Source organism: Cryptomeria japonica, chromosome 6 (assembly GCF_030272615.1).
Source record: "Cryptomeria japonica chromosome 6, Sugi_1.0, whole genome shotgun sequence".
Lineage (NCBI taxonomy): Eukaryota > Viridiplantae > Streptophyta > Pinopsida > Cupressales > Cupressaceae > Cryptomeria > Cryptomeria japonica.
The window spans coordinates 552,177,964-552,322,142 of NC_081410.1; the positions used below are offsets into that span (position 1 = coordinate 552,177,964).

The 144,179-nt window shown below is 36.0% G+C and overlaps 1 protein-coding gene across 1 annotated transcript; it reads left to right on the forward strand.

The window, feature by feature from the left end:
- Positions 1 to 1,517: 1,517 nt before the first annotated feature.
- LOC131876696 (uncharacterized) lies at positions 1,518 to 111,771 on the forward strand. Its single transcript, XM_059222153.1, has 2 exons — positions 1,518 to 2,182; positions 111,372 to 111,771. Exons 1-2 carry the CDS (start codon positions 1,518 to 1,520, stop codon positions 111,769 to 111,771), a joined length of 1,065 nt encoding a protein of 354 aa, XP_059078136.1.
- The last annotated feature ends 32,408 nt before the right edge of the window (positions 111,772 to 144,179 follow it).

The window sequence follows — 144,179 nt, forward strand, 5'->3', positions numbered from 1 at the left end:
ACTAGTGTCTCCATAGTTCTCACAGACATAGGTGCACCATTTTTTGAATAACTTTTGATATACGTATCCAAATTTTAAAAACTTATATATTATTGTAGTGCACTTGATTCTTTACAATTTGAAATTTTTTTATATTTTTGATTTGTTTAGTGCAACTTATGCTTCATGCACGAACAGGTACCGAATTTTCAGGATGTGCTCGATTGGAAAAATCATCAAAAAAAAACACTCAACAAAAAATTACAAAAAAATACACATCGTCTAGTGCTCACTGTTAACTATCTTTCTACCAAAGGATTTGTCAAAATACTAAATCTAACTATGACTTTTTTTATGCGCACGTCAGACACTATGTTATGTTTTTCAAAAAAAAAACAAGGTCAGTTTTTCGTTCGCGAAGGATTTGATCCCCTTAATCTTATCCAATTTTGAAAAAGTTTAGTAGTTGGGAAACTAGATTCAAAGTACTACAATATTTGTTCTTTGATTATCTTCATATCTTGAGTGGATGACTTTCAAATTTTGCCTCTAAGTTCAGGTTCACCTGATTTCAGAAAAAAAGTGTCCACTTATACCCCCCTTTTTGACCACCATCTTTGTGCACTTACCCATTCACTCCTACCAAATCCAGGGGCAGTCCAATATGCTACTAAAACTAGACATCAAAAAGTCTTATGACAAAGTGAATTGGTACTTCCTATGTAGCTGCATGAAGGCCTTTGGTTTCAATAAACAATAGATAAATTGGATTTACTTCTGTATATCAAACCCGAGGTTCTCTATCTTACTAAATGGGAAACCGAAAGGCTTTTTTGAAACCTCCAGAGGACTCTGACAAGGGGACCCTTTATCCCCATTCTTATTCATAATAATGTCTGAAGCCCTGGTAAGGAGTTTGGAGGTAGCATGAAGGTCTAACAAACTGTCTGGAATTCAGATAATGGGTGGAGTTGACCCATGCACCCATCAACAGTTTGTGGACAACAGAATAATCTTGGGAAAAGGACAGCTAAAGGAAGCTAAGGAAATAAAAAAATATATTACAATCCTATGGGATGGCCTCAGGAGAAATGGTAAACAAAGAAAAGTCAGAAATATTCTTCTTCAATACAGGTCCACAGGAAGAACATAGGATAGCTTCATATCTATGATACAAAAAAGGACATCTACCACTAACATATTTAGGGATGCCCCTAGACAAAGGCAACATAATGAACAAACTCTGGGATCTGTTGATTGAAAAAGTAAGAAAGAAGCTGGCATCATGGAAAGCCCTATGGCTGACAGGGGCAAGTAGATTAACTCTCATAAAAATAGTATTATCAACAATGCCTATATACCTTCTATCTTGTATACCTCTTCCATCAGGGACATATAAAAAAGTAACTCAAATGATGAGAGATTTCTACTAGAATGGTGCAGAAGATAAAAACAAAATGAAACTAATTTCATGGGAAAAGATATGTCAAGAAAAGAAGGATGGAGGAACGGCAATAAGGAAAACATTATGGAAAAATATGGCCTTAGGGGCAAAATTGGCGTGGAGAATATATGCATCCTCAGAAGCAAAATGGGCTAGAATCGTAAGGAGAAAATATATGTCACAAAATCAAAGAGAGGCTATTTTTAGGGAAGCACGTCCTCCCAAGGGATCTAGAATCTCAAACTTTATAAGAGAAAGTCAGACACTCATTATGAAGTACCTATCCTGGGATATTCATGATGGCAGAACAACTTTGTTCTGGGAGGATTCCTGGGGTGGTCACCCCTCAATTGACAGTCTAAAAGATATAAACAACGTTAAAGATCAAATGAAATCTTTATGGGGGAACCATGTAAGGGATTACATGGTGTTGGCACTTGAATCAATAACGGGATGGACGTGGAAAAACATGTCCCATTTATTAGTGGACAATATAGATCAAGTATTGCTGCAAATACTAGAAGGCAAGACAATAATTCTTAGACCTGGGTCGAATGAGCTTATATGGTCAAAATCAAAGAATGGACAATATAACTGCAAAGAGGGTTTTAGAACCATTTATGAGGAGGCAAACATAATCAAAGACTACTCCCCAAACACAATTTGTTTGGATAAATCTATACTCCCAAAAGATGGTTTTTTTGCCTGGGTAGCATTCCAGGGGAAAGTTCTCACAACAAATCAATTTAAACTCAGAGGGTATGAAGGACCTTCAATGTGTGTCTTATGCAAGAAAGATGAGGAAACAAATGATCACTTATTCACAACCTTTAACTACACACAAATATGTTGGTATTGGTTGATGGCACAATTAGGTTGGTCAGGAGCCATCATCTCTAACCTAAAGGACTGGCTCAGAAATTGGCCATTAATAAAAAAGAATAGCATCTTCCATAGCCTATGGATTTGTAGCCCAACAATAGTAATGTGGGAGGTTTGGAAGGAGAGAAATAGGAGAATCTTTCAGGATACTGAAATGAAGACAGGAATACTAATAGCAAAAATAGAGGCCTCCATCACAAAAACCTCCAACAGTGGGAATATGAACATACTGCAATATGACAAGACATTTATAGAGTGGGATAACTACATTAGGAAGAAGGGGATAGGGATTAAGATTACCTCATTCGTTGGGAAAGGGAATAGAGATAAATCTAAGGATAAGAAAGCATGCAAATGGGTGCCCCCGAAGATTGGATGGTGCAAACTCAATTTTGATGGAGCATCTAGAGGCAACCCAGGGGAGGCAGGGGCGGGATGCATAATTCACTCACATGAAGGGATATGTATTGGATCGAGCTCCCGATATTTAGGACATGGTACAAACAACAAGGCAAAAATGTGGAGCCTAGTAGAAGGTTTAAATCTATGCAAACAATTAAAGATAAACAAAATAGAAATAGAAGGATATTTTTTATTATTGTTAATGCAATAAGGACCAAGACAATGACAAATTGGGAGCTTAGAAGCTTATTGGATAGAGCCCTAGTGTTATTAGGAAGCTTCACAGATTACACAATCAATCACATATACATGGAAGCAAACACATTAGCAGATAACTTAGCCAATATAGGGGCAAATGGAATTAACAAATCCACATACAAACAGCCAGATTTGGTTACCCGCACTTAAAAATAGAAATTGAGATACGATCGTAGAAACATATAGAACATTCAAGCAGAACATAAGGTATTCATAGACTCATGCGCAAATAAAGATATATATGCACATATACATATGTATCTATGCAACTATATATGTATATGTGCATATATATATGAACATAGACATATATGGATGCACAGATGCATATATAGACATATATACAATTATATGCGGACATAGGTATAGTTATAAGTGCATGCAAGCACATATATACTTAACAAGGTTGCCTAGAATAGAAAACATTCCCCACTATAGGCACAAACATAAGCTAGGAATGGTGCCAAGTAGCAAGAGGCTAAGACAATTTACTCAGAACAAATAGGCATTATGCGGCCTGAATCCTTAGCAAAATGATACCACTAGGACATAACACCACGATCCATAAACATGATGACACAACTGGACAAAGGTTTCACCATCACAAATTAGACAAACACAATTATAATATCCTGAACACATACTGTAATGCCCCACTAGGAACCCTAAAGGAAAACAACACAACTGGGCAACTAAAGGGTGAAATATTTTATGTTTTTAAAGATAAGTTCGTTAATTATAGCAATTTGCATGTTTAATAACATAGTGGAAGTCTAACACATGATTTCCTAAGGGTTACCAGTGAAGATTAATTCACAGATTATATTAACACCATGGTTAATCAAGTTGTTCATCTAATTAAGAAAATTAAATGCTTAAATTAAAAACATACTCATACATCTAATTTCTGTAATGAAAGTATCAAGTATTCTAATGCATTTATTTTTCCCTAGATCATTTATACAAAAGGTTAAAGCAACTGAATTAACATACATTCCATTGGTATAATATTACAATATCCATAATTTACATGGCCTTCAAAAGTACAACTGAATACATAAGTTACAATGCCAAGGTTACATAAATGTTTGATACAATAACCACAAGGTCTCAACTTAACAATGATCACAAACATGAGCTGGTACATGGATCCAAACCAAGATACACCAATGACACCTTTCCTCACCTGAAGATACAATCAAGGATATCTGATGGGAAGTGGCACTACCACCCAACCATGTGATTCTGAAAGGGAACCACCCCACTGTGCTAGGAGTTAATAGAAGACCCTCAAGCAAGCAAAATAAGACAAGTACGATAGAACTACATGACTTAGCAAACATCCATGTGACTCAACTCACAACACTAGTGACTCTAAGGAGAGAGTGTCATCGCATGGCTTACGATGGTTACCCTAGGTAGGCCTCCATAGGTCCCGTCCCCCATCTTGAGTTATCCTGGTAACCTCTCCCGAACCCCCGGCTCCATCTAAGCATCATGTGGACCCTACTAACCCTTTCATGAAGACAAGGTGATAGGTTTGCCATTCCAGGCCTTCTCACAACATCCTGAGCCTATACAAGCACTCAACCATGTGTGAGGCACATTATCTTAATTTAATAATTCAGCTACCCACCCCCTAATTAATTATTAGGTTATCACTTCTTAACTGACTTTCAAGGGGTTATCCTACCATCCTCTTTGGGTGCGGCCCCCACTTGAAAGCCACTCTCTCTCATAGGACACTAATAGGAAAGGTTTCTCTCTACGAGAACACTATGGCGAAACTGACAGCCATAACTAATCCTGACCAAATTACAGGTGAAAGGTACACTATCAATAAACCAGGATTGACCATAAGGAATAGAACACACTATGGCTTACATCGACAGGTTTACACAACAACATCTGACCAGGGGATATATCCATAAATGACATGATGACAACTCAATCAAAATTGCAACGAATTAACGCTTGACTAAAAATATCATTAACACTAAGATTCTAAGACAGGCAATCTTTTCTTTAAACAACCAAAAGCATAAATAACTTGCAATTACAGTTTTTTTTTTAGATAATAAGGAAAATACAACTATATCCTAAAGGAAATTCGAAGTTGTCATTTGTACAAAAAGCTAAATTTATCACATCAAATAATTTTCCCCTAGTCATATGTTTAAGAATAATTTCCAAATATCCCATTTAAATGATTGGCATAATATAGGTCATATTCCAAACTAGAAATATATATAATAATATAATATAATTACATGAGTATATATTCTTCAAATATAAACCACATAATTATATAAAAATTAAAATATACATACTAAAATGAATATTTAATGTTCAATATAAAAAAATTTACATACTAAATTGAAGATTTATTTTCTAATAGTAAAATCTACATGCTAAAAAAAATGTAATTTACAATTAGCACATTCTAAACATATCGCATAATATTATGTTCAAAGCATAACCATACCTTTTATATATATATATATATATATATATATATATATATATATTACTTAATTAAAAAAAATTTAAACAACAAAAAACATAGGCTACCTGCAAGGTAGCTGCTACCATATGGTAGCAAGTGCTACCCTGCAGTAGCGTTGCTACCATACGGTAGCAGTCGCTACCTTACGGTAGCATCAGCTACCATGGGGTAGTAGGCTCTGCCTCCCCTAGTTAATTCCCTTTCAATAGCATGAAAAACAATAAATTTTATTTTTAATAAAATTTATTACCAAAGAATTTAAATAAATTAATAGCTTAAAAAAATACAGAGGTAAATAAACTTGAATGATTAACTATATTTTAAAAAAACTAAACAGAGATAATTTAAAATTTCTGGCTCAACCTCAGAGACGGAACAAAGAAGGAGCAAACTCAATCCTAGACCTTAATATTCAAACAAAACCAAAGCAAGAGGAACCCGTACTCTGGCAAACCCAATTTTTCTCCCAGAAATTGCAAACTTTTATGCACAACAAGATTTTGCCAGCATAACCTTCCCAAAATTTCTCAATTTTTAATCTACGACACCCAGGAAATAACTTCTTTCCATAAACTAAAATTGATTTCAAAAATGGATTTTAGACAAGAACATGAAATAACCAGAAAAGGGGTTTTGGATTTGCAATTTTATTTTTAAAACATAGAAACTGAAATTTTCAATAACTTTCATGGTAACCATTCCAAAACTACTGTATTCATTTCTAACATCTATATATATATTTTTTTAAACACATGTCATTCAGAATGAGGGAAGAAATTAAAAAAAAATTCTTTAAAACAACCGGAAGAGGCCATCCAACCTATATAGCTTTCCTAGAAGAACTTTGTTGGAGAGCTTCTATCCTTCAACAAGCTTCCAATTCTAAAATCCGAACCTCCTTCCCAACAACTCCAAAATCTTCACCTTTCCAAGAACAAGCACTCCAAAAACTTTCAAAAAATTCTTTCATGCACAACCACCTCCTTCCCATGAACTCCCAAAAAGAAAAAGATATATTCCCTTTAACCTAAACTTTTAGGTTGTACATATTTTTCCCAAAATACCTAATATTTAATTTTAGTAATAAAAATGAATTTTATTTTCTTTTCTAATTCCCAACAAAAGGATAAATTAAAATGCAATAAGCAATAATCATAATCCTTTCTTTTTTTTGTTTTTCTTTTATTTTCTCATGCTAAATAATTAATTTCCTTAAAAAGAAATTAAAGCAGTACTTTAACTCTAATTTATTCTTTTATTCATTTATTTTTATTTTTTTAAAATTCTAGGAAACAATAAATGAAATTAATCTAATTTATTTTTTTCACTAACATTTAAATAAGATATATTTCTAATATAATGCAACTTGCAACTTAATTTAATAACTTCTTTTAATTAATTAAATTTATGATCTCAATGCATAAAATACATAATTTAAAAATACCAACTATGAGATAACTCCATAAATTTAATCAATTAATGAAATCTACTAAACACACACACTGAGTAAACCCCAAGCAAGGACTCAGAAAAAGTCAAACAATAATACACGAAGGTTGAACAAACTGATAGGACGACCAACTGACAACACTCACAAGAGTGTAACTGGGTAAAATAGGGTCAACTACTACCTCCTCCACTTCCATCAGACAAATATAAGGCACGCTCAGACCTGTGAAGCCAGGTGGAGACGATACCCCGTACCTACCTGGTATCTGTACCTGCAATATCCTGCATCACTGAACCACACCTGCATATATACAATATAGAAAAAATGGCATGCACACCGATGAAGGAGAATCGTGACGTTCCCTGTCTCACCGGAGTGAGCGAAGGAAAATCATCCCCTCGCATCCAATAGACTTGCAGACATGCAACATATAATTACACATTGCATAGATAAAGTAAAGTGTCAATACATACCACTAATCCATAAAATACCACAAATCACAAGTACTGAAATACTGTAAATAAATTATGTATCTCATATCCAGATAAAGCATGAAATAATGTCATATAAGTTTGAATAACACATAATGGTAATGTATCCACTGAAAGTAACAATAGTAAAGTATGAGTCTGATAAATTCAACCAAGGAGGGGTACTACACATACATCAGGGCAATTACATACATACATACATACATACATATGCACAAATAGACAGATAATCAAGTATGTATTACATACCTACATACATACATGACATACAGATATGTGCATATAAAAGCATATACGTTTACACAGCCACATAAATAAAAATACATTAAGACATTTACAGCATGTATACTTGAGCATGAACAAATTGGGAACAAACACATATATGCATACATAGGATTATAGATATACTTGCCCATACACAAAACACACACACACACACACACACACACAAACACAAACATATACATATACATATATATATGTACATATGTACATATGTACATATATATATATATATATATGTACATATGTACATATGTACATATATATATATATATGTACATATGTACATATGTACATATATATATATATGTACATATGTACATATGTACATATATATATATATATATATATATATATATATATTGAAGAATGTGGACATATATCTGTGTCTCGATGTAGCATATAAAAATGATGAAAATATCCAAAAGGCATCATAACATACTGCTCGAGTGTCAGAGAAATCATAGACTAGTAAGGCTAAGCGTAAAATGAATTAATAATCATCAACCCGCAGTTACTTGGGGAAAGGAATATGTCAGATATATTGAATAATAATCATACAATAGAGAGATTGACAGAGAAACCAACTTCATGTGACTCAACCGGGGTCACTAATTGTAGCACCGACTCCACTAGTTGCCATAACTAGTATATATCTACATTAATACTCGACATTAAACTCTGCCAAAAATGGATTCTGGGATTTGTCTCTACCCTAAGAAAATGGAAATGTCCTTCAAAGGAGAAATTTTGAATAAGAGATGGTCGTTCATCCTGAAAACGGAGGATGATCTGGTTATACATGCGACCAAGAGGATTTTGGGTGATGAGATAATCATTACAGAGCATAGACAGAGAGTCAATAGTAGCATTCCAATAGGGTTTGCAGCGATATTACTTAGAATGGGTGAAAAGGAAAGCAACAACAGTTACATCATGCAGGTTGATTTTCAAAGAGGAATATTTGGACAACTTGGAATTGGCGATAAAATGCGTGGATGAGAATTTGCAAACACCATATCCGGAGGATTACTCCAAAGTGGCGAAAGCCATTGACGGGGGGGGTGCCCAACATAGAATTCAAAAGGCCCATCCTTAATAATAAGGATTAGAGTCTCTGCAACTAGAGACAAACAGAGATAGCCAGAAGCATTGAACTTCTTAAGCAATGGCTGGGAGTGGTCAAAGAACCGAAAGGAGAATGGTGGGTGAGTTACATGATCGAAGAAGGATGGACACCATTCCAGGCAAAGAATCCCACTAAAGCACAGGCCTCTGGTATGGAAATTTTGAATGACAAGGAAGAGGATTAAGTCTCGATCACATAATCTTTTTTGATATTATTATTATAATGAATCCTTAGCATAGACTGTTAGAAGCGATAGTTATATCAAAACACATAGTATACTATTTATTCCGGTATAAGCATAGTGAAGGGTAAGATATTTACTCTATGACAATATCAAATGTTATTTTATCTATACTTAGATAGATAATATCATGATTACTATGATAAGTTACTAAAAGTTCAAACTAGAAAGGATGTGGTAGCATCAAACCTTTGTTGTCTAGTGTTTTCATTTCTGAGAAGTATTGTAGACTGGGTAATCTTTCAAAGTATGAACAACAAGCTCTGATGTTGACCTAGTTCGAAAGATACCTAGTATAGAATATTAGCAGGGAAGAGGGTACTAAAATAATATTGCCTTTATTCAGCATTTGAATCTAATAGTTAATATAGTGGATATGTAGAGGAAAGTATTGAAATCTATTTTGCAGGAGCAGGTTTCTTTTGTTTTTGCGGGATAAACAGAGGGGACTAGGACGATAAAAGGAAACTGAGAGAAGTGGACAGAAAGACAGCATTCCATACTAAGCACAGTTTCTATATGTGAAGGGTTTTTTTGTACAAGCCTGATTGTAAAACTTATACAAGTTCATTTGTAATTTATAGTTTATTAAGTTAACTAGACCAATGGTCCCAGGCAAGGTCGGAGGTTTTCTCCTATCTGCTCTTTCCTACCGGCGCCTGCACTGAGCAGAGATTGTAACATTTTATATCAATAAAATACGGCTAAAGCCTTTTTACTGAATATATATATATATATATATATATATATATATATATATATATATATATATATATATATATATATATATATATATATATATATATATATATATATATATATATATATATATATATATATATATATATATATATATTTATTTAAATAAATATTTATAAATTTTATATATTTTTAGATATAAAAGAGGAGCAAGAGGAACAAGACTAAGAAAGAAAATTATGTCTACATATATAAAGAGAGTAAAATAAATAAATTAAAATTTCTCATCCTTTCCTTGTAATATACTACCAATCTAATAAGAATTTATCAATCTCAAAGATATGATCAAATAATATAAAATCTCTTGTTCATATCTTCAAGAGGTGTGGACATATAAAATAAAATAATAAAAAGTCCACCAAAGTTTTGTTTATAGCAATAGAAAGGTTGCAACGAAAAATCCAATAGAACAACCAACGAAAAGAAAGACTAAAACGGACTTGCCGCTTTTCAATGGACAAGCAAATTAAAAAAAAAAATTGAGAGCTCTGGATTTTTATTGGTGGCAGAAGGTAAATTTTTTATACTTTACCAAAGTGGTTTCTAATAGCTATTGAGATAGATTTACTATCTTGGGCCCTTTATAGACAAATTCTAATTATTAAGAATGTTTCTTTCTATGTCTTCTAAAATATAAGATTTGGTTGTAATAAAATGCTCTGTGTATTGTAGATATTCTTTGGAAATGCATGTGGTGCACCAAACAACAGATAGCAGATTTCTTGCAGAGGTACAAATGTGTCTTGTTCAACACTTTCTATTACTTTATTGTTTAGAGTCTCACTTGACTCTTTATTACTGTATTAATTTATACAGATAAATCTTCATTTTCACTTAAATATTTTTTAAAAATAAAATCAAGAAACCAAATATCATCTATATATTTTTTTTACATGACAAGAGAAGTTAACATGCTCTCTTTTATTTTGAGTGAATTTTTAATTTCACAATTTTAATAGGATTTTGTTTGATCCTACATTCTTTTATGTAATGTCTTTAATTATTTTACAATTATGAGATTGAATATACCTTATATTTTATCTATTCAAAAAAGATCTCTCATCCTTTCTTTCTTGAAGATGTTTTGACCAACTACTTTCTTTTTTACATGCCTAACCTATATTACAAAATTCATAGATCCAATTTCATTTGTGTTAAATATTTACTTTTTTCAATTTTAATTACACAATGTTATTTTATTAACAAAAATCTTAATACACTTTAATAAATTACTTTGTCTTTGATATTTTTTCCATTACTACACAATTGATCTACAATATTTTGAATTTAAACATAGAATTATATTTCCTTTTCACTACCTTACATTTTAAGCTTTTTCAATTTAACTAGTTTGATTTTACTTGTCTTAGTAAGTAAACTACAACGTGTCTCATGCTTCCCTAGCATTTTTTGATGCAACAATGCAAAGCAAATTCTCAGAACAAGACCATTATGAATAAGTTTGTTTCTAAAGCAACCTTTTTTTAATATCTTTTCTTATGAAAATATTCTAATCATTGGACTCTTTGTACTCATCTTGTATTATCTCTCAGGCTTGTTTGTAGATCAACTATATTGGCATTTCTATCTAATAATTCCTTCTCCATTAAATAAAATCATTGATAAGAGAGTTTGTTAGCAGGATCTTCACAAATCTTGAAATCTCTAGCTTTACATTAAACTCCAATATCAAATATTTTTTATTAGGTAAGAGAGGTTTTTGAGAGATTCTCGGCCCTTTTACAAAGCTACCAACATGCAATAGAAAAAATGTAGCAACAATATCAAGAACAAACTACAAAAAAGATTAAACAAATTATCTTAATACTTTGATTCTTCACTTCTCTTGTAGATTTCTCTAATTCAACTAAAGAAATTTGGTAGTCTAAGATATTCATGGCTCTCATATCATTGTCACCAACTAAATGGCTATTTTAACATACTTGACTTATTGAAATCGATAGATTAGCTTTGTTTTCTTGAGATATGCTAGAGTGACGAGGAATGTCAAGGCTTAAATATTAGTTGCGACCAACATTCTCACGTGCTTCCTTTTCTTTATAATTTCACATAGTGATATGGTACTCTAAAAATAGATGACTCATTTTGTGAAACTACTTCAAATTGGATTTGGGGTAAACCGAATGAGCATAATTTAGAAACTTGTTAGAAAAGAGGATCTAAAAGAATGTTGGATGATATACCAGTGAAAATAGATTTTAAAGAGTTTTCTTTTTTGTATTGAAGAAATACAATAATTGTATAAATAAAGAATAGCTACAGACTATCAAAAATAACACTAAAAATACTATCAAAACAATAAATTACAAAAAAATCTTAAAAAAAAGAAATAACTTTAAAAAATAATAAAAAAATTAAAAAATAACCATTAACCTTCTTGAATTTTCCTCCCATTTTGAATGTGACCTTGCTAGTCTTCCCCCTGATGAGCTTGCCTTTGCTTGTACAAAGTTTATGTAATTGGACCCCACCACGAGGGACCTCAGGTAAAGGTACACAAGAGGGAGTGGAATCCTTGGGCTACTTTTTGGCTATGCAGAGCTTCATTAGCGTGGAAAAAGTGTTCGAGGACCAGCGGGGCCCGCAAGGATTATTTTGCTTCGTCCACTGCAACTTTAATTGTCCCTCCAAAGATGTTAACGAATATTCTTCAACACGTATCTTCCTCGCAGGAATCAGGTGAGGAATTACAATACGTGGCAACTAAAAAAATCATACGCGTTGAATGTCAATTTGTGCTTAGTTACAGTTAATTTGTTATTGGGAGCTCTCTTCCTACGAAACTTATCCAGCGCTACGCGTTTCAAAATAAAAAATAATCTTCTTTTTTTTGGTATAGAGAGGAATTGATAATTTACTCCATCATTTACAACAGATTTTGACTTCCTGTAAATCCTGACGTTTCCAAAGGAATATAAATCTTAGCTGATAATTTCCTCTATATTTCCTACCAATTCTTTGAATTCGTCTTTCATTGTTTCAAAATCCGCCATGAATGAGACGCATAAAGCTAATATATAATTAGCATGATCCGATCCTCATATGAATCAATTGCAGGAAAAAATTATCATTTATGATTTGGAAGCCTGCAATGCGAGAACGCCTCAATTACTCAGCAATTTGATGGAGTTCTGCTGAGTTTTAGTTGCGGCTTCCTTTGGATTCTTTTCAGGTTTGCGTGAGTTCATGTTTACATATATTTTAAAATCTCTGAGTATTGCCTTGTCTTTGATGCAGATGATAAAATCCAAATTCCATTAATGTACAAGATTAATCCAGTGGAGAATTCACTACAGAGTGTGATTATAAGCATAATAATCTTGAAGTCCAAATATCCACGCAATGCAGCCATTTTACCGATGGCCGTAACAATTTTCTTGCCTAGAAATTTTAACAATTGGGTGAAATTTCCTCCAAACATATGATCAAATGATATAAATCTGGAGTTCGAAACTTGAAGAGGTGTGGACACATAGAATAATATAACAATCGGCAAAATTTGCGTTTAAACCAGTAGGAAAGCAATCCAAAAGAAGCCGCGACGAAAATGAATTCCAAAAAATGCCGCAACTAAAAGTCCAGAGAAGTCTATGAAATTCCTTGAAACAGATTCTTTAATTTCACACGATGAGAAAGACTAAAGCGCACTTGCCGCTTTTCAATTGAGAAGCAAAGAATCTACGTCTGACTTGAAAGGAAATTTGAGAATATATTAAGAGGTTTGGAAATTTGTTGAAGGTAAAATTGGACAGACAGCACTTTTGCCTAGTGGATGTGTCGGTGTGAAGCGCTTTTCCTTTACACTGTTTTATATGATGAATGTAAATAAAATTTTTCTTTATACAATAATGGAATCAGCTTTTTTTCCGAATAAAATTTCGACTGACTACTTTATTACTTATTTCGGCATTGTAAGCAAATCAATATAGCTTTTTTTCTTTTTTCCCGAATAAAATTTCGACTGACTACTTTATTACTTCTTTCGGCATACATTGTATGGAAATCAATATAGCGTTGCACAAAGGAGGACTAAGAGTTTGAACATTAAAAAGAAAGGAAAAGAAAGAATCTTTTATAGTCTAGTCAGCAATCTTTATATGGATCTAAAGATGGCTTAGAGGAATATGACATTACCCAGCATTCTTTGGGGAAGATATTTAACCGTGCTACAAAGAGGCATAAAAACCTTACCTCTTATGGAAATTGAAATTGCGACATCTTTCAAGAACACAACACAAGTTCTCTACCACTGGAACAATGTAAAAGTTTTTTTTTCAGATTTTATTTTATTGAAGAGATTTGAACTCAGTACCATCTTGATGTCTACTATTTGACTATGTGATTACATAAATATCCTTTGAAATAATTGAAATGTTAGAAGTCTTATTTTGTTTATTTTTAACATGTCAATTTTGACTTATTATAACACATGGGTAGCATATTGATTGAGAATGAATATTTTGTATTTAAAAATTATTTTTTATTTTTTATTTTAAAAAAAAATAGAATGAAAGTAGGTGTGAGGGTTAGTCTAAGGAGTAAGAATTTTATTAAAAAACATGAAATTAAAGTGTATATGAAATTTTAAGTTCTATATAAAATAAGTGGGAAAAGAATATCTATGTTTCATATATAAAAACAATTTCTTATAAAAAAAAGGACCGTGACTTTTTTTATTATTTAAATATATTTTTTTAATATTGTAGAAGGCTAATGATATTTTCATAATAATACTAAAGGAAATATTTTTAACTTTCATTTAGGAAAATTAACTTTGATATTTTTATTATCTAAATATCTTTTTTGAATATTAAAGAATGAATTTTAAATTTTCATATATATATATATATATATATCACAATTATTCCCATGGAACGTAATTTAATGGGCTATTGAGTCTATGGAAGTAAATCACTATGAAACTAGACCAAACATGTTCTAGAGAGATGTATTTAGTGTATCAAAATGATGGATTTAATATTAGAGTTTATATTGTAGCAAAGGGACAAATTAGAGTCTAAAAACATACATTTATGATATCCATAAATAACGTAGTATAAATTGAAGGGGTAAAGGTGCAAGTTATGCAATATTATGCTCAAAGATATTTTTCTTCCATTTTGTTGTGCATGTATGTTTACGTGAGCAAGACTGTCAATATCGAAGTAAAATAAATAATCATATTAAGATAAATTATTTATGAAATATAGACACTAAAAGAATTGGAACAACAATCTATCTAACCTAGTATACACTTGAAAAAAAATAACCAACTTGTACAAAATGCACATATATTGATAATATTATTAAATAGTATTCCCCTTCAAATCGTGTATTGTGGAAAACTAAGTACAAATCAAAGGAGGGAAAAAATTAAATATATGAATTAAAGAGAAGTACAATAAATAAAATAAATGAGTATATAATATGCATTTGGTATGCTTACTTTTTTAAAAACAAATCTTCATTTTTGTCAAACATTTCAAAAAATAAAATCAATAAATCAGGTATCATCTTTATATTTCTCTTATATATGAAAAGAGAAATATTAGAATTGGCATGCTCTCCTTCATTTTCCGTGAAATTTTCTTTCATATTTTACATATGAATTTTTTTGATCTTACATTCTTATCTAAAATGTCCATTTTTTACAATTATGACATTGAATATATATTGTTTGTTTATATAGCCATGTCCATAGCCTCTATTACCATGGCCTCTTCCTCTTCCATTGAAAAAAATCTCATCCTTTATTTCTAGAAATATTTTGAGCAACTATTTCCTTCTCCATGTTTGTATTGAACACACATTAGGAATGAGAAGGGGTGGGAGGGAAGGGAGGTCAGGAAATGAAGGACATAACAAAGAAACACCATGCACAAGAGAACACCAAATTTATGTGGAAAAATCAAATAGGAAAAAATAGTGGTGAGAGTTGACTCAATATATGGAATGATTAAAATATTGTTTTAGGATCACTATCAAGGAAGCACACTGCTCTTGGAGGAACTTGTAGACTAGAGCACACTACCCTAGGGTAAGATACAATTCTTGCAATATGAAGATCACTTCTCTAGAGCAAGTGACAATGAATATATGAATCAAGAACAAGTAGGCCTTCATTGACACTACCTCTAGCAATCTCTAGATATGAAACTTGTCCTTGAACCTCTGCTCCAAGCAACGAACTTCACAATAATCACCACAAACTTTCTTTGTCACAACTTCGCATCACTTGCTTCTGCATATGATAAAATCATGTAGGTGCAATACACACATTGATCCACACACTCCTCTACAACATCAACATCAATTTGATCTTCTCTATATACTATCTTCTTCATTGCAAACATAAATTACGATGGCCAAAACAAAGGACAAACATAGGTCCTGTCAAGTTGGCCACCAAAACATAATTGTGGTGAATGCGATCCAATTCATGAGATAGAGAGAACACTCTTTTCAAAAATGCCCATGTTTTTATAATTATGACATTGAATAAAATTTTTATTTATATAACCATGTCCATAACCTCTCTTACCATGGCCTCTTCCTCTTCCATTGAAAAAAATTCATCCTTTCTTTCTTGGAAATATTTTGAGCAACTATTTCCTTCTCCATGTTTAATCTATATTGTAATATTCGAATCCATGTTTTGTGTACTTTTATCAATAGATTTTTCCAAAAATGACTGTATAAACTAATGTAGCTGCATTTGTTCTAAATATTTACTTTCCTCAATATTAGATACTACATAATTCTATTTTAATGACAAACATCTTAGTACACTGCAAAATTATTTAGTTTTTAATGGTTTCTACATGGATACACAATTGATTTATAATATTTTGAATTTAAACATAAAATTGTATTTTCTTTTCATTACCCTTCATTTTAAGATTCTTAAAACTTCTTTGAATATTTTTCAATTTAAATAATTTGATTTTATGTGTGCATTGGTAAGTAGACTACCACATGTCTCATACTTGACAATTTTTTAATGCAACAATGTAAGGAAAATTCTCATAGCAAGACCAATATGAATAAAAAATATTACCAAAGCATCTTTCTTTTGTATTTCTTTATTTTTTCCCTTTCCTTAACATTTTTCCAATCATTGAACTCTTTATACCCATATTGTATTATCACTCATGTTTTTTTGTAGACCAACAACACTTATATTTTAATCTACTAGTATTATTTTTCACATTAACTAAAAGCATTCATAAAATAAAATTTGTTAATAACATCTTTTCAACTCCAAATTTCTCTAACATCAAATGTTAAAAACAAAAAATAAACTACAATTATTATATATTCTTTACTAAATTAATAAAAAAATATAAAAAAAAATAATATGAAACACAAAAATAAATTTAAATTTTATTTATCCTTTTTTTTCAATTCTTACATTATAACATCATTAAATTTATTCAAAATTAATTTGAAAGAATAAATTAAAAACTAAATACATTCCACTTTATTCTATTACTTGTCTATCAAGAAATATTTTTTTATGTTTAATTTAGTTCAACGTTGAAATATAAATTATTTTTTCTTTATCTTATTAGTCAAGTAGATATCTTTATGCTTTACTTTTTCCAACCCAATCAAATAAAATCACATAAATTATATATTCTAATTGTTAAAGATTATTTTTTTAACAACCACATGGAGCTTTTTATAAGGAAATGGTGGTTGATTTAACAACCACATGGATATGATGAATGAACCACTTTATTTATACACCATTCACAAAACTTAAAGAAGAAAAGAATCTCCAAATAAATATAGTTATTTAAGGGATTATTGCAGGGCATGTTGTATGTCCCCCCCCAAAAAAATTAAAAGCTTTCATTTTGGTCTTTTTAGGTGGCAAAGATTCATTCCCTAGTATTATATATAAAGTTAGTAGTAAAAAGTTCAAACAAGATTATATATGTAATTTTATTAATAAATTTGTAAATGAAGGAAAATATCAAATAATTTAATTGTAATAGTTTAAAAATAATTTATCAAGGATAAAGAGGATAAAGTTTTGTTGAGTGTATAGTGTTGAGACTTAGGTGCTATTATACTTGCGAATTCATGTAATTAATTATTCTATACATTGTTTGTAACTCACCAACAAGAAATAGTGGTTTTTACTGATAAGGGTAATTAATATTTTACTACTACAGTAAATATATTTTTTATTGATTTCAATAATTTTATATTTATTGGGTATAGAGTTACTGAGTTACATTTACTAGACAGGCATGCCAATAACAGTAAAATGGTAAAGATGAACACTCTGCATAGTCACCTCGAGATTTTGGTATTTTGGGATGTTATGACATCTATGCCAAATATGGCACCTTTCATAAGATTCTATGATGACTATGCCAGCATTTATGACATATATTTGAATCCATCTTGGTTCTTAGGTGCCCATGCATGAAAGATACCTTATGACATCTATAAGAGATCATGTTGAGCTGAAATTGATGTTTCCAAGGAGGGAGGCATGGGCTTTGGCTAAACATTTGGAAGATAGGAATGACTAGTTTGAAATAATTTTTGTAGAATTCAAAAATGGTGTGGTTTTAGAATATTTTTTTGTGATACTACAGTGGTTTTCCCTCTCACAAATCTCTATAAATTGGAGCCTTGAGTTAGTAGTTTCAATATAGTTGAGTTGTAGGTTTGAAGTAACAAGGTGTTGCCGAATCGATTAGAGATTTGGAGTGAAATGTGTTACTGTATACATCTCTTCAAATTAATAAATATACTTGCCCTCTTTCTTTCATGGATTTGTTTTTCTTGAAAGGGTTTCACCACATAAATCTAGTGTTAACATTGACATTAATTTTCAGCTTTAAGTTGAATGCATAATCACATAATCTACATTAGTAGTCTTTATTTTCAGATTCAAACCACTTTGGTGAAGTTCATGTTACAAGGTTTCTTCACCTTGTTTTCAAAATTTGGTATCAAAGCTAACAATTGTGTTGAGTGAGGGATGTCTTCCTCTTTAAATGTTGAAGATTTTTTTGCTACAGTGGTCCAACTTAAATATTGTGAGTTGTATAGATTTGTGAAGAAGATTGTATACTATGGCTACCACCTCTTGCTAAGATATTGATAAGTTCAATGGCACTGGCTACAAGGTGTGGAAGTTAAAGGTGGATGATCTCCTTGAAGTCAAAGATCAATGGTTGCCAATTGCACAAAAACGAAGCCATCTACTATGATAGATGAATATTGGAAGGAGTTGGACAAGAAGGCACAAGGAATCATTTGATTGTGTCTTACAAATTTTGTCCTCTTGAGCATCTCCATAGGAGATGTTGCATACAAGTTCTAGAGTAAGATATGTGATATCTAGCAAACCAAAAATTTGTCTAACAGTTTACATTTCAAAAGATGTTTTTATTCATTAAAAATAAATGATGGTTGATTCTATTGTACAAAATTTGAATTATTTTAATTTTATTATAATTGATCTTACATCAATAGTTATAAATTAGAAAAAGATGATAAGTGTATTTTTTTCTTTGTTGTTTGCCTAAATCTTGGTAAAATCTAATCATTGTCATATGTAGTGGTGTTACAAAACCAAAGATGGGTAGTGTTATACATATACCATATTTGGAAGAAATGCAAAGAAAGACCACGAATATTGGCTCCGAACATGCATTGCATGTGTGAGGAATATCCAAAGAGAAAGAATCTAAAGGAGACAAAAACAAGGATACGTCTAAAGGACGTTCTAATTGTTAGGATTCCCACAGATATTGAGAGGGGGGGGTGAATCAGTATCTAACCGGTAATAAGATTTTCTTAACTTAAAACATGTAGAGCATATTAATACTGTGTATCGGTAAACAAAAAGTAATGCAATAAACAGAGACAAAAGCAACCACATGAAAAACACACCATAACATAATATTTTAACAAGGAAACCCGGTGTGGGAAAAACCTCGATGGGATTTGTGACCCACAATATTCACTTACTGGCCAATAAGAGAATATTATTGCTACAAGAGGGGCCTGCACATGCAGGAAGGCCAAGTGCCTAGAGCTCATTGCTCAATTACAAAATGGGAAGTCTCGCTGACTTGCAAAATGGATTATATAAATCTAGTGTCTTGTACTGCTTCAAAATAGCATCTATAATGCTAGATCCAGTACCGATTTCTGCTCTGCTTCTTACATAAACCCTTAACCTATAATTCGCATAATAGGTCTGCCTTATTTCGCCTTATTACATTCCTCTATCTATTACCAAATGTTCTACAATGATCTCTCTTATATAAGAGTCATTTTACAAATTTCCAAGTTGGCTTACAATGATTTTTCAATAATAAACAAAATATATTAACAATAAATTCCTATCGGCTTCTGTGTCGGTATGCTTCCTTTCACTGTCGGTGTTGGTGGTCTGTGTGCCAGTGTATAATCTAACTTTGCTAGTGCTGGTGGATTGCCTTGTCGGTGTCATAGGATTGTAAGGTTGCTATCAATGAAAAAACCTTCAATCACCTACAATGTCTCATTGGAGTGTGCATTTGCCAACAATCTCCCCCTTTGGTGTTGATGGCAACACTCATGAGAAAAATTCAGAAGTGTATCAAAAAATTGAAGTCCAAAAATTGTTACCAAAAATGTGTGCTCCCCCTGAGCAGATGATCCCTAAGTTATTGGATTTTTCTCATACCACTACTCCCCCTTTGGAATAAATGACAAAGGGTGTCAAGGTGTCAATAGAGTGTAGTTTCCTGTCTCAACCTTGTAACCGGTTGGTTACAATCTGAAAAATTTCTACCAAAACCAAATTCAAGTTCTCAATTAAATTTTTACTATCTTTTATTGTGGCCTCTGTTCTTTGAGCTGTACCGGTGAGGTGTTGCATTTGCTCTACCCGTGTTTTTTGTCCTTGTACTAATGCATCAGATATTTCTTTCCTTAAACATGTGAGGTAGTCCAACTTTGGACTTAATCTCCATTTCAAATCCTTAGCCTTACTTTTTGTTTTCTCCTTTTCTCTTTCTAGCTTTATTAATTCTTCCTCAAGACTTGTTATCTTTTGCTCAACAATTGATAATGAATCAGATGAATTAATAAAATTGTCAGCTAGCTTATTAATTTCCTCCTGTATTTTGCTCATTTTCTTGTCTATGTCAAATGTCAAAAAGTTTGTCTTACAAGTGTCTCTATACAAAGTTTTGAACTCCTTAAGTGTGTTGCATAGTTTTAGTAGAAGTGTGTCAAACTGCCTTGTACACTTCTTTATTTGTTCCTCAAAGAATTTATGTTTTTCCTTTTCTAGCCTCTCTTTGAATGTTTCCTCCTTTATTTGTTCAACTGTCACTGTGTTGTTAGTAATATACTTAGACAAAGTGTCAAGTTGACTCAAAGATTCCTTATTATCTACATTGCATTTTGGAGCTATCATCTTCAAAATTGGAATTGTTTCATCTATAGCTTTATATGCCTGTGAACTACAATCTATTATTTTCTTTATAGAATCTAAAAGAACTTCAGTTACATTTGTTGATTTAAATCTTGTAGTTGAAGAGCTAAAATTTTGAATTCCGTCAGTGGGAGCAATATCCTTGCTTGCAGTGACCTCTAGTAGGTCAATCATGTTTCCATTTCCTTAAGCAATGGTTTGTTTTGCTCAGTAGTTGCTGGTGGCACTAATTCTATATTAACCTGTTCCTATGTTGGAGCCTGTTGCTCTGCTTGTTGCTTTGCTTGTTGTTCTATTTTCCCATCTCCCTATTTACCTTTTGTGTTATTTGTGTTATCAGTTACCGGTGGCTCACTAGCCTTATCTGTCTTACTGGTTGTGTCCTTATCTATCATAATGTTGACCTTCTAAGTATCAACATCTACTATATATAGTACCTCAGAATTAGGATTTGTATCCTCCTATGATATATCCATACTCTCATCAGTCGGTTGATCTTCAGTTGTTGTTACCGGTGGAGTAATCAGAGGTGGTGTTATCACTGATTAAAATGGGCTTTTCCTTTCCCATAATTGAATATGATTTTGAAATCTTGAGTAAGGTGCATTTTCAATTACTTCAGCTCTGTGTTAGGTCTTAAGGGTTTAGGGTTTTTTGATTTTAAATCGCTTAATGTATGATAAAAACCCTCTGGTTTCTATTCTTTCATTACTTTATCCACTTAAGTAATGGGTCCTAGGGTCGTAGGAAGTGTCCCCCCTTGTCATTTGCCTAGGCGGTCATATGAATTAATCGTAAAAATTTATGCCTTATGTGTATTCCTCCTAAAGTTGTTGGGCCCAGTAAGTAGTGCGCATCTTGCTGATGGATCTATGGTTTTCGCTATTTCGCTAGGCGAAGTTGCGCGTGGTTTAAAACCCGCGAAGTTGCAAAAAGGCTTTGCATTCTAAATGGCAATTTTGGTCCGGTCTAAAGAGGTCTCATCTTGTCGAAGATCCAACGGTTGGCATTATTTCGCAGCCTGAATCTGCAAGCAAAATACCTTTCATGAAATGGCGAAACCGTTTGGTGGGACCCTGCATGCGAGGATTTTCTAAGTGACTAAAAGGTGATCAAGTCCCTTTTGATCTGATGGCTCGCGTTATTTTGCAGGATGAAAATGCTCAACAGTTATCTTTCACGAAGTTGCGAAATGACCTGGCATTCCATGTAGACAGTCCAGCTGGTCGAGAGGGCAAGAAAAATGGTGGCACGTGGCATAGGCTACAATAGTCAGCAAGTTGGGTCTAAGAGCTAAAAGGTGGGTCCCAGAGGTGAGTCACACTGCGGGATAAGAGGTGATGTGGCCGATATAGGTGGTAAGAATTAATTGGAACCCAGTGTTTTCTCTCGACAAATGAAAGACTAACATGTTAGCTCTGAAAGTGATTAGATGCCAGGTGTTTGAGGTTGAGTCAGAGGGCCCACGTCTGTCGGAGTCTATTCAGATGGTTAAGCACCGAACAAGTAGAAAATGATCTGATGGCCTGTGTGATTTTGCAAGGATAAGATGCTCATGCTTTATACCCTGTGAAATGGTGAAAAGGTTTTTCGTCCCCAAAGGCAGATAAAGCATAAGGTTAAAAGAGGATCGACTTTGTTTTGATCCAACAGCCGACGCTATTTTGCGATTGCGAGATGCTTGAAGGATATGCTTCGTGAAATAGCAAAAGTAAAAGGAGACCATCTGTGTGTCATGATAGATGATAATGTGTCCATGGACACATGGTTTTAGAAGAAGTCGTGGGCCCGCAAAGGTGAAACCGACGGAATAAAGGAGAGGCGCATGGCTGATGTTGAATTAAACACAAAGGGTTTTTCAAAGCCAATGGTTGAGTGCCACGTGGTAGCCAGTAGCCAATGAAAAGGTGATGTAAGTAAAGAAAGCATAAAGGTTTCCCTTAAAGGATGGTCATCTCCGAACTGATCCAACGCTTCGTGCTATTTTGCAACCTGAAGTTGATAGATGTTTAAGCTTTGCGAAATAGTGAAAAACCACTAGTAGTCAAAGTAAAGGCGCGGTTAGTAAAGATGTTGACGGTTTCGGTCAAAGTTAAACACTGAGCAGTTAGAGTTCCATCTGACGCCTAGTGCTATTTCGCGAAGGAGAAGTGCTCGAAAGATAAAGTCTGCGAAATGGCAAAAAGAAGGTGCAGCCCAATGCGGAGGCAAGACTGTTAAGTCAGTATAATGGTCGATCAGGTTTCTTTTGATCGGATGGTTGGTGCTATTTCATAGGACTAAACTGCTCGATGGTTATGCTTCGCGAAGTTGCGAAAGAGCGAAAGGAAAGAATTGTAGGAACGTTGTGGCCCGTTGGAGCAAAAAATGTGAATTCTCCCATGAATTCAATTTTGAAAGGACGGTCGAAGCATGGGGAATCAATGTTGCGGTTAAGAGCCTAGGTACCATATATGATTTCCTATCAACCGAATGAAGATATCTTTCTAAAGAATTATTGTAGAGGAGCAAATACAGAGCAAGTCAATTCAGTTGCAAAGAAAATTCCTTCGAGTTAAGAACAGGTTTTTTCGTACTCTTGTGTAGCAATTTCTTTGTGGTGTGTTTTGGATAAGATATTGATTTGTCATAGAATTATTTGGGGGCAGTATTCATTTCTTATGTTTTCAAAATGGCACCTAAGAGAGAATTTTTTGGGAAAGTCAATTATTTGGAAAGAGCTATCTATGATGATTTTCTTAAATAGCTCATGTTGTCAACTAACCAGGCATCGAAAGCAAAAGAATTGGTGCCTAGAGCTCCCCATTTGAAAGTAGGAGAAGGACTGTATGACAAGGGTAACTGGTTGAGAGACCCACAAGTCAGATTGTCTGGGTTGGGGTTATTTAAGGTTGGATTTGGAATAAGAAATTCTCCGGCCCCGCAAAATAGTATTTGGGAGTTAGATGTTGGGAATTTGGTAGTCCCAGGGGTATTTATGGATATGGATTTGTTGACCCAAATTGCACTTAACTATGATCTAGTCACAAGAAGCATTCAGGACATAAATGGAAAAGCCCTTATTGAAATTAATACTAAAGAATTTAGAAGTGCTTTTGGGCTAAATGAGTTTACAAATTTTCTTGAACCCATAAATTTCAAATCATTAGCTCAAGTGTACAGTGCACAGAGGAATCATCTTAGGAATGGGCCTCTTAAGGAATTTTTTGTGAAGATAGGTGGGTTGACTATTGTAGGACCCAACACAGAAGAGCCCTTCTCATTAAATTTGTTCATGCTTAGGGCTAAGGGAATGTATTGGGCACTTTACCAAGTTTTGGGAGAAGATGCTGAAGCGAATATGCCCAATCACTACTTGCTAATGATTGCTCAGATTTTGAATCCTTCTCTTGCAATAACATTTGATTATGATTCCTTCATTGTTGATGCTATCCATGGAGGGTTAATAGGAATAAAGAATGGAAAGGTGGATAGGCCTTTTGGATGGTACTCACTCCTGGTGCATCTATTTCTTTTCAAAGGTGGTGATTATTTTGCTAGTGGATTAGACCTTGTCAAAGAGAAAGAAGGAGAAAAGATGTCAGTACAACTATGGAGTACTGTGTTGTCATGGGATAGAGAGGATGCCAGTTTCTTGAAGTTTGATAAATACTTTGCATCCAAGATCAGGACTCTCCTCTGCTCTGAGAACCCAAGAATCCCCAAGGTTCTTTTGGAATTCATAAGACCAAAAGAATTTGCAGAAAACATAAAAATTGTTCACAATTGGGGTGACATTTATTTGTACCCAGTCTCAACAATTTTCAGAGTTTTTGGTTTTAGAGGCACCCCATTCTTGTTACCCTATCAGGTCCCTCTCAAAGTGGGAATTGCAGAGATCCTTAGATAAATTGGTGGTGTACAAGAGGCAGAACTGACAGGCAGGGGTAAAGGGACTATTTTCCCTACAGTTACCATAGCCCACCAATTTGTCATAACAAAAGGAGGTTGGAATTGCTTTGAGGATTTTCTCAAGCCTTATCATTTGTCTACTGCAATATCCAGGTGTGCTGATCCAAAAGACTTCTTCAACGACGTGTCTAGAAAGAGAGCAGCGTGCATAGGTAGGCCCCATCAATTTTAGTTTCTTGAAGACCTCATTAGATAATAGTTTGATCTAGATGAGCAGGAGCTGAGAAAGGAGAAATGGGTGGCTTATAAGAAAGCCTTAGATGTTGTGCATCAGTTTGATGCCAGCTATGACCCATTGTCTAGCTTTTTCCCTCTGGAGGAGAAAATAAAGTTTTTAATTGTTTGCTTTGAGGATATGATGCAGACCCTGAAGGAGAAGAGGGAAGATGTGATTAAAAGAAACCCTGAAAAAGAAAGAATGATTCTCAGTAGGTCTGCCTCCAGCAAAGAAATCCCTCCTGATGATTACACCTTACACAAGAAATCTAGCTACAGTGTGTTGATGCCTACAACAAGGGAGCCCTCTACCTCCAAAGGAAAGAGGAAGATACAAGATGTCATTGACATCCAAGAGAGCCCAAAGAAGCAGAGAGTAGGGAAAGAAGTACAATCTGATACACCTTTGTATTCTCCATCCCAATCCCCTATCCACATAGGAGATGAGCAGGTAGCAACTAAGCAACTTCTATAGTTAGGCAGTCTAGGAGAAATTGCCTATACATATGATGAAGTAGAGGAGGGTATGCCAGAAGAACCCCTTGTTGCTGAAATGAACATCACTACCACTGAACTCAAAGGCCAGGATTGGGATCCTGAGATAAAGCAGGCAAGTAATGATTTCTTGGCTGACAACAATTTTGTCACATTAGGAGCATTTATGCAATTTATATGGAAACAAAACATAGATAAGTACAACGCTAGATGTGAAAAGAGAAAAGGTGAGTAGCCTAATAAGGATCCAACCCTGCTAGAGGAGGAAATAAAAAAAGAGATGATGGAAGAATTCAAGACCATCACCCCTGAGCAAGGGAGAGATATGGTGGCACAAGCTAGAGTGCTTATTCTACCTGAGTGGGATATAGTAGATGCCTTGGTACTAGATGCAGTGAGAAAGGAGACAAAACCCATGGAAGGAATTACTTTCAGTAAGGATAATGTTGCACTTGTCATGTGGTCTCTCAAGAGAAATGAGAGTAAGAAAAGCAAAGACGCCCCAGGGTCAAGTTACCTTGGTGGAATGATGATGAAGAGAGTGCAGAATATAGGGGTGGTGGAAGCTGCTAGCATTGTGCTAGAGACTACAAAATTTAGTGTTGCAGTAGCAGAAAAGGAAGCCAAGGAAAAAGAGATCCTCCAAGTCAAGTTGGAGACAATTTTGAAGGCCTACAACAGTGCTAAGGAGGAGGTAAGAGGTAAGGATAGCATCATTGCTAAGCTGCAGAGCCAGTTGACCAGATAGCACCATCAAGGTGAGTCTTCAACACTGATGATCTCCTCTTCTCCTGCAAGACCTCCACCTACTAGCCCTATCATTGAGTTCCCACCATCTCCGGCACCCTCTAGCTTTCAAATGGTTGAGATTACTCCTCAAGAACTAGAAAATTTAAAACAGGCTCAGGCCTTATATGCAAAGAAGTATGAGAGAGTAAGGGCTACATTTTCCACTTTTGCAGATACAATGAGTGCCTCATTGTTATATAATAACATAGGCAAGATTTTGGATATGAGGAATGAGCTCAATAGGGATAAGGCCATTTTCGCACCTATTCTTGACAAGTGGAAACCCAGAGAGCAGGACTTGGAAGCTATTTGTGCATCTTATGATGAAGTTGGGGCTGATTTTATCATTAAATCCACTTGTGACACCACCAAAGATCTAGTAAAATTGGTAGGAGAGGAAGACAATGCTAATAGGAAGATCCACCTATATAAAAAGGAATATACTGATCAGGTTTTTGAATTGATTCCAGGAGTTTTTGCTAGCCCAAATCAACTAAAGGACAAATAAGTATGGCTTAAAGAATTAGAGGCCAAATTTTTAGCTAGAGTAAAAGGAATTCTTGATTTAGATGATGCTTCCTTTTTTGTTGTAACAATTCAAGAGATAGAAAGAGTTAAATCTCATTATGGTTTCCTCAATTCAAAGGTTAACAAGATGAGGAATTCCTGGAAAAGGTTGACCAAGGCTAAGACAAAAGTGATTGATTTCATGTGGCCAACTGATAATGTGTACAATGAATGGATAATGAAATATGCCATCCAGGAAGCAGAGCAATTATAGGGCACTTCGGAATAGTTGGAAGAGGTTACAATTGGATAGCAAGTTGAAGAAGCTGCAGGAGTTGAAAAGGACTTGTAACTGTTTTGTAAAAGGCTTTGTAACTTCTTTTGGAAAAGAAATGGTTGTAACTAATTCTCCTAGGAAAGTCCGAAGCTATGTGCATCCATATTGTTATAAATGGATACCAGGACTATGTAAAAAAGGATCTCAAAGAATTGTAAGAAAACAATACAGAAATTTATCTAAGCTTTTCTGAGTTTAATGGGGAATATCCAAAAGCTTCTTGTAATACTTTTCTGAAGATAATATCAATATACAGACCATCGGTTTTGAGTAAAGCTTTGTGTCATCTTCGAATGTGTTTGCATTTATTTATTGTTTCATACTAAATAATCCAAGGTTATTTTGTTTGAATAAGGGTTGCAAGGCAACTTTCAGTAGATCTGTTTCCTAGCTTTTCTCTTTAGGAGGGAAAAATAATATGCAGGGATCACTTCTACCAGTAAATTACCTATGAGACATCTTGAATCTTGATGAGCATAGTTTGATTTGATATGTATAAATTCTCATGTATGCTAGGCATATATATAGGGATTTAAAGAGGCCAAGCCAATGGGATGTGTGGAGATATTCTATTTGGGGAGTATTGTTTGAATTTTGGTGACTCTGTGACCTTGGATAAGGCACTGGTATCAATCAAGGTTGTCTATTGCATGTTTTGTTGATCAAAATACTGAATATGAGTATAATTTTCATTCCTTTGTTTTAGTTAGTTTCAAGGTGAATAGATCCACTGGTTTTCTAGACTGGTTTGCTGTGGATTTATCTTTTGAAAGTGTGAATCCAGTTCACAAAGGTATACCCGCTTGGACTATGAATAAGTCCGAAGTGTAGAAGGTTAAATCAAACCTTGTCATATGTTGTCCTAAGAATTTCCTTCCCCTTAACATTCCTCTTGCATAGAGTTTAATCATCTTATTATAAGGATGTTGAAGTGAGTCAGATTTTGAAGACAACAGGTGGTGGGGATAAATTATCTCTTATTTTGATGCTTGGAGGTCCACCAACCTTTTCTTTTCCCTTATCCTTGTCTTTCTAATATACCTTGATTGGTTTAGTGTTTCTATACTCTTCCTATTTTTCCTTCTCAACAAGGAATATATCCCATGCATTTTCAATTTCCTCTGTAACCTCATTTACTCTTCCAATCATTTGTGCAATATGCCAGTGTGCAGTAGAGAATACTGACCGGTTAGCCTCTGCAATTAGATCATATATTTCTTTTAGAGAGTTAATTGGGTAGACAACAAGTAATTTCTCAACTTTTATTTTCTTGTCAAGCTCTACAACAGCTTGACTTCTTGCTTCCAGTCTCTTGAATAGTTCATCTTGTAATTCATCTACAACTTGCATCAAGAATTTCTTGTAGATATCCAAGTGTAAGATAACACTATTTTCAACCTTTTCTTTATCATCAACTAATAGTGAGTCATATAGTTTGTTGATGTTTTTCAATTGTCCTTCCTCTATTATTTCATCTAGCAGTCTGTCAATTAGAGTAATATTTTGTTGAGTTCTTTTCTTTGGTGTCAACTTTTTCTTCTTAGGAGTAGACTTCTTGACCGGGGGCCTCACTGCCTATTATTTTTGTCGGGTTCTTCTAGGTGAAGGTTGTCCTTTCCTTACAACTCTTTTAAATGCAGCTGGCATGTCACTCTCTGAATAAGTTGCTACCGGTGAAAGGTGAGTTTTTGGTTGTTGTGCCTGTAACTCATCTTCAGTGATAATTGTTTGTTTCAGTACATCTTCTTTGATAGCCTTAGCCTGCCTTGAACCTCTCCTCACTGTTGCTTCTACTTTCTTCACTCTCTTCTTAGATTGAATTTGATTTTCAATGGTTTTAGCACTGCCAAATACCTCTTCCTTAGGTTTATTTGGTGCTTCCAGAAGGGCTTTAACATATGTTTCAATGATGTGATCATCTGTCTCATAACCCATTTCAGTAACCCAAATTGTTCTTGGAATAAATGCTTCCATCCAGATCTCATCCTTCTTAATCACAAAGCATATGTCATCCTTATATTTATCTACAACTGTTTGTGATAATCTTACTCTAGTGTTCATTCTGGCCTTTAATGCTTGAAAGTATTCATTAATATTCTTTTCTTTGTTTTCACCCATGTTGTTCAATAAGTTAGATAGTTGTTTGCCTACCGATATGTTAGATCCAAGGTTCTTATTACCTATACCAGGCACCTATTTGGTTATATGTAGCATTAAGCAAACAAGTAAGTTGCCAAATCTAAATGTCCCTTTCTTATCCTTCTTGATCTTTCCCAGATTGTCAATAAGTTCGTCCTTTAACCATTCACATATATCGATTTTCACATTATCTTTAACCATATCATGAGCACTTTTATGCATAAGCTAGAAACTGAATTTAGTCTATTTGCATGTGTTACTTTGTAACCTAAAATCATACTAATGAATCTCACATTTATGTTAGTTACATCATTCACCCTTAAAAACCTTTTGTCGGATGTTGCACCTATTAGGTTCATTACTAGGTCATTTGAGACCTTCTTTGTCTTGTCTGGTCTATTACCGGTGGAGGGTAACCCTGTTACAGCTTTTATAGCTTCCTTAGTGATTTTGTGAATTGAATCCAGCCGGAAAAATTCACCATGTACCTTGCTCAACACTATCCTTATCACTTCCTTGGGGAATTCTGGAATGCAGAGAATTTCAGTGAATCCTAGGGTTTCAATAATTTTGTGTTCGAGTTTCACATTACCAGAATCATCACATATGATAGTCTTGTACATGTTCTTGATTTCCTCATCACCTAATTCTTCTATATGGCAGTGGATGTACATTCTAGGGTCTTCTGCAAAAACAACTCCTTTGGGGATTTGGGAAAATGCACCAACATTATCATCCTTTTTAGCTATCTCGGGAACTAACTGAAAAATGGGCCTAGGGTGCTTGATTACCTCGACTATAGTAGGGTTTGCTATGAATTCAGGTACAGAAGAGGATGCCATGATAAATACCTTTTTCTGCCTTTGGAAAGATTGATTTCTGAAATGCTTTGTCTCTTTGCTAGAAGTGCCTTAGCTTTGGAATTTTGCACTCTTCAAATGTTTGAATTCTTGATGAAGTAAAATGGAGCCAAAACCACAAATTTATAATGTCAATTTGCCAACTACCACATTTAATGCTTGTCGGTTAAGTACTTACTTAGTAATATCTATCGATATAGAAGTAATTTCAACTTCTTACCATCAACCGAGGGAATAATAGCATATTTCATATTTAATTGCTAAACCCTCAAAATAATTTTCTTCAATTAGATGAAGAGACTCCTACCGGTGGAGTGCTACTTTGTTCTATTGGTGGAGTGTTGCTTGGTTCTACCGGTGGAGGAGTATTCCCAACACCATTTAGTTCTAATTTCCTGATCCATTGTTTTGAGAATTCCTACTTTACTTCTTCAACCTTTTCTTTACCTTTCAAACTAGGACCTTTGTTGTCTACCAGTGGGGACTTGCTTCTGCAGAATTTTGTAATATTTCCAATTTTGTTACATGCATAACAAGTCACATTATTTCTCTAAATAGCCTTTCCATAACCTATGTCAGTTTGTGTTCTGCATTGATTAGATAAATGTCCAAATCTTCCACAAACATAACATCTCACATTCATTCTGCAATTCTCAGAGTTATGACCAAATTTGTTGCATTGGTATTCTGATAATTTCTAGATCTACATTGATTTTCTCTATGACCATACTTGTTACAGTTAAAGCATTTGCCATTAAATTTATAAGCAATAGGTTGTCTTACCGGTTTGCTATGATCCTGTGTGTTTGCAGTACCAGAGCTTTCACCAGTTTCAAGACCATTAGTGTCACCATTAGGTTTCTGATTCTTCAACAAGTCACCAAGTTCTTCTAAGCTTTTCTTGAATTTCTCTTTATGTTGATTTGTAGCAGCCATTTCTCCTTCCAAGATACCTTTTTGTCTCATGAGTTCATCTGAGTCATTCTGTGCATGCATCAGATCTATCTTCAACATATCATTTTCATAACTAAGTCTTGTGTTTTCATTTGCAGCATCATTTAGTCTTCTAGTCAAGTCTTCTTCATTCTTCTTTCTATCTTCAATTTCTTTGCAAAATCTCATAGTCATATCCTGCATCTCATTCTTTGTTGTCATGTTTTCTTATTTCAGCTTATTCATCAGATCACTAAGAGTTTCCTTTTCATCATTCTTATTTTGCATCTTTTCACAAAGTTCTCTTCTCTTGTTTCTTGAAATAGTAAGATTTTCTTGAAGTGCTTGAATAATATCCTGAGCAGCCTTTAGATCATCTTCAAGTTTGATATTTTTCAATTTTTTTGCATCATAGTCTGAGAGAGCTCCTTCAAGTTGCTTCATCAAGTTTTCCATCTCTACCGATGTCAAGATCTTCCTCAAGATGTTAGGCTTTTGAAAATAGAAGACCAAGCTTTGATACCAATTGTTAGGATTCCCACAGATACTGAGAGGTGGGGCTAAATCATTATCTAACTAGTAATAAGATTTTCTTAACTTAAAACATGTAGAGCATATTAATACTGTGTACCAGTAAATAGAAAGTAATGCAATAAATAGAGACAAAAGAAATCACATGAAAAACACACCATAACACAATATTTTAATGAGGAAACCCAGTGTGGTAAAAACCTCGGTGGGATTTGTGACCCACAATATTCACTTACTGGCCAATAAGAGAATATTACTATTACAAGAGGGGCCTGCACATGCAGGAAGGCCAAGTGCCTAGAGCTCACTGCTCAATTACAAAATGGGAAGTCTAACTAATTTACAAATTGGATTATATAAATCCAGTGTCTTGTACTACTTTAAAATAGCATCTATAATGCTAGATCCAGTATCGGTTTTTGCTCTGCTTCTTACTGTTTATGGTGAAAATGGATACAATAATAACAAGATTGAAAGGCTAAATGAATTCAACCACAAAAACCCTAGCTTAACAACAACAAAGATCCACCATAACATATGAAGATTACCTAAGACAATGTAAATAACACAAAATCACAAAGATTATACCATCACATGTCCAATAGGGTTTTGGTCTCCATTCTTCCTATCTCCATTGATCTTGCTTGATATATTTGCTCTCAGATTTTATATGCACAAGAGCTCAACAAATAATGGAATGTGGTTGCAAGTAGGATCGTAATGTAGCCAAGTCCTTAAGATTAGTCATTAGGGTTTGATAATGAAGGAAGCATCTCCTTAAATAGAAGACACAATATGAAATGGAGGGATAAGATTGAGAGGTGTAAAAAGGAGGTTGGGTAGGATTAGAGGGTAGGTAGAAGAAATAATAAAATAATGAAAGAGGTAGGTAGTGTAGGAATTAAGAGATGAATGACATGTGTCATGTGTAGAAAAAGATAATGAATTAATTAATTAAATATTTATTTATTTAATTAATAGAAGAAGTGGGATCAATTAAATAAATAAAATATTTATTTAATTTAGGAAAAGGATAATTTAAATAAATAAATGTATTTATTTAAATGAGAAATAAGGCTAGAAGAGGATAAATGAAATAATTAAATAAATAAAGATTTATTTAATTAATAGAAGAATTAGGCTTAGATAATTAAATAAATAAAATATTTATTTAATTAAACATGACAATTTTGAGTGTCTACATTTTGCCCCTCTTTGAGACAATGCGGCTTGTCGCGTTGTTTCAAAGAAGATTAGATGGACTGATACAGAGTTGCCCCAGTATGGGAATGATATGCCCCCTCGAGAGATTGGATGAAAATGTCTGAAATGATTGCAAACAATCTCTCGATAAGAAATAAAGGCTAGAATGGACTGGCCGAATAAAGTGACAAAGTTACGGGATGAAGAAGACTGACTCGGGAAAATGAAGGCTAAGGCTAGGGTAGGCTATAAGATAGACCACGGGCAAAAGACATCCTCATTGTCATCTACACCTTCACGAGATCAAAGTGCAGAGCGAGAAAAGAGCAGCAGCAGTCAGCAGCGATGGCTTTTGTGCACAGATTCGACCGTGTTCGCCAATTTCAAAGACTAGCAGAGGCAGGATAGCCGGTAAGTACCACCAAACCTCCTCGTACTTTGACGCATTTACTTTTTTCATTAATGCATGCTAGTTAGAGCAATAAATGCACTTAGGAATAGGGTACAAAAAAGTCTAAAACCGTGTAACTGTTTCTGCGTCGGTTTCAGGCGCGTCTGTGTCCGCCAGGCGCGTCTGTGTTGGTGTCAGGCACGTCTGTGTTTGGAACCGCGTCTATGTCAAATGCGGGCACGTTTATGCCATGCAGAGGCGTTTGTGTTGCCAAGTCGCGTTTATGCATAGTATAGGCATGTTTATGTCATACAGGCGCGTCTGTGTTGTTTAGGAACGCTTGTGCAGTCTATAGGTGCGTTTGTGAGGTAAAAGCGCGTTTATGTCCGAAAAATGCAAGGTTTTGTCTTGTAGGTCAAATCGGCAGTTCTGTGATGAGCATACGCTGTCGATTGGATAAGCTGCTGAGAGGATACAATCAAGCAAGTCCTCTAGGAAGACTAGGATAGATCAAGGCACTTTGTGATGAACAGTGAGCACCAAGATAGAGTAATTTGTGATGAACAGGGAGTACCCAAAGTATGAGCAGCACTTTGTGATGAACAGGGAGTGCAAATGTGAGCAACACTTTGTGATGAACAGTGAGTGTCATGCACGTAGTACTTTGTGATGAACAGGGAGTACTACTAGGATAGAAGCAACACTTTGTGATGAACAGTGAGTGTCACTAGGATAGATAACCATATGCATTTAGATAAAAAGTAGCATTTTGTGATGAACAGTGAATGCCACCATGACTGACACAATTGATTTGTTTGACTGCAGGAGTATTTGCCTATGTTGGAGTCACGGGAGAGATTCCCGTCGACTGAGAGATTGTGACCTGAGCTGACAGCTGAGGAGCGAGATGCCATCAAGGAGATGGGCTTGAGACATGTACTATATGTGCCTGAGTTTCAGGCAAACATGGGTTTGCTGACTGCGCTTACGGAGAAATGGCACTCAGAGATGTGCACCTTCCATTTGCCGATGGGTGAGATGACAGTCACCCTAGAGGATGTCTACAAGATATTGTGTATACCGATTGATGGAGATTTGATTCCATATGATTGTGACGGAGACAGGGAGGCATTGAGACGGGTGTTTCAGGATCCCGGCCTAGAGATGAGGGCAGGACATGTGGCATGGGACACCATGATAGCCACAGGGTTAGCATTGCCAGCTGTGATCGGAGGAGCTATCAGTGGGTTCCTATGTCCAGATAGGGCGACATGGGGATTGGCAGTGGGCTGAGGTGGAGCACTGGAGACACTGGTGACGCAGCACACCAGATATGCTTGGGGACCATGTGTGTTGGCCCACTTATATTATGAGCTTCACCAGTTTGTATACCATGGATCAGTGGGATTGGGTTGTGGAGTGACACTACTACAGGTTTGGGCGTATGAGCATCTGCCTATTACGTGACCGATACACTTCAGAAGTAGAGGTCATGGACGTAGTTTTGTTCATTTATATGACATGATCACATCGCAGCCGCGGATTGGCAGGTTAGAGCATTGGCGGTGAGTGATAGATGACATTGATGTAGTCATCTGGAGACCATATCTGGGATGCAAGGAGTGGGAGGATGATGCAGTGGAGCTGCCCTACACCTTCCAGAGCAGGTACCTGATTGGGCGGATGCCCTATGTTTTAGAGATACAGCTAGTGGACAAGGTATGCAGGCAGTATGGTAGGATCCAGAGGATGCCACGATGCTCAGGTATGTATGCCCATATAGTTAGGGATCAGGTGCAGTTTGGGCCTTTATTGTCATATGATCAGGTGCTGACATAGCTGGCAGAGATGGTGCCGCTACCCTGGGATATGTGGCCAGAGATCGAGGATGTCGAGATGGATGCGGAGTATGCAGCATATTGGGCCGAGCATCCATTCCCCCGATTGATAGATCCAGGAGAGCTACTGGAGGGAGATGGAGGAGGGGACGATGATGATGATGGTGGAGGTGATGGGGGCCGAGGCCGATGGAGGCGGAGGGGAGTAGTTATGGAGAGGAGAGTGGCACCTCGGAGGGAGGGTGGATAGGAGGGATAGGCCCAAGTGGTGAGGGGTTACAGTGGATTGCCCCTACAGGTACCAGCAGCACAGGGTCTTAGAGCACAGGGACAGAGACATGGACAGGTACAGGGACAGGTGCCAATACAGGCACAGGAGCAGGGACGGAGACAGGTATAGGGACCTAGGCATGTACAGAGACAGGTACCCGTTCAGGCACCAGTACAGGTACAGGTACAGGTACAGGGGCAGGCACCCGCAGAGGGAGAGGCACAGGCAGAGGCAGAGGGGGTGGATCTAGAGGAGGATGAGCTGATTGAGCTCAGGGAGATCTGCCAGGGCCAGGTAGATGAGATACAGGATCTGGAGAGGGAGAGAGACTGACTCAGGATGAGGCTCAGGGATACTGAGCGGGAGAGAGATCAGGCGATTCAGCGCTACATGGAGGCTGAGACAGCGCTGAGGGCAGGGAGGCAGGCGGCGGAGGACGCAAGAGTAGGCTATGCATATGTCCTACGAGCAGGAGAGGAGATTTCCTACTGGAGGGACCTTTATTATGGTGCAGTACCAGCAGATCAACGGGCGAGGAGCTTCCATAGACCATCACGGATAGTGACAGCTACGGGAGGGAGCCGGAGGAGACAGGCATCAAGTGGTGGGGTTATGGGTCCTCCACCACCACCAGATAGAGGGGACAGGAGGGATGATCCTAGGGCAGGTCCTTCAAGGGCTCAGATTTCGTCGAGGCTAGGCAGCTCCGAGGGAGGGAGTTCATCATAGCCTTAGAGGGCTCCCTATGTATTAGTATTGTACCATTTTTGTATTGTAGACACCTGCGGGTGATTTTGTAGCCATATGATTTTTTTGATATCATTGTATCATGACACTTTTGATTATACATGAGATGATTCATTTTTGCGGTAGCTATATGCATGTGTACCTATGTGATGAGATGTTTCATGATTTTCGTTTTATGATATGGATGCAAATATGTACATGATGCAATGCAATATTGTTGTTCTTTTATGTTGTATATGTGATGCATGATGCAAATGTGAATGTATGTAATGTAGATGAATATGACAATGTAAGTAACATAGATGAATATAATAATGCAAATGTAAATTGTGCTAACAGGTGTTGTGTGCAGGATGTGATGCAGTTGTGATATCTATATGTATGTATGAAATGCTTATATGTGGTAATGCAGGTGCAACTACCTGAAATGCAAATGTTTTTGGTGTGTCATTATACTCAGTCATGTGATAGCAAGCTACATGGACTCAAGAAGGACGATGGAAGTCAATCAAGAAAGGGGGATGAAAGATAGAAGATATGAATGTGAAAGAACTTCTTGTGCGTTATCATCATTGAGCTTTATATGGCAAGTAGGTTATGACAATCGAGGCATATGTTCGACCCAGAAAGTCATTGTACCTATTTGCATGGAGATAAGAAAGTCACAAACAAGGAATGCCCCAGTTCACACTAGACTCACAGTGTCCTCACATCCTTGGACAAGTCATAGCATTACTAAAAGACAATCCACAGACAGCAAACAAAAATAGGTGACGATACCCCATCCTCGCCTTTCTAGTCAAAGACATCCTAGAGATATAATCTCTAGTCAGAGACATCCTGGAAAAGCTAAAAGACATGTCACCAAAAAGATAAAATCAAAAGAAAACCAAGACTCGACACCAAGATCCACTGTAGTCCTCAAGTGTAGTGTCTCTTGTCACTTGTATAAGTCTTATTTGATTGTGGTCACAATGTTTACTTTTGCAAAATGGATAGATAGCATTGAACCATATGTTGTCTGAGTCTGTTGAAAGATATGATTTGTTGAAGCCCATTGTTGCTGCTGTCTCATCTGAAACTGACTGAATCCATGAAGCTGATACTTTATTGCGAAGAAAATGAAACTTTATTGCGGACTGGTGATGTAGATGTTGTTTTATTGTGGATTATGCATGGATAGACTAAAGGAAGCTGGAAGAAACTGTACTCCTCGAAACATGCGATATTCTCAGTTCCACACCCATCACTAGACGTAGGATTTGCCTTAGCCACAGATAGGATCTGATTTATTAGGGATGGAAAGGGAGTGAAAAGGGAGGTTTATTATGAATGGCTAACCAATCTTGGGTAGATCAATAACAAGCCATGATGAGAATGGGTAAGGACGAATAGGTTGTGAGTGTGTGCAAAGTGAAAGGATGAAAGTGAATCCTGAAGGAGGGAGGAGCAATGTCTCTACGCATGGTGTTGGTGACCCAGTTTTCACCATGGTACTTGCCCAGGGTGCCACCAAAGTGGTTTTCACCATTGGACAAAATTATTTCTCTTTACTTTTTTCGATTTTTCAATTTTTTTGTATCACAAGGTGCCTGTTTGCCAGGTTTTCACCAAGTAACGATTTTTTTGTTTTATAATTTTTTTGTATTTTTGAATTTTTTTTGATTTTTTTTGTATTTTTGAATTAGGATATCCCAAAGAACTATGTGTAGAACCTGTGAAGGTGCATGCTGTTGATAGGATCCTCCAAAGGTTCACCTTCTGTAGTTGAGAGCTGATATGCCCCAGATCCATAGGCTGTTGTAACAATGTAAGGACCAAGCCAGTTTGGTTCGAACTTGCCCTTCTTCTCCCTGTCTTGCTGATTCTTGGGGTTTTCTCTGAGAACCAAGTCACCTACCTCAAATGTGCAAGGCTTGACCTTGTGATTATAGCTGCGACTCATTCGTTGTTGGTAAGCCTTGAGATGATTAAAAGCAGTTTGTCTCCGTTCATCCAGCAGTTCTAGTTCTTGTAAGCGAGAGACCTTATAATCTTCATTAGTGATGATGTTTTGCAAAGAGACCCGTAAAGAGGGTAACTTGACCTCAATAGGAAAGATGGCTTCAGTGCCATAGACAAGTGAATATGGTGTAGCTCCTGTAGGTGTGTGGACACTTGTGCGGTAGGCCCAAAGTGCAGGATTGAGTTGGATATGCCAATTACGGCCAGCGTTGTCGACTATCTTCTTGAGGATTTTAAGGATTTTTTTATTAGACGCCTTAGCTTGGCCATTACCTTGGGGGTAATATGGTGTGGAGAAATGATGGGAAATATGGAAGCGGTCACAGAGTTCACGAACATCCTGATTTTTGAAGGGACACCCGTTATCAGTAATAATGGAATCAGGAATACGATATCGGCATATAATATAGTTAAGGATGAAGGTAGCAATCTATTTTCCAGTGACTTGTGTGAGAGGTATGGCTTCAATCCACTTTGTGAAATACTCTGTGGCTGTGATAATGAATTTGTGACCATTGGAAGAAGGAGGGTGAATCTTGCCTATGAGATCGAGTCCCCACTGACAAAAGGGCCAAGGAGACGCAAGTGGTTGTAGTTCTTGTGCTGACACATGTATGAGGTCTCCATGAATTTGACATTGCTTACATTTCTTGACAAACTGATATGAGTCTTTTTCCATATTGGGCCAGTAATATCCAGTCCTAATGAGTTTCTTGGCCAAGGTAGGACCACTAGCATGCGGACCACATATCCCTTCATGCACTTCACGTAACGCAATTATGAGCTTCGTCACTTTCTAAACATCTAAGAAGAGTGCCATCTAGACCTCGCTGGTATAGGATATCAGCTAGAATGACATATCGAGAGGATTGGCGAATGAAGGTGCGACGTTGGTTATTTGATAGATCAGGAGGTAGGGTATTGTCATGAAGGTATGTGAAGATGGAACCATATAACTGGGATTCGAGACCAACAACACATATCATTTCAATAGGAGTGATCTCATATGAAGGAACCAACAGGTTGTCCACCAAGAACTGATAGCAGGTCTCATTTTGAGGTAGATCAATTAGTGAAGCAATTGTAGCCATGGCATCTGCAGCACGATTCAGCTCTCTTGGTATCTGCTCAAAATCTATCTTTGTGAAGTGTTGTTTCAGATCATCCACCATTTTTTTGTAAGGCATTAATTTTTCATCTTTTGTTTGGTAATCGTCAGTTGCTTGACGGATGACAAGTTGGGAATCCCCAAAAACACGAAGTTCCTGGATCTTCCACTAAACTGCAATTTGTAATCCAGTTGTTAATGCCTCATATTCCGCTATATTGTTAGTGCAAGGAAATGATAAGCGATATGATTTTGGTATAGAATCGCCTTGAGGAGTTATAAAGAGAATACCAGCTCCTGCCCCATGCTGTGTGTATGAGCCATCAAAGTATAGTTGCCATGGCCTTGCATGTGATATTGTTAAAATGGATTCATCTAGAAATTCTGAATTTAGAGGAACATCATCAATCATGGGGGCAGCTGCTAATTGATCCGTAATGGCTTGTCCTTTTATTGCTTTTCTATCAACATACTCGATGTCAAATTCACTAAGGATCATTACCCACTTGGCTAGTTGCCCAGTAAGTGTTGCTTTATTGAGAAGGTATTTTAATGGATCAATTCTTGCAATCAACTTAGTCTTATGAGTGAGCATGTAATGTCATAATTTCTGTGAAGCAAAGACCACAGCGAGACATGCACGCTCGATTGGTGTGTAGTTTAGCTCATATCCCACCAATGTGCGACTGATATAGTATACTGCTTTTTCCTTGCCGTCAGCAATTTGTTGTGCTAGGAGTGCCCCCAGTGCTGTTGGAGTAGCTGATATGTATAGTAGCAAAGGCTGATCTGGAACTGGTGGCATCAAAACTGGCGGATTCAAAAGATAATCTTTGAGCATCTGAAAAGCTTGTTGATAGTTATCATCCCATTTGAACTTGATATTTTTATGTAGCAGGTGCTGGAAAGGATTACACTTATCTGCAAGTTGTGCTATGAATCTTCGTATAGACTGGAGTCTCCCTTGTAAGGATCGAAGTTGACTGATATTTCTGGGTGGCGGCATGTCCAAGATAGCCTTGACTTTTGCTGGATCGGCTTCGATTCCTCTTTTGGACACAATGAATCCTAGGAGCTTCCCGGAGGTTACTCCGAAGACACATTTCTTGGGGTTTAATCTTACTTTGTATTTTTTCAACCGATCAAAGACGACTGAAAGTATGTCCAAATGTGTATCTCTGTCTATTGATTTACCCAAGAGATCATCAACATACTCTTCCACGGTTATGTGCATGAGATCATGAAAGATAGTGGTCATTGCTCTTTGATATGTAGCACCTGCATTTTTTAGCCCAAAGGGCATGACATTCCAACAGAATGTTCCCCAAGGACAAGTGAATGATGTTTTGTGTTGATCCTCAGGTGCAATCCTGATTTGATTATAACCAGAAAATCCATCCATTAAAGATAACGTTTCATGACCTGCTATGAGATCAGCGATCAAGTCAATATTTGGTAATGGGAAGTCATCTTTCGGACAAGCTTTGTTGATGTCTCTTAAATTTGTACATATTCTGATGTTGCGATCTAGTTTACTGACAGGTACTAAATTGGAGATCCATTTAGGATAATCAATTGGGTGTATGAATCCGACATCCAATAACTTCTCCAGCTTTGCTTTGACTAGTAATGCCACTTGTGCATGCATTTTTCTTAATTTCTATTTCACTAGCTTTGCCCCCAGTTTGACTGTCAAATGATGCATTACCAAATCCGGATCTAGTCCAGGCATATCAGTGTATGACCATGCAAAGTTGATTTGTCGTTCCTTGAAGAAACTTATGAATTTTGACCTTTCGGACTCTGTCAATGATTGAGCCAGGAATATATTGTGTGGAACCTCTTCTGTACAAATGTTTGTCTTGATAGTCTCCTCTACCAACATGGATGACTTTTCCTCATACGAGGCTAGGAGAATGTCAAGCCTTCCATCTTCGGGTGCCTCAGAGAGGTTTTCGCCCTCAGATGCATCCTTTCTTTTTACTTTTTTGGGATCAGATAGCACCACAGTGTGGTTTTTGCCATAAGACCCTTGATTTGTTCTTATTTTCACATTTTTGCGACTGGAAGGTCCGACACCCTCACCAAAATATGCCATGTTGTTGAGTTCTATGGTGTATCCTGCTTTATGGTCCCCAGGGGGAAGATCATCTCGAACGCCAAGGTAGTCAATAATACCTTCGTCATTTTGGAATGTGTCAAATTGTGATGGTCCTTCATAATCCCAGTCAATGAGTTGGTGGTGAACAAGGGGGAGGCCTTTAATGTTTTCAGAGTTTGCGGGGCTAAGAGTGAAGATGTGGTTATATTCGGATATATCAAGGCAATCGTCGAGGTCATCGATGGCACTCTCCTCATCAGTCTCGATTGCAAGCGAATCCAAATTGTCATCACTAGTAGTGCTTTCTGGGACAGGTGTTCTCATCCTATGTGATTTCAACCTAGAACCTTGAGACGAAGACTGTGCACAATCCTCCTGGGTTGTTTCTTGACCAACTCTGAACTTTTTATAAAATTCTTCTTCTTCTGTGGGTTCATCTGGCTCTCTGAATGTCTCGGTGAGCTCATAGTCACTAGAGGATTTGTCTGAACCCCATTCCCATTCGTTGGAATCTGTTGAATAGCAATCCTCTTGTTGAACTTTGGCAACTTTGATTTGTGATGCCTTTTCTGTCCTTTTAGTATGGATCTTGGAAGTCAGAAAACCAAGTCCCTTCGAGCGTTCCCTTTTTACAGTCAATTCAAGTTCTAAGGGCTCCATAACGCCTTCTTTGCGTAACCCAAGAGGGCTTTTTCCATCATACCCGAATTTTTGTAGAATCTTGAAGCCTTTGCCATATTTCTCACAGGGTATATTGATCTGATCTTGGGTGTCATCTTCAATGTCTTTATAGAGCATTTTGTATAAATCTTCCTCTTCCAGTTCGCCCCATCTTTGAAAGGTAGTAGGATCCCATTTAAATACCATGATGGATATTTGCTTGTTAGGATGTGGCCTTCCATATTCTTTTTGAGAGCTCATGACTTGTCGTAAATACATGGTTTGATTTAAAGTGTATTCCCCCATGCCTTTGTCCTAAAATTTGCCTTTAAGTTCACCTTGTTTTGATGTTGAAGGTTTCAACGACTCAGGGTCAATGTATGCCGAAGAAGGAACAGCCTCACGATTACTGGGAATGATGGTCTCAGTATGTGATCTCAAGTTATTGCAATATATGAACAGATTAGGATCACCGTTAACTATTACCTCGACTCCGTTGTGAGGAAACTTAATGCATTGATGATATGTCAATGGGACCACCCTCATTTCATGATTCCAAGGACATCCTAGCAATATATTATAGGTGAGATCTAGATCTAGGACCTGACAAACCACATCCTTTGTGACTGGCCCAATTCTTAGAGGTAAGGTGACTGTGCCCTTGGATGAGCGTTCTTCATCATCATATGCCTTAATGGTGATTTGATTTGTTGAATTCACAGCTTTATCTGAATATCCCAATTGTTTAATAGTGCTCAATGTACAAATGTTTAGACCAACTCCTCCATCTATCAGGACTCGCTTTATTCGATGTTTGTGTATGAAGGCTTCAACATGTAATGGTGTATTATGTGGCTGACTTACGGAGGCGTCATCAGCTTCTGTGAATGTAAGGGAATGTGGAATGGAAAGGTAACCCACCATGGCTTGAAACTGGTCCATGTTTAGATCAGTAGGAACGGCAGTGTCTCTCAAGATTTTGTCAAGAATAGCTTTATGAGCGGGGGATATGCGTAAGAGCTCAAGGATGGAGATGAGCGCGGGTGTCTTCCCTAACTGTTCTACAAGGTCATACTCAGGCTTGGTTGATGAAGAAGCAGTATTTTTAGTGGGAGCACCTGGCAATGTAATTTTACCTTAATGAGTGGTAACATGACATTCAGAGGTATGTTCGGAAGAAGATCCAACACCTCTTAGGACAATCTTGGGTCTCTGAGGAGGATTCTCAGGGTTTTTGTTCTTGATGGTAATAGTAGAGATATGATTGTCCATCGAGATATGATTGATAGTTGAATCATAGTTGTAAGGTGCTCTAGTATAGTTGGCCTAATCATCTGTGACTTTGGCTTTTCCCTTGTCATGCTTTGGGAATGGTTCCTTAAACATCTCATGTTCTTGATTGGATGAGTGTCCCTCAATCTCAATATCACCTTTATCAATGAGATCTTGCACAATGTTCTTCAGTCGATGGAAATTTCCTGTCTTATGACCCTTGCTTTTATGAAATTCACAATACTCATCATCATTCCACCAATTTGGTTTGACCTTTGGTTCATATGGAGGAAAATCTAGAACTGTGATCACTTTGTTTGCCACAAGCTTTTTGAAGACTAATTCAAGTGGTTCTCCCAATGGGGTGTACTTCCTTCGTGGTCTAGAAGTTGTTTGAGTATTTACTTGATTGTTTGTAGAACTTGATCCCGAAAAGATGAATTTGGGTCGCACTGTATTGGCATCAACAACACCATCATTGACTGTGTTCTTGTTTTTATTCCAAAATCTTGGCTTGTCTTTCCCTTTAAAGTCATCTTTGTTTTCCTTGAATATCTTAATGATTCCTTGTTCAATTAGAACCTTTTCTATTGCTAAGCCCTTTTCAATAACGTCCTTGAAGGTGGACAAGCAAGCTTTCCTTAGATCATAGCCAATGTCTTTGTTAACATTTTGAGTGAACATTTCTACCATTTTTTTTGTGGAATTTCACAAGAGCATCTGCTGGCTAGATTTCTCCATCTTTGTAAAAATGATGCAAAAGACTCTCCCTCTTTTTGCTTGGTGTTGCACAAAGTAGTGACAGATATGTCTGTCTCTATGTTGTAGGAGAAATGTTGAATAAATGCCTCTGCTAAGTCACCCCATGACTTAATACCAGGTGGAAGTTGGGAAAACCATTCCATAGCTTGATCACCTAAGCTTTGTGGGAACAATCTCATCAAATATGTCTCTTCTGCTGCTACCTCAATGCAAGCTATGAAAAATTGTCTTATGTGTGCCTTGGGGTCCCCTTTTCCTCTATACTTGTCAAATTTAGGCGTCACAAAGTGTGCTGGAAATGGAGGCATTGGAATGCTCTTGTCAAATGGATAAGGACATATGTCTCTCATTGTGTATGTTGGCTTCGGTGTATTTATGTCCTCCATTTTCTTTTGTAAATCTCTGATTTGTTGCTCCAAATTGCTCTTAGGTGGAGATCAACTTCTTGAACCATATCCCATGTTTGAGGCACCAATTGGAGGAGGAGCATATTGCATATATGGATGATATTGATCATACACATGTTCATATGGAGGAGGTCTATATTGATGCGGCATATATGGAGCACTTGGTATAGCTTCATGTTGAGGAACCCCATATCTATTTTGCGCATGTATACCATACTCTACAGGCATGTCATGTTCTATTGTGTTGCCCCCAAATTTGACACGGCGTTTCCTTGTGTCCAAATTTTGAGCATGCCTTTGAATGTCCAATTGTTTTGGTTGATCCATAGCTTGAGCATATCTATCTGCATAAGATTTCCATAATGGTCTTCGAAGGTAAGTATCATATGCTTGACCATGTGTATGTGGGACCTCTGGTTTTTGAAGCAAAGCTGATGGTGATTCAGGTACCATATGTGGTCCCCTATTTCCTCCACTATTAGACCTCCTTTGATCCATGTTGGAGTGAGTTTGTTGCAAGGGTCGATTTTCCATAAGTTGAGACATGTCAAAATCATGAGGTATCTTGGTTCCACTTTGTGCCATCATGTGTAAGAAGTATTGTCTATCCCTCCTCATTATTTCTTCAACCAATCGATTGAAATGGGGATTCATAATGGATTCTTCTACATCTGCTGAATGTATTGAAAATTTGTCCACATTGTCATTGTGTATAGCATTGTTGTTTGTAGTGTCTGCGTTTTCCACATTTGGAATGTTTCTATAGACATCCATGTCAGGTAATGTAGTGTGCTCAAGATTGAAAAATAAATCATTGTCATACTCATAAGAACTCATGTTTGCAGACTCTTGAGCCTCTTTAGTTTCTCTCCTAGATTTTTGAAGACGGGTTTCAACCATGAACTAGGTATTGACCAAGATGTGAGAGACTAGATGAAAAATGGAAAGAGTATGGAAGACCAAGAGTTGTATGGAGTGTAAATGAATCTGAGGTGTACTCGCAATGTCCAAAGTGTAAGACCAAGTATGTATGTAGTAGAGTAGGTGTGACTTCCAAAGAGAAGATAGTTTCTCTTGATGAGGTAAGCTGACCTTGACTCCAAGTAAGACCAAATGAGACACAAAGGTAATAGACCTTGATGAGGGACCACTTAGCCAAGTGTTGTTGTATGTAGTGTGTTGACAAAGTATGATGAGGACAAGCAAGTGACCTTTTGACCCAAGTTTAGACAAGTATGAATGTAAATGAGATGTGAAGCAATGATGGACTATGTGAGACCCAAAGACAGGTTGAATGCTAGATGAAACCTGAAGAAACAACCTAGGAAGCTCAAGTATTCCGAAAATGATTTCTTTTGTTTGCTGGACTGTGAAATTTTTCAATTCTGGACACAGACGCTTCTGTATACTTCACAGACGTGATTCCTAGACACATACGTGTTTCTGTTCGACACAGATGCTATTATGCCCTTCACAGATGTGTTTAGATGATCCAGACGCAGTTAAAACAGACATAGACGCGTTTCTATAAACTTTGTACGATTTTTCGAATCTGTGAAGTCGTTTTGTTGTGACCAAATCTGACTGTTTGACTGTTTTTCGTGACAAGAGGACACAATGTTGATGAGGACTCAATGTTTGCAAGTGTCTAGACTCAAAATGACTCCAAGAAAAGTGTGTTGTTTGATGTAAAATGTTTTGCATACACTTGAAGACACAAAAGACACAATGTTTTGTTGTTTGGTCTTGATTGTTTGAATGTTTAACATAAGTCAAGCACAATTCTTATGGCTGGCCAAGACAATAGTTGTTGATCCCACATAGGGTTTTACCCCTGAGGCTACGCTATTCAGAGCGGATACTTATATGCTTGACCTCACTAGCTCCACCCTTGGCACTCACTTCTCGGGTCAGCCAAGCATCAGTCCCCATGAAAACTCCCCATGGCAAACTTTGTATCTCTACTAAGAACCGTATGTGTGTGGGCCGCTACCAGAGGTCTGACCTCCTGCCCCAACAACTAGAAGGATTTGGGCTTCTAAAACAAAAAGGTGCTAGTAAGGGCATCCGCTCGTGTGGCCATACATGCGGCACTTTCAACTCTATAAATACAGAAGGCTCCCAGCCGGTAGGGGTTACGCCCTACAAATGATCAAATAAATTTGATCAAACGGGTTTATGGGGAGACGTAGTGTCGGTATGAACTAATCAGCACACGTTATTCATAGTTTTCACCATGAATACATTTGATTATAGTGGTTCGAAAGAGGTGGGTTTTCCTCGCTACCACTTGGGTCGTTCTCTTCTCACTAGTAGTCCTAATGACCACATGGGAAGACAGGCCCTCTAAAGATTAAACAAAAAGAGCCTATTGCTCAAGACACAAAAGACAATGGTTCAATTTTAGTGCACCAATGGAAGTGTTTGCTAATCTATGAAAACAAGGCACACAACAAAAAGTCAAAACCTTAGCCAAGGACCTGCAACAAAATTGTTAGTAGTTTGGGTTGTTTGGCATAATCACCCCTTCCTGCAAACACACAAGTTAGGTACATTTTAAAAACCCAAAAGACTTTGTGACATAGGGGCTTTCAACAAAACGTTTTTGCTTCCAAGACAAGCTGCACCAATTTAGTTAGCTAGATCTAAAAGTGTTAGTTCAAAAATAAACTAGATCTGAAACCCTAAGTGCAAAATCTGAAAATTGAATCAATGAAAACCTCAAAATTTTGAAACAGTATATACACAGACGCTGTTACCCTCAACACAGACGTGTCTGGATAACACAAACATGGTTCTGTGATGCATAGACGCGCCTAAAAATCACAGACGCTCCTTTCCGACACAGACGCAGGTAGAAACAACACAGACGTGTTTTTGAAACACAGACGCTCCTTTCTAAAACCCACAAAATAAAATTTGTCAAAAACACAAACGCGATTCCAGATTTCGCAGACGTGCCAGAAAATCAAAGACGCAATCCGAAAGTTCACAGACGCGGAAAAAAAACCTAAAATGCTGTCGAAAATGTCCGATCTGCAACTTCAAAAACGCAAAATCTGCAACAAGAAGGTTAAATGCAAAGGGACAACAGTCCCACCGGGCGTGCCAAAATTTTTATGGTGAAAATGGATACATTAATAACAAGATTGAAAGGCTAAATGAATTCAACCACAAAAACCCTAGCCTAACAACAACAAAGATCCACCATAACATATGAAGATTACCTAAGACAATGTAAATAACACAAAATCACAAAGATTATACCATCACATGTCCAATAGGGTTTTGATCTCCATTCTTCCTATCTCCATTGATCTTGCTTGATATATTTGCTCTCAGATTTTATATGCACAAGAGCTTAACAAAGAACGGAATGTGGTTGCAAGTAGGATCGTAATGTAGCCAAGTCCTTAAGATTAGTCATTAGGGTTTGATAATGAAGGAATCATCTCCTTAAATAGAAGACACAATATGAAATGGAGGGATAAGATTGAGAGGTGTAAAAAGGACGTCGGCTAGGATTAGAGGGTAGGTAGAAGAAATAATAAAATAATGAAAGAGGTAGGTAGTGTAGGAATTAAGAGATGAATGACATGTGTCATGTGTAGAAAAAGATAATGAATTAATTAAATAAATAAAGATTTATTTAATTAATAGAAGAAGTGGGATCAATTAAATAAATAAAATATTTATTTAATTTAGGAAAAGGATAATTTAAATAAATAAATGTATTTATTTAAATGAGAAATAAGGCTAGAAGAGGATAAATGAATTAATTAAATAAATAAAGATTTATTTAATTAATAGAAGAATTAGGCTTGGATAATTAAATAAATAAAATATTTATTTAATTAAACATGACAATTTTGAGTGTCTACACTTACATAAACCCTTAACCTATAATTCGCATAATAGGTCTGCCTTATTTTGCCTTATTACATTCCTCTATCTATTACCAAATGTTCTACAATGATCTCTCTTATATAAGAGTCATTTTACAAATTGCCAAGTTGACTTACAATGATTTTTCAATAATAAACAAAATATATTAACATTAAAATTCCTGTCGGCTTTTGTGTCGGTATGCTTCCTTTCACTGCCGGTGTCGGTGGTCTGTGTGCTGGTGTAGAATCTAACTTTGTTGGTGCCGGTAGATTGCCTTGCCGGTGTCATAGGATTGTAGCGTTGCCATCAATGACAAAACCTTCAATCACCTACAATGTCTCATTGGAGTGTGCATTTCCCAACACTAATATGCTCAAAAGGAGTATAGGTAAGTGTTGTAATTGTGGAAAAAAGAGGGCATGTGAAGGAGTATAAGAACAAGAGAAAGTGTATTGATTCTTCCATGGGAAAATCCTCTAATGATGGTGATTATGATGCTTAATTTATTTCAGCTAGCACTATTAGTAATGATGCTTAGCTTATTCATTTAGGTTGGTCCTACCATATGACTCCTCTTAAGGATTGTTTACACATACTTAGAATATGATGAGGGAGAGGTTTTCCTTGATAATAACATTACAAAATATATTGTAAGGGAAAAGTAAAGTTGTGTTTTAGTGATTGAAGAGTTAACGTTGTTGATAATGTTTTACATATTCCATGAATTTTGAGAAATCTATCTTTTGTATCCAAGTTAAATGATTCTAGAATACATGTGATGTTCTCTAAGTCTTGTTGTACATTAGTAAAAGGGAATTTGGTGTTTGCTAAATGGTCTTAGATAGGGACATTGTTTAGGATCATCCACTTTTTGTAACTCTACCAATGTAATTGGCACTTAAAACGCATGTATATTATGGAACCATAGATTGGGTCACATAAGTGAGAAACGTCTTGAGACAAATTTAAATAAAAAAGTTGGTTAATTATATTTTTTATTATTTTGTTGTCAAAAAATAATTTCTATGATAATTGTATATTTGGCAAATAGAATAGATCAGCTTTTCCTAATGGGACAAATAAGGCTAAGAGATTATTAAAGATCGCTCATTCAAATGCATTTGGGTTAGTGGATGTTGAATGTTTTGAAAATTCTTATTATTATGTTATTCATTTATCGTGTTTCAAGATACACTTGGATTTATAATTTCATGCTTGCAAAATCTAAGGTCTTCACTAAGTTTAAGGAGTTTAAAGCCTCAATTGAGAAACAATTAGATTATAAGGTAAGGGTGTTGATATCTAAAAATGGGGGTGAATATTGTTCCAAGGAATTTGACGAGTTTTGTAAGCATATAGGTATTTTTTGATAAAAGACTACTCTGTATACTCCCCAACAAAATGGGTAGCAAAAAGAATGAATCGAACCTTGATGGAAAGAGCTAGGAGCATGTTGAGTGGTGCTAATCTTGGTATATGCTTTTGTGTGGAAGATATTAAGTACTACTTATTATTTGATTAATCAATCTCCTTGTCTAGCTCTTGTTGATGAAACTCCTTATGAAGTGTGAATAGGTAGAAAGCCTTGAATTTCACACTTAAGGGTCTTTGGTTGTATGGATTTTATTCATGTACCTCAAGAGAAGTGGTCTAAATCAGATCCAAAAGCACAAAAATGCATCTTTGTTGGTTACGGTGAAATTGTAAAAGGTTATAAGCTTTGGAATCCTCCAACCCATAAAATGATATTTTCTAGAGATGTGATTTTCAAGGATTTTTTAACTTAATCAGGTGAAGAAAAATGAAAAGAGAAAGATAACTTGGTTACAAAGATAGAGAAGCAAGAAGATGCACATTCAAAAGATAAATTAGATGTATTAGAGGATGGAGAATAAGAATATGGTTAAAGAGTTTACTCCTAAGGATACACATAGAGGAAGGAGAGGAACAATTAGATACCATTACTCCTACCTTGAGGAGGTCCACAAGACAACAGAATCTAGTTGATAGGTATAGACCACCAGATTTGCATTGTAAATTTTCTTTGTTGAGTATTAACAATGAACCTATATCTTTTAGGGAGGCTTTCTCTTAGGAGGGAGGTGCGTCTTGGATGCAGGCCCTGTGAGAGGAGATGATGGTCTTGGATAGTTGTGATACAAGTTGGATCTTGCTAGTTTTCCCAAAGAAAAGAAGCCCATGTTGGAAATTGGTCATTGATGTCAACCTGCATCTTGCATGTTGTTACTAGTAAAATGTTTGTATAGTGACTATTAGAGTATTGGGGGGATTGTCATCAAATGGAAGATGGTTGCAGGTGCTTTGTGTTGTGGATGCCCACATTATTGATGTCTGATGTATACATAAAGTATGATGTATTGATGTTGATGATGATGTTGATAATATAATTGATAAAAAAGATGGTATAATGATGATATCATATTAAGATGAGGATTAGATGTATTGAGATAAGGAGTAGAAGCATTTAGGTGAGGATTAGAAGCATGATGATGATATCATATTCAGATGAAGATTAGAAGCATTAAGATGAGAATTAGAAGAATGGTAATAAAGTGGATATGATTGTGATGATCTTGTGTATGTTGTAGGATGGTGGTTTATCTTTCTTGAGTGATTAAAATGATGTTGCAAGGACGTTCTAGTCTTTGTAAGACTGATGGTGTAATTAATTGTAGGAATATATGTTAGAGACAATTTGGAAGAGTGCTTTGCATTCCTCCACATTTCATGATACGGTCTTATGGATTTGAACATAATGCGTATTCTCTATAGATGTTACACTCCTATATTTTTAGGTTCCTAGTGCTGCAACTAATCTAGTTGGTAATACAATTTGTTGGCAATCCGGCTATCTATTATGAGTGGTCCAAAAAAATGCTCTACATTTCTTTGCATTGATCTTTCTATTGTTGCAACTTGAAGGGCATTCTTGTAATGTATATGTTGTGTATTAGGTCAAGTTTCAGGTGCTGAAATACTCTAAAAGTGTACTTAATCATGCTATGTTCATATTTGTGACTTTTGGCCTTCCATAATGAAGTGTTCTATATCTATTTGTGTTGTGAGAGCATGTTTTGATTAGACAATGAGAAATAAATATTTGGGAATATTTGTTGATGTTAAAGTAACATCCTTGCATGCTCTGAATAATGTTAGAAGATTTATTCGGAGCTAAATTATACGTGATTTTAGTATTTCAAAGTAATTATTGTGGTTTGACTGACAAAGTTTGTTCTCATGCTTGTGATGTATCCTTGTGTGTCTATGTCAATATTGGAGATTGTGATAAGTTTTATTCAATTCCTACTTTGTCTTAATGTGGGGATCTGATTTGAGTTAATTCATGTGGAAGATGTGTTTTTGGGTTGACTGGTTATGTGCTACATGGTTCTCCTACACGTTACCTTGTCGCCAACTTTGGAGGATGTGTGACAGTGTGTGTGGTGTTTGGGATCACTCAAAAAGTTATTAAATGATGTTTTAGGTCTTCTCTATCTCTTAGATTGGACCACTTTTAAGACAATTGTGTTTGATGGCCAACCTGATAGGACTTATGTGTGTCCCTTATTTTAGCCAACCTAATTTATTATTTTTGATGAAGAGGATGATAAATATAGAAGATCAAAACAATGTGAATATGTGTTGCATGAGAGTATGGATCAAAATTAATAGAAAAAGATGCCAAGTTGAGGTAGCTAAGGTGTGTGGTGAAAGTATTTTTGTTGTTTTGCATAATGGGTGCTTGTGTGAGCATCTACAATCTAAGGAAATCCTTGGAAGTTGTGTTGTTGAAGGTTTATTCATCTTGATTTATATGTATTCATGTATTTTTCTTGGAGATAGTGAGTCTCCTCAGAAATTTATTTATATTTTGTTCTGAGGTAAGTGAGTCTTAGACCGCAAGTTACTTGTATCTTGTCTTGGGGTAGTGCACCTTAGCTTGAAAATTATTCTGGGAGCAATGAACTTCCTTGGTCATCTACCTAAAATAAATATTGTAATCATGTTCATATATTGTGAGCTAACTCTCACTATGGCTTTTCCACTTTGGATTTTCCATGTAAATATGGTGTTCTCTTGCATATGGTGTTCATTACTTTATCTTCCATTGTTGCTAATAAGATTAAGGATTAATTGAATATGAAGTTGTGACTGAAAAAGGCTTAAGTGATTGTTCAAGATTGATTCACCCCACTCAGTATCGGGGTTTGTTTAACAATAAGCTTAACCACTTGAGGAAGGTTTGGGATGCTATAAGATGGATCTTGCAAGATACTTAAGTTTTGTGGAAGCTAATGAGGAAATCATATTTAAAATCTATGGGGTTTTGAATTTAGAACTCTGTTATAGATGGTTATATTGATCCTTCTACTCCTCCAACTAATCTAGATGAGATTGGTTTGCATGAGAATAATGACAAAGTAAGGAATGCAATCATAATTGTTTTGGAAGATTCAAAAATTATGAAGGTGATGCATTGCAATTATGCTAAAGATGTTTGAGAGAAGCTTAGTAGTATCTATGAAAGAGATGAAAAAGTAAGACAAAAAAAGATATAGAATTTCAAATACAAATTTGATAATCTGAGAATATCAAAAAAGGAAAACATTGGCAGCTATATACATTAGGTAATATAAGTTGTAAATGGAATCAATGGTATTGGTGGAAAGCTAGATGAAGATGAAGTAGTGAAAAGGTACTTAGATCTCCTCCAAAATACTATAGTCCTAAAGTATTTGCTATTGAGAAAAGAAGGGATTAGGATGATGATCTTGATGGGCAAAATCAAACTTTGTGAGAGTATTGAGTAAATACACCAGCAAATACAAAGGTAAGTTACCCCTCAAATATTTTAATTATGGAAGAATTGGTCATTATGTATCTAAATGTACTTTCAAAGAAGATGACCTTAGAAGAGGAGATGATAGAAACAAAAGAGAAGAAGACATAAGAGATAAGCCTAAAAGAAGCCTTTATTCCAGAGAAAGTAGCCACTCATCTAAATATGAGAAATTTGATGATTCAAATGATGAAACATTGTTTATGGCTATGAAAGTTGATAATGTTGAAAAATGTAAGGAGCCTCATTCCCTACTTATTGAAAAAATTTAAAAGGTCATTGTTTGTGTGGTTTTATCTTCATGCAAAAGAGAAAATAAATATTTGGGTGATATAAAATGGGTGCTCCAATCACATGATCGACGATAGAAGAAAGTTCATAAATCTTAAAAAGTGGAATGATGGATGAATTAAGTTTGGTGGCAAAGATTATACTCATATTTGTGTTAGAGGAACTGTGTGAGCTTGAATTTCATCCTTAGAATATTACCTATAATAAGTTAGTTTCACAAAATACAATGGAAATGCATATAGGAAATCCAAATTCAACCAATGAAACTACATGAAATACATATTAAAATAAAATATTATTTTGCCTTCATGACTTATGTCTCATTATGTCCTAACTCCACTATTCCTGGTTGCAGATGGTGTGCTCTTAGACAATGCATTATTGGCTTCCAAGATGGCATATGAAGAATGGACTGATAACTTGTAGTTAATTGAAAGTATGATATGCAAAGCTACATGATTATGCTAAAATGATAATACTATATGATTATATTGCTAAAATGATATTTGCTATTTGCTTCAAAAACTCACGGATGCATAAGATTGGCTTGAAGACTATTTTTGAAGACTCTTGATTTTCTTGAAGATTAACTCTCTCAACTGAAGCTCTTGATTTTATAGACTTTGAGAGGATAAGATGATGTGGCTCAAATCAACGATCATGATCAGATCTATAGATTTGAATGGCTATGAGCAAAGGTGAAGGATGAGAGAAAGGGGGAAGGAGAAGACAAGTGTCACTCATCTCACCTTGACTGGGTTGTTGAATGAGAGAATCTAGGGATGGTTGGAGGAAATTTAGGCATGGTAGGACAAGTGGACTCAAGTCCTTCCTAAGATGTAGGGGTGTTGGAGAGAATATAGAAGATGGTGATGAAATGTGTGTACGTACACAATTTCATTAATTTTGGAGGTTGAAGATAAATCATGAATTAATATTTAAGGAATATTAATTTCTTTAGCCACATGCTTGATGAGTTGGTAAAGGGAAGATGAAGTGGAGATGGAGGGTGAGTTGGAAAAGGGATCAAATAATTTTGAGAATTATTTAATATTTGAGACTATAGGATAGGAGAATAATATTAAATATTGGATATTTAATTGTTTGGAGAAGATAATTAAATATTAGATATTTAATTAACTTGGTTAGAAGAATAATTAAAAATTAGATATTTAATTAATTAGAGGAATAAGATAATTAAATATTAGATATTTAATTAATTCGGAAGAATAGGATAATGAATTAATTAATAAAATATCAATTAATAGAAAGATATGAAAATTAATTAAATTAATTAATCTTTTCGAATTAACTATTTAATAGAAGAATAAATATTAAATAAATATAAAATATTTATTTAATTGCTCATAGCCAATTTTTAGGTGTATACATTTTGCCCCTCTTTGAAGCGAGGTGTAATGACGCGTTGATTCAAAGAATAATTTCATTTGATGATGATATTGGTTTGATAGGATGCCCTAGACCTTGGTTGATAAATTGCAGTACGATGATGCCCCCTCGGGAGATCAATTGAGATAATTGATTGGCGAAGTGGTTGGAGGATTATGAGATTGATGTCTCGATTAGAAAAGGTTTGATTCTGCAACTTTGATTAATGAAAGTGCGAGTTCTTTGATCACAATGGTTTAGTTTTCTATTGATAAGATCAGATCGATAAGATCTAGATATAGTCTAGTTTCAGGAATGACACCTCCTATATAAGACAAAGATGATCAAGAGCATCTGGTTTCAGGAAAGATATATCCTGTATAAGATGTGATCAGAATGTCTAGTTTCAGGAAGGATGCATCATTTATAGGACATGATATGATAGATCAGATGCGATCGATTGATAGAATGGATTAAGATTGATTGGATAAAGAACTGACAGTTTTTTGATATCAGGTTGCAGGATCAGTAGATATGTTGATGGTGATTCGGTTGAGGGGGTGATATAAGATTGGCGTTGGGTTGACAATATCATGAGAGAGATAAGTCACCAGTTTGATTGTGTATACACTTATGATGATGCTTCGATGATTCTTATGATGGATTTAGCCTTGGATAAGATGAGCTTGTAGGATCCCATTCAAGAATGAAATGCAAGCTAAATGCAAATGCAAATGCAAATGAAATGTAATGATTTATATACAACTAAATGAGATGGATAATGATTAAAATGATTCTAAAAAAAATGAATGTACCTATAATGATTAAATGCAAATTGTTTTTGTTGTCCAAGTATACTCAATCTTTATTTATAACCATTGATCTATTAATGAAATGATATGCTTATAATGCAGATGAATAATGAGCTAATGAAATGATCTAACTAAAAATTGTACTGCCATTCTTCATATGTGATCTTGTAACAGTGCTTGATTTCATCATTGAGCTTTAAAATGTTGTAAGAAAAATACAAGTAACTTGACATAATGATTCAAGATGACTTGAGTATTCCTTACATGGATTTTGATATAGCAAGTTAATACAAGCAACTTGATATAATGGATCAAGTTGACCTGAGCATTTCTTGCAGAACAGACAAGGATTATTTCTTTTCATGCATGACTTGGAACATCCTCCTTGATCTTTTGCCGATCATATCCTAAGACAAGTTCATATCATAGTAAGAGATAAACCATAGATAGCAATCAAAGAAAATAATCATACCCCATCATAGCTTCTCTAGTCATGGACATCCTTGAGTCACATGGAGTACATGATTAGTAATAAAATCAAGATATAAATACTGAATCTTGTATGTCATTCACATGTTCTTATGGCCATTAACTGATATAATCATCTTCATGAATGATCTTTGATAATCCTTTATAGCTTGTTGATTGATGCTTTGGTTTTTGAGTTTCATGATTCAATTGTTGATGAAATGCCTTGATTTTCATTTCTTTATTGCTCGTTATTTGTTTCAAAATCCTAGGTGTTTTTGTTTTTTCTAAGTTTTCCGAATGTTTTGGATTTTTAAAGATTCAAAAGATCACCTTAGCAAAAGAAATTTGGAATTTTTGCCTCCAGCAGAAACAAATATTTATTATGAATATATGAATTGATCAAGATCCAAACCATAGCGGAATAGAAATGTAGATTGATAGATGCTGATAAAATCTAAGACAATGACTATGACAAGTATGTCAAAAGGTTATAACTGTTGGTAAGCTGCATATATTTTTTTTGCTAATGGTTCAGAGCAATGGATGTGAGAGATGGAATGGATAAGCTAAGATAGATGGAAGCGATAAGTGCAAGAGGATGGAGTGGATAGGTGCGTAAAGTGATCTCATAGATGAAATAACATTTTGATTATACATTTTTATTTGTTTTTCCTGATTTTTAAGAGATGAAACATGTCCTGCCATCAATTAATAAAGATAAGACTACCCAAAACAAAATCCAGTAGTCATACAGCTCTATGTCATTGTTTTTCTTTGTTTGATAATTGATAAAAATGTCTGGTTTCAAAGAGTGAGTACCCTATGTAAGACCGATATGTCTGGTTTCAAGTGTCCGTATCCTTGTATAAGACATGTTGATGTTGATAGATGGATTGATTAACAAGACATGTGATCAGTTTGATTGTAGTATTTGATAAGAGTAAAAGCTAAAAATCACTTTGATGATTAGATTTAATGTGTTTGATGCACATGTATGATGAAATAAGGACTTGATTGATTGATTTGATTGATCGATTGATTGATTTGATTGCTTGATTGCGTGATTGGCTTGATTGCTTGATAGATTGCTTGATTAGCTTGATTGCTTGATAGATTGCTTGATTGATTAGCTTGATTGATTGCTTGATTGATTGATTGCTTGATTGATTGATTGTTTGATAGCTTGATTGATTGCTTGATTGATTGATTGCTTGATTTGATATATTTGATTGCTTTGATTAGCTTGAGTAGCTCTGATTAGCTTGATTTGATAGATTTGATAGATTGGATAGATAGCTTTGATTAGCTTGATTTGATAGATTTGATAGATTGGATAGATAACTTTGATTATCTTCAGTAGCTCTAAGGAACCGATTTAGTTTATGATGTAAGAACTGAGCAGAGTTTTGAGTAAATTCATTGATTGATTAAAAACCATGATTGATAGTTTTAAAATCATTTGATAGCTTAAGTTGCTTCAATTTAATTTGATAGATTTGATAATTGATAATTGATTCAGTTTGATTTGATAGATTTGATTGGCTCTAAGAAATCGATGTAGTTTCTAATGCAAGAGCTTAGCAGAGTTTTGATTGAACACAGTGATTTATAGAAAACCATGATTGATAGGTTTTAAAATGATTTGATAGCATAAGTTGCTTCAATTTGATTTGATAGATTTGATTGATTAATTGATTGATGTAGTTTGATTATAGATTTTGTTAGTTTTCCTATTATTGATTTGATGGATGGGCCATGCACTCATGCTTTGATTTTCAATTTTGTTCTTTTTTTTTTAGTTTTTGGACATTTTTTGTTTTTTGAGATTTTTGGATTAGAAGAAAGATGTCTTTGGTTTCCCCAATGTATAGCAAGACAAGGAATGGACGAATTGCTGAGCTAAAGATGAATGGGTGAAAGATCGAGGTAGCTTATGAGGAGACACGTCAAGAGATTTTTCTTTTTGAAATAATGTTTTTGTCCTTAGTTTTGATCAAGATCAAGGATGGAAAAGGGGATATGGATAGGAGAAACAAGATCATAGATAGTGATAGATGATGGAAGAAATGAATAGTTAGGATAGATGGTATAGATTAGCATGAAGCAAGATCATAGATAGCACTGGATGAAATTAGATAGAGTAATGGATACTAGAGGAAGGATAATGGGAGATGTGGTATGAAGAATAAAGTGGATGAAACTTTGACCCCAAGTATAAAGGTCTCCATTTGTTAAGAGGTGATATGTAAGATTGTCACAGTATTTAGCACCACCTGAATAAATGTTCCTGAACTTTTCAAAGATAGAGACCCAACCCACACTTAGAACCTCTGATAAATTCAACCAAACATATCTAGAAACTAGGAAGTAGACTCAAAAGGGAAGAAGAATCCCAAATTGGATCAAGGTACTTAGTCTTTGATTACACATGTGTGTGCAATTGGGTTCATTCTAGCTCATATGATCATTGTAATCTTTAGAATCTAACGTGGCTAGCTACATGAGTTATCCTGACTTCAAAAGCATCCTAGATAGAGCCTCGGTGCTAGAAAGAATCCATAGCTCCAATGAGGTTGTCGCTGTAATATCGAAAATATTGCTCCATTTCCAGCTAGGCATCCATAGCCCTGATGGAGTTACTCCCATTTTCCCATAGCCAAGCTTTTGATATTTGATTTTTTTCTTTTCTTTTCTGGATATTTCTTTTCCTGAACATGCTTTGGATCTTTTGATATTATCTTTTTCTTTTCTTATTTTTATTGCATTGGCTTGTAAGTAATGAAACTTACATGGGCCTGATAATTAAAGTGGCGCTGAAGTAAGATTTTAGATTTTTCACTAGCCATGTCTTTGACTAAGAGATCACAATGATTTAGAGCAATTGATTAAGTGTACAAGATATAGTAATCAAAAAGATGTTGGTACCAAGATATGATAAGTGGTTCTTTTATGGATTGAGCATGTATCCCAACCAAAAGATAATGTTAAAGAGGAACAACCTCTGATTCTTAAGTGTATCATGAATGCATATCTAGGAAATGGACTAATTATGATATTCAAGCATGGGCAAGCATGTGACAAAATGACACAAATGCCTATTTCACAGATGATGAATTTATACAAAGGATTGAATGAAAGGGATGGAAGGATAGAAAAGAGGCGTTGGATAATAGATAGAACATTTGAAGATTTGTGTGAGGATATGGAAATGAATTCAAGATGAGTGTTGGTACACAACTTGAGAAGTGATAAAGATATGGAGGATAATTGAATTTTGGGACATAAGAACCCAAAATAGATGAAGGAAATGATGGAAGAATAGTTTTGAAAAGATGTTTAGATAGTTGTTTGAAACAATTTCAAAGGTGTGTGCCTTTGTTGATCTTTCTTATGGATCATTTGAGGTGATGGATTGTTGGATGGAGGGAAGTAAGGACCCAAGATGGATGGAAGGGATGAAGAGTTTGACTTTGGAATGAAAGGACCTAAAATGGATTTGGAGGATGAAGATTTTGACTTTGGAATGAAAGGACCAAAAATGGATTTGGAGGATGAAGATTTTGAATTTAGAATGAAAGGAGCTAAAATGGATTTGGAAGATGAAGATTTTGACTTTGGAACGAAAGGACCTAAAATGGATTTGGAAGATGAAGATTTTGAATTTGGAATGAAAGGACCTAAAATGAATTTAGAGGATGAAGAGTTTGACTTTGGAACAAAAGGACCTAAAATGGATTTGGAGGATGAAGATTTTTCTTGATCTTGATCTTGGCTTGGAGTAGGATCATTTGAGTTTGTGTTTTTCACTTGATTTTGAATTAGATTAGTGAAGGAGATGGAAGGGATACCATACTCTTTCTTAGGAGGTGGATGTTGAATGGGACTCTGCTCTTGAGATAAAATGGGATCATCATGGATGGAATACCAAACTTTTAGGGGATCATCATAAGATTCTTGATTGGTAGGATCTTGATAAAAAATGGGATTAGATTGGAGAGCCATGATATCTTGATCTTGATTTAGGCTAGGATTCATTTCCTTTGAATAAGCTTCTTCTTTTTCAAGTGACAAGGGATGATCACATGAGTGATCAAAGTTTCAGTTTAGATAGGTTGATGTTGTTGACTTGATGGATACTTTGTTTTAGATACTCAAGCTCACAAAGTCGAATAGAGGGTTTGTTTGATGGGCCCCTATGAAAAAGTATGTCAAATGATATGGATAAAGTCTCTTGATATGGAAACTTGACTTGACTAACTTGAATACCTATCTAGGTATTGGGGTCATTTGAGATAGTTGGATGATATACTCTTGATCACTTGGTTTGATCTGGTGTTTCAAACGTTGGAAAGCCTTTGTATTACCCTTTTGATCAAACTTTTTTTCAGCAATTTGTTGGATTTTTGTTCACTCATAGATGATAATCTTCATAAATTTTTGACAATTTGGAACATGTTACAGACATAGAAGACACAATGTCTAATAAACAAAATGCACAAGCAAGTACAAATCTTATGGTAGGTTGAGACAATAGTTGTTGAATCTCACATGGGGTTTCCCCCGAGGCTACGCTATTCAAAGCAGATATTTAGATGCTTGACCCCACTAGCTCCACCCTTGGCACTCACTTCTTTGAGGCAGCCAAGCACCAGTTTCCATGAAATCTCCCCATGGAAAAATTTATATCTCTACTAGGAACCGTATGTGTGTGAGCCACTTCAGAGGTCCGACCTCCTGTGCCAACAACTAGAAGGATTTTGGCAACTAGTACAAGTGGTTTTTAATAAAGGCTTCTGGTCATGTGGCCATACATGCAACACTTTCAGCTCTATAAATACAGAAGGTTCCTAGCCTATAGAGGTTACGCTCCATAGGGTTTATGGGGAAACATAGTGTCAGTATGAACTTATCAGCACATGTTTAAACTTTCATCACAAACATGATTTATTTATAGTGGATCGGAAGGACTTAGTATTAGGCAGTTTCCACTTTAGGTTGTCCTTACATTGTAGAAGAAGAAGATGATCAAGAAAAGTGTGAGATTATGCTTGAAGCAACCAAGATCAAAGAGATCACAAGATAGCACAATGATGAGAGATAAAATATGACAAGAATAAACTGTATTCCTATCAAGATGCAAAAGAGATCAACTAGATCATCAAGAAGATTATTCTTATTACATACAATGTAGATGAGCCTGCTTATAAAGACAAGGCTAAGAGACAAGAGATCATGAAATTATGACATGTGGCTCAATGAGATGTAAGGGTAGGTAGGAGAAATGGTAAAATATTCCACATGAGGTGGATCACCCACCGAAGGTGGAATTATCACTCCACAATAAGTGGATATGATAAAGTAATAACAAGATCACACCATAAAAGGTGAAAATTCTCCTACATACACACTCCCAATGTTTGCACATCTCTCTAAGTGTCTCATATGAAAACTACAATGCTATTCATGTACCTAAGTAAAACTAAGTAAAGTGTAATTATATCCAAAATGAGTAAATAATTACACCAAACCCCCCCCCCCCCATTAAGTGTAACTTAGGGGAATGCACTTAAGTCTACAATGCAACTAAGCAATGCAAGATGGGTCTCAGCTACTAGCCATGTTAGGTACCCATGTACAAATGCAAATGCATGAAAACCAATGCAATGAAATCTCCCATAAAGTGGGGAAAGAGAGAAAAACCCAATGGGAAAATACCCTTCCCCAAAAAGAGAGATGAAAAATATACAAATAACTCTCATAGAAGTATGTGAAGGACAAAACCCCATGTGAGCAAAAAGTCCCCCCCATATGAGAGAAGATAGGTAGCCCCCCCTCAATGTACAATATGCACCAATGGTAGAAGCTTGAGAATGAATGAAGAAACTGCTCGATGAACATCGAACAACATTCCTCCCCTTGGGAAGAAACAAAAGCAAAGATGTATCCATGAAGTCTCCCCAATCATGAAGGGAAGATGTAGGAAAAAAACTAATGATGTATGAAGTCTTTGAAAACGGCTCAAGTGTCCCCATGTTGATGCTGAAAGATACCCCCTCCAAAGGTGGTGAACTTCTCCACACTGCTCAAAAAGGCTCTCCAAGATCTAATGGAGATGAATGTAGAACAAGTCCCAAAGACTCACATGTCTTCTCTAAGGATAAAGAGACCTCCTCCAACTGTTGTACATAAGAATTCACAATCATGTCAACCTCGAAAGAATGAACAAGAGGGTCAAAGTGTTCCCTCACAACAATCAAAGAAGGATCATCTTCATCAAAGAGAAGATGAATATCATCAATGATGTCTCCCAAATCTGCAATGTAGGACTCTACAAACAAACCTGCAATGTTTGTCAAGTAGTCATCCCTATGAACTGAAGTTGGAAAACAAGGAATATCCTGCTGCACTGAATCACAAGAAGGAAAAACTATCACATTATCTGCATCATCAAGTGCAATAGGGGATGTGATATCAATAGGAGGAGATGAAACACAAGTCTCAAGAATGAGGTCACGTGTGAGAATATCCAAGTTCAAGTACCCAAAGTTCTCCTCAAAATCTGAATCATCATATGTAGAATTAGGATGTGAAGAATCATCATATATAAAATCATCCTCATCAACAAAATCTGAAAAGGAGTATAAATAAGATGCATGATCCACCACCCCAGTCACAATGATAGCTCTAGTCTCCAGGTCTCTAAGGAAAACTGACTCAGGTGTGAACTCCACAATTTTCTTTATTGCCCCATGTTTGATTTGATAGATGGAAAGAAGATTGTTTGTCAAGTGGGGTACACACAACACATCATTGAAGGAGTTATCCCCAATGACAATATCTCTTTTCCCAATCACATCAATGTTTGTATGACTACCCATCAAAATATGCAGCATGGTGCAAGGTTCAAATGTAGAAAACATAGACTGTGAAGATGCCATATGATGAGAAGCCCGTGAATCTAGAAGCCATCTCCCTGAATCATGACTTGTAGTAGCACAAAGAGTTTTTCCTTTTCTTGTCCCAAAAGAGGGAGTCTTCCCACTTGTAGAAGCCATGAATGTTTTCCCTTTCCCTTTTGATTGTGAGGAAGTAGAAAGTGATGAATCCTCCCTCTTGTAGGCATTAGGCAAATCAATGTTGTGCTTTTTGAGGATGTGTATAAGCTCAGCAATCTTCTTAGAATGGCAATGATGCTCCTCATGACCAACCTTTTTATAATACGCACAAGTAGGTCTCTCCTTCTTTGGTGAATTGTCCTTTTTGGAAGAGGATGAATCTCCTTATTGTGGAGAAGGTCCAATGCTTTTTCCTTAGTCTTTGATTTTCCTTTCTTCTTGTTTGAGTTGTCATTTCCTTGATTTCCTTTGTTCCCTTGATTTTCCACTAATGCTTGAGACTTAGAAGTCTTAAGAATGCCCATGCTTATCAACTTTGTTTGTTCCATTATCAACATTTCAGTGAAAGCATCAAAAGTAGGCATTGTGCATCTTGAACCCATTTTCATCCTATGGGTTTGGAAACTAGAAAAAATTGTTGCATAGTCTTGTGGAAGCTTTCCCATCGAATTGAAGATCAATTGAGTATCCTTCTTATCAATGTCACAATCTTTGAGTTGTGCCCTCAACTCTTTTGCCTCAGTGATATAATCTTGTATAGTATCAAAGTTCTTAGGATCTAACATGGTGATATCACTATCAATTTTATATCCCCTAATCTCATCAACTTGACCATACAAGTCTTGAAACTTTTGCCAAGCATCCTTAATTAAGGTACATTTTTCAATATGAAAGATTAGATCCTTTGATACATACTTTCTTAAGGTACCAATTGCCATGATATTCTTAGTGAGCCAATCCAATTGACCATTGGGATCATCCTTAGGATTAGTGGGAGAAACAATAGTTCCATCAATGAGTTAACCCTTTTTATATTAGTTTACTCCATGCATCAATTTTCCAAGTAGCATAATTATGAGGAGTTAAGAGAGGAAACTTAGGAGAACCCATAGAAGAAAAATGAAAGAACACAAGAGAAAAAGATCATAAGAGACACCCCCCCCCTCCCGCCAAATTCACTCAAACAAAGTACCCCCCCCCCAAAAAAAAAATGATGATTTTGGGAATTTATATGTAGTGCGTGTACAATAGGCCACTTGCAAAAAATGACAAAGTGGACTTTTGATTTTGTTTTACAACTTGACCCAATAGGATAAGAACTACAATGCAAAAGACCAAAATGATAGATCTATGCAATACAAGTGCCAAATTTGCCAAAAAGACCATATGTTGAAAGTACAATTTCCACTCAAAATAACTGCAAACCAATACAAGATTATGAAAGTAGACAAAAACTTATGCACTTTCAAAAAAAAAGGCACCTAAAAAGGAGTTTATATGAGCCCAAACAGAGTCTCTGAAGTTATAAAAATGGGGATTGGACAGGTACAATCACCAAAAATTGCTTTTTTCTGAAAAACTATGTCCACTAAAATTAGAAAATAACACCACCAAATGAAATTTCATGAAAAATTATTCCATTTCAAAAAACATTGCACCCAAAAAGGAGCAAAAATGAGGATGATATGGCCATTTGAATTTGAACTACAAAATAAAAAAGCTCAATGAGAGGGGCTTGCTAAATTTTCAATAAAAATGATAAATTCAAAAAAATGCTTGATTAAATTTGACGACCATATGGCCATTGCCAAAACTTCATCTCCATATCTGCGTGGTGTTCATACAGTACGTACGTGCTGACTTGGACCAACCAGATAATGCCAAGTGTTGTACGTTGATGATGTGGCAAGTATGGTCAGGTTGAATGTGCTACTGACTGGGATGTGACATGTCGGTATAGAGTGTCTATGTGTCACTAACGTGGCTGTAAGTTAGCTGATGATGTGGTAGTGACGTCAATGGCCATGTGGCAATATGTGCACCTGCATGGCAGAATGACTGGTTGCGCAGGTGGCAGTACGGAAGTGCCTAGGTGGACTGATGATTGTGTAGGCACGAAGAAGGCAACTGGGCTAGCTAGGCAGCCAACTAGATGAATTCAATGGGAGGGGCACATGGCTGCTTGGGGAGGGTAGATGGTGAAAGAAACATCGTAGCCGGAGTAGCCGTCGGGAACTGAAGCCGAAGGAGGGCCCCACAAGAAAGATAACAGAAGTTTGCGCAGCTGCCAAGATCGTCGGAGGTCAGAAGATAGTGGAGGTCGGCAGACGAGTGATGTTGGGAGCTTTCAACGACGTCCAGAGAACCTACAAGGTGGTAGAAATTGGTCGGGTGTCAGTCGTAGGATGCAGGTCGACGACGGAACCACGGGGAGACACGAGCATTGAAGGATGAAAAGGAAGGCACTGATAGGAAACAGAGACATGAACATCGGAGGAGGTTGAAGCGGGTGCATGGTACCTAGAACAAATATAGTCCCTATAGAATATTTAAATGAGGTAGTACAGTGTCAGGGGGGGGGCCCCCGAAAAATATACTATTTTGATTTTTTTTCTTTTTTTTTAATAAATGAAACTTTTACATTTTAAAACATAAAACTATGAAAAAAATATATGAATTTAAAAATTTCACAGAAAAATTAAATTATTATTATTATTATTATTTTTACAAAATCTGTACCATACCGCCCTAATTGGGCAAAAAAATTTCTCCAAGCCCCAAAATCGACTTTCACCCAATATAGGAGAATTTATAATCAAAATTCATGGAAATGGCCACCCGGAGTCAATGGTGAGGTCGGATCTGGTCTAGGATGCGTCCAAAAGATGTTGCTCCTTAGATCTACCTCTTGATGCCCTTCAAAATCTCTCCAAAGGCTATACAAAGGTGCTCCAACTGCTTTGATACCACGTGAGATTATGATTGAAGCAACCAAGATCAAAGAGACCACAAGATAGCACAATGACGAGAGATAAAATATGACAAGAATAAATTGTATTCCTATCAAGATGCAAAAGAGATCAATTGGATCATCAAGAATATTATTGTTATTACATACAATGTAGATGATCTTTCTTATAAAGGCAAGGCTAAGAGACAAGAGAGCACACAATGATGACATGTGTCTCAATGAGATGCAAGGATAGGTAGGGGTAGGTAGGAGAAATAGTAAAATATTCCACATGAGGTGGATGACCCACCAAAGGTGGAATTATCACTCCACAATAAGTGGATATGATAAAGTAATAACAAGATCACACCATTAAAGGTGGAAATTCTCCTGCATACACACTCCCAATGTATGCACATCTCTCTAAGTGTCTCATATGCAAACTACAATGTTATGCATGTACCTAAGTAAATTTAATTAAAGTGTAATTATAGCCAAGATGAATAAATAATTACACCAACAAGAAGAAAGAAAAGAAAAAAAAGAGAAGTATTCAGAAAAGATAACTAAGACTCCAACAAAGTATGTTAAAAATAACCATTTATAAGATCAAATTATTGTTGATAAGAATGAAGGTTTGTGGACTAGAAGAAGAGTTGCCAAGGCAAATGAACAAGTGAATCTTTGTCTTTTATCAAAAGTGAAACCCAAAATGTGTTTTGATGTTAGCAAGGATGAAGGATGGTTGAAGGAAATGAAAGAGGAGCTTGACTAGATTGAGAAGAATAAGACATGGGAGCTAGTCCGTAAACCAGCAAACAATAATTTTATAGAGATAAAGTGGGTGTTCTAGAATAAACTTAATAAAGAACAAGAAGTGATAAGAAATAAAGATAGATTAGTTTGTAATAGATATTCTAAAGTGGAAGGTATTGATTTTGAAGAGACTTTTCGTCTACTAGCTAGGATGGAGGCAATCAAAATGTTTCTTCCATTTGCTACTCATGGGAACTTTAAGGTGTATCATATGGATATCAAGTCAACATTCTTGAATGGATATTTAAAGGAAGAAATCTACATAGAGTAGCCTGATGGATTTTAGTTGACAAATGATCCAAACATGGTGTGCAAAATTAAAAGGGCATTATATGGTCTCGAGAAATCTTGTATGGATTGGTGTGCACATTCAGGGCTTTAGAAATATAAAGAGAACAAGCAAGGCAAAGAAAACACAAAATTTGAGATCCCAGAGTTTTGGGTTCATAACTCAAAAGCTATTATGAACGTGGGAACCCATGATTCTGAGACTCCAGGAAAAACAAAACAAAACAAAGAGAAAGAAAAACTTGGAATCCTAGGACTCTAAGGTACTGGGTTTTCCAATAGACAAGCAAAAGGCAAACTTGGGAATCTAGAATTTTGGAGTTCTAAGGGCTGAAATAAAAGAAACAAAGAAAATAGATACCTCAAGATTCCAATATTCCAAGGTTCTAGTGTTCCAAAAGCTTAAGGGCTATTGAAAAATTGGAAACCCGGAGGTCTGAAATTATAAAAAATAAAAAGGAAAAACAAGCAAAAACAACAAAGAAAACCTCGTGTGTTGACTTGAATTTCATCATCAGAATACTACCCGCAACATGTTAGTTTCAAAATATACTAAGGAAATGTTGCAGGAAATCCAAACTCAGCCAATGAAACTACATGAAATTGATATAAAATAAAAACACTATTATTACCTTCATGATTTAAGTCTCATTGTGTCCTAACTCCACTGTTTCTAGTTACAAATGGTGTGCTCTCAGACAAGCACTAATAGCTTCCAAGATGGCATATGAAGAATGGACTGATAACTAATAGTTAACTAATAGTTAATTGATACTATGATATGCAATGCTAAATGACTGTGCTAAATGATTATGCTAAATGATTATGCTATTTGCTTCAAGATTAAAACTCGTGGATGCATAAGTTTTCACAAATGAATAGCTTGAAAACTCACTTGAAGACTAACTGTTTCTCAACTCAAACTCCCAATTTTATAAACTTTGAGAGGATAAGATGATGTGGTCTGGATCAATGGTCATGATTTGATCTACAGATTTGGATGGTTGTGAGCAAAGGTGAAGGTTGAGAGAAAGGGGGAAGGAGAATACAAATGTCACTCATCTCACCTTGATTGGGTTGCTGACTGAGGGAATCTAGGGATGGTTGGAGAAGATTTAGGCATGAGAGGACAAGTGGACTCAAGTCCTTCCTAAGATGTAGGGGTGTTGGAGGGAATATAAAAGAAAATTTAAGAAATATGTATACGTACACAATATTTCATTAAATTTAGAGAGGTTGGATATAAATGATGAATTAATATTTAAGAAATATTAATATCTTTAGCCATATGATTGATGAGTTGGCAAAGGAAAGATGAAGTGGAGATGGAAGAATGAGTTGGAAAAGAGATTAAATAATTAAGAATTATTTAATATTTGAGACTATAGGATAGAAGAATAATCATTAAATATTAGATATTCAAATGATTGGAGGAAATAATTAAATATTTAGATATTCAATTAATTGATTAAATGAATAATTAAATATCAAATATTTAATTAATTAGAGGAATAGGATAGGTAAATTAATTAATAAAATATTTCAATTAAATTAATTAATAGAGGCACGAAATGAATTAAATAAATTAATCTTTTCAAATTAACTATTTAATAGAAGAATAAACATTAAATAAATATAAAATACTTATTTAATCCCTCATACCCATTTTTATGTGTATACATTTTGCCCCTCTTTGAAATCACGTCAAGACAACATTGTTTCAAAGATTAAATCAAGTCTTGATAGTGTCCCTGATGGAGATAAAAATCTTGATTGTGTGCCCTCTCGGGAGATTGAACATGAATTTGTTGAAAATTTTGGATAAGCGATTGATCTCACGATAATTGAAAAGGTTTGTCAATTAAATTTATTTATGAAAAATAAATATAATTGCCCCATTGAAAAATATTAATTACCCTTTCGAATAGTAAATATAAAATTAACCAAAGTTAATTTTAATCTCATTTGCATCATTGGCAACTTGTGAAGAGATTATCTTGGTGAAGTGGCAAAATGGTAATCTCGGTGGAGAACCATCAATTTGAGTGTGTTTGATGATATTAGCGACTTCCTGAGTATGGGTATCCGGTATGTATCTTATCCCGAGATTTTTGCAACTTGTCATACGATTTTTCATGTTTGTTTAGCACATCTTTGTTTTTTTTTAATTTTTTTTATTTTTGGCAAATGTGGTTAGCGTTTTTGTTTTATATGTTAGTGCTTTTGCATGTAAAGTTAGTGCATCTGATATTTTTAGCACATATGCTCATTTTGTTAGCACATTTGTGATGAATGTTAGCACTTTTTGTTTTAGTGTTTGCGTGTTTGATGTTTAGGACAACGCTTTTGATTGTTTCACAGATATGCTCGAAGGTTTAGCACTTTTGTGAAAAAGGTTCATGCATATGTGTGTTTCAGTGCCTGTGTTCAATGGAATAGCATGTTTGTTAAAAAGATTAGTGCTTTTGTTTTAGATGAATGTGTTTGATGTTGTTCATGTTAAAATTCACTTTGATGCGCAATTGTGATGGATAGGTACTTGATTGCTTGATTTGATAATGTTGATTGATGGGATAAATGATTGATTGATTTGATTGGATTGGATAGATTAGCTCTTAGAAATTGATTTAGATTCTGATGAAGAGCATAGAAGAGTTTGATTGAACTCAGTGATTGATAGAAAACCATGATTGATAGGTTTTAGATTGATTTGATAGCCTGATTTGCTTCATTTGAAAAGATTTACCAATTGTTGATGTGATAGATTAGTGATCTCTTTGATTTGATAGATAAATGAATGATGATTGATTGAATTCTCTTGGTAAACAAGAGAAACTTGATGTTCTCCAGTGTCATGAGAAATTCCCATCAATGCGGCACTTTGTGCCAAAGCTTACACAGGCAGAGGTGAGACATATAGATGTCTACGGATTACGCCACTTGTTATACATGCATGATATTACCCATAATAGGGGATTGTTGACAGCGTTAGCTGAGAGATGGCATAGTGAGCATAACACTTTCCACCTACCCACAAGTGAGATTAGTGTGACTCTTGAGGAAGTCTATAGGATTCTCCACATCCTCATGACTGGTGAGTTAGTCTGGTATGATTTTCAGGATCGTGGAGGGATAGAGGCGTGCAGAGCTATATTTGGTGATGAGAGCATTTCAAGAGGAGAGATCTTATGGGAAGATATGATTATGTATTACGAGACTCTCCCTATGATTCTTGCAGGTTTGATTGGGGGATTCATCTATCTAGACAGGAGATCTCAAGGTTTTTTTGTTGGGTGGGGTGAGATTCTTCAGAGAATGATGCTGCATCAGACTCAATATGTGTGGGGTGTTTGTATGCTCGCTCATTTGTATCATGATCTTCGTCAAGTTATTTTCAATGATAGTGCTAGCCTGTTGATAGAATGCACACTTTTGCAGATCTAGTGCTGGGAGCACATTGCTATTACTCAACCTATTCATCATAGAGTCCATGGTGAGAGGCAACCATATGTTTATCTGTATGTAGGTATCCTTACTCAAGATAAACTAGGTAAGATGGAGTATTGGCGTTGGGTTCTTCATTCACTGGATAGTATTATTTGGAGACCTTATATCGATTGTGAGCCATGGATGGATGATGCACAAACATTACCATTTATTATGCGGAGTAGATATCTCATTGGTCAGACTCCATACATTGTTGAGAGATAGTTGATTAGTCACATTCTAAGACAGTTTGGTATCATTCAGCCTATGCCTACTAGTGTCACGATATATGCACAACGGTACAGAGATAGGCAAGATTGGGGACCTTCTTTGTCATTTAAGATAGCATGTGTAGAGTTTCTAGCTACTCTTAGGGTGGCTTATGATATGAGATTGCACATTATAGATCCTAGGGTTACTACAGATTATGCTCAGTACATACTTGCACACCCATTTCCTCATATTACCAATCCAACAGATCATTCTCCCGGCTCAAGAGATGAGGATGACAATTCAGATGATTCGATTATCAGGGGACAAAAATAGAGATGAGAGCTTAGAGCTGCTCAGGAGACCTGAGGGGATGGAGATGAGGTTGGAGATGGAGGTGGTGGTGGTAGGAGACCTAGACGGAGAGGAGGTTGATTGAGAGTCTGTGGAGGACCGTTTGGACCAGTTGGTAGGATTGGGAGACTGTTTCCTATGGGTGGGAGAGAGGTTGGATATACTAGGAGGGATATTGGTAGGGTAGCGATGAGATCATTGAGAGGGTTGCCCTCTATAGGAGGAGGTAGGATGACTGGACTGGATGGGGGTTGCGGGAGAGGCAATGATTTTTGTCAGATTCAGCTAGACCCTAGGGTTATTGTAGCTCATGGTGGAGAGGATGAGGATCCAGAGGATCATGTTCCACTCATTAGACAATGGGTTATGAGAGCTACTCAGACTGAGATTCCAATAGGTGGACAAGGAGGTGGAGATGAGGGGATTGGGGGTCATGTGTCTCAGCAAGATGTGCTAGAGCAGGAGACTGTGGATAGTCTCAGAGCACAGATAGATTAGCTTAGAGAACAGGTACAAACATTCATGATAGAGAGAGATAGGGTTGTTAGGAGACAACAGGATACTCAGAGCCTCCTCGATCACATTCAGCAGGTTGGATCAGGCACTATCTCAGCTGATACTGTTAGAGCACTAGTTTGGGTCGAGAAGGAGACATACCATTGGCGATGATTATATGAGGATTTAGTCGCAGAGAGCCAGAGAGCAGGTAGCTATCATACCACTATGAGGATGGATACTAGAAGTAGTGGAGTCATGGGACCTCCTTAGAGGAGTGGTGATCGTGGGAGATAGGCATCTAGAGGATCTTCTCGCCCACAGTTATAGAGACATACAGAGTCAGGTGGTAGTGGTAAATGACAACCTTGACTTAATTTTTATTGATGAGGCACTTGTATTTTTGATCCGATCTCATTGTATACTTGGACTTTTATTGTTTTATGATGATCAATATGCAGACATGGACTCTATATGATGATATTTTATTATGCATGTTACTCTATATTATGATGATATTTTATTATGCATGTTACTCTATATGATGATGATCTATATTATGCATGTTAGTCTATATGATGATGATCTATGTGGATTATGTTATGATCTTTTATCTTCATTATGATGATGCAATGATAAATGCTTTTGTTTTTTGATGATTTAAAAATACAAAAATGAGAATGATTACTAACTTAAATGATATGCTGATGAAATGATGCAAATGCAATGATTTATATGGGGATGCAAATGAATGTTTGATTTATTTATTTTTTAATGTTTATGCATATAATGATGGGAATCTAAGTGCAAAGATGCAACTAAATGAGCTTTAATGAACTTTAATGATAATGCAAATAATATTGATGATACACTACATGATTAATGAAATGCACTTAATTGTATGCAAACTTATGCAATGATTAAAATGTAACTAAATGAAATGGATGATGATTAAAATGATTCTAAAAATGAATGCACCTATAATGATCAAATGCAAATTGGTTTTTGTTTGTCCAAGTATACTCAATCTTTATTCATGACCATTGATCTGTGAATGAAATGAAATTCTTATAATGCAATTGACATTGAATGCTTATAATACAAATGAATAATGAGCTAATCTAAAATGATCTAACTAAAAATGATACTACCATTCTTCATATGTTATCATGTAACAGTGCTTGATTTCATCATTGAGCTTTAAAATGTTGTAAGAAAATACAAGCAACTTGACATAATGATCCAAGATGACCTGAGTATTTCTTACATGGATTTTGATATAGCAAGTTAATACAAGCAACTTAATATAATGAATTAAGTTGACCTAAGTATTTTTTTGCAGAACAGACAAGGATTATCCCCTTTCATACATGACTTGGAACGTCCTCCTTGATCTTTTGCCGATCATATCCTTAGACAAGTACATACCTTAATAAGAGATAAACCACAGACAACATGCAAAGAAAATAATCATGCCCCCTCATAGCTTCTCTAGTCATGGACATCCTTGAGTCGCATAGAGTACATGATTAGCAATAAAATCAAGATATAAACATTGAATCTTGTAGGTCATTCGCATGTTCTCATTGTCATTAACTAATATAATCATCTTGATGAATGATCTTTGATAATCCTTTATTACTTGTGAGTTGATTCTTCATTTTCTAAGTTTCACGACTTAGTTGTATTAAGATGCCTTGATCTTCTTTGCTTTGTTTTTTGTTATCTGTTTCAAAACCCTAGATGTTTTTGGTTTTTCTAAGTTTTTCGAATATTTTGGATTTTCAAATATTCAAAAGATCATTTAAGAAAAAGGAATTAGGATTTTTCCCCCACCTTAAACAAAACTTTATTATGGATGTATGAATTGATCAAGATCCAAATCATGGCAGGATACAAATGTAGATTGATAGATTTTGATAAAATCCAAGACAGTGACTATGATAAGTATGTCAAAGATTGATAATTGTTGGTAAGCTCCATATTTTCTGCTAATGGTTTAGAGCAATAGATGCGAAAGATGAAATGGATGAGTTCAGAAGTGATAGATGTGATATGATGGAGTAGATAGGTGCGCAAAGCGATCTCATAGATGGAGGAACTCACTTTTTAGATAGTGCTTGTTTACCAGGTTTTCACTATCTAAATTTATTGTATTTTTTTTTCTTTTTTTTTTAATTTTCGTTGTTTTATGCTTTTTAGGGATTTTCTACTTTTCTGATTTTTACTGATTTCTTTAGGACTTTATATCTCAAGCATAGAACTTCTTGAGATGAATAGAATTTATAGATTCATCAAACCAATCACCTTCAGAGGTAGATAACCTGTATGCTCTTGAGCAATATGCTACTACTATGACATAAGGTCCTAGCCAATTTGGTTCAAATTTACCCTTCTTTTCTCAGTCTTGCTGATTTCTTAGATTCTCCCTTAGAACTATATGTCCAATCTAAAAAATGCATGGCTTGACTCTATGATTATAACTTCTTTCCATTCTTTGTTGATATACTTTCAAATGATCTGTTGCATTTTGGCAACGTTCCTGGACCAACTCAAGTTCTTGGAGTCTAGAGACTCATTGTTCTTCCTCTGGTATAAGACCTTTCAAGGAAACCCATAGAGAAGGTATCTCTACTTTTATGGGTAATATGGCTTCTGATCCATAGACTAAGCAATATGGAGTTGCCCCCATTATTGTGCGGATGGTTGTTTAGTATGCTCAAAGAGCAGGATTTAGCTGAATGTGCTAGTCTTTTCCAGCTTCATTGACTATTTTCTTCAATATTTTCAAGATAGTTTTGTTTGATGCCTCGTCTTGGCCATTTCCTTGTGGATAATATGGAGTAAAAAACCTATGTTGGATATGAAACTACTCACATAGTTCCTTCACATCTTGATTCTTAAATGGTCATCCATTGTCAATGATAATGGTCATAGGAACTCCATAGCGACAAATTATATAATTCAAGATGAATGATGATATTTGTTTTCCTAAAACTTTTGTGAAAGGTACTACTTCAATCCATTTAGTGAAATATTTAGTAGCAATCATAACGAACATATGTCCATTAGAGGATGAAGGATTTATCTTTCCTACTAAATCAAGGCCCCATTGCGAAAATGGCCATGATCCGGCCATAGGATACAATTCTTGTGTTGGTGCATGAATGAGATTCCCATGGATCTAACATTGTTTGCATTTCTTAGCATATGTGAATGAATCTCTCTCCATAGTAGGCCAATAGTGACCCATACGAAGAAGTTTCTATTAGGAATAAGGTGTCTCAACCCTGGATAATTCCTATTCTTATTATTTGTTTTGTAAAATGTATTTCTTCCAAATAATGTAATTAAGTGTGAGTGTACATGTCTAGTTGGCATGTTGATGTGTCACTCTACTTGATGTGTCGGCATCTTGAATTGTGTGTAAGGAGATCATGGTTGAAATGGTTATGACGGATTCCTATGACACGTAAGAGCTATTTCTAGGAGATTTCAATGACGGGTGAAGACATGCAAGACATGTGGCAACTGATAAAGTTGAGTACTTTACACTCTTCCTCAATCGTAAAATTGGTAAAACCCTAATACGGCTATCTTTGGAAGTTGCCCTAAAAAGGAAAATGCATAAGCATTTTTTAGGGTTACAGACTGTGATACAAAAAGGGTGTATTATTGGAATGATATTGTGCTACTGGATTTGTCTTAGAGTGTCAATTGTCTCCTGAAAGAACTTGCATTGCAAGTGTGTTGTAACCATTGTGTTGAAGATAATACATTGTGCAGGTTTTGGAGTGTTGGGGTTTTTTACCGAAAGGTTTTCCCCAAGGTAAATCATTGTGTCATTCTCTATTTTCTATATGCATGGTATATGGCTGCAATATCTTTGTTAAAGTAGTTAACGAATTTGAAATTGTAAGGATTTAAAAGAATTTGCACAATACTTTCCTCTAGAGATTAGTGTAGGAAGCTATTTCCGCACTTGAGTTTCCTTACAGTTTCTTAGCTAGTGTTAATCCACTTGAGTTTGTGCCACAAATACCTACGTGAACTTTGTTAAGAACTTTCTCAGATTCTTCTTATTCAATACATCTCAATAAATTACTATCTAGACTTTGCCTATATAAGGTATTAGCAATAATAGTATAGCGGGATGACTAACAGATAAAATTTCTTCTTTGATTGTGGGATAAGTCAGGAGGAAGGATATTCTCTTTTAAGTACTGATAGGTTTGGCCATGTAAGGATTGACTAGTTCCCGATATATGGCAACTCATGTAAGTATGTTGGGATTGAATGGTAGGGGTTAAGATATCTTCCATGAGGAATTTGTAATGTTGTTGACTCTCCTAATTCTGCAAGAGAGATGTTATTGTAGCCATTGCATCTGCTACATTGTTCTCATTTCTTGGGATTTGAGTGAATGATACTATTAGGCCCAATATGGAAAGCTAATGTACTGAGAGGGGAGGGGTGAATCAGTACTCCAAAACTTTTCTTGAATAATAACCTTACTGTTATGCATAAACAGAATAGTGTAGTAACATAAAATAAAGTTAAAACAAATAGATAACAATCATACATGATTCACTCCATAACACATATATTTTGGTTAGGCAAAAACTCTTGGTTAGAGAGAAAAACTATGGTGGGGATGGCACCCACAACTTCACTACTGCAATAATAAAGAATGCTCGGTTAGAGCTACATTTAGCTATTTCTAATAGCATACCCTGTTAGGAGTAACAAGATCTGTTAGATCTACCTTGCTAAAGGATTTTACAACATTTATTCTGAATGTTGCACCTAGTTAGAGGCTTTACAATTTATAGACTTGATTAGAGTCTTTTACCCTGTTAAAGATTTCTCTTTCAACTTCACAATATTATAATTAAATCATTACAAATATCTACAACTTTACATCTGAAATGTTATAGTAGATTCTATGTGCTCAAAAATAGATTACCTTGCTTATAGCATACCTCAGTCACCCATATAGTAACTCAGTAAACCCTTCTGTTTACTTTGTTCTTCGACTATTCACTGAAAACCTTCTCGGTGACCTCTGTGTCTCTGTAATAGTCTTCCTTCATGCATACATACACTTCACTCATGTTGTATAAATAGATATCTTAAACTGGTGATTCAATTCATTGCTTCGATCTTACAAACAAGATTCCTCGAATGAATAACTATACAAAATATTTCATTGGTTAGATTGATCTCAAAATCATACACAATCTTCTAGTGCAATTTCCAATGTAATAACGGTTAGATGTGCCTCGATCTTGTAACAGGTTTTCATATGCATGTCCAGGTTCAATGTATCTGGTAACACATTTCACTCAGAGAATATCAACTCGATGTGTCATCTTTACTGCTCAGTAGCTATGAAAAGATACTCAGTAGACAGCTCGGTGTGTACTGCATTCTGTGACTGCTTTCTTCCATAACTGACTAGACTGTGCATACCGACTTCTCTGTGTGTACCGACTGCATGATTCTGTAGTGTTAACCGACTAGAGTATATAGTATGACTTTGACTATAAAAACTAATGGCAACTTGATAAGTAGTAACAATCTCCCCTTTTGACATTAGTTGAGATGTTTGACAAAAACTACTTTCAAAGTCATAACTCAAAAAATTTATATACTTTGCAAAATGACTATACATGATAATTTATACAATAGTCAATGAAATAGTATATTCAGATATACTGCCCTTATCATTATACTGTACCTAACTTCTGATTTTGAATGCTCAGTGTTGTGCTTGTGTGCTCTGCTTACTCTGCATACTCTGTATACTCTGCTCGGTATACTCCCCCTGTATACTATACTTCAAATACTATATCAAAACTGTATCACTCTCCAAATATATTATATTACTCCCCCTATATAGTATCACTCCCCCTTTTTGACAAACATCAAAAACTTGATTTCCATCCACGGGTGGTAACTGATCAAAAATAGATTTATACTTTTTCTAGGCATCGGTGAGTGCGATAGAGAGTGCATCCTTTACACTTTCCATTAAAGAATTTTGTGCTTGAATATCAACCAATAGTGATATTAAGCCATCAAGAGTGCTTCCGTCTTGTATAGTAGATAGGCATGTAGCTCGGTTAATCTGTTCTTGAACTAATGAAAGATGAGGAAGAAATAATGTCTGGAGTGTCATTATATCCATCTTGATCTTATGTTCTTCATTTCTTAGTTCTAACTGTTGAGCCATGAGCTGTTGAAGCTTGGTATAAAAATTCTGAACTGAATTTGACACTGTGGTCAACTTATTTGAGAGATCGGTGATCTCTTTCTCAATTGCATTAGTTTTACTCTTGATATCTGTGAGACATGGACCAGCTCTGATACCATGTGAGATTTTGCCAAGATCAAGAGGCAATGGAAAGCACAAATAAGAGAGACAAAATAGATGATAGAAATAAACTGTATTCTATCAAGAGAAAATACTGATCAACTGGATCATCAATCATTGTTTCATACAATGAATATGAGCCTCCTTATATAGGCAAGGCTATATGGATATGTGAACACACAAACATGACATATGGCTCAATAAGAAACAAGGGTAGGTAGGAAATAGGTGTGGGTAGGTAGGAGAAATAATATAATATTCCACATGAGGTGGATCACCCACTGAATGTGGAGTGTAACAACAAGATCACACCATAAAAGGTGAAAATTCTCCTACACACACTATCCCAATGTTGGCACAAACACCTAAGTGTCTCATACCCAAACTACTATGAAATGCATTTCCTAAGTAAACTTAAGTAAGGTGTAATAATATCCAAGATGAATAATTATTTACACCAAAACCCCCCCTTAAGTGCAACTTAGTGGAATGCACTAAAGTTTACAATGCAACTAAGAAATGCAAGATGGGTCCCGGCTACGAGGCCATGTTAGGTACCCATGTACAAATGCAAATGCATGAAAACCAATGCAAGGAAATCTCTCACAAAGTGGGGAAAGAGAGAAAAACCCTCCCCCAAAAGAGATGAAAACTAGATACAAAGAACTCTCATAGAAGTATGTGAAGGACAAAACACCATGTGAGGTAAATGTCCCCCCCATATGAGAGAAGAAGAAGAGAGACTAGGAAGCCCCCCCTCAATCTGTAATCTAAACCAATGATAGAAGATCGAAGATGAATGAAGAAATTGTTCCATGAACGTTGAACCATGTTCCTCCCCTTAGGAAGAAACAAAACCAAAGGCATATCCAAAAAGTCTCCCCAACCATGAAAGGAAGATGGAGAAAAAATTCTCATGATGAGAGGAATCTCTGAAAACTACTCAAATGTCCCCATATTGATGCTGAAAGATACCCCCTCCAAAGGTGGTAAATTGTGCCACATTGCTGAAAAAGGCACTCCAAGATCTAGTGGAGAAGAATGTAGAGCAATATCCAAAGACTCATATGTCTCCTCAAAAGATAAAGAGACCTCCTCTAAGTGTTGTACAAAAGTATCCACAATCATGTCAACCTCTAAAGATTGATCATGTAGAGAATGCATGAGAGGGTCAGAGTTATCCCTCGTAACAATCAAAGAAGGATCATCTTCATCAAAGAGAAGATGAATGTCATGAATGGTGTCTCCCAAATCTACAATTTAGGAGTCCACAAACAAACCTGCAATGTCTGTCAAGTAGGCATCCCCATCAATTGAAGCCGCAAGACATGAAATATACTATTGCACTGAATCATAAGAAGGCAAAACTGTCGCACTAGCTACATCATCAGGTGCAATAGGTGGTGTGATATCAATAGAAGGAAATGAAATGCAAGACTCAAGAATGGGGTCACATGTGAGAATCCCCAAGTTCAAATGCCCAAAGTTGTCCTCAAAATTTGAATCATCAATATAGGAAGAACCAACCTTATCAATAGGACCAAAATCTGAAAAAGAGTACAATCGAGATGCATGATCAACCACCCCAGTCACAATGATAGCTCCACTCTCCAAGTCTCTAATGATAACTAAATTAGGTGTGAACTCCACAGTTTTTCTAGTTGCCCCATGTGTGATTTGATAGATGGAAAGAAGATTATTTGTCAAGTGGGGTACACACAACACATCATTGAAGGAGTTATCCCCAATGGCAATAGATCATTTCCCAATCACATCCATGTATGTATGATTGTCCATCAAAATTTGTAGCATATGGCAAGGCTCAAATGTAGAAAACATAGACTATTAAAATGCCATATGATGAGAAGCCCCTAAATCTAGAAGCCATCTCCCTGAATCATGACTTGTAGTAGCACAAAGAGCTTGTCCCTTTCCTTTATCTGTCTTAAAAAAGTGATCTTTTCCTTTATCCTTGGAAGAAGAAGCTGATGTAGACATTCTAGAAGGTAGGTTGATTCTATTCTTCTCAAGAAGATTCTTCAACTCATCAATATCCTTCTTATAACAATGGTGTTCATCATGTCCTGACTTCTTGCAATATCCACAAAAAAGATTATCCTTATATGATTTCCTCTTAGGTGAGAATGGTGAATCACCTTGTTGTGGAGAGGAAGAATTTACTCCATCTTGTTGTGGTTTAGAGATAGGTTGCTTTTGATTCTTGCCTTTTCCTTGATTACTTTGATTCCCTTTGTTAGCCACCAAAGCTTGTGACTTTGAAGATTTGAGGATCCCCATCGTGGTCAACTTAGATTGCTCAAGTATCAACATCTCCATGAATGAATCAAATGAGGGAGAAGTGTACAAGGAACCTTGAGCTAACCTATGAGTTTGAAAGCTAGATACAAAGGCTACATACTCTAAAGGAAGCTTGTCCAACAAGTTATAAACCAATTGAGCATCTTTTTTGTCAATTCCACAATCATTTAGCTTTTCTCTTAGCTTAGTTGCTTTTGTGACATAATCTTGGATTGTATCAAAATCCTTGGGATCCAAAGTTGTGAGTTCACTATCAAGCTTGTAGCCCTTAATCTCATCAAATTGACCATACAATTTCTTAAAAATATCCCAAGCCTCTTTAATTATTGTACACTTATCAATGTGAAAAATGAGGTCATCTGATACATACTTTCTAAGAGTTCCAAGTGCCATAACATTCTTAGTAAGCCATTCAATTTGAGCATTAGGATCAGCCTTAGGATCAGGTGGTGATGTAATTGTTTCATTTACATAATGAATGAGTCCTTTTTCCATTAGTTTACTCCATGCCTTAATCTTCCATGATGCATAATTATGAGGAGTTAAAAGTGGAAATTTAGGAGAACCCATAGCACCAAAATAAAAAAATACAAGATAGAGAGAGACACAATCACACAAGACACCCCCCCAAAATACTCAATCAAGAAATCCCCCCAAAATGGTGACTTTGGCAGTTTATACTTTGTGCGTATACAATGGGCCACTTGCAAAACAAGGCAAAGTGGACTTCTGATTTCAATTTACAACTTCTCAAAATGAGATCTAAGAGACTTCAACAAATATTGCTAGTGATCTAAACTAAGATCCAAGCAAAACGCAAGTACCAAATATGCCAAAAATGGCCAAATACTGAAAGTACAATTTCTACTTAAAATCATTGCAAACAGATGGTAGATTATGAAAGTAGATGAAAAAATATGCACTTTCAAAAAAAATGGCACCTAAAAAGGAGTCCATATGAGCCCAAATGAAGCCTCCAAAGTTGTTAAAATCGGGATTTCATGATTTCTAAAAAATCTATATCCGAAAATCAGAAAAATTCTGCACCCCTATACAAATCATGAAATTCTACCCCAAAACAAAAAAAATTTCTCAAAAAAACGAGTCCAGATGAGTGAGATATCGCTATTTGAAAATTGTTTGCAAAATTATAATTTCTGAAAAATTTCCGTCATAGCGTCAAACTTCAAATGCCTCTAGATTTAGCCTCCAAAGTCCAATTTGGATGAAACAAAAGGCAAAACTAACTTTCTTGGTCCTCAATCCAATGGTAACCTCAAATTTGACCCATCAGGCTTCAATAATAACTTTCAATAGAAAACTCCAAAATACACAACCTCAAATAGCATCAAATTTCTCTCAATTAGCAAACCAATGACACTCTAATGGCTCTGATACCATGTGAGACATGGACCAACTCTGATACCATGTGAGATTTTGCCAAGATCAAGAGGCAATGGAAAGCACAAATAAGAGACAAAATAGATGATAGAAATAAACTGTATTCTATCAAGAGAAAATAATGATTAACTGGATCATCAATCATTGTTTCATACAATGAATATGAGCCTCCTTATATAGGCAAGGCTATATGGATATGTGAGCACACAAACATGATATATGGCTCAATAAGAAACAAGGGTAGGTAGGAAATAGGTGTGTGTAGGTAGGAGAAATAATATAATATTCCACATGAGGTGCATCACCCACTGAATGTGGAGTGTAACAATAAGATTGGAGTGTAACAACAAGATCACACCATAAAAGGTGGAAATTCTCCTACACACACTATCCCAATGTTGGCACAAACACCCAAGTGTCTCATACCCAAACTACTATGAAATGCATTTCCTATGTAAACTTAAGTAAGGTGTAATAATATCCAAGATGAATAATTATTTACACCAACAATATCTTTAATGAATATGGAAAATGTGCAAAGTTTCTGAAATAAATAAAGAATGTGCTTGAGTTGAGGGGACAACTCAAAAATGAATTTGACAAGCTTGACTTTACCAATAGCTAGAGCTTTTTGTACTTCTTCTATCATTTTTGTAGTAAGCTCTTTGTCTTTTAGCTTGCTCAGGTACTCAAATGCATCAACTCCAGATGTTTCTATTTGATTAAGGAGTTCATCCAGTTGAATGTGGATGGCTGCATCGGTTGACACTGTAGCTGAAGGTAGCATATCTGTTAGCAGTGTCTTTACCTTTTGAAGTACTTTATTCTTCTTTTGAATGGCCATCTATTTTTCTTGTTCGGCCTTTGCTTTGCATAGTTCACCGAAATCAATAAGTGCTTGCCCCTTTAATTTTGAGATATCCACATTGGGCAACACTATCGGTTTAGTCAAATCAACTTGAAACTATGCTTTTTCACCTTCTTCTCTTTACCTTTGGTTAGTTGGACCAAGACAATAACTTGTGAGGCTTGCTGACCCTTGGTAGGTTGCTCGGTAGAGGCAACACTTTGGTCGGTTCCTATAGCCGTTGTGGTGTCTTTGGGTGTCTCGGTACTGGGTGTCTCAGCTGCAACATTTTCAGTGCTTGATGGTGCTTGAGAGGTCTGGTCTTGAGTTGTACCTTCTGCTACTTCAGACTTGTGACCTTTGGTGCCTTGTGCTGTATCCTTAGGAGCTTCGGTCGAGATAGGTTGCTTGACCAACGGATAAGGCTGAACTTGTTCTAAAATGGATTCACTAGATACAAGTTTTGCATATGTAGTGCCTTCTATCATTTCCTTCTCTGGTGCTTCTGCATCCATAACATCTTCATCAATTTGAATAGTGTCGGCCGGGTCTTGCTTGGTAGCGTCAAGACCATGCTCAGTGACATCAGGATCGTGCTCGGTGACATCAACAATTTCAACTATAGATTGTTCACCGACATCCTTGATTTTGAATATTTCCCACCATTTTGCTTTTGTCTCCTTTTCTATGTTAATGTATAGCCCATTCATCAGTTTTAAGGCTCTCTGTTTGACAAAAAATTTAGAATTGTAGGTTGTTAAATGTTCATTAATTTCTACTACAGACATGTCAGGAAATAGATGGACTAGATTTCTTTCTCTAATTTGTTTCTCTGAGTCCATTGCATATTTCCACCTATTGTAAATATGCAAGTAAAGTTCATTTGGAAGTGACATTGTTCAGTTTCAGTCCTCTGTAAGCAGATTCTAATCTAGTTAAACTGATTAATTCCTTCTGTGATATCATCTTCTGAGCTCATGCATGATCATAGATAGGATAATCGGTGATCACATGAATGATTTCCTTGGTGATTTTGAATGGTTTCTCTTCTAGCCACATGAAATCATCATGAACTCTACTCAAAACAAACTTAACCCATTGGGGTTTGAACACACAAGGATAGGTTAGGGCTTCAGTTAATCCCTTGATTTTGATATTCTCATACTTGCTATCCATTTTTCCATCGGTACATAGCTCATCATATGTGTCACTTATCTCAACATGACGGAGTTCTTCAACACAGCATTCGGTGAAGAATCTCACATCTTCAACTAACAAGACTCGATCCGGGATGAGTGAAAAGGCAGTTTTGTCATCCGATTCGGAGGTGACTTTAGGAGTCAAAGAGTATTTCAGAGAGGGCTTCTCTACATTCTTGACAACTATGGGATCTTGGGTGCCATTTGTAAATTTTAGATAAAACTAGCAAACTATCCTCTTAGGGTTTGATGGTTTACAAATGGCAGACGTTTCACACTCAGTAGATAATAGCAATTTGACAAGATCGGTAAACTAGCTTAACAGTGTGATGAGATTTGATGTAAATACCTTGGATTCGCTTTGAATGAGGTTTGATCACCTTGATTCGCTTTGCTCTGCTCTCTTGAAAACTTGGTGAATGTAAATGACCGTGAAAATGTTCTTAAGTACACAAAATACCTTATCGGGCTCCGTGCGGGTTAGGTCAAAAACATTAAATGTACTCAGTTCACCTTTAACCGATTTACTCCTTTTTTTTTTTTTTTTAAAACCAAGTAACCAAATTTCCTTCATTTACCAACTTGACAGGCTTCCTGTATACACCAACTTTTGATAGAATTTTAAACTTACTAATGTGTCTTGACTATGTAGATTTTGAATTTAGTACATAATAGAATACGAACTGTTATGATTTTAACCTTTAGAGAATGCAGTCCCTTCATACCTTTTCTGATTAATTTGGAATAGGTCCACCTAACTTGGTAGGTAAGGTGCTTTCTTCATTTGACATGATTTCCTTCTTTTTCCAAATCATCTTTAATTTTTCTTTTATCTCTTCATTGTCTCCTCTAGGTTGATCTCTGTAGTCTCCAGCCAAGTGTCCAACTTTGTGACAATGAAAACATGCCATACCAGGATTTCTCCATTAGCTTCAGTTGTTCATTCCAAACCTTATAAAACAGTTGGCACTTATATGTCCATATCTTCCACAACATTCACACCATATCCATGTATTGTAATCCCATGGTACTGCTGTATATTGTCGGTAAGGATCTGTGTGAGTTTGGTAACCTCTAGTGTTTGCTCGGTGTGCAGACCACATGTAGTTCTTTTGCTTAAGCTAGCACTTCTCGGTACTATGTCCATATCTATTGCAGTTTCTACAAAACCCTTTGAATTTTTCCTTCTGATAGTTGTTAATAGACTTTGTCCTACATTGATTAGATGTGTGACCATATTTATTACAATTGTAACAATAATCATTGGACTTAGTGATATTCGGTTACTTACCTTTTCTAATTTGGCATATGTTGGCAGTGTGACCTTGATTTCCACAGTAGTAGCAAATAGGCTTCTTTCTTTTTATGTTATTCCTATTTCTAGCTTGCTTTGATGATTCTCCTCTCTCGGTAGTATGAATTCCTTTCTCAGTAGAGTCTTTTCCTTTGTAACTGAGTCTTGCATCTTTGTTGGGTCTTCTTGTATTCAGTTGTTCATCCAACATCTTTGATGCTTCATAACTCTTCGTCAGTGTTTCTTTGGATTTCTTCTCTATTTCAAGTTCATCGGTCAACCTTGATACTTCAAGTCTCAATGCTTGATTTTCATCATTCTTCAGAATTGCTTCATGATGTGCATAACCTAGTTGATCTATCATATTTTGTTGAATTCTAGTCAACCTTGTGATTTCATCATTCTTATCAGATACTAAGACTTCAAGTTGTTGTTTCTCTCTTTGTAGATCTCTTTCTTTATCCTCAGCTGTCCTCAATGCATCTAGATTTTCAGTCATCTATGTGCTGAAATGTTCATGTTCTCTTTTCATTGCTTTTAGTTGATCAACCAATGCTTTGTTCTTTTCTTTCAATACTCCAATTATTTCTTTAGTTTCTTCAGATATACTATTCTTAGATGATGTCTCAATTTGTTCCACTAACTCTTGAGAATCCTACAAATCATTAGATAATCTTCTTCTTACTTTCAAAGATTTTTTCATTTGCCTTTGCATGTCTGCAATCACTTGATTAGCATGATCCATCTCTTCTTGCAGATACACAATCCTCCGAGATTGTTTATAGCCTTCCATTGATAAGATCTTTTTCTTTAGGTAGTTAAACCCTTTTCCAAGATTTGAGCTGTGATACCAATTGTTAGGCCCAATCTGGAAAGCTAATGTACTGAGAGGGGAGGGGTGAATCAGTACTCCAAAACTTTTCTTGAATAATAACCTTACTGTTGTGCATAAACAGAATAGTGCAGTAACATAAAATAAAGTTAAAACAAATAGATGACAATCACACATGATTCACTCCATAACACATATATTTTGGTTACGCAGAAACTCTTGGTTAGAGAGAAAAACTATGGTGGGGATGGCACCCACAACTTCACTACTGTAATAATAAAGAATGCTCGATTAGAGCTACATTTAGCTATTTCTGATAGCATACCCTATTAGGAGTAACAAGATCTGTTAGATCTACCTTGCTAAAGGATTTTACAACATTTATTCTGAATGTTGCACCTAGTTAGAGGCTTTACAATTTATAGACTTGATTAGAGTCTTTTACCCTATTAAAGGTTTCTCTTTCAACTTCACAATATTACAATAAAATCATTACAAATATCTGCAACTTTACATCTGAAATGTTATAGCAAATTCTATGTCCTGAGAATAGATTACCTTGCTTATAGCATACCTCGGTAACCCATATAGTAACTCGGTAAACCCTTCTGTTTACTTTGTTCTTCGACTATTCACTGAAAACCTTCTCAATGACCTCTGTGTCTCTGTAATAGTCTTCCTTCATGCATACATACACTTCACTCATGTTGTATAAATAGATCTCTTAAAACGGTGATCCAATTCATTGCTTCGATCTTACAAACAAGATTCCTCGAATGAATAACTATACAAAATATTTCATTGGTTAGATTGATCTCAAAATCATACACAATCTTCTAGTGTAATTTCCAATGTAATAACGGTTAGATGTGCCTCAATCTTGTAACAGGTTTTCATATGCATGTCTAGGTTCAATGTATCTGGTAACACATTTCACTCAGAGAATATCAACTCAATGTGTCATCTTTACTACTCGGTAGCTATGAAAAGATACTTGGTAGACAGCTCGGTGTGTACTGCATTCTATGACTGCTTTCTTCTGTAATTGACTAGACTGTGCATACCGACTTCTCTGTGTGTACCGACTGCATGATTCGGTAGTGTTAACCGACTAGAGTATATAGTAGTATAAATTTGACTATAAAAACTAATGGCAACTTGATAGGTAGTAACAAATACTTCTTCAAAGTGTTCTTTAAACTCTTCTACTAGCTATTTGTAGGGCATGATCTTGTCATCCTTAGTTTGATAATTATCATTTATTTGGTTGATGATAAGCTATGAATCACCATAGACATGTAATTCCTTAATATTGCATTCAATAGCCATTTTGAGCCCAATAGTCAATGCTTCATATTTTGCAGTATTGTTTATGCATGGAAACCACAGTCAATATGATTTTGGAATTGTGTGTCCCTGAGGTGTGATGAATAAAATTTCTGCGCCTGATCCATATTATGTATAAGAACTATCAAAGTACAATTCCCAAAATTTCATACTTACTGTTAGAATGTCTACATCACAAAATTCAATGTGCAATGGTATGTCATTTTGTAAAGGTGCTTCAGCTAATTGATCAATAATGACCTATCCTTTGATAGCTTTGCAATCAACATATTCTTAATCAAATTCAGTCAGTATCATAACCCATTTGGGTAGTTTGCCTATCAAAATTGACTTGTTTAGCAAATACTTTAGTGGATCTATCTTTTCTATTAGTTTCACAGAATAAGTCAGCATATAATGTTGTAGCTTCTGAGTTGAAAATACAACTGCAAGACATGTCTTCTCTATTGATGTATAATTTAGTTCCTAGCTGACAAGTGTTCTACTGATGTAATCCACTGCTCTTTCTTTTTCTTCTTCATCATGTTGTGACAGGAGAGCACCTAATGATATGTGTGTCACTGAGATATAGAGCAACAATGGTTTCCCGTTGATTGGTGATACTAGTATGTATTAGAGTATTTGGGTATTTACTTGATTAGTTAAACAATATTTGTTTAATTATTTAAGTTCCCTTTATCTTTTTTACACTTAAGCTAACTTTAGGTGCATAATAATTAATTCTTTTATTAATTATTATGTGCAATCCTAGGTTTTCCTTTGTAGGGTTTCTTGACCTATTAGAGGATTATTCTTTTCATTATATTGTAAGGATTATCACATTATACATTTTGTGAATATTGAGTTCTCACCTTTTTGAGCATATTTTATGTGTATTTGTTTTATCTGTTATTTGCTTCCTTGCTTCTCCTTGTAACAGGTTATTTAGCTTGCAGAGATCATTTGGGCTCTTGTGGTGTTGTGTTTCTCAACTCTCACAGTACTGGACGATTCATGAGATATTCTTTGATTTGTATAAAAGACTCTTCACATTTTTTATCCCATTTGAATGGAATGTTCTTATGTAAAAGATGAGTGAATGGATGACATCTATCTACTAATTGAGAGACAAATCTTCTGATTGATTGCAATCTTCCTTGTAAATATCGCAATTGACTTATGTTCTTGGGTGACTCCATTTCCATGATGGCTTTGACATTTTCAGGATCTACTTCAATTCCACAAGCTGATATAATGTACCCAAGAAATTTTCTAGAGGTTACTCCAAATGCACATTTCTTTGGATTTAATCTCAACTCATATCTTTCCAACCTATCAAATATCTTGCTTAAGATGTTCAAATGTTCTTGTCTTGTATGAGATTTTGCAAGTATATCATCTACATAATCTTCCATAAATGTATGCATCATATCATGGAAAATTGTTGTCATAGCTCTTTGATAAGCTACTCCTGCATTCTTAAGCCCAAATGGCATAAAATTTCAGCCATAAGTACCCCATGCACAGATGAATGTTGCCTTTTCTTGATCTTCAAGGGCGATTCTTATTTGATTGTATCCTGAGAAACCATCCATTAATGAAAACATCTCATGCCCTGCTGATGATAACTCAATGATGAAACAATAGTACCAAATAGGTACTAAGAGGGGGGGGCTGAATTAGTACAGACAAAAATACACTCTTAAACTGGTTTGTCAGCAGACACTATGCATTGACAGACAAACAGTAACACCGGTCCTAAAATAGAGTACAACCGGCAAAAACCCCGAATAGCTAAGACAAGCATAAACTAGTTGATACCTATCTTCTCATATACTCTAACATTTCATTTCCATTTCACCCCAATACATGAACAAGTAATCTACCATCAAAGATATACATATGAACAACTAGATCAACATGATTTACTGCTTGACAGAAAACAACAAAGCATCACATGAGGAAGACATCACACATAACACACATATTTTTCACGTGGAAACCCAACTAGGAAAAACCACCGTGGGGATGAATACCCACAAGCTTGTTTTTGAACTCTTTAGAAATCTGCTCTGTTAGGAGCCTTGTCTGTAGGAGCCTTGTCTGGTTAAAGACTGTTACAATGGGTTCTGTTATGAACTGATCCTATTAGGGATCACCCGGTTAAGGGATGGCAAGAATACCTAGTTAAGGGTTAAACCCTGTTAAAGGTTACCTTGTTAGAGGATTTCAAGAACTCAATTGTTTTGAGTCACCCTGTTAAAGGATTTACAACAAGCCGGTTAAAGCTACCATGTTAAGGGATTTTCCAACTATTGAGGTGGTTAGAGATCAACAAGAATTGCAATGATCTAGTAACAACACTCAATGCCAATGCAGATCCGCTTAAGATCCTCTTCACCTTCTACACATACACTCTACAGGTATCACTTCTCTCCTTTTGGTCTAGCAAGAATCACGTATCCCTTCTCTTGGATACACACACACAACTTTTGCCAACAACCTCAGAAAGAATCACAACATCGACCTTATAGGAAAACAGATAGGTCGGTAGCATAAACCCTAAACCCTAAAACCTGTTACTGTTACGTTAAGGAATTCAAATGGTTATATCCTGACCATTGAGCACACTGCATTAAATGCAACAGTCTTGATCCAATCTCCATAGTCCATTTTCCACTAATTTCATAGCGGCTAATAACCCATCATACATTATCACCATTTACAAACTTCTCACATTCCTAAGGTAGATAGGAACAATCTCCTTCATGCAAGATCCTTCACACGCACAAGGCTTACGGGGCAACACGATCTATTATTCGTTACCATGCTAACTTATCACACAATGTCACCAATTGAGCCACATAGGTTTGAAGAACATCAACCAGAAACCCTGAAGTTGAGACTACAAACCGGTAGTCATACATCGCTTCCATGTGCCAGTTCCCATAACCATATGTTGGTTCACCTTGAACAAACACACCGCTTCACTTTGGTACAAATGTCGGTTCATAGTGTTATACCAGTTCTTACATATGCCGGTTCTCACCTCTAAAGCATATTGATATCAATGACAACATACAATGTCATTATGTCTTCATAGTGGTTCACATAATGCCAACAATCTCCCCCTTTGGCATTAATGGCAATTTCAAATATGTCTCTCCGCTTCACATTTTCTCCCCCAATTTCTGCAGATATCTTCTCCGCTTCACTTCTTCTCCCCCTTTGACAACAATGCAAAAGTGGGGGCACAAGCTTCCCGGTTCCATTATACTACTCCCCCTAAGGAGTAGCATCCTTGAAAACATCAATCCTGAAGAAAAATTTGACTATGCAATATCTAACTGATGTGGAGCATATACCTTTAGTTTATCTCCTGAAGGGGCAACACCCCTAATTCACCTCTTAAGTACATAAATGTATCCTTTGGGAGAGGCTTGGTGAATATGTCTACTAATTGCTCCTGAACGGAAACATGTTCCAGTGCAATCTCTTTGTTTTGAACCTTTTCCCTCAAGAAATGATACTTAAGCTCAAAGTGCTTGGTTCTAGAATGTAAAACTAGATTCTTGGAGATATTAATTGTACTAGTATTCTCACAAAATATACTTACCAGTTCAGATACAGGAACTTTGAAGCCATTTAATACATGCTTCATCCAAATTATTTGAGTGTAGTTCATGAAAGCTGCAACATATTCTGCTTCCGCTGTAGACTAAGAGATACAACTCTGCTTCTTACTCATCCATGAGACTAGTCTACCACTGAGAAATAATTCACCACCGGTTGTGCTTTTCTGGTCATCGATATTGCCTGCCCAATCAGCATCTGTGTATACTTTCAAGTTGAAATCCTTGCTATATGGATACCACAATCCATAGTCAATAGTTCCCTTCAGATACCTAAGAATCTACTTGATTACAACCAAGTGGGATTCTCTTGGGCTTTTCTAGAATCTTGCAGTAATGCCAACTGCATGTGCAATATCCGATCTACTATGCACTACATAATGAAACTTACCAATCATTGACCAGTATTCCCTCTCATCAACCATTGCTGAGTCATCTTCTTTGGATAGTTTACAATCGGTCACCAGCGGAGTACCAACTGGTTTTCTATCTTCCATGCCAAAGGTCTTCAACACCTCTTTGACATACTTGGACTGAGTGATAAAGATTCCTTCTATCATCTACTGGATCTGCAGTCCAATGAAGAATTTAATCTCCCCTATGAGTGACATTTCAAACTCTTTCTTCATCTCATCAGCAAACTCATGACTCATCTTGTCATCTCCACCAAAGATAATGTCATCAACAAATACCTCATAGACGAGGATTTGATCTCCTTCAGACTTCAAGTAGATATTGCTATCTTCACTTGTTCTCTCAAATCCAATCTTCACAAGATGGGAATGCAGACACTCATACAATGCTCTAGGTACCTGCTTTAGACCATATAAGGCTTTATGTAGCCTACATACCATGTCACTGTCTTCATATAGGGCAAACCCATCTGGTTGCTCAATAGACACCTCCTCTTCAAGTATACCATTTAAGAATGCAGATTTTACATCCATTTGATATACTTTGAAACCTTTAAAAGCTACATATGCAAGAAGCATACGGACTCCTTCCAATCTGGCTACAGGAGCAAAGGTTTCACCATAGTCTTCTCCTTCTTCTTGAGCATATCCTTTGCACACCAATCTAGCTTTGTTCCTAATCACTATGCCATCCTCATTCATCTTATTTCTGAAAACCCATTTGGTACCGATGACATTTTTATGCTCTGGTCTGGGTACCAAAGACCATGTACCATTTTTATCTATCTAGTCAAGTTCTTCTTCCATTGCCTTGATCCAGTCTTCATCTTTATGAGCCTCTTTGAATGATTTAGGCTCAAATCAAAAGATCATACATGAGTTTTCTCTTACCTTTCTTCTTGTAAGGATTCCTGCATCCTTATCTCCTATGATCTGCTTAGGATCATGATTCAGCTTGACATACTGAGGAATGGTCTTAATGGATTCCTCTTGTTTTTCTTCTTCATCCTCATTTCCATCAGTATCAACATCTACATCTACCAGTGTAGGAACACTATTACTAGTACTTGGTTGACTGACAACCGGTTCCTAGAAGGTTACAACTGGTTCATTTATCACTTGCTCACTGTCGGTTTCCTCAGTTTTCTCAGAGGTTTCACCAACTCTTACATTGATGCTTTCCATAATTTTCTGAGTCCTATTGTTGAAACACTTGAGAGCTTTGCTCTTGGAATATCCTAGGAATATTCCCTCATCATATTTTGCATCAAATTTGCTCTGGTGTTCACTCTTCTTGATGTAACATTTACTACCAAACACTATAAAGTAGCTAACCACATGTGTCTTACCAGTCCAATACTCATAAGGAGTTTTATCCTTACCTTTCTTAATGAGTACCTGGTTCATTGTGTAGACTACAGTTCTCACCGCTTCTCTCCAAAAGGTGTGAGCTACCTTTCCTTGAATCAACATGGTTCTAGCTGCTTCAACCACAGTCTGGTTATTCCTCTCTGCTAGGCCATTCTGCTATGGAGTTTGGGGGGCAGACAATTGCCTCTTGATGCCATGTTCTTCACAGTACTTGTTGAATTCACCGGAAGTGAATTCCCATCCTTGATTAGTTCTCAAGCACTTGATCCTTTTACCACTTTCCTTCTCCACTAATGCTCTGAAAGCTTTGAACTTTACAAAGGCTTTAGACTTGTCTTTCAAGAATGCGACTAACATCATTCTTGAGTAGTCATTAGTGAGAATCATGAAGTTCCTATCACCCTGCACACTTCTAGTTTTCATAAGACGACACAAATCAGTACACACAAGATTAAGCAAGTTGTTAGCAATAAAAGATTTACCTTCAAAGGTTGAGGAAGACATTTTCTCCAATTGACACTCTCTACACAAGGTATTATCCGGTTTGCTTAGCACTGACAACCCTCTAACTGCCTTGATCTTACTAGCCTTCACAATGTTATCAAAGTTTACATGGCAGAGTCTCGTATGCCATATCCAACTATCATCAAATTTAGCCATAAGACATGTACTTATATTTGCATTTAGTTGAAATAGGTTACCTTTGGTCTGCATGTCAGTGGCCACCAATTCACCATTCTTTCCTTTGATTCTCCAAACTCCATTCTTGAATTTCAAAGTGATGCCACTGTTATTCAGTTGGGCAACACTCAGAAGGTTGTGTCTGAGACCATCAACCCAATACATATTGTCAGCACTTCTCTTTCCATTTAGAGAGATGGACCCTCTGCCTTTGACCATGCATGGTGCATCATTGCCAAAGCGAACCACACCACTATCATATTCTTCCAAGGATAGAAACTTGCTCCAGTCACCAGTCATATGGTGAGAACAACCACTAGCAATGATCCACTCATTGAAATTATCAAACTGGGAGACAAGAGCCTTCTTGTCTGACACATCTTCCTTGACAGCAACAAACACAATGTCTTTATTTTCTTCATCCTCTGACTCCTTATCTATGACACCTTCATTGACTGCCACAAAACAGTTTCTCTAGTTTCCTCCTTTGAATTTCTTGAACCTTTCCGGTCTGTCCTTCTTGTCACCATTAGGAAAATTTACAACAATATGTCCTATCCAGTTGCAAGAAAAGCATTTCAAAGGTAGCTTACCTCTATTTTTGCCGGTTCCTTTAGGAATTTTCCTAGCAAGGAGAACTTCAAATGCCATCAGAATCTCCTCATCATCTGTTTCTCTACTCTATCTTGGTTCACCACTAGTGCTAGCTTCTTTTCCTTTTCTGGATGGTACAACAGAAGCTTTAAAAGCTAATTCAGTCTTTTGAACACTGCCATCAAAACTATTTATCTCATAGGCTATCAACTTTGCGATGATGGAGTCTAGGGATACCTTAGTCTTGTCTATTGATCTTAGCTCCTAAATAGTAGCAACCCTTATTGCATAGACCGGAAATAGGGATCTTAGGACTTTTCTTACCATAGTGGAATCTTCTATTTTACCACCTGCACTCTTGATATCTCCAACAATGGTTTTGATTCTTATTCCATACTATTGAATGGTCTCACCTTCAACCATCTTCATATCTTCAAACTTCCCTCTAAGGCTTTCTTCCTTAGCTTGTTTTACATGCTCATCACTGCCATAGATATTTTCAAGAGTATCCCATACCTCTTTGGGATTTTCCTTATCTTGGACATCAATAAAATCAATGTCAGATAAACTACTAATTAGGGCTTCCATGACTTGCCCATTCTCCTGCATCTCTCTTTTGGTCATCGGTGAGAGTATTGGTAGGGGCAACATAGGCATTCTCAACATAGCTCCAATGTTGAGCACCCATGCTTCTGATGTATATCTTCATTTTGTCTTTCCATATACTAAAATTTTCTCTGTTAAACTTTGGACCTTCCCTCTTCATCATTAGACTGGGATCTTTACCTCAAGCGGTTAAGCTTATAACACAAAGGAGCTAGAGGACGCTCTAATACCAATTGATAACTCAATGATGAAAGAATAGTACTAAATAGGTACTGAGAGGGAGGGGTGGATCAGTAGAGACAAAAATACACTCTTAAACTAGTTTGTCAGTAGACACTATGCATTGATAGACAAACAGTAACACCGGTCCTAAAATAGAGTACAACCGGCAAAAACCTCGAATAGCTAAGACAAGCATAAACTAGTTGATACCTATCTTCTCATATACTCTAACACTTCATTTCCATTTCACCCTAATACATGAACAAGTAATGTACCATCAAAGATATACATATGAGCAACTAGATCAACATGATTTACTGCTTGACAGAAAACAACAAAGCATCACATGAGTAAGACATCACACATAACACGCATATTTTTCATGTGGAAACCCAACTAGGAAAAACCATGGTGGGGATGAATACCCACAAGCTTGTTTTTGAACTCTTTAGAAGTCCACTCTGTTAGGAGCCTTGTCCAGTTAAAGACTATTACAATAGGTTATGTTAGGAACCGACCCTGTTAGGGATCACCTGGTTAAGGGATGGCAAGAATACCTAGTTAAGGGTTAAACACTGTTAAAGGTTACCTTGTTAGAGGATTTCAAGAACTCAATTGTTTTGAGTCACCCTATTAAAGGATTTACAGCAAGCTGGTTAAAGCTACCCTATTAAGGGATTTTCCAACTATTGAGGTGGTTAGAGATCAACAGGAATTACAATGATCTAGTAACAACACTCAATGCCAATGTAGATCTGCTTAAGCTCCTCTTCACCTTCTGCACTTACACTCTATAGGTATCACTTCTCTCTTTTTGGTCTAGCAAGAATCATGTATCCCTTCTCTTGGATACACACACAACTTTTGCCAACAACCTTAGAAAGAATCACAACATCAACCTTATAGGAAAACAGATAGGTAGGTAGCATAAACCCTAAACCCTAAAACCTATTATTGTTACATTAAGGAATTCAAATGGTTCAATCCTAAGCATTGATCACACTACATTAAATGCAATAGTCTTGATCCAATATCCATCATCCATTTTCCACCAATTTCATAGCGGCTGATAACCCATCATACGTTATCATCGTTTACAGATTTCACACATTCCCGAGGTAGATAGGAACAATCTCCTTCATGCAAGATCCTTCACGCATACAAGGCTTACGTGGCAACATGATCTGTTCTTCATTACCATGCTAACTTATAACACAAAGTCACCGGTTGAGCCACATAGGCTTGAAGCACATCAACTGGAAACCCTGAAGTTGAGACTACAAACCGGTAGTCATGCAATGCTTCCATGTGCCAGTTCCCATAACCATATGCCAGTTCACCTTGAACAAACACACCGCTTCACTATGGCACAAATTCTGGTTCATAGTGTTATATGGGTTCTTACATATGTCAGTTCTCACCTCTAAAGCACATTGACATCAATGACAACATACAATGTCATTATGTCTACGTACCGGTTCGCATAATGCCAACAACTGATAAGTCCACAATTATATCAATGTTGGGTGGTGGGAAATCATCTTTAGGACATGCTTTGTTCAAACCTCTAAAATTGGTGAAGACTCTTATGCTTTTATCTAGCTTTGACACTAGCACAATGCTTGAAACCCATTTTGGATAGGCAACAGGTCTTATGAAACCCACATCTAATAGTTTCTTTAGCTCTGCTTTTACAACTAGAAGAGCAATGTGTGGATGCATCTTCCTTAGCTTTTGCTTAACTAGTTTTGATTTTAAATCCACATTGAGATGATGCATTATAAGATCTGGATTAAGTCTTGGCATGTCGGGATAGGACCAAGCAAAATTTATTTGTCTTTGTCCGAAGAATTCTATGTATTCTTTCCTCTCTTTATCTAATAATGAGGCAACATCATGAAGTATCTTGGGATCCTTTGATGTGCCAATGTTTATTGCTTCTATTGGTTCTATTAGAATAGCAGATCTCTTTTGAAAATATGTAGGGAGGATGTCAAACTTTCAACCTTCTGGTGCCTCAAAGAGGTTTCACTGTCAAGTACGTTCTTTATTATCCCTTTTGATTGATCTAGTGTTGCCATGAAATGGTTTTCAACAGTAGGTCTCTTTCCTTGTTTTATTTCAATTTTGCGACTGGAAACTTTTGCATTCTCTTGACTTTAAGAAACGTTACTTGATTCCACAATGGAAGATATCTCAGGTGTTATTGTGAGATTTTGCCAAGATCAAGGGCACAATGAAAAGTATAAAAATAGAGACAAAAGAATGACAAGAACAAACTGTATTCTCATCAATATGAAAATGATCAACTGGATTCACCAATATAATGAATATAGGACTACTTATATAGGCAAGCCCATATGGATGTATGAGCACACAATCATGACATTTGGCTCAATGAGAAACAAGGGTAGGTAAGAAATACTAGTTGTAGGTAGGAGAAATAATATAATATTCCACAAGAGGTGGATGACCCACTGAATGTGGAGTGTAACAACAAAACAAGACCACAAAAGGTGGAATTTCTCCTACAAGATCTATCCCTATGTGCACACTTCCCTAAGTGTCTCAAATCCAAACTATGAAGAGATGCATTATCCTAAGTTAACTTAAGTAAAGTGTAATAATATCCATAATGAATATTTATCTACACCAACACCCCCCCTTAAGTGCAACTTAGGGGAATGAAGACTCAAGTCAATAATGCAAGATGGGTCCCAGCTACTAGGCCATGATAGGTACCCATGTACAATATGCAAATGCAAGAAAAACTATGCAATGCAATCTCTCACAAACGGAGAAAGGGAGAAAACCGAGTGGGAAAAAACTCCCCCCCAAAAGAGAGATGAATGTACAAAAGAATCTCAAAGAAGATGGACAAAACCTCAAAGAGGAAAAAGTCCCCCCCATAAGAGAGGAAGGAGAAGTCAGCTGACCCCCCCTAAGGACACATCTTGCACCCCCAAGAGAGCTTGCAACTACTGGAACTTACTCTTAGTGAAAGGTTTGGTGAATATGTCTACAACTTGCTCTACTGTAGGACAATATTGCAAATCAATGACCTGCTTCTGAATGAGCTCTCAGATATAGTGCATATGAATCTCGATGTGTTTGGTCCACTGGTGCTGGATCGGGTTCTTCGAGATTGCAATAGCACTCTGATTATCGCAATGTAGAATTGTCGGCCATGGAGTGGTGAAACCAAACTCTGTGAGAATCTGCTGGAGCCAAATGGTCTCAGTCACTGCATTAACAGCACCTCGATACTCAGCCTCAGTCAAAGAGAGAGCAATAGCATGTTGCTTCTTGCTCTGCCAACAAATGGGGCCTGAACCAAGGTGAAAACTGTAACTGGAAGTAGACTTACGATCATCAAGATTGCTAGCCCAATTAGAGTCTGTGTAACCAACCAAGTGAAGTCCTATGCCTGCTGCATACTGAATCCCATAGTGATGTGTACCCTAGATGTAATGAAGGATGTGTTTGGTAGCTTTCCAATGAAGCTCATGTGGTTCCTGCATGAAGCGGGAAACCATGCCAACTGCAAATGAAATATTAGGGCGTGTATGGGTCAAGTAGATGAGACTACCCACAAGTTGATGATACAAAGTAGCATCAACTAGTGGAGAAGAACATTGAGCCTCAAGCTTGAATCCAGAAAGAAAGGGAGTCGGTGCAGGCTTACAATCAACCATATGAAAGCATGCAAGTAGATCAAGAGCATACTTGGGTTGCGATAGTGTAATCCTAGAAGGTGACTGTGAAAACTCTATCCTGAGAAAGTAGTGCAAAAGACCCAAGTCAGTCATAGAAAATCTGTCATGCAAAGCAAATTTGACCCTGGTAATGATGGATGTGGTACTCCCTATAATGATCAAATCATCAGCATAAAGCATAAGTATCAAGTGAGAGTCATCCTATCACAAAATATAGACATTCGGATCAGAATGACACCTGGTGAACCCTGCCAAGAGAAGAAAGGAATCCATCTTGGCATACCAAGCCCTGGGGGCCTGCTTAAGGCCATAGAGAGATTTCCTTAGTCTGCAAACCAAGGAAGTATCCTAGATGAAACCCTATGGCTACTCCATATAAATCTCATCATCAAGGTCACCATGAAGAAAAGCACTCTTCACATCCATCTGATGCACAACCCAACCATGAGTTGCAACAATAGCAAGTATCAAGCAAATGGAGTTCATCTTGGCTCTGAGCGCAAAGCTCTCAGTTTAGTCAACACCTGCTACCTGGGAGAAACCTTTTGCAACAAGCTGAGCCTTGTACTTATCAACACTACCATCCGCTGCATACTTGGTTCGATAGATCCACTTACATTGAACCATCTTTCTCCCCTTAGGGAGATGGACTAAATCCTAGGTGTTGTTCCTCATCAAGGAACTATACTCCTCCTCCATAGCTGGGTCCCACTCAGGAACCCCTGATGCTTCCCGAAATGTCTGTGGTTCAGAAGTGGTAGCAATGAATGCATGTGGAAGATCCTGATGTTGTGATCAAGTTCTCCATGTATTTGAAGGATCCCCAACAAGAGAACCCGCAGACTCAAGTGTCTGTCGAACCCAACAAGGTCTAGGTGGAGGTGGAGAACAAGGCTCCTCAACTGTAAGTGGACCCTATGGAGGTGTAACCCTATGAGTCAGAGTTGAAGGAGTCTCATCATCTGAATCACTAGCATCACTATCCACAATGGAGAGAGGTGGAGGAGGTAGAGAGGCTAAGCTAGGAGAGATTTCCTCAAAGTGAACACTCCTCTCAATGAACACCTCATCTGACTCAAGATCCATCAATCTATATGCCTTAACACCCTCAGGATATCCACCAAATATGCAAGGTCAACTCTGGGGTTCCAATGCCTTGTGTTTCTGTGGAGGTATGCAAGCCCATGGTGGACACCCAAAGACTCTGAAATGTCTCACAATTGGTTTCCTACCAGCCCAAGCTTCAAAAGGAGTAATACCTTGCAAAGATTTGTGAGGAACCTGATTCTGGATGTGTGTGGCACAACTGATAGCCTTGGCCCAAAAGGCAGGATCAAGAGAATGTGCATGAATCATACAGCTAGCCATTTCTTTGAGACTTCTATTCTTCTGTTCTGCAACTTTGTTCTACTGTGGAGTGTATGCTAAAGAATGCTGAATATCAATCCCCTCAAATGTACAAAAATCTTCAAGTCTCTTGTTCACATATTCCCTTCCATTATCTGTACGAAGAATCTTGACCACTTTCCCGGATTGCTTCTCCACACGAGTCTTGAAGTCCTGAAATTTTTCAAATACTTCACTCTTATGAATGAGAAAGTAGACCCAAGTGAAGCAAGAGTAGTCATCAATGAAGGTGAGGACATAGCCAGCCTTGCTAAATGAAGGTGTTGGAAATGAACCTGCTACATCGTTGTGAACAAGTTGAAGAACTTCCAAAGCTCTCCAAGCTTTCCCCTTATCAAACTTCTCTTCGAGATGCTTGCCCATGGAACAACCTGAACATACACCCTCTAAAAAACTAATTCGAGGTAGACCTGTGACCATGTCTTTAGTGCTGAGTTGTTGAAGATAGCAGTAGTTGAGGTGACCAAACCGCTCATGCCATAGCTTACTTTCTAAATTTGAATGAGTAAGCAAGGCCCTAGAAGGTGAACTTGGCACAAAGTGGGAGAATGTATAAAGCCTTGAGTTGTCATTGACTTGTCCCACTGCTACCAAGGCATCATCATCAAGTTCCTTTACCACAACTAAATCTGGTGTAAACTCAACCTTTTTCCCATTCCCATAGTGAGTGATTTGGTAGATAGAGAGAAGGTTGGTAGACAAGTTAGGAACATAGAGAACATTCTCAAAAGTTCCATCATCCATGTCAACTGAACCTTTCCCTTCAACCTCTACTTGTGTATCATCACCTATGTAAATGTGAGGTACCTTAGATGGCTCCAATGAAGAAAACTGCTCCTTTGTAGAACCCATGTGATATGAGGCACCTGAGTCAAGTATCCACTTCTGTGAAGAACTTGTTGTAGCCACAAATGCTTGCCCTTTTCCCTTGGACTATGAGGAAGAGGAAGGAGATGAATCTTTCTTTGTGTAGGCAGATGGCAAGTTGATGTTGTTTTTCTTAAGAAGATTAGTTAACTCATCAACTTGCTTTGTGTGGCATTGATGCTCATCATGACCATACTTCTTACAATATGCACAAGTTGGTTTATCCTTCTTAGGTGGTGTCCCCTTCTTGGAAGAGGATGAAAAATCACCTTGTGATGGAGAGGATGATTGTCCTTTTTCCTATTGTGGCTTAGACTTGGAGTGCTTCTTCTTCTTGTTGGAATCTTTGCCTTGACTTCCTTGATTCCCTTGATTAGCCACCAAAGCCTGGGACTTTGAAGACTTGAGAAGCCCCATGTTCAACAACTTAGATTGTTCTAATATCAACATTTCTGTGAAAGCATCAAATGAATGCATAACATAGGAACTCCCCACTATCAAATGATGAGTTTGGAAGCTAGACACAAATGCTGCATATTCTGGTGCAAGCTTGTCCAACAAGTTGAATATCAACTGAGCATCCTTTTTGTCAATTCCACAATCCTTAAGCTTTTCTCTTAGCTCATTTTCTTTGGTGACATAATCTTGGATTGTATCAAAACTCTTGGGATCCGAGTTGGTGAGCTCATTCTCAATCTTATAGCCTCTGATTTCATCAACTTGACCATACACTTTCAGAAACATATCCCAAGCATCTTTGATTGTAGTACACTTTTCAATATGAAAGATGAGGTCATCTGATACATACTTGCACAAAATTCCAAGATCCATGCAATTCTTAGTGAGCCATTCTAATTGAGCATTAGGATCACCCTTAGGATTAGGTGGTGTTGCTATTGTTCCATCTATGTAATGCGTGAGACCTTTTTCCATTAATTTGCTCCATACTTTAATTTTCCATGATGCATAATTATGTGGAGTTAAAGGTGGAAATTTATGAGGACTCATTGCAACAAAAATGAAAGAGCACAAGGAAAGAGAGGCACAATCACACAAGACACCCCCCCAAAATTCACTTAATCAAAGAACCCCCCAAAAGTGATGATTTGACACTTTATACTTAGTGCATGTACAATGGGCCATTTGCAAAAAATGGCAAAGTGGACTTCTGATTTCAATTTTACAACTGCCTCAATAAGGCCAAAAGAGACTCAAACTAATAATGCAAGAGATCTAAACTAAGATCCAAGCAATTTACAAGTACCAAATAGGCCAAATAAGACCAATATCTGAAATCTGATCATAGATTATGAAAGTAGATGAAAAACAAATGCACTTTCAAAAAAAATGGCACCTGAAAAGGAGGTCGTATGAGCTCAAACAAGGCCTTTGAAGTTGTAGAATTGAGGATTGGACAGGTACAGCTGAGAGAATCTAAAAATTCTGAAAAACCTATGCACCAAAACCAAAAAATAACCACACCACTGTGAAGAGCATGAAAAATTAGCCCAAATAAAAAAAATTGTACCCAAAAAGGAGCAAAATTGAGTAAGTTATGGGCTTCCAAAGTTGACCCAAAAATCCAAACTGCTCAACGGAGAGAGGTCTAAAAATTTCCAAAGAAAATGTTGACTAGGCGCTGACTGGGCATAAGGTACAGATCCCAATTATTTTCAATTTTTTTTAAAAAAAAAATTTCAAAAAAAATTTCAAACTAGAAAATAAATTTTTTTTTTTTTCTTGAAAAAAATCTGAAAATTTTGTACCGTACTGCCCAAATTGGGCAGAAAATTTCCTCCACACCCAAAAATTGATTTTCACCAAAATAGATCAAATTTATACTCGATTTTTATGGAAATGGCCTCCTGGACACAATGGTGAGGTCGAAAACACTCCAAGATGCCTCCAAAAAGCGCGGTTCCTCAGATCCAAAAATAGAAGCCTTCCACGATGTCTCCAAAAACCAATCAATGAAACCCCAATGGCTCTGATACCATGTGAGATTTTGCCAAGATCAAGGGCACAATGAAAAGTATAAAAATAGAGACAAAAGAATGACAAGAACAAACTATATTCTCATCAATATGAAAATGATCAACTGGATTCACCAATACAATGAATATAGGCCTACTTATATAGGCAAGCCCATATGGATGTACGAGCACACAATCAGGACATGTGGCTCAATGAGAAACATGGGTAGGTAAGAAATACTAGGGGTAGATAGGAGAAATAATATAATATTCCACAAGAGGTGGATGACCCACCGAATGTGTAGTGTAACAACATAACAAGACCACAAAAGGTGGAATTTCTCCTACAAGCTCTATCCCTATGTGTACACTTCCCTAAGTGTCTCAAATCCAAACTACGAAGAGATGCATTATCCTAAGTTAACTTAAGTAAAGTGTAATAATATCCATAATGAATATTTATTTACACCAACAGTTATGGGTTTGACAACATTAAGATACATAGCTAAGTCATTATCATTGGAAAAAGACATCTAATTCAGGGTTTTCTAGATTATCCTTATCAATTAGTTTAGGATGAAGAAGGGGTAAGTCATAATAATTGTCATCATTAGGTGCTTCAAAGTTCTTGACATAATGGTCATAATTTGGCGTAGAGTAGGTAATGTCATAGATAGAATGATGTTGAGGATAGTCTCTCCCAAGTGTTCTCCAATTAGTTCTAACAAAATCAATATCAGTATTTTGTAGTTCACACTCAAATGGTTCTTCATCTAACATTTGTCCCCTAAACGAATGGATTATATCAACACACACATCTTTAGTACTGTAAGTTCCTTCTTGATTATTTTCAATAAATTCATTTGCATTTTGAAGTTGACATACTTGTGTACATGACATAGAGATTTATTTTGCTATCTTTTGTCTTCTTTCAAACTCGGCTTCTTCTCAATTAATAGTCAATCCTACTTGACTATCTCTTAGTTCTTCTATGGTTCTGCCATACCTCAGTACATCTTGCTCTTTATTTGATAGAAATTTGATATTTCCAGATGCTTGATCCATATCTGTTTGTACTTCTTGTGGCGTTACTTCTTTGTCTTTTTCATCCCCTTTCTTTTGTTGTCTTATATATGCCTCTTTTCTCTGGATTCTAAGTTCGTCTTGTCTTCTTTCTAAATCCATCTTCTGTTTTGTAATAGACAAGTCTTCTTTTGTGATGGCTACTTGCTCTTCATTTTTTTCTTCACTTGATATACTAGATGAGACATCTGGACCCCATTCATATTCATTTGAATCTGTCTTTGAACCATTGTCTAGGACTACACCACTATACAACAAAAGAATGTTGTATGGTGCAAAAAGTTCCCTGATTTCTGCCATCTCTATTTTCACTATTTCTAGAATATCTTGTTTAGATTTTACATTTGCTCGTATTTCTTGAGCTTGTTGACAAGATTCTTCTTTTCTTTTGATTTCAATATCCTCTTCTTGTTTCTCATGTTCTTCTTGTCTCTGCTTATTGTTTACTATTTATGCTACTTGATGTAGCTTTTCTTTTCATTTTTCTTCTTTGGAGACTGATTTCTTTCTCCACTTTGGTTGTTGATAATTATGGTGCTTTTGATTTGATTTTAGATATCCAAGTTCTGATTTATCTTCTTTAGATTGTGAGTGAGGACAAATAGGTTCTAAAATAACTTGATGTTGCTTACCAATTGGTCATTTTCCTTCATATCCCATTTTTTGCATGATCTTATAACCATTGCCATATTGTTCTATGAGAATATTGATTTCTACAGTTGTTTCTATAGTTTCATTTTCATCTTTGTACAACCAACAAAGAATGTCCATGTTTTCAGTTTCTTCTTCAAGTGTTCTAGCTCTAACAAATGCTCCGTTAAACATGTATTTTGATTTCTCTGAGGTCTATGATTGGATATTTGTAGGTTTTCCATATGACTTAGGTGAAAGTGGAAAATTATGCAAAGAATATTTTCCCATTCCTTCGTCATTTAATTTGAGCTTTTTCTCAAAGGTTTCCCATAACTTTTCTTGAATCTCTTTGTTAGGATATATTGATTCTCTATTATGGGGAACTCTTGTATCTTGTGATGGCTTCAGATTATTGCAATATTGGCTAGAGTCTACAATTATAGTGACCTCTTGTCCTTCATGAGTAAATTTTACACATTGATGATATGTAGAAGGAACTGTTTGCATGTTGTGAATCCACGACCTTCCTAGAAGAATGTTATAAGAGAGGTTCAAATCTAAAACTTGACATAATGTATTCCTTTCCACAGGTCCTATTTTTATTGGTAACACCACAGTTCCTTTAGAAGAATGCTTTTCTTCATCATAAGCCTTAATAGTTATTTTCTTCTTTGGATCTACTGCATTTTTTGAATATCCCAAAGCTTTTATTAAACTTAATTTACAAATGTTTAAGCCTGCTCCACCATGTATGAGTACGTGTTTGACACGTGTTTTATTAATGGTGACTTCAACATATAAGGGAGCATTGTGAGGATGTTTCAAGGACACGTCATCATTTTCAGAAAATGATAAGCAATGAGGGGCTATAAGGTGTCCCACCATGTTTTGGAACTGTTGGATTTTGCCAAGATCAAGGGCACAATGAAAATCATAAAAGAGACAATAGAATGACAAGAACAAACTGTATTCTCATCAATGTAAAAATGATCAACTGGATTAACCAATACAATGAATAGAGGCCTGCTTATATAGGCAAGGCCATATGGATGTATGAGCACACAAATATGACAAGTGGCTCAATGAGAAACAAGGGTAGGTAGGAAATAGGTGTGGGTAGGTAGGAGAAATAATATAATATTCCACATGAGGTGGATCATCCACCGAAGGTGGAATTATCACTCCACAATAAGTGGATATGATAGTGTAATAACAAGATCAACACCATAAGAGGTGGAATTTCTCCTACACACACTATCCCAATGAGGCACAAACTCCCAAGTGTCTCATATCCAAACTACTATGTAATGCATTATCCTAAGTAAACTTAAGTAAGTGTAATAATATCCATGATGAATAATTATTTACACCAACACCCCCCCTTAAGTGCAACTTAGGGGAATGCACTTAAGTCTACAAAGAAATGCAAGATGGGTCCCGGCTACGAGGCCATGATAGCTACCCATGTACAACATGCAAAACAATGCAATGCAATCTCTCACAAACGGAGAAAGGGAGAAAACCCAGTGGGAAAAAACTCCCCCCCAAAAGAGAGAAGAATGTACAAAAGAATCTCAAGGAAGAAGGACAAAACCTCAAAGAGGAAAAAGTCCCCCCCATACATAGAAAGGAGAAGTCAGCTGACCCTCCCTAATGACACATCCCGCACCCCCAAGAGAGCTCGCAACTGTTGGAACTTACTCTCGGTGAAAGGTTTGGTGAACATGTCAGCAACCTGCTCTGCTGTAGAACAATACTGCAAATCAATGACCTGCTCCTAGATGAGCTCTCGGATATAGTGCATATGAATCTCGATGTGTTTGGTCCGCTGGTGCTGGACCGGGTTCTTCGAGATGGCAATGGCACTCTGATTGTCACAATATAAGACTATCGGCCGTGGAGTAGGGAATCCAAACTCTGTGAGAATCTGCTGGAGCCAAATGGTCTCAGTCGCTGCGTTAACAGCGCCTCGATACTCAGCCTTAGTCAAAGAGAGAGCAATAGCATGTTGCTTCTTGCTCTGCCAACAAATGGGGCCCGAACCAAGGTGAAAACTGTAACCAGAAGTAGACTTACGATCAACTAGATCGCCAGCCCAATCGGAGTCTGTGTAACCAACCAAGCGAAGTCCTGTGCCTGCTGCATAGTGAATCCCATAGTGATGTGTACCCTGGATGTAATGTAGAATGCGTTTGGCGGCTTTCCAATGAAGCTCATGTGGTTCCTGCATGAAGCGGGAAACCATGCCAACTGCAAATGAAATATCAGGGCGTGTATGAGTCAAGTAGATGAGACTACCCACAAGCTGACGATACAAAGTGGCATCAACTGGTGGAGAAGAACACTAAGCCTCAAGCTTGACTCCTGAAAGAAAGGGAGTCGGGGCAGGCTTACAATCAGCCATATGAAAGCGTGTAAGGAGATCAAGAGCATGCTTGGGCTGTGATAGAGTAATCCCAGAAGATGACTGTGAAATCTCTATCCCGAGAAAGTAGTGCAAAAGACCCAAGTCAGTCATAGAAAATCTGTCATGCAAAGCAGATTTGACCCTGCTAATGATGGATGAAGTACTCCCTGTAATGATCAAGTCATCAACATAGAGCACAAGTATCAATTGAGAGTCATCCTGTCGCAAAATGTAGACATTCAGATCGGAATGACACCTGGTGAAACCTGCGGAGAGTAGAAAGGAATCCATCTTGGCATACCAAGCCCTGGGGGCCTGCTTAAGGCCATAGATAGATTTCCTTAATCTGCAAACCAAAGAAGTATCCTGGATGAAACCCTGTGGCTGCTCCATATAAATCTCCTCATCAAGATCACCATGAAGAAAGGCACTCTTCACATCCATCTAATGTACAGCCCAACCATGAGCTGCAGCTATAGCAAGTGTCAAACAAATGGAGTTCATCTTAGCTACGGGTGCAAAGGTCTCAGTATAGTCAACACCTGCAACCTGCGAGAAACCTTTGGCAACAAGCCGAGCCTTATACTTATCCACACTACCATCCGCTGCAAACTTGGTCCGATAGATCCACTTACATCGAACCATCTTTCTCCCCTTAGGGAGATGTACTAGATCCCATGTGTTGTTCCTCATCAAGGAACTATACTCTTCCTCCATAGCTTGGTCCCACTCAGGAACCCCTGATGCTTCCCTGAATGTCTGTGGATCGGAAGCGGTAGCAATAAATGCATGTGGATGATCCTGATGTTGTGATCGAGTTCTCCGTGTATCCAAAGGATCCCCAACAAGAGAACCCGCGGACTCAAGTGTCTGTCGAGCCCAACGAGGTCTAGGTGGAGGTGGAGAATGAGGCACCTCAACTACAAATGGACCCTGCGGAGGTGTAACCCTGCGAGTCGGAGTTGAGGGAGTCTCATCATCTGAATCACTAACATCACTATCCACAATGGAGGAAGGTGGAGGAGGTAGAGAGGCTAAGCTAGGAGAGCTTTCCTCAAAGTGAACACTCCTCTCAATGAATACCTCATGTGTCTCTGGATCCATCAATCTGTATGCCTTAACACCCTCAGGATATCCAACAAATATGCAAGGCCGACTCTGTGGTTCCAATGCCTTGCGTTTCTGTGGAGGTATGCGAGCCCATGCTGGACACCCAAAGACTCTGAAGTGTCTCACAATCGGTTTCCTACCAACCCAAGCTTCAAAAGGAGTAATACCTTGTAAAGCTTTGTGAGGAACCCGATTCTGGATGTGAGTGGCACAACTGATAGCCTCTGCCCAAAAGGCGGGATCAAGAGAACGTGCATGAATCATATAGCTAGCCATTTCTTTGAGAGTTCGATTCTTGCGTTCTGCAACCCCATTTTGCTGTGGAGTTTATGCAACAGAATGCTGAAGATCAATCCCCTCAAATGTACAAAAGTCCTCAAGTCTCTTGTTCACATATTCCCTGCCATTATCTGTACGAAGAATCTTGATCACTTTCCCTGATTGCTTTTCCACACGAGCCTTGAAGTCCTGAAATCTGTCAAATACTTCATTCTTATGAATGAGAAAGTAGACCCAAGTGAAGCGGGAGTAGTCATCAATGAAGGTAAGAACATAGCGGGCCTTACTAAATGAAGGTGCTGGAAATGGACCTGCTACATCACTGTGAACAAGTTGAAGAACTTCCAAAGCTCTCCAAGTTTTCTCTTTATCAAATTTCTCTTCGGGATGCTTGCCCATGGAACAACCTAAACATACACCCTCTGAAAAGCTGATTCGAGGAAGACCTGTGACCATGTCTTTAGTGCTGAGCTGCTGAAGATAGCGGTAGTTGAGGTGACCAAACCGCTCATGCCATAGCTTACTTTCTGAATTTGAATGAGTAAGAAAGGCCCTAGAAGGTGAATGTGGCACAAAGTGGGAAAATGAGTAAAGCCTTGAGTTGTCATTGACTTGTCCCACTGCTACCAAGGCATCATCATCAAGTTCCTTTACCACAACTGAATCTGGTGTAAACTCAACCTTTTTCCCATTCCCATAGTGAGTGATTTGGTAGATGGAGAGGAGGTTGGTAGACAAGTTAGGAACATAGAGAACATTCTCAAATGTTCCATCATCCATGTCAACTGAACCTTTCCCTTCAACCTCTACTTGTGTATCATCACCTATGTAAATGTGAGGTACCTTCGATGGCTCTAATGTAGAAAACTGCTCCTTTCTAGAACCCATGTGATATGAGGCACCCAAGTCAAGTATCCATTGCTATGAAGAACCTGTTTTAGCCACAAATGCTTGCCCTTTTCCTTTTGACTGTGAGGAAGAAGAAGAAGATGAATCCTTCTTTGTGTAGGCGGATGGCAAGTTAATGTTGTTTTTCTTGAGAAGATTGGTTAACTCATCAACTTGCTTTGCGTGGCATCGATGCTCATCATGACCATACTTTTTGCAATATGCACAAGTTGGTTTTTCCTTCTTAGGTGGTGTCCCCTTCTTGGAAGAGGATTGTTGATTGCCTTGTGATGGAGAGGATGATTGTCCTTTTTCCTGTTGTGGTTGAGACTTAGATTGCTTTTTCTTCTTGTTGGAATTTTTGCCTTGACTTCCTTGATTTCCTTGATTTGCTACCAAAGCCTTGGACTTTGAAGACTTGAGAAGCCCCATGTTCAACAGCTTAGATTGTTCCAATATCAACATTTCTGTGAAAGCTTCAAAAGAAGGCATAACATAAGAACTCCCCACTGTCAAACGATGAGTTTGGAAGCTAGATACAAATGCTGCATATTCTGGTGCAAGCTTGTCCAACAAGTTGAATATCAATTGAGCATCCTTTTTGTCTATTCCACAATCCTTTAGCTTTGCTCTTAGCTCATTTGCTTTGGTTACATAATCTTGGATTGTATCAAAATTCTTGGGATCTAAGTTGGTGAGCTCATTATCAATCTGGTAGCCTCTGATTTCATCAACTTGTCCATACAATTTCTGAAACATATCCCAAGCCTCTTTAATTGTTTTACACTTCTCAATGTGGAAAATGAGGTCATCTGATACATACTTGCGTAAGGTTCCAAGAGCCATGCAATTCTTAGTGAGCCATTCTAATTGAGCATTTGGATCAGCCTTAGGATCAGGTGGTGTTGTTATTGTTCCATCTATGTAGTGTGTGAGACCCTTTTCCATTAGTTTACTCCATACTTTAATTTTCCATGATGCATAATTATGTGGAGTTAATGGTGGAAACTTATTAGGACTCATTGCAACAAGAATGGAAAGAGCACAAAAGAGGCACAATCACACAAGACACCCCCCTAAATTCACTCAATCAAAGAACCCCCCCCAAATGTGATGATTTTGGCACTTTATAAGTAGTGCGTATACAATGGGCCACTTGCAAAAAATGGCAAAGTGGACTTCTGATTTACAATTTTACAACTGCCTCAAGAAGGCCAAAAGAGACTCAAACTGATAATGCAAGAGATCTAACTAAGATCCAAGCAATTTACAAGTACCTAATAGGCCAAATAAGACCAATATCTGAAAGTACAATTTTCACTCAAAATCTCTGAAATCTGATCATAGATTCTGAAAGTAGATGAAAAAATAAGCACTTTCAAAAAAAACGGCACCTGAAAAGGAGGTCGTATGAGCTCAAACGAGGCCTTTGAAGTTGCAAAATTGAGGATTGGACAGGTACAGCTGAGAGAATCCGAAAATTCTGAAAAACCTGTGCATCAAAATCAGAAAATAACCACACCACTGCGAAGATCACAAAATTTTAGCCCATTTCAAAAAAAATTGCACCAAAAAAGGAGCAAAAATGAGCAAGATATGGCCTTCCAAAGTTGGACTGCAAAACTGAAAAGCCCAATGGAGAGGGGTTAAAAATTTTCAAAAAATGCTGATGTGGCGCTGACGTCAGCAAAACACTGTGTTAAATTTGACGGCCGTATGACTGTCACGAAAACTTCACTGCCTGTCTGACTGGGCGTCCGTACTGTACGGACAAATGACTCGGCCTGCTGACTGTGCAGTCCGTACTATATGGAATATGCGACGTGGCAAACTGACGTGTCATACGGATCAGATCTGTGTGTCACAGTACGGTAGAGCTAACTGTCTGTACGGTTTACCCGCGGGCCCGTGGCCGCCTGCCACGTGGCGGGCGCGGTCCTCCGGTCTTTGGGATTGGTGTCCGTGTGGCGGGGACGAGCAGCGGAGCGGCGGGAGGACTAAGCCGAGGCCGGAGCGGACGTTGCCGGAGGAATGCGGGCTCAGAGCGGCACCGGCCGGGAGGAGAACCTGCGGGCAGCGGCGCGGGAGGGAGACCCGGGAGGCGGGCGGGGGGCCGGGAAGCGGTGCCAGCGAGACTTCGGCGAGACTTCGGCGCGTCGATGAACGGAGTCTGCAGGTTCCAAGCGGCGGACGGTGACGGTACAGCCAGGAGCGGAAGCCGGGGTCGAGGTACGGTCTGCGGCAGACAGGGTACACGCGGCGCATAGACAGGGTCTTCGGCGGCGGAGGGTACACTGCAGATCTGTCTAACCTACAACCTGCAGGTCACGGGCGTACGGGGGGGGTCTGCGGACCCCCCAAAAACCAAAGTTTTTGATTTTTTTTATTTTTTTTTTCAACTTCTTTTTTTTATTTTTTTTGAATTTTTCGAATTTTCAAAACAATATTCTGAAAAAATGAAAAAAAAAAATTTTTGAAAAAATATATATAAAATTCGAAAATCCGTACGATATAGCAAAATTGGGGAAAAAAATTTTCCTCACCAAAATAGGTCGACTTTATAGTCAAAATTTATGGAAATGGCCTCCCGGATTCAACGGTGATGTCCAAATCGCTGTAAGATGCCTCCAAAAAATGAAGATCCCCAAATCCGAAAATAGAAGCCTTCCATGATGTCTCCAAAAAACTAATCAACGAAGCCCCAATGGCTCTGATACCATGTTGGATTTTGCCAAGATCAAGGGCACAATGAAAAGCATAAAAGAGACAATAGAATGACAAGAACAAACTGTATTCTCATCAATGTAAAAATGATCAACTGGATTAACCAATACAATGAATAGAGGCCTGCTTATATAGGCAAGGCCATATGGATGTATGAGCACACAAATATGACAAGTGGCTCAATGAGAAACAAGGGTAGGTAGGAAATAGGTGTGGGTAGGTAGGAGAAATAATATAATATTCCACATGAGGTGGATCATCCACCGAAGGTGGAATTATCACTCCACAATAAGTGGATATGATAGTGTAATAACAAGATCAACACCATAAGAGGTGGAATTTCTCCTACACACACTATCCCAATGAGGCACAAACTCCCAAGTGTCTCATATCCAAACTACTATGTAATGCATTATCCTAAGTAAACTTAAGTAAGTGTAATAATATCCATGATGAATAATTATTTACACCAACAGGAACTGATCCACATCCAAGTCTTTTGAAAATGTTATTTCTACTAAAGCTTTTCCAAAATTTCCTTATTCATAGGTGAAACTTTGAGAAGTTCCAAAATTGATATTTGAGCAGGTATTCTTTGTAATTGCTCTACTAAATTGTATTGTTGTGAAGTGGATATTGAGTCTTTTGTTATACCCAAAAAGGTGATCTTAGCTTTTCTTCTCGTAATTACATTGATTGGCTCTGATGGTGTGTTATCTTTAACAATGATGATATTTACCATATCATCATCTGTATAAGTGTAGTTCACTTTGGCTTTTCCTTTGTCATAGTTCGGAAGTGTAGTTTTGAAAGCTAGGTGTGATTTGTTTGTCTTATGGCTATCCACTGTGATAGTTCCATTATCAATTATATCTTGGATAAGGTGTTTCAATCTCCGACAATCATTTGTTTGGTGTCCTTTTTTCTGATGGTAATTACAAAAATGATTGTCATTCCACCAATTAGGCTTGACTTGTGGTTCATAACTTCTTGCTTCTAGTAAAACAATCAATTTGTTTGCAAGAAGAATTTTTAAAGCTGATTCCAATGGTTCTCCAATGTTTGTAAATTTCTTGCGAGGATTGGAGAAGAAAGACTTGGATTTATTGCTTTCTTGATTGTTATTGTTTGGGATTTGACTTGATAGATTAAAGATTGGTTGTTGTTTCGTAGCACTATAGTCATCATTTCCTCCATTGATGACAATCCTATTCTTCGACTAGAACTTGGGTTTTTCATTGTTGCCATTATTGTTGTTGTAATAATTATTATAAAGTTTTCTCTCTCCTCTCTTTACCATCATTTTTTCTATTTGCAGACCATTCTCAATCATCTTGGCGAAGGAGGGAGGACATTACATTTTTAGTCGATAACTCATTTCACTTATAAGATTATCAATGAATATGTCCATCTTTTCTTGATCAGGTACATCTCTTGGATACCTATTAAATATTTGTTTCCATCACTACAAGAAGATCATAAAAGATTTGCCATTCTTTTGTTTAACATTGCATAAATCTAGCATTGTTATCTCATTCCTTACATTGTCAGAGCATTGTGAAATAAATCTATTCACGAGTTCTTCAAAAGCTTTTATTCCAGATGGTACTCTTGAAAACCATTCCATTGATTGTCCATTTAAACTCCTAGGGAAAAGACACATCAGGTAAGTTTTGTCATGTGCAAATTCAATACTCATAGTACAAAACTCCCCAATGTGTTCCCGAGGATCAAATTTTCCATCGTATTTGTCATATTTAGGGATCTTGCAATGTTGTGGAAATGGTATCATATTCAAATTTTTATCAAAAGGATATGGGCAGATATCTTCCAATGAATACCTCTTGGAGCTTGTTCCATTTTGCATATCTTGTATATGTTGTTGTAGATTTTGAATTTGTTGAGTGAGGTTTAACAACGGATTATCCATATGGTTTCTCCTTATTTCTTTATATGTTATTTTATCACTACGCTCTCTTCTTGTGTCATCACATTCTTTTCTTATCTCTCCATGACTTTCTTTGTTTACATCTTCATTATTTGGATCATCTATGTTTTGGGTGCTACTTGCCTCTGCATCTTGTTTGAAGCTTTCCAAGTTAAAGTCTTGTAGCAATTTAGCTCCTAATTTTGCCAACATCAAAAGATATTTCTCTTTTGCTTTGACAATAATTTTTCCATTAGTCTATCAAATTTGAAATCTTGCTCAAGGTCTCTAATGGAGTTATTGACTACTTCTTTGTCAATAACGGTATACCCAAAAGTTTCTAACATCGGATTATATTCTTCCTCCATTTGGTTTTATTGTTATCTAAGTTCTTCGTATTGAGCTCTAGTCCAAACTGGCATGTGATTGTTTCAAAATTTTTTAAGTTTCCAAAGGACAAGTCAATAGGTGATTATTGGTTTAGGAAGATATGCTTTGTTGATTTAACCACTATTGTTTATTCATCGTGATAAAGCATCTATTTGTTGAAAAGCATGTCCTTGCAAAATTTCTCCATCAAACTTTGTCCCACAAGCACATAAATAATGATGAAAATGGTGTAGGAATGTCCTATGTTTGAATAAGATCTTGTGATTGATATACAAGAATCTTATTCTTTTCTGCGTATCTTTATAACCGGGTTTTCTTTTCTTAAGGTGATACTTAAAAGTCATATAAGCATCTGATATTTTACAAGTTTGTTTGATTTCAAAGTTGGTGCAATCCTGATTTTGATATGACCTAGGTTCAAAATAGGAAAAATATATTCAAGATAATGAACACAAGATGAATTGATCAAGCTTCATGATAAAGGATTTGATATATCCTGATGAGAAGCTTGACAATGATGTTGATTTTTGCACTTAAAATGTTTGAATTAATAGCTTGTTTAATGTTTATGCTTATGGAAACCTTTTGGAAATAGCTTATCAGATTAGTGACCCCATTATTGAACTAGTTTGAAAATGTGTGATAGTTTAGAGACAAATCTACTCAAGAACTATTTTGATACTGATGTTGAAATTTTGGTTTGATATTCCTTTTAGATGTGAAAAAGCCTTTGTGCTAACTCTTGTGGTAAAGAGTGTTAACTTATGGGATAAAAACACTATTTTGTTGCTGGAAAGCGCTATTCTAATTATGTTTCAAGGATTTTTCTCAAATCTTTCAGCAAGTTGTTGGATTTTTGTTCATTTTTAGATGATGATTTTCTTCAATTTTTGACCATTTTGAACATGTCATACATATAGAAGACACAATTTTAAAAAAAAAAAAAAATGCATAAGCAAGTACAAATCCTATGGCAGGCTGAGACAATAATTGTTGAGTCTCACATGGGGTTTCCCTCGAGGCTACACTATTCAAAGCGGATATTTAGATGCTTGACCCCACTGGCTCCACCCTCAACACTAACTTCTTCAGGGCAGCCAAGCACCAGTTTCCATGAAAACTCCCCATGGAAAACTTTATATCCCTACTAAGAATCATATGTGTGTGAGCCACTTCAGAGGTCTGACCTCCTATGCCAACAATTAGAAGGATTTTGGTAGCTAGTATAAGTGGTTTTTAGTAAAGACTTCCAGTGTGGCCATACATGCGGCACTTTCAGCTCTGTAACTAAAGAAGGTTCCCAACCTATAGAGGTTACGCTCCATGGGGTTTATGGGGAAACATAGTGTCTCTATGAACTTATCATCATATGTTGCTTGTGACTTTTGTTACAAACATGATTTATTTAGAGTGGATTGGAAGGACTTGGTATTGGCCCGTTTCCACTTTGGGTCATTCCCCTCTCACTGGCCCCCTCAAGGCAGCTCGAGAAGGTAGGCCCTCTAAAGGTTATACATAAAAGAAAGTAGGTCTAGTTTTCTAATCACCGTATGATGGTGAGAGCATACTTACCTACTACTTCATCAAGCACGAAAAACACAAGTTCATTTAAGCCTTCTAAAATCTATGTGCAACTATTTTAAAGAAGTCACTCAAAATGCAAGTTACATGCTGTTAATTTATCCCCTTAGTTAAGCTAAATGAGCATGACATGATGTGTTACTTTCCAAAATAGAACTCTTAATTAACTAGGTGAGGAAATGCATGAAATTTGCTTTAAAAACAATCTTGGACATACATGTCAGTAGTTTGAAAAATTTAAGTTCTTGGACATTTGGACTTGCAAGAAAATTTTATCAGTTCAAATAAAAGTGCTATCCTAAAAAATGCACTATCTTTCACCTCTAAAGCGCTAACCTAAAGGACAAAAGTGCTAACCTGAAATACAAAAATACTACACTGCGGACTAAGAAGCGAGAATTCTCTGACAAAAGCATTAACCAAACTGACAAATGCGCTAACCTAAAGGACAAAAGCATTGTTCTGAAGATTAAATGTGTTGATTTACAAACAAAAGCACTAACCTAAATGACAAATGCACTAACTTGCAGGAAAAAAGCACTAACCTATCAAATAAAGGCACTATCAGAACTCACACAAGCATGAATCTGTATTACAAATGTGTTCAATTTACTTTTCACAAGAATTAGACATGATATTAGAAAGAATATGTGAGGCTCTGAGCCCCGCGGTGGGTGCCAAAATATGTCGACTTGAATTTCATCATCAGAATACTACCTGCAACATGTTAGTTTCACAAAATACAAAGGAAATGCTACAAGAAATCCAAACTCAACCAATGAAACTACATGGAATTGATATAAAATAGAAACACTATTATTACCTTCATGATTTAAGTCACATTGTATCCTAACTCCATTGTTCTTGGTTGCAGATGGTGTGCTCTCAGACAAGCACTGATAGCTTCCAAGGTGGCATATGAAGAATGGACTGATAACTGATAGTTAACTGATATTATGATATGCAATGCTAAATGACTATGCTAAATGATTATGCTATTTGCTTCAAGATTAAAACTCACGTATGCATAAGTTTTCACAAATGATTAGCTTGAAAACTCACTTGAAGACTAACTCTTTCTAACCTCAAACTCTTAATTTTATAGACTTTGAGAGGATAAGATGATGTGGCCTGGATCAATGGTCATGATCAGATCTACAGATTTGGATGGCTGTGAGCAAAGGTGAAGGTTGAGAGAAAGGGGGATGGAGAAGACAAGTGTCATTCATCTCACATTGACTGGGTTGCTGGCTAAGGGAATCTAGGGATGGTTGGAGAAGATTTAGGCATGAGAGGACAAGTGGACTCAAGTCCTTCCTAAGATGTAGGGATGTTGGAGAGAATATAGAAGAAAATTTAAGAAATATGTATACGTACACAATATTTCATTAAATTTGGAGGTTGGATATAAATGATGAATTAATATTTAAGAAATATTAATATCTTTAGCCATGTGATTCATGAGTTGGCAAAGGAAAGATGAAGTGGAGATGGAAGAATGAGTTGGAAAAGAGATTAAATAAATAAGAATTATTTAATATTTGAGACTATAGGATAGATAGAAGAATAATCATTAAATATTAGATATTCAAATGATTGGAGGAAATAATTAAATATTTAGATATTCAATTAATTGATTAGAAGGATAATTAAATATTAGATATTTAATTAATTAGAGGAATAGGATAGATGAATTAATTAATAAAATATTTCAATTAAATTAATTAGTAGAAAGACACGAAATGAATTAAATAAATTAATCTTTTCAAATTAACTATTTAATAGAAGATTAAACATTAAATAAATATAAAATATTTATTTAATCGCTCATACCCATATTTTTGTGTATACACTTGGGAATCTGGGATCCCGAGGTTCCAAGTTGACAAACTCAAGGACCTAGGAATTCGTGATTCTAAAAATATGAGAAAAGACAACGAAACAAAACAAAAAGGAAACCTAAGAAATCAAGTTTTTGAGGTTTGAAAGATAAAAACCTCCTAAACACAATACTCTGAAATCCCAAAAAGAAACAAACAAAGAGAAACAAGAACAAAAAGGAAAAGGAAAACAAAAGAAAAGAAAGGGGACCCAAATTTTACCAAGTAAAAATGGAGGGGTGAGTATGCAGGGCATAACAGTAATAAAGAGGTCAAATCTGTCGTGACATTCTTCTATTTATATCTCAATTATTCTATATGTTGTCCCCTATGTTGCCTACTTGGGAACAATGCAAAGCATTGAGATCTCTTTTGGTCTCTTCCATGTTGACTCAAAAAGACAAATGTTCTCTTCTTCCATTGCGTTTGTAGTTCCACTACCTTTGGGGGATGAGGTCAGTTCAATATAAATATACTTGATATACATTATTTATCATAAGAGCATACTGACCCTAGAGTTAGTGGATCCCTTATGTTCTTTTTCATATATGTTTTGTGACCATTATCCGTTGATACATTGTGGTAACATGCCTGTCTTTTGTATGCATGCTACCTAAAAGAAATTGCTCCTAATAAGGAATATGCAATCACTTTAATGTGATGGCATACACTTCACTCAATGTTACACTTTTTGCACACACTATGACATTTTTTCATACTCAAGTTACTTTGGAAAGTGAGCCTTTTTCTTTGTAAGTGGGTATTTTCCTTTTTCATGACTCATAGTAAGAAAATATTACCTGGCTATTATAGTCATGTGTTCTTTCTCCTTCTACTTTCTTAATTTGTCCCTTTTATCTCGATATCAAAGTAGTGAGATCCTAAAGTCCCTAGGGGCTTAGTGTGTCTTGTCTCTTTGATATCTTGATACAAGTTTTTCAATGCATCTTTGTACTTTACCATGAGTATGCTTAGTCTCATACTCATGTTAAAGTGGGGGCTAAATGTAGAATCCTAAATTATACTTGCCTATAATTTTATCCTCACTTTGGTGTTTCAGTTTCTAAGGCTTGATTGCAATACTAATTCTGCTCACGCCACCCATCCATTCTGCATTTTCATTAACTTTTCAATTCTCCGCTCAATCTAGACTCCTGATTTCTAGGACCAAGGTGTGTTATGCCTTAGTCCTAAATCAAGACCAAGGCATACCATGTCCTAGTCCCAAATCAAGACTAGTATGTACCACACCTTGGGCCTCTTAATTGGGCTCTAATTTGAAGCTGCATAATGGTCATCATTATTGAGGTAATTTAGATCTCATGTCAATATATTGCATTTTTGCAATTCAAATAATTTTTGAGAATCAAGTATAAAAGGATGTCCAGCCCTCTTATTTAAACCTAACTAAGATAAAGATCTCAATTACACTCTAGAAAATTTCAAGTGAGCTAAAAATTATTCATTCATCAAGCATTGGAGCAGAAAAAAAGTCAAGTTCAAGCAATGAAGATGGAATTCATGATCATTGTTTTATGAACGCCCTATATGAAACCCTAAAAGCTTTGTGTGAAGACAAACAAAACTTCATCATGGTAAACATTGTGGTTTCAAGCATTGCATTTTAGATTGAATCTCCCTCAAAAGGAAAGTACTTTATTTTAGTCTTTCATTACATTTATCAACTCAATTTCATGGTTAGTTCCAAAATCAGGGTTTGACCTAAGGCAAACCCTATTCCCAATATATTTCCCTTTCTTTCTATGTCTAGCAAATAGGTGCAGAGTTGTACTAGGGAAATCTAGCAGAATTGATAACTTGATGAATAGGTTTATCTTTTGACAACAAAAAAATTGGAGGACTAGGGTGGATGTGTGCTACCTAGTCAAGAAAAATTTGGTCGAGCTTCTAAGAATAGGTTCTACAGATCTCCTTGTGCCCAGATCCAAGTTGGTGGCTTAGTGGGACATCTATATCTTACTATTTTTGTTAGTTTACTTCAATAATCCATGATTTTACCCTAATTTCATAATTACATTACAAAATCAACTTAGAAAGAGAATAGTTAACCCTAACCCATTGAATCCAATCAAAATATTAGTCTCTTTCCCATTAGGATTGAGCCTAGATCTATTGGGTTCAAACCTCTTTCAATGAAATTTGGTTAATTGGGCTATTTAGTGGATTTACTTAGTAAAAAACTAATTCCTAATTTTACATCCATTACAATTCCTTCATTTGATCTTGCATTAAACTTTCCCTAGTCTTCTTCATCTCTTCTTATGTAGCACTTGATTCCAAATATTCTACAATACTTGACAGTGGGTGATCTTTCATGTCATGGCTCATAAGATATTTTTGTATGATTCACTCTTACTTGTACCATGTTAAGAATATATATAATAGTATACACAGTTTCTTTCCAATACACATTAGGTAGGATAGCATATTTCAACATAGTTCTAGACATCTCAACAATAGTCCTATTCTTTCTCTCAACAACCCCATTCTGATGTGGAGTCCTAAGAGTAGATAATTGTATGCTAATACCATGTTTTCTCACAAAATCTATCAAATGTGATGTAAATTATCCTCCTCTATTAGACCTTAAACACTTGAATTTAGAATTTACTTTATTCTCAACCTTAGATTTGAATATCTTAAATTTCTTAATTAAGAAAGTAACCCATATCATTCTAGAATAATCAGTATGAAATAACCTTCACCATTGAGTTCTCTTGTTTGTGTAGGCTTGCATAGGTTTGTATGAATCAAATCCAAAGGCCTTGGTGCAGAGTAAATTCCTTGTTCTTGAATTTGTTCTTTGTTTGTTTTACCATCTGATATCTTTTGCATATTGTATGAGTAAGTTTTATAACCTTTGGTAAATCTCTAATAACATGGGTTGAACTAATCTTCACCATATTGTCAAAGTTGGCATGTCCCAACCTTTTGTGTTATAACTAACATTCATTGCTTTGTGCCAATAAACTACTTCGTTTGTTCTCCTTCACATAGAAGACATGCCCATTTGTTCTTGTACCTTTTGCAACCAATCTTTCAGAACCTTATTTTCTGATCTCACAATTGGACCCATGAAATATGAGCTTGTACACTTTACTGCACATCTAACTCACACTCAAAATATTATGTCTCAAACAATTAACACAATAAAAATTGTCAATATTATGCTTGCTATCAATAGTTATAGTTCCTTTACCACAAATAGGTATTGTCTCCTCACCAACAAACTTTACTATCCACCATCATACTTCTCAAAGTATATGAACTTATTTCTATTACTCGTCATATGATTTGAGCATCTACAGTCAATTATCCTTGCTTTAGCTTCTACTTTTGCATGCAATGCAGTCTTCTCAATCATTAAAATTTCACTGTTATTCTCATTGTTTGGGGTACCGAACCTTGAGCTATCATTTTCTTCTATGGCTACAAACAATGATTCTTCATTTGAGTCATTACCATCTTAATCTTCAGAGGAGGAGGTATCAATTGAATAGTAAATACTTTTAGACTTATCTTTGTCATATATTATTTTGTTTATACCATGTCTACAAAAATTATCTTTTCTCTTATTTTCATCATCTGACCTCTTATAGTTTTCCTCAAAAGTACATCTAGAATCATAACTACCAATTCTTCCACAATTAAAGAATTTAAAGGGCAACTTACATTTGTATTTCCCATATCCTTTCTTCAATCTTCTCACAAAGTTTGGTTCCTCTTCATCCATGTGTATTGAAATTGCTTGATTCAAGTTCATCTTCAATCTTCTTGGTAACTTTGAATATTGCTTCCTTCTTCCCATTGCATTTCTCACCAAGTTTTGCAATATAAAAAGTAGAGAGTGTACCATAGAGATGATCAAAGGTATACTTAATCATATCATGACTTTCTTCAATAGAAAAATTCTTATGCTTATAGCTTTTGGACAATGTTCTTATCACTTTTCCTACAACTTCACTTTCTTCCATTGTTCCACCAATACCTTTGATTCTATTGCTAACTTCATTCACTCACTACATGTAGCTTTCAATGTTCTCATCTTCAATCATCCTCAGTGTCTCAAATATATGCTTTAGATTCTACAACGTTTATTTCCTAATGTTCTCATCTCCCTCATAAATATTGCTTAATTTATCTCAAGTTTGGTTACAATTTCACATACTAACAAGTATATTTCTTGACTTGGCATTATTTTCATGATTCATGACTTCATCTTGAGTAGTAGAACCACCTTTTGGAGCAGTATAACCAAACTATATAATTTCCCATATTCCATGTGGTAGATAACTCAAATGATATTCCATTAGTGACTTGCACTAAAATTAATTTATTCCATCAAACCTTGGTACCTTCACATATACTTCTTGTTCCATCTCGGATCTTCCTCAAGCAATCAAGCTTATCAAGAGGAACCTCTATCTGATACCAATTATTGAACACACCACATGACTAAGAGGGGGTTGAATTAGTCCAAACCTTAAGTAAATTAACTTACTTATATTTTTTTTAAAATTATACCATGGTTATGATATCTCTACAATTATGAAACATGAAATCAAAAAGCACAACACAACAAGAACACCAAATTTACATGGAAAACTCTAGGGAAAAACCACGGTGAGAATCACACTCATGGCTTGAATAATGACTTTCTATACTAAGACACACATTCTTAGGAAAAGATACAAAGAGCTGTACAAGATGCCAAAGGACTCACTATCTTATGTTAGGTATAGGAAATAATGAATTGTAAGGAACAAGATCTCCTAATCCTGAACCTATTCTTGAACCACTAGGTCAAGCAAACAATATCATTGTAAACATCACTGACTTCATTCAACATCTTAATACATTGTTGCAATGAACATATGATCATGAAATCTCATCACAAACTAAAATTTGTACTTATATTGCTTGAAAATCATTAAAATCCAATTAACAATAATCTACACACATTCCATAACTCAATTTATACATCTACATATCTATTTATACAAGGTTATACATTGAAACCCTCAACTAGGTCAGCCACAAACAAAATAAACATGAATTATAAAAAGTTATCCACATGGGAAAAAACTATATAATGTGGCCCACTCCAGGAGATAAAGGGCACCCAAACACATCACAAGACCTCTTCCTATGTTGATTCCAACGAACCACGCATGCTATAAAAAACACTAATGTCAGCATCAATTGTAACATGTAGAACAACAATGAAAATGTTAACTAGTCTATCCAAATGCATCACCCATTGCAAGATACTCAATATAGATATACACACACCATTATGACCCATATAAACATCCTAACTCAACCTCCAATGCATATTTGCACCAAAAATTATGATCCAAATAAATACACCACCTGAGTCAACCAAAGAGCAACATAGTTAACAACACTGACCATAGAACATCATAACTTCACTTCCTAATCAAACCAACATCTGAAAATTAAAAATAGATTAATAAATAAATGATATAAAAATGTCCACCAAAACACAAAAATTGAATCAATATAGTGAATCAATGCAAAGTATTATCCAAACCAGTCCTGATGGACAACCTCATTATCAACAAACAATCACAACCAGCTACATCATCTGAGAAACTGAGAGCCTAGAAAACATGATAGTGTAACATCCACAAAAAATAGACATTATATCTAGAATTAAGGCCATGGACATCAAGAATTGGATAAAATATTAAATACACTTTCCTACATATAAGTATTGTTTCTTGCATATTGAAACTCCCACTACACTAGCCTTCCAGAAACACCTCATACTTACTCAACACCATCACCAAATAGCATATCAACATCTAAACACTCATTTTTAACCATCTCAAACATCCACACAACTAATAAACATGAACAAGTTTGACATTAATGATAACACAACACAATTTTCCAACAATCTACTCTAAGAAGCTCGTCTGAAATTCCCAGGATTGTGGTAATTTTTTTGTCATGGTCCTCTAATTTTCTCCTCTACAAAATTCAAAACTAATTGTCACTATCTCCTTTTCCAGAGTCTTCATTTTTGGCTCCTATATCTATTGTCTACACACATAAAGAAGGAAAATGTTGTTGTTGATGGGGGTTTGACTTATCTCAAACCTTGGGTTTCAAATTAACACTAATTGAATTGAATCTGTAAATGAAAATATTGAAATAAATGTTAAATGATATACCTCAGATCTATTGTAATTGATAATGGATGATGATGCAGTTCTCTTTAGATGTGATCAGAACTATTGATGCAATAGCATGACTTGACATAACGTGAACATAAATGACCTAATAAAACTCACATGCTTACACAAATATTGATGTAGATTTGCCGCTCCATGATGCTTGAAGGATATGGTGGGATGAAATGCTGCCTTGAATGCTTGATAATACTTGATGTTAATGCATGAATAATGAATGTATGTGATAGATCAAAATGAATAGGAAGAATTCTCTTATATAGGGTTTCCAAGGTAATCCACTAATTAGGTCGGCCTCCAATGGTCAAATTGAGACATCGAGGACCAAAATCACCAGGGAGAGGAAGTGCATGGACCCATTTAAATTTGGTTTTTTTTAAGGTGGACCAAGATTCCCTAAGTCCCATGGTCTTTGGACCAGGATGCCCTGGGCACCATGGTCCACTAAAAAAACTGCAAACAAATGAGAGTTCAGGGTGTACAACTTGAGGCACGGGTTTAGTTTTTGGTGCAAACAGATTCCATGAGATTTGAGGTGAAAAGGCTAGAAATGGACTTGGGAGAGAGATAAGATAGGACACACTAAAGTAAGAGCACAAAAATTTGTTACAATTTACAATGCTACATATAGCCCCCACTTTAGGAGGAGTATGAACCTATATACATAGTCATGGTAAAGTAATAGAAAGAGAGATAGAGATATATGAGAAATTGGGAGCAAGATCACAAAGAGGTAATACATCAATAAATTCAAGTAAACAAGCCCTCAATCTTAGGATCTTAACTCATGCAATAATATGCAAGGGCACACAAAGAAAATAAAAATAAAAAGTCAAATAAAAAGACATGCATGAAGACACAAAAAGGGTTAAGTACTAAAAACAAAAGCTCCAAGTCAACTAGGTGAAGAGGCTTTGATAATCAAAATGTCTCAACTACTAATATCTATAGCATCGTAAATTATAACCTTGTAAAATTCACACCTCATGTTTGTGCTCCTACTTTAGCATGTCATATCTTCATCCCCCCTAGGCTTGTTCTAGCCCCTTTTACTCCAAATCTGATGTCATTTGTTGGCACTACTAAGTGGACCCCATTCCAAGACTATGCTCTCTTTATTTGTTGGCTTCTTTTCCTACTTTTGGAGGACAAGGGCACTATGGCACCCCTATCTAGACCATGGCACCATGGTGCCTTGGTCCTCCTTAAGCAAGACCCATTTTAAATGTGGGTGGGCATTCTCCTTTCTGAATACATTTTGATCCTTATGGCTACACTTGACTTTTTGAGGTCTACCTAGTTAGTAGTTTACCTAGGGAACCCTATATAAGGACATCATATCAATTTATTTTCACCTAGAACAAATTGATCACTCTTATTTCCCATTATTGGTGCATCCATAAAGAATTTGTCATCAATCATTCTCAATCATTCAAGACAACATTTCATCCCACCATATCCTTCAAGCATCATGGATAAAATTCACATCAATCTTTATGCAAGTATGTGTATTTGATTAGGTCATTCATGTTCATGTGTTTGTCATGTTATTGGATTCAACATTAGTGATCACATCTAAAGAGCATCACATCATCAATCTTCCTAGAAAATTTGAGTAATATCTTCCAACATTTACTTAGTATTTATATTTCAATTCAATTCAAGGTTAATTCCTAAACCAAGGTTTGACCCAAGGAAAACCCCTATCCACAACCCCTTTTCCTCTCTTTTTGTGTGTTGGAAATTGATTTATGAGTTGTGATCAAATATTTTAAAGCAATATATGACAATGAATAGCTTCAACTTTTATAGGAGCAAAAAAAGTACCAAGGTGACCTACTACCCTGGTCTTGATAATTTTGCCTGATCTTCCAAGAGTGGATCCTATGCATCTTTCGAATCAAAAACATATCCCACTTACTTGTCCAAGAGCTACATGACCAAGGAAACCTACCACCTTGGTCTTGATAATTTAGCCCAAACTTTCAATATCAGGTTCCAATCCTATTATTCTTCTCAAATCTCTATATGTGGCTTTGTTTGATATCTATAGCATCCTATTATTACTATTCTTCTCCAATTCTTCATTATTTTACTCTAAACTTTACAAAACAAATCCAATTTCAACTCAGAAAGGGGAGACAACAAATAGGTATATTTAATTGATATCTCAACCCTTTTTCCTAATTGAATTATGGCTAGATCTATTGAATTTCCTCCCCCTTTTCAATGTATGGTTAATTAGGTAAGATTAGTGATTTTATTATCTTAATTGGTGAAACCCTAACTTTACCACCATTACAATATCATTCTTGGAATGATATTACAAGATCACAAGTTGTCACATGGAAAGAGAAAGAGCATGCATCAAGAGATGAACCATGATCCAACAACTAGAAAGGTATATTGGGCTAATGGGTTCATGAGTGAGAGAAAAGAGAAAGCATGGATTCCATGGGCTAGAAATTTGTACTATGATAGGTGATCCATGAGAGGAGAAAGAAATAGAGAATGTATATACCACAGACTAGCAAGATCTGTTATGCTATCTGATCCACGAAAACACAAATTATCACAAGATAAAAAGTTGTGTTATGTTGTGTGATATATGTAGGAAGGAAGATTTGAGTAGCAAGATATGTTATGCTATATCCACTCATCTTAAAAAGAGAGAAAGAGGAGTTGAAAGTTCTAGAAAGTTTAGTTATGCTATATCAAATCACCCTAAGGAACTGTCAAAGGAAAGGTTGAAAGGTCTAGTAAGTTGTGTAATGCTAGTCAACCTATTTGAAAGGAAGAGTTGGAAGGTCTAAAAAGTTGTGTTATGCTAGTCAACTCATCCTGCTAAAATGTTGTCTAGTTTTAGGAGATAAGAATCTCATCTAAGATTTTGGTCTAGTTTTGGGAATGCAACAACCTATATAAGACATGTAATAAAAAAAAGTTTGGATTTGGTAATGAAACATCTTGTCTAGGACTTTTGTTTGGTTTTGAGAATATAAATCCCATCTAAGACATAAGGATAACCAAATAAAGCATGTTGTTCATAAGGAAATCTATAAACTTTAATCCAAAAGTGATGACCAAACAAGGCCTCATTCAAGGAAATTTACAACTTGAATTGAACATATGCTACGAGGCCACATGTATGCCCCCCCTTAAAATGTCAACATAGTCTTATGTTGATACCTTAAGGAAAATATAAAAAACAAGGATACACACCATCATCACCAAGGAGATATCCTTTAGACAACAATGCAAATAACTCCAAGATAAAGAGGCATAACTCTTATGAGAAAATAAAAGATAGTTGTAATAGAGATATCTTGTAACAAGTATAAAGGGATCATTTTGAGGGATGTATAGAGGAAGAGATCCTTACATAAGTATATCTACCTCCAAAAGTGATGGTGATTTTTAATAAATAGGACATCTTTGAAAGGATAAGGAGAACAATAATACTCACCTTCACCATTGCTAGAAAAAGTGGATTCTTAGTGAGAGATTGCACATATTCACTAAGGAGAGATTGTTCATAAGAAGACATACCATTTCAAACAAGAATAAATTCTAGACCGAGGTACATATATATGTACTTGCATGGAGTACCACTCTATGTAAGAAAGGACCTTAAGTTATGAAAAATGTAACTCAACAAAGGAAAAAGGCAATGTTTGGAAAGAAAAAGAGAGAGGATTGAAATGTTATTCTTGCCCCCAAGAAAGGAGACAATGTAAGAAATACTATAATTTTTCTATCCAAGTATGATTGCACATGGATTTTGTACCACCACAAATGACAAAGAGCCCCTAATAAGATAAACTTGATGTCACATAGTGAGGAGAAACATAAAAGGGTGAAGGGAGTCCTAATGCACCACCTTCAAATTTGGATCAAGATAAAACATGAGATCTAGTGTGATATGGATAAGAGATCTATCACATAAATCTTGAACAAAATTGTTAAAACCTTTACAAATACAAATATAGTAAGAATATCTATGCTGAAAGAGGCAATACACACTACCATCTTTTCTCTTATAATTATTGACTTATCGTACAAAAGGAAAAGTAATTATTTTATCACAATTAAGCCTCTAGTAGATTCTTGTTGCTATTTTTTTTATTATCAATATGGATAGATCTTATCTCTTAAGACGTAGGTCAAGGTATACTAGTGGAGGAAGAAGGATTGTTTTCTTGTGGTAAAAGGATTGTCAAGGAAGGAGGAAGATTGTTTGAAAGAGCAATATTTTTTAAATGGACAAAAGTTTCTCTCTTTTGAAAAATATTCTTTGAGCATTTGAACTTTAAGGAAATCATCCATAGATGTTGATGAATTGGGACATTCCAGACCTTACCTGGTGCATTGTGATGGAGGATCTATAGGGACCTCGATTCCTTATTCTTTTTTTCCAAGTCCTTTTCCACTATAGCCTTGATTCGAAATAATATCATAGTTAGTATCATAAGATGTTCTTAATTGTGAAGGAGAAGTTCTTTCATTGTTAATTTCTTCAAAAAAAATTGTGTAAGGGCATGTCAAAATACCAAAGGGATGGATAAATGAGGAAGGAATATCCTTTGTAGGAAGATTCTCCTTTCTATCATCATTATTAATGTCCTCTTTGTTAGGTTGGGAAGGACGATCATCATCTAAGACTTCATCTCTTCTTAATGTTATGTTAGGATATAGGTCATGAATAAAATACATAACATCATATTGCCTATAAATATGTTGATAACTAAGATAAGCTCTAGGGGAATAAGGAGGATCTAGAGATATTGATGTCACAACATGTTTACCTTGTCCCACTTACTCTAAATTATCTTTAGAAGAGGATGGTTCAATGTTGCATCTCCATCCAAGTGATCATCTATAGGAGTATTGATTATTTTCTCATTAACATAAGATACCTTAGGAGAGGTACAAGATTTTATCAAAGATTCATCTCTAGAGGGAAGGTCACTAAAATGGAAGATAGGTATGATATCACTAGGAACAATACTCACAATATCATCTTCTTGCACCAAATGATATTTATGGTAGGGATTTATAATGGGAAAAGGTAAATTATGGTTATGGATGAAATATTAGGGCTCTATTTATCAAATCTACTTAATAGACAAAGAAATTTTCACTCAATGTATGCAATAAAATTATTAAAAAAATCAAATCTCAAAACACCAAATAAAAATAATGCAAAATGTAAGAAGAATTGGGTTCACCAAAATGTAATGGATGGAAAATTAGGGTTTCACAAGTTAAGCCTTGTAAACTAAGAAATGACCTAACTTTCCAAACAAAACATTAAGAGAAGGGAGAGCTCAATTGATGCAATGCTAGGGGATTGAATGTATATCAAGTTATTTTTCTATTGTTTGAAATTGATTTAAATGTATTTGAATGCTAGATTTAGGTTTAAAAATGAAGAATTGATATAAGAAAGTGGAAACAACAAGAGAAAAATGAGATACAAAGGCATGAAGGAAAGACTAAACAAGAGAATCAAAGGAGCACTTCTGACAATAAGTTCGATAAAAAAGTGTGGTACCATGTGGCAATTTGTGTCCTAGTCCCTAATGTTAGATGTAGAAAAGCTAGAATCTGTTAAAATCAAAATGTCACACAAAATCTATTCCTAGAAGCTCGTTAGAAATACTTGGGACTATGGTGGATTTTTCATCCTAGTCCTATGATTTTTGCCTCTACAAAAGTCGGAACTAATTGTCATATTATCCTCTATTGAAATCTCCATCTATCACCTACACATAGAAAGAAGGAAAATATTGTTGTTGATAGGGGTTTGTCTTAGGTCAAACCTCGAGTTTGGGATTAACCCTAATTGAATTGAATTTGTAAATGGAAATACTGAAGTAATTATTAAATGATATACCTTATATCTATTGTAATTGATAATGGATGATGATGAAATGCTCTTTATATGTGATCACAAGTGTTGATGCAACAACGTGACCTGACATAAGATGGACATGAATGACCTAATCAAACACACATACTTGCATGAAGATTGATGTAATTTGTTGTTCCATGATGTTTGAAGGATATGGTGGGATGAAATGCTACATTGAATTCTTGATAATTATTAATATTGATGCATGAATGATGTGTGTATTTGATAGATCAAAATGAATAGGAAGAATGATCTTATATAGGGTTCCCAAGGTAATTTACTGATTAGGCCAACCTCCAACTGCCAAATTGCAACACTAAGGACAAAAATCATTGGGGAGGGGAACTGCACCAACCTATTTAAATTTGGTCCTATTTAAGGAGGACTAGGACACCCCAAGCACCATGGTCTTGGGAATAGGATGCCCTAGGTATGATGTTCCTAAGACCAGAATATCCTGGGTTGTATGTTCCACCAAAAATAGAGAAAACCAATAAGAGATCAAGGTGCACAACTTGAGACATAGGTTTAGTTCTTCGTGCAAATGGATGACATCAAATTCAAGGTGAAAAGGCTAGTAATGGACATGGGAGAGAGCTAATATGAGACACACTAAAGTAGGAGCACAAAAGGTTGTGCAAATTATGTAGTGTTATAAATTACGATGCTATAGTGAGGAGCTTTTATGATCATATCTTCAGTGTGGCAATCTTTTGAGATAGTTAATGAAGTGAGATATGTTTTCCATGGTATTGTTTGTTTGACACATTAGGTCAAGGAAAATTCATGATTAGGAGATCTTGTTCATTTCAATTCATCATTTCCATGTACCTAGTGAAAGATAGTGATTCCTTTTGGCAGCTTGAGCAATCTTTGTATCTTGCCTTAGAGTAGTGTGCTTCAGTAATGCAAGTCATTTGTATCTTGCTCTAAGATTGTGTGTCTTAGCATTGCAATTCCTTTGTATCTTTCCCTAATGTTGTGTGCCTTAGACCTCCAATTAGGTGTAGTGATTTGCCTTGGTCTTGAGCCTAAAACATTGTAAGATATTATTCATATTGTGAGTGCGATTCTCACAATGTTTTTTCCCTTTATGGGCTTTCCAAGTAAATCTGGCGTTCTTGTGTGTATTGTTCTTTATGGTTCCATTTTTCATAACTGCAAAGATAAGTTAATTGTGATGTGAAGTTTAAAGGATTATAAATAAGTTGTTTTTGAGGTCCAGATTGATTCACCTCCCTCTCAGTCCTATGGTGTATTTAGCACACACCACATGCTATTGTGTATTATTTTTGAAAAAAATAAGGGCTTTTATGTGCTCCCCCTATTTTAAACCCTTAATATCCATCATTTAAAAAAATAAAATAGTAGTTTATAAAGTAGACTCGAAGCACTAAACAACTAGTGTTCTTGTCATTTCTTCAAATAATGACCAAATTATCTTCAATTTATTAGCCAAGATTATTTTTTCCTAATTTTTGTAAAAAAATTACCACTTAAGACCCCATTTTGATCTCTCATTTCCATGCACTTGCAAATGGGTACCACATTCAAGACCATATTTTTAAAATTTAAAGAAGAGTTGAGCTCTCCCAATTGTTAAGAATATTGCTCAACCCTAGTGGTAGAGTTAAACCTTCCTTTGCAAAGTAATAAATAACAAAAATCCACAATTACCCATTATTTTCAATTTTCATTATCTACCTATGGATGGATTTTAATTTTTTTTAAATGAAAAGCTATTAGAAGACTAGCAAGCCATGAGTGAGCTTCTTCAAGTTTGTGTTAAGATGTCATTTAATTTATTTCCATCATCCATTGCTCCTAGTTTGACGTGTTATTAATAATGAATTATTTACATTATATTAAATCAATATTCATGTTTTCTAGGCATTCATAAATAGTTTGACTACTATTTTATCAATATATACAATGGTTTCCTATGACACATATACAAACTTGAGTTGCAACCAAATATGATACATTGGAATATTTGTAAAATACGATTTCTTTGAGGCATTCTATCAATGGTTGTGTATAGGTAATCATTAACACTCCCCCATGAAGAAAGGGTGTATGTGCACTAATGAAGGATATTGTGGAGTGGGCATGTTGGATAGGATCTATAATGGGTGAATTTAAAGTCATGGATTGTAGGGTTAACACTCAATAACCCATATATTTGATTAGTTGTTGGTAAGATTTTGCTTGCTACTAACTATAAGAGAAGCAATTCTATGATGGGGTCGTGATAGTGGAATGTGTACACTAATGTCAAAGGAAAATTAAATTATACAAAAAAAAGTCAACACTAATGGTAATATCATTGGTTCAACCTACAATGTGATATCTATAACTTGGCCTTGTGTTTTTATATGTTTCCTTGATGTATTTTTCACCCACTAATTTAATAAACATAAATAACAAGAGCCCACCAAATGGATTAAAGTCTTGGATACAAAATTTATATAAACTAATTCAACAAGATTCAAAACCTAGAGGGTTCATCAGAGTTCTTGACAAATATTCACACAAAATGAAAATGAAATATTAAACAATGAATTGGAATAGCACTGTAAATCAAATCTATGTAAATCAAATCTATTTATCAGATGCTTCACTTTTATATTCACAATCCATTCTCTCTTGAAAACAATACTTGAAGTAGCATTACTTCCATCCTTTGAAATAAATATTTTTTATAGTTAGCATGATGAAAATTTATATGCAGACAATTTCTCTAAAAAAATTTCATGGTAGTAAGCCATCAAAATATATGTCTATTAAATAATATGTTTGACAAACCTATTTGGCAAGGTTGTGTGGACAATAGAAAAGATGTTAAAGGTGACAACAATAACAAAGGTATAAGAAATAAAAAATATATGATTTAAATCATCTTGTACCCTTAAACACTAATATCACCCATTGATACACCAAAACAACTCAACCCTCTCATAAAGGGGAACACTTTTAATGGGTAAGTGTACCAAGATGGTGTGTAAAAATGGGGGTATAAGTGGACACATTTTTTTTCAAATCGGGGAAAACTGAATTTGGAAGAGAAATTCGAGTCATGCACTCAAAATTAGAAGATGTAAAAAGAACAAGAATTGTAGTTCTCTAAATATAGTTTCTAAACTACTAAAGTATTTTTAAAATGGATAAGATTAAGAGGGTCAAATCCTTCGCACACGAAAAATAGTTTTTGACTTTTTTTGAAAAACATAACATAGTGTCATGCGCATCAAAAAAGTCATAGTTAGATTTAGTATTTTGACGAATCCTTTGGAAGAAAGATAGGTAAGAGTGAGCACTAGAAGTTGTGTATTTTTTTGTAATTTTCTATTGAGTATTTTTTTTTATGATTTTTCGAAACGGGCACATCCTGAAAATTAGATGCATGTTCATGTACGAAGAATAACTTGCTTTAAAATAATAAAAAATGAAATTGTTTTTTTCTAAGTATAAAGAGTCAAGCACACTACAATAATATATAATTTATTTTAAATTTAGATAAGTAGATCAAAAGTTATTAAAAAAATGGTACACATTTATCTCAGAACTATGGAGACATTGGTTAAAAAAATTAAACTTTAATATGTTAATGTAGTTCAAATATATAAAAACTTATATGGTTAGAAATTTTAGAAGATGTGTGAAATTATTGTGGCAACTTTACATATACCAAATTGATGAGGTGTAAACCTGATGACGAGGAAGTTCAGAAAGCAATTTGATAAAACAAAACATGTAAAAAAGGAGGGAAATTGAGGGAAATGGAGGGAAATCAAACTCCCAAGTCAGAGCCTTGTTATCCAAGGCTATTAATGAGCCTAAATGCGATTAGGTTTTCTTTCATACAAACATGACCGAGTTTTCTTTTCTAAAAGCGTAAATAGGTTTTGTTTAAATATAATAGCTTGTTTGCAATTTTTTAGCTATAAAACCCATGTGGGTTATGTTCACATAAAAACATACCAATATATAGAAATATATATGTATGTATATAATATGTGTATACATATGTATATAAAATGTCTATGTTTATATCTATGTAATATGTGTATGTATATATATGTATGTAAAATACATGTGTAGCTATACATATAATATATATTGTCTCTCAATATCTTTGTAGATTCCTCTCTCTCTCTCTCTCTCTCTCTCTCTCTCTCTCTCTCTCTCTCTCTCCCCTTTTAGGACCTCTCTCCCTTTGTCCCCTTTTAGACTTTTTGATACTCTCTCTCTCTCTTATGGTGTTCTAAGGGTTCATATGGTATTCTAACGCGTGTGTGGACCCTTAGGACCCCATATGACCCTTAATGACACCATATGATCCCTTAGGACACCATATGACCCCTTTTAACATCCTAGTATACGACATGACCCCTTAAGACACCATATGACCCCTTTTAACATCCTAGTACACAACATGACCCCTTAGGACACCATATGACCCCATAGGATAATATGATGTCGTAATGGGTCATATGGTGTCCTAAGGGGTCATATGGCATTCTAACACATGTGTGGCCCCTTAGGATTACATATGACCCCTCAAGACACCATATGACCGCTTAGAACACCATATGACCCCTCAGGACACCATATGACCCCTTTTAACATACGAGTACATTACATGACCCCTGAGGACAATATGATGTCCTAATCGGTCATATGGTGTCACAAGAGGTCATATGGTATTCTAACACATGTGTGGCCCCTTAGGACCCCATATAACCCCTAACGACACCATATGACCCCTTTTAACATCCTAGTGTCTACATGACCCCTTAGGATACCATATGACCCCTTAAGACAATATGATGTCAAGAGTAATGGGTCATATGGTGTTCTAAGGGGTAAAATTGTGTTCTAACACGTGTGGCCCCTTAGGACCCCTTATGATCTCATATGACCCGTAACAACACCTTATGACTCTTTAGGACACTATATGACCCCTTAGAATACTGTATGACCCCTTTTAACATCCTAGTACATGACATGACCCCTTGGGACACCATATGACCCCTTCAGACAATATGATGTCCTAATGGGTCATATGGTGTCTTAAGGGGTCATATGGTTTTCTAACGCATGTGTGGCACCTCAGGACACCATATGACCCCTAATGACACCATATGACCCCTTAGGACACCATATAACCCCTCAAGACACCATATGACCCCTTTTAACATCCTAGAGCATGACATGACCCCTTAGGACACCATATGACCTCTTAGGACACCATATGACACATTAGGACATCATATTGTTCTAAGGGGTCATATGGTTTTCTAACACATGTGTGGCCCCTTAGGACCTCATATGACCCCTTAAGACACCATATGACCCCTTTTAACATCTTAGTATGTGACATTACCCCCCTCCTCTCTCTCTCTCTCTCACACATCCCTTCTCTCCCTATCTCGCCCCTTCTCTCCCCCTCACTTTTTTGTTCTCTCCCTATCTCCCCCATCTCTCTCTCTCTCTCTCTCTCTCTCTCTCTCTCTCTCTCTCTCTCTCTCTCTCTCTCTCTCTCTCTCTCCCTCTCCCTCTCCATTTCCCCTTATCTCCCTCTCACTCTCCCTCAGTCTCTTCCTATCCCTTTCCCCTCCCCCTCTCTCTCTCTCTCTCTCTCTCTCTCTCTCTCTCTCTCTCTCTCTCTCTCTCTCTCTCTCTCTCTCTCTCTCTCTCTCTCTCTCTCTCTCTCTCTCTCTTCCTTCTCTCTCTCTCTTCCTTCCCCTTCTCTTGGTGAACGATTTTTTTTCAATACAAAATCCACATGGTTTATTGAAATTATGAACGTTTGTTCCTTTGAGGTGCTTAGGGACTAAATATATGAGCGGGTTTTTTTCAATAAAAAATTTGTACGGGTTATTGGAATTATGAATGTTTCTTCCTTTGGGGTGTTTAGGGACTAAATATGTGAATGGGTTAATTAAAAATAACTCATAAACATTTCTTACACATAAATTTTATTGTCAATGGCTACATAATCACTTTTGGAACTTGTTGAAGGCCCCACTACAACTGATTCTGCAATTCTACAAAAGTTTATGTCAAAGTAAGTGAACCTTTTGTTTTGTATGAGTTCAAATGATTGAATTGTCCTACTAATTGGTTTGTTCAATGTTATTTTAATTGTTTAATAGTTTTAACTATTAAAAATAATAATAATACATTTTTTTATGGTGTTTTGATTGTATAATTTTTTGTAACATATATATATATGTGCAAAATGATGCTATTTAGGACAATCATTATTAACGATGAGAAAGAACAAGCAGGGAACATCTGAACAACGATAGGTAGAAAAGGAAAGACAAAGGGAATGTATGAAGATATTATGTGAACTAATAAAAATGGGACAAGAAGGTACTCCATCTACACCATCTCAATTTGATGTACCAAATGAACCTAATGCAATTGAAGAAGAAATCACAATCAATAGTCAATGAAACGATGAACATGCACCATCTCAATTTGATTTACCAAATGGACCTAATGCAATTGAAGAAGAAACCACAATGAATAATAAATCAAATGATGAACATGCACCAGCTCAATTTGATGTAATAAATGTACCTAATGCACGTAGTGCACCAATGTTAAAACCTCCTAGAATTATTTGTAGGAAACCAAAGTATCTAATTGACATTGATGAGAATTTTTTGAAGCCAATGTCGATAAAATACATGAACGAACTTGTATAAGAATGGTTAAAAGATTATGGAAACACTATTTTGAAAGCTTAAATCAAACTACAATATGCCTATTAATTGTTGAAATGATTAGAAGTTTCAAATTTAGAGAGACGATGAAAATTCTTGGCTTAAGATCATTTGAAAATAATAATGAAAGAACTATTGTGATAAATATATTTGATGCATATCAAGCAATTGGATCAAAATCACACACTAAAGATTCTAAGGTTACTCAATGTGTTATTACATCAACCATAATGAGCAAGAAAATTAAAAAAGATCATTTAATAAGAAAAACAAGTAAGTCATTAAACATAAGTAGAACAACATTACAAGTTGCATTAGAGAGGCGGGAGAAAATAGAGTATCCTAGCAATAATTATCTTTGGTCGTTCTTGGGTAGACTACCACATAAAAACAAGGCTATTATTGATGCATTAAGAACATTAATTGAAAATGTTTGGCATGACAACACAAGAGTTTTATCCAACCAAAGAGATGTTGTCAGAAGGGGAATTGGATCCAAAAATAATGAGCCACATGCCAAACACTATTTGGATATGACTCAAACAAAATTATATGAAAAATTCCTTCAAAAGTTTCATCAAATAAGAATCAGTGAAAGATTTTTTGAAATGGCAAAACCTTTTTATGTTAATATTAATGATGTATGCACCACATGTTGTTGTAGGATGCATATTGAATTTTCCATGCACTATGATATTTATCATCATATATGTTGTGCTTTGCACACTAACAATGTTTTGCATGAATGTAGTGTACAAGCAGGTCTCTTAAATCACCAAGAGAATTTATTTCAAGTGTACTATGTAAAAGAGATGGTGGTTGCATTTATTATAAGATTATGTGTTTGAAAGGTTCTTGTGCTACATGTGGTGGTTTGCAACATTTACCTAGATGACTACATTTAGAGAACACACATGAAATTGGTAAGAAACTAGTTTCTTTTGGAAAGTACAAGACAATCACATATGGGGTTAAAGATGGAAAAGAATTGAAGATATGCAAGTTAGTGAAAAATGATATACATGTAGCTCAACTTATGAAAATGTTTCAAGAGAAACTAGTTTATGAGTACATAATGCATACACAGAGCTTAGTGGTTAGATGAGAAATTCAAGTTATGTAAGGACACATTTCCTCTTGGTACCATTGTCTCTATTATTGATTTTGTTGAGAACTATACACTACAACCTCAAAATGAACTGCAATCTATGTATTACCATTCTAGACAAGTTACTATTTTTGTACACATAGAATTCATGAATGTAGATGATAGCACAAAAGAAGATAGAAAGGTTTTGAGAGAGTATCACTTATACATCAATGATGATCCTACTCATTCATCAGATTTAGTGCAAGCATGCTTTAAATTTTTCTATGATAATTTAATGGAAATAAATATAAGATACAACCAACACATAATATGGTTAGATACTTGCATCTCACAATTCAAGAATGAAAGGATGTTCTATTGGTTGACTTGGATACATGTAACAAGTGGTGTACAACATTTTTGGAATTTCACTAAGCTTGGACATGGAAAGGGAGAACATGATGGCATAGGAGCATGTGTAAAAGGAGCCCTTGCAAGAGAAGAATTAAAGTACGCAGGTGGTGCTGAGTTGCTAGATTCAACAACAATTGTGCGATGGTGTAACTCTACAATGAGACCAAGTAATGCAAATATGTCTATGGTTCATACATATTTTTGGTTGATCAGTAAATCTAACAGTGAAAACTATCAATATTGTTGTACTGTTGTAGGATCGAGTGACATGCACTCATTTAGAAGTTCAAATGCAAGTTCAATAGTAATTTATACTAGAGAGATTACATGTTTTTCTCTTCATGTATGATTTTTTTTTGGGAAGAATGTGAATCAGAAGTGCGGGTTGACAAATGGTCTTGTAGACCATTGGTTCCCATTGATACATATAAAGTTCCCAAAGCACTACAATTGAACCAAATAGAAGCATTAATGGATCTCAACCATGTATCAGACCTAGTGGAACCAGGTGATTTTTTGATTTGTTACTTTTCTCAAATTAAATTTTTGGCCACCTTAATTACATCTCACATTGTTTTTTCTATTAACTTATCATTCTATTAAATACAAGTCATGTGTACGCAGTTGTTGCAGAAGAGAACAATGAAGAAGGAACAAATTACTTTTTGTATCGTTGTATTGAGCCTAAAAGAAATTTGACAACCACAATCATTGACGGAGAGGGTATTGAGTACTCAATAGGGTCCATTGTCATGATAGGGACATGGCATAGAAGATACCCTATCAATAATTCTAATGTTTAGTTGTTTGAGGACTTTGAAAAATATAAACATATTCTTCATTTCTCCGACCTCGTTGTTGCAACAAATATTCAATTGATTAAGTATCGTGGTAGACCTCATAACAAGAATTTATGGAAAGTTTGTGAATCTGGCCATGAGAAAACACTTGACACAATAAGGGTTAGAGTCAATCCAATTGGCTGAGTTGATTGATTTTGGGTCATCTACAAGTTTTTCAGTGTTTTGGAGCATTACAATTAAGCATGATTCTACGGTTCAAAGTAGAATGATTTTGAGAATTTTGTATATATCATTGGCGAATTGTTCTATATTCATTTTTTGTATATATAAATAGCCATGAGACAATTTGTGCATATTTAGATTCCAAACTTTGTACATTTAAATGGTCATGAGCTTATTTGGGCATATTTAGATGTCAAATTTTGTATATCTAGATGGGCATGATCTAAATTGTGCATATTTAAATGCCAAATTTTGTATATTTCAATGGCAATGAGCTGATTTGTACATACAAAATTTATATATTTAAATAGCCATGAGCTGATTTGTCCATATTAGTGGAAAAAAAAATTATATGTGAATTTTGTACTATTTGATTATAAATGCATAAAGGGATTTTTTTGACGAATTTTGTATTTATGATTCTACTTGACTTGATGCCCTTGGTTACACATATTGGTCTCTTGACTTGATCACCCTTCCTAGGCTTGATCCAGCCCTACAAGGACATGTGAACATCAACTCTCCAAGCATCTAACAATCAAAAATTTATTCTAAGGATTGGTTTGAGGACATTGACCCTAGTTAACCTTGATTGTTCACAGTTTTGCCCTTTAGGACAATCAATTATACATCCATTTACACTCAAAAAAATGGCTTCCAATAAAGATGATTCACTTCATGGGGTAATTACACATCTTTCAACCCATTTGTGTGATTTTTCACTATGGGAAAATCCAAATATGCATTTTTTATTGCCACTACATACTCTACCTAGGGTTTGTGATAGTTTTGGACATTTTTTACCAAAATTGTAATATCTTATAAAGTACAAGGTGAAAAATGATGAAACAAAGTGAAAATGAAACTAGATTCACATATCTAACATTTCCAATAGGTCTCAAATATTTATTTGATCCATATAATCTGTACCATGTGAAAGAGAAGCAATATTGTAGGAAAATTTACAGAAATAGTCTCCAAATTGATTCCAACTTCATTCAAAACTTCAACCAACCCATTGGGTCATGTTTACAAAGGCTATTTATTCTTGTAAAAATTAGTTTTTTACCTCCAAATGACCTACAACTTCCCTTTAACAACATATTAAAAAGGTGTCATTACAAGTGAAAAGTTGTCATGACAACATTGACAACAATAATAACTTTTTAACAACTTTTACATCTTGAACTCAAATTACACCAAAACATCAAAAATGGTCCTAGATGATCTCCAAAGGTCTCCAATTATCTTATCTAAATCAAATAAACTAAAACAAGAAAAAAACTCAAAAATTGAACATAAGGTGTATGAGAGGGATGAAAGAGTGACCCTGCACCAGGCATGGCTCTAAACATTCCAACGAGTTGGGGTGCACTACAGGAGCATTCCTACCATAAACCTACCTACCCAGACATTCTCATGTTGATAGTTCATGCCCATAATGAATGGAATGAAACTTAGCCTATCTTTCAACCTTGCATTGCATGCAATTGATAGTTTTTGCACCAACTGAAAAAATGTTACCCTGTGAAAATGGCTTTGAGTCTTCAAAATATAAGATAGGTCATTGTAGATGGGCCTCATGTGTCTCTATAACTTCAAACAAATCATTCATAGGTGTCCTGGATTCCTAGAAATAGATTGTCAAAGTTTCACAATTTTTTGGACTTAAGGCACTTGAGAGATAGCGTCGATAGGGTATGGCTCTGAACATTTCAGTGAGTTGGGGTGTACTACAAGAGCATGCCTACCCTAAACCTGCCTACCTAGATTTTCTCATATTGATAGTGCATGCCCATGACAAACATAATGAAACTTAGCCTATCTTGCAACCTTGTATTGCATGCAACTGACAGTTTTTGCACCAACTGGAAAAATGATACCCTATGAAAATGGCTCCGAGTCTTCAAAATATAAGGTAGGTCATTATAGATGGGCTTGAAATGACCTTAGCTTCAAACATATCATTCATATGTGTCCTAGATTCTAAGAAATAGTCTGTCAAAGGTTGACAATTTTTTGGACTTAGGGCACTTGAGAGATAGTGTCGGTAGGGTATGGCTTTGAATGTTCTAACGAGTTGGGGTAAAGTATAGGAGTGTGCCTACCATAAAATTGCCTACATAGATGTGCATGTGCTGATAGTTTGTGCCCATGATGAATGGAATGAAACTTAGCCTATTTTTCAAATTGACCGAATCCTTCACTGCTACATGCAAATTGGGCTTTGATATTTTCCCTTGCCAATTGCATTTATTGACTTCTCCAGTAAATATTACCCTTATTTATTTACTTATCAAAGCTTTGAAGTTAAAAAAAATGCAAAATAGGTGTAATTATTGACTTCTCCAGCCAACACTACCCTTTTATTGTTCATTAATATACAACAAGACTTCTTTATGATATTGGAACATTTCTCTTCTTTGATATTGGGAGAACCAATTCAAGATTATGTTTTTCATTCTTGCCCATCAAAAGCATGCCTATATTCTTGTGACTCCCTCAAAAATGAGTTATAAAAAGGAAGAAGAGAACCTCATTTGAGAAGGATAATGGGGAAGGAGAAGTGAAGGTCTGATTGTGAAAGGTTGTGTCCCTTTCAAAGGGAAGAAATAATGAAGAGTTGCACTCTTTCAAAGGATGCTAATGGTGAAAGGGTGTGTCTCTTGCCAAAGGGAATACATGATGAAGAAGTGTGATCTCTCCCTCACAGTGAGAGATATAAAGGAAAAAAATCAAAACCATTCAATGATGATTACCATGAATCAAATGTGACCATAATTCTAAATAAGTTATAAGCAATAAAATCCAGGGCATGCGGTATGCATGGGGATGTGCTTAAAATCCAATAGATTAATTATGGTTAAAACATGTCTAAACCTAGTAGGGGACATCACAAATGGTATCAAAGCTTTGATCTTTCCATCATGCAAGGCAAAGCCAAATCAATAAAGTATTATAGTTAATAAGAAAGAATCTAACAATGCATGTATTGAGTGGATACTTTGAGTATGATTTGTGTCCTCATGCATTCATGTGAATATTGATGATATATGGTGACTGATCAACAAAGTACTTTACATTTAGCATGTATTCTCATCAGCCAACTTTGTTAATTGCCCTAAAAACGCATGTTATAAGTGGTTGGGATGCTTAAGGCATTGTAGGGTTGATGTACTATTTTTGCTGGATAATAAGAAAGATTGGATGACAGTGTTGTTACTACTTATCAAGTTGCCATTAGTTTTATATTCAAAGTCATACTATATACTCTAGTTGATTAAAACTACCAAATCATGCAGTCGGTATACACAGAGAAGTCGATATGCACAGTCTAGTCGGTTACAAAGGAAAGCAGTCACAGAAAGTAGTATACATCGAGCTATCTACCGAGTATCTTTTTATGTCTACCGAGAAGCAAAGATGACACACCAAGTGAAAGATGTTACCAGATTCATTGAACCTGGACATGCATATGAAAATGTGTTACAAGATCGACGCACATCTAATCATTATCACATTGCAAATTGCACTAGAAGATTGTGTATGATTTTGAGATCAATCTAACCAATGAAATATTTTGTATAGTTATTCATTTGATAAATCATGTTTGTAAGATCGAAGCAATGAATTGGATCACCGTCTTAAGAGATCTATTTATATAGCATGAGTTAAAGGTGTGTGCATGAGTGTAAGAAGACTGTTACAGAGACACAAAGGTCACCGAGAAGGTTTTCAGAGAACAGTTGAAGAATAGAGTAAACATAAGGGTTTATCGAGTTACTATATGGGTTACCGAGGTATGCTATAAGCAAGGTAATCTATTCTGAGCACATAGAATCTACTATAACATTTCAGATGTAAAGTTGCAGATATTTGTAATGATTTTATTGTAATATTATGAAGTTGTAAGAGAAACCTTTAATAGGGTAAAAAACTCTAATCAAGTCTATAAATTGTAAAGCCTCTAACCAGGTGCAGCATTTAGGTTAAATGTTGTAAAATCCTTTAGCAAGGTAGATCTAATAGATCTTGTTACTCCTAACAGGGTAAGCTATCAGAAATAGCAAATATGTAGCTCTAACCAAGAACTCTTTATTATTGTAGTAGTGAAGTTGTGGGTGCCATCCCCACTGCAGTTTTTCTCTCTAACCAAGAGTTTCTGCGTAACCCAAATATATGTGTTATGGAGTGAATCATGTATGATTGTTATCTATTTATTTTAGCTTTATTTTATGTTACTCCACTATTCTGTTTATGCATAACAGTAAAGTTATTGTTCAAGAAAAGTTTTAGAGTATTGATTCACCCCTCCCCTCTCAGTACATTAGCTTTCCATATTGGGCCTAACAATTGGCATCAGAGCACTAATCTTGGAAAAGGGTTTAACTACCTAAAGAGAAAGATCTTATCAATGGAAGGCTACAAACAATCTCGGAGGATTGTGTATCTACAAGAAGAGTTGGATCATGCTAATCAAGTGATTGCAGACATGCAAAGGCAAATGCAAAAATCTCTGAAAGTAAGAAGAAGATTATCTGATGACTTGTAGGATTCTCAAGAGTTAGTGGAACAAATTGAGACATCATCTAAGAATAGTATATCTAAAGAAACTGAAGAAACGATTGGAGTATTGAAAGAAAAGAACAAAGCACTGGCTGATCAACTAAAAGCAATGAAAAGAGAACATGAACATTTTACCACATAAATGACTGAAAATCTAGATGCACTAAGGATAGCTAAGGATAAAGCAA

Coding starts and splice junctions, on each gene's coding strand:
- LOC131876696 (XM_059222153.1), top strand. CDS start 1,518: ATGGCCTTAGGGGCAAAATTGGCGTGGAGAATATATGCATCCTCAGAA. Junction 2,183..111,371: donor AATCAATTTAAACTCAGAGG/GTATGAAGGACC, acceptor TGTGTGTCACAG/TACGGTAGAGCTAACTGTCT.